The following is a 117,533-nucleotide window of genomic DNA, read 5'->3' on the forward strand; positions in this document are numbered from 1 at the left end:
TTTTAATGCTCTCCTCCTCGAAAGGAGAGGATCCCCTCTTCTTGCACTAATGCATAACCTCCATGTCTCCACAGCAGCCCTGGGGCTGAGGGAAGGGAAGGCAAGCCCTGACACATGCCAAGCATGTGGAGGAACCATCCCCTTGTGCCTCTTCACTCCTGAACCGATGCCAGAGCGGAGAGCTGGGGGCACATGAGAGGCTTTGTGGACCCAGTGCAAGGAGCAGGTGGGGAGGCTGGTAAAGCAAGGGGCTAAGTGGGCCCTTCCTCCAGCGGGTGAAAATGTGCTCTCACCTCCTTCATCTCTCAGAAATGGTCTGTAGCAAAGTGCTGGTATTATAAGAGGCCCTGTGATACTGAGAGTGCAGTTTAAACCAGTTCATCCATTTCCAAGACTAAGGCTGAAATAAAATACACACTGCTCAGCACACTGTAAACATTACCTGCCTCCTTTGTAGTCTCTCTGATGAGCCTCCTTCAGCTACCCCTGTGCTGCAGCAGCAATCTGGCATTGCCATTGCAGATACACACCCTTCCAAGAACATTCCCCGAGTTAAGGGTCACTTTTGCCTCACAGAACTTGCGCTTCTCACATGCTTTATAGAGACAGAAGCTGCCCAGCTCTTGAGGTGCCCCAGCAGTGAGCTTGCCCCACTGCCCTTTGCTGCTGCGTGGCACTGGCTCAGACATGTGCCACCAGAAGCTGTGTTCCTGCTACTGCAGGCACTCAGCAGCTGTGGGCTGCCCTGTGGTCCCTCTGTGCTAGGCACAGGCTCCCTCACAGGCTCCCAAATGTCCCTTTGCCAACAGAGTGGCAAGGGACAGGATTCAACATCCTGCCTTTAGCTGGAAGTAAAGGACAGAGAAATCAATGGAGTCTTCCCACAGGAAGAAGGGAAGGATGACACAGAGCAAGGAGCCATGTGTGTTGGGCTGGGTGGGATATGTGGAGGTGGAAGACAGCCACATCCTCACCAGCTCTACTGGGTGCTGACAACTGGCTGCTGAGCTCCAGCTGTGGGGTCTGAGGTCTGACCCTGCCCTAGGCTACAGGACCTGAGGTCCTGGATTACCCTGTGAGGAACAGGAGGAAACCCACCTCTTGATTAGCTATTGGTTAATTAGGCTGCTGTTCCCTGGGTGAGACAGAGGTCCTATAGGAGACGGAGCATCTGGCTGTGTGGGACGTGACACAAGGCAGCATAGGTGGGTTGCATAGGGGTGGGCACTGGCCTCTCCTAGCCCAGGGGCTTCATTTGGTAGCTTCAATATTTAGTTGATGTGTTTTTGTGTTATTTTAAAACACACCCTGAAGTTCAACACAAACCACTGTCACAGGCCTGAAACTGAAAGGCAAGACAGAGCTTATGGTGTATCCTGTGTGCATGTGGATCTAATTATCAGGGAGGCATTAACAAAATAATCTCTGCTGAGGCTTATAGCACTCCCAAGACATCGTCTGAGAGATCTGACATTTTTAGAGTGTTAAGGCTGTAGATTTTTCATATTTTTTTTAGAGCTAAACATGTGGAATGCATACAATATATTTTTTCACCCTAATTAGCATTTTCATTGGCTAAACTGTGCCTGGCCCTAATAGTTCTGAGACCCACTGATTCCACACGCCAGGAGGGCCCCAAGGAAAACAGATACACAGGGACAATGCAATTATGCAGGATTTTAAGCAGCTCCCACTTAACCAGTGAGTGGTATAATACTAGTCTAAAAGCTTCAACCAGTCTCTGAAGTAAAATTTGACTGCTGAAAGAGAGAGACAGAGAGAGGAAGAAGAAAAAGTCCAGAACAGTCTGTGCAGACTGGAGCTGCATGAAAACTGCTGATCAAACACTTTGATTAGTTGAGAGCCATGATTTGAACTTAAGGAGAGCTGAACCTCAGTTTGAAAGTTGTTTCCTTTCCAGGTGCAAGCTCAAAAGATCACCTATCTTCATGGTATATAATTTGCAATATTGATGTGCCAAGCTGCTCCTACGCACAGTAAATCAACGAGCAAGGAGCCGAAGATAACTGCCAGCCCATATGGATAGTGACCCGCTTCATTTATTACCCAAGGAAGTGTGTCCCTTTTGCAAATAGAAATGGCATTTTCCTTGCTTGGTGGCACTAAGTATCTTATTACAGCAGGACTGTCTGGGTCAGAGACCTACTGACAGCTTGGGATGAAAGTGCCCAGTGTCCCATGGCTCTACCTCAGTGAAAGCCAGACTGATGCAGACATGAACACTCATATCTCTTTAAAAATCAGAATATACTGCAGTGATGCCAGAAATTCTTAGGCGCTATTTTTCTGGGAAACGATGTCTCTACAAGGAAAAATAAAAGAATTTTGACATGCTGCCCATGCCAAATGTGAAATGCTTTGCTGCCTTCTAGAAGCAAGCAGGGTATCCTGAGGAGGTGCATCTTCCCAGGCCTACTGGGATGCACCTGGATTGTCAAACCCAGCCTTTGCCTCTGTTAAGACCAGCCAGAAGCTCAGGAGATAAAAAGCCAGAGATACCTGTTCCATCACCAACATCAGCACTTCTCCACTACCAGCTTTCAAACAGCTAATCAAAAAAAGCACAGACTGGTCTAACACTTGAAACATGCTGTTGCCTTCGTGTGTCACTGTCATCCATCCTCATGCTCCAATGCTTGCAACCTTATTTTCATGTGAGGCACTGGAAAACTATTGCCTGTGAAGCTGAGCAGGACATCATGTGATGAGGTAGCCCTGTAGTGCAGCACTGCCTTTCTCAGGCCAGAAGCTTTGCACTGGATTTCAAAATACTCAGGACTGAGATTTTTGGGCTCTGCTCTATCTGAACTCCTCTTGACTTGCTTGCAGTTTTGTTTTACTTTGTTTCCCTTCATTTAGATGTGGCAGTAAGTTCTCTAAGTGACCGTGTGTGCAAAGTTAATTTGTTTTACTTTTGTACATCTTTGCATGCTATGGCCCCATTTTTACAGAGACTGTAGTTATTCTATGCAGAATAAGCTGGTTTTGATTGATACAATAATGCAGTGTAGGGCTGGACAGGTCAGCCACAACATCCATGGAGAAGCGGACAGACAGGATGCAGCACAGAGGAGCACAGGCATGGGATGGCAAGAGCTTTGGCACAGGCTGGCACTGGTGCTTTATAGCATCCCACAGCTATAAATATCTCTCCCTTCAATAAAATTCAAGTAGAGTTAGTTCAATAAAGTTAAATGAAAGTGGAGCTGGACAAACCTGGTTTTAGGGCAAAATAAGAAAAAACCCAGTACCAAACATATGTAAAATGCACTACATACAGTAAATTCCAGAGGAACATGGAGCTGCAGGCCAGTGCAAAAGGAGAAAGGTGTAAAAAAAACCATGTTAGAAAACTTACGAAAACTACTTCAAGTGGATCCTAGATCAAGAAAGGAAACACCATCAACCTGAACATCACAATCCTCCTTGCAAAACACTCTGTATGTCCCTGACTCACTGCACTGCCCCAGTCCCACTAGACTGAGACCACCTCCCTCAGGACATGGAGGAGCAGCCTGACACCAGGAAAAGGGCTAGAAAACAGGTGTGTGTGAAAGAATTTTAACTTCACTGTTATTCTTTCTTTCTCTGTAACAATTAATCTAGACTAGAATCTAGACTAGCAGTGATTCTTAAATTACTGTTCAGGTTTCCAATAGTATGTGGTGAGCTTCTCCTTCACATGCAAACAAAACTTTTAACATAAGAATTTCTGGAATTAATTAAATGTGGTAACATTAAAATGATAGAGAGACCATGGATAGAGAAGAGTCTACTGATCTCTGATCTTCTGTGGGTTTGCTCTGGCTGTCACAATTCCCATGACTGAGATGTGGTATGGGGTGACTTCTGGAGGTCAGACAAGGCATGGCTGGGAGCTGCACAGCACAGCATGTTCCTGGGCGAGGGACAGCTATTTCAGCAGAGAGTGGCAAGCTTTCATCTGCCATTAGGAAATCACTGCCTTTCCCAGGAAAGGGAACATGAATTTCCTCAGATCCCACTCAGGAAATAAAAATCCTGGGATAGATGAACTGCAACACACATTATTAGTGTTAAAATACTAAAGATCAGGCCAGAAAATGCTATAGCCAAATTGATTTGGAAGGGCTAAGCTGGATTCATGAGAGGGAGGCTAGCAGAGGACGGTATGTGTATAATTTGTAACTTAACCCAGGCTGCAGTGATACGGAGACACCAGCTGTCATACCCTTCATGGATGCATAGAAAACATTTAACATGATTTAACAGGACTTTCTGAATCAAGTGATCTTGAAATTTGTTGTTCACAAGACCTTTGCTGATAGTGTTTTCTTTATGGACCCTCCCCTGCCAAATTGTTGCCAAAACTCAGCAGGATGCATTTTCTTCTTAATTTTTCTTGGGAAATGAAAACCACTGCAGTTCTGTGGGGCTGATCATACTAGCAGGCATCAAGTCTTTAATCAAGTCCTTTTGTTTCCCCCTATAAATGAGGAAAGAGGTTTTTGCAGTTTCTGAATTAAGGCACATGGGAAACAGCAAGTGTAAAAATCCAGAGGCTTGGGAGATCTGGGGACCAGTGTTTGATGCATTATCATGCAAACTGCATTGCACAGAGCACTGACTACAAGTTCTGTAATCACAGCTTTTATGAACTCCAGGAGCTGCAATGTGCTTTGAAAACCCAGTTTTTGGGTGGACATGCCTGGATGCCAGATGCAAGTTAGCCTAACCAGCTCAGTGGAATTAAACTTCTGGATATCATCCAGCTTCAATAGAAGCACAAAACTGTGGCAACTCTTCAAATGGGCAAACACTTTCAAAGGCCATTGCCAATTTTTTCAATATCACAGTTTTTAGTCTAATGCTCAGACCTATTCCACCTGCTTTACAGACACACAGAAACTCTGGTCTTTGCTCCAAAGACCTTATTTTCTGTACATATGGATCTCATGCAGGCAAGGCTGATGCTAGAATTAATAGTCTAATAATCATGTTAGCTTTTACTTTTCAGCATATGCTGATGCCATATTTCTGCAGCCAAGTTATCTATAACATGATGGATAATTTTGTCTGCTTCTAGTTTTCAAGTAATACTGGGAACATTTTAGGTTTAATCAAAAGAACCTGACATTATTCTATGGTTTTGTTCTTGGCGTCGCTTTCATGGTTCAAAAACATTCCCAATGCCCAGCTTTCAAACTCTTTAATAGAGATTGGTTTGGGAATACCCAAAATTTCCAGTCTCCGTCATTATATGTCAGCCTCACTCAAGGGATAGGCTGGTTTCCCATTACTTGCTGCAGAGCCTAGACCTTCTGTGCTGCCAGCCCAGCACGAGGGCTGCTCTCACAGTGTCCAAGCTGGTGCCTTGGACAGGGGCTACTGGGGAGGAGAGAGGAAGAGGGAATATCCCTCCTGGAGTCTTTCTGGAAAGCAGTCTAACTGTAGGACCCACTGCACTGCTGAATTGCCCTCCCAAAGCAGCTGTGTCAAGGAGGGCAGGCACGATGGCTCTCCTGTACTGGCAGACAGAGGAGCAGGGAGAGTGCAGCATCTTGTGGCACTGTCATGGTCCTTGCACAAGCTGGACTGTGTGTTGTCAAAGGAAGGCCCTGGGGAATGTTTTGTGGTGGTACGTTCCCTCTCCCAGCCTGGCAAGATAAGTGACAGAGCAGGGGGAGTTCATTATGTTCCATGTTTGTTGATCCAAGCAAGACAGAATGAACTAAGACTGATTTTATTTGGCTGGAAACGGCTGAACAGCAGCTAATATTAAACACCACTCATGTGAAGCAGGGACATTGGTACTGAAAGAATTATAATGATTTAATGTGAACAGTAAAAAAGTGTTCATGAATAATACATTTTAAATTAATACCTAGATATTGGCTGGCTGGAGCTCCAACCTCAGCCCGTATTTCTCTGGCAATATTTAACCTCGTCACTAATTTAGGGAATTAGAGGCACTCAAAGTCCTAGCTGGAGGATAAATATGGGTAGACTTCAAATACAATCCTTGTACCATTCATTCACTATTTCCTTTTTGCTCATATAAAGGAGAGTAACAGATATAAGGAAGTCTGTGAATGAAGTCTGTAAAATAAAGTCTACACTGAGTCTACGGCCTTTCCAGACTTTGAGAAGGGCCTTCCACCAGCCCAGGCCATGCTGTGCCCATAGGAGCTCGTCAGAAGGGCAGAAGCTGTTTTCCTGTGATGCTGCAAGTACCTACAGCAGGTCCCCACTCTTTCCACATGCTGTTGACATGACCAATAACCACACTGTGTCCAATGCAGCAGCCAGCAAATTCAGCCCATCTTCTTTTAATTGTGGAAGTTTAGACTGGGATTCATATAGAAAACATCCCACTAGCCAGAATTTTCCAGGCAATGGATGGAGGAGGCAAATAACACTGTAACACATTGGTGTATAAAGGAACACACTTCTCTTTTCCCACTGACTGCACAAGTGGTCATCCATCTCCAACACCCCATGCACTTTGCAGGTAGCTCCTGTACAGTTGCTTCTTGCAGCACTGCACCTCTAACAGGTGCTTTAGTAACACAGGGTACAGACACTTCTGAATGAAGTGGAGGTCTGGATTTACAGTGTCAGTGTAGCTGCTAGCGGCAACTTCTTCCTCTTGCCTTGGAGCAAATTTCTCTTTATGGTTAGGGACTGTTTCACTTACCACAAGCTGTGAATGGGATCTTGCTGTGGAAAACATGATGTGATGTACATGCATGTCCCCACAGTCACTTGTTTGTATAGCTGTGCCTTTAGAAACGAGCTGCAACCAGAGTAGGGTTTGAAAAGAGTCCTGCTGCTGCCCAAACAATGCTTTCAAAGGACTTTCAAACAGTGTGTCATAAAGGATTTGTAATTTGTTTTGCCATACAAACCACTGCGGCACCCGTTTCAGCCTGGGTCTGAAACGGAGTTTGTAGTTAAAAACACCGTGCAGCTGTAATACAATAACAAAGCAGTTCCTCTGACTAAAACTGGCTGCAGTCCTAGGGTCTTTTCACTTTCTTTCTCAGCCACACCCTTCCCTGAAATCTCCTTCTGGGTTATACAGCTGACCCCAAGTCCATGGGATTAGTCTATACCAGCAAAATGATTTTCCAGACTAGAACATTTACAGTTTGATATCTAGATAAAGAGTCACTCTTTTTTGACTCACGAGCAATGCCTGACCTTATTGATGTGCTCCCAGCTGGTTTTCAGAAACTGAGCTATCAGGGGAAATACTCATCTTCAAATTCCCAAGCGCCACAGATGTCACGTGGCTGTCACTCACCAGAAGGCCAAATGCGCACCCACACATCTCTCCTCTGCCATGCCCCAGACTGCTGTGGCCCTTCAGCAGCTGAAACATCTGCAGCCTTTTTCCAGTGCTTGGGTAGTGTTGGGGTTTTAGGAGCTCTCCTGTTTTGGTTTTTTTTTCCTGTTAAAGGAATTTCCCCCATACATGTTGCTAGGGGGACAAATTGCTGGGTACTTCAGAAAAACAAAGGGGGTGGCTACAGAAGTGGGGTGCATCTGGCTACTCTTTCGTTTCATCTGGGTGTGCGGACAGTTGGTCCCTGGCATTTGGACAGAGAGAGGCTGCTTTCTTCGGCTGCTTTTCCTTCTGCCAGAGAAACCCCGGGATGCCAAGCCTGCCTTCCCTGCCCTGCTGGGAGCTGGGCTGTGGCCACCCTGCCCCTGCTGTTGCTTCAAGCCTTCGCTGCGTTGTAGTCCTGCTCGCCCTGCCTGCCCAGACCTCCGGGGGGTTCCCCGTTTGGATACATCTCGTCTGCCACCCGGGATTTGTGCTCGTCCCTGCCATTCCAGCCTGCCGTTCCAGCCTGCTGTTCCCGAGGGTCCGGCCGGACACCGGGATCGGCTGCCCAGGGGTTTGTGAAGCTCCTTTGTCCCATCCCTTCCCGGGATCCCAGGGCACCGGTGCCGCGTGCTCCCCGAGCTCGCTCCGGAGCGCCCCCTGCAGCCGCGGGGGAACCATCGCACCTGCCCTGCTCACCGGGAGCCGCCAGCGCCCCTGCCGGCTGCGAGCGGAACTGCACCCGAGGGGAAAGGGCCCGACAGCCGAGAAGGCTGGCGCTGGGTTTGTGATTGTTTGCTGGTACTGCCATGGTTATTGTTGTTTGTTCGACTGGTTATACACATATAGATATATAATAGTAGAGAACTGTCATTCCTATTTCCCACATCTTTGCCTAAAAGCCCCTTGATTTCAAAATTATAATAGTTCGGAGGGAAGGGGGGTTGCATCTGCCATTCCAAGGGGGGCTCCTGCCTTCCTTAGCAGACACCTGTCTTTCAAACCAAGACAGGTACACACACAGGTGACAACTGTTCCCTTTCTTCCAGCAGCTGTACACATAGTTCCTGCATGGCCACCCCTCCCCTGCCCAGCAGTGCTGTGCAGGACTGTGCATTAATTCAGGATTGGGGTAGGGCTAAGTAGAACAGGCATTTTGTGCAGAATGCATTCTGTTTTCATCAGAATATTTTGAAAGTAAGGGAATGCATGAGAATACATATTCCAAATGTACAATGTAAGGGAATGCATGAGAATACATATTCCAAATGTACAAATTCCATTTTTATTTTTGTTTTAATAAGGAAACCACAACGTCTGCAGCTAAATATTCCCCAAATTTTTTTTAAATTTCCCCCAAACTGAAACTCCTGTACAAGCCAGGCACTTTCACAGAAACAAAAGCAATAACAAAATTGGATCATTAACATTGTGCAGAAGCCCAGTTTCACATGAAAGTGTTGGAAATATTCATACTTGCAGTATCTTTTTCTTCCTTACTAGTAGGAATAAACCATGTAACTTAAGGAAAGAAATTAGTACAACATGGAAAACTTTTAGTAGTTCTCTTCGGTGCTCAGAGACCTCCCTTTAGCAAACTTGCAGTCCATCTTGCAGTCCACAAGAGTGCCTATGCACTGCAGTAGCCCTACTAGACCAGCATCCACTTCAAGTGATGAAAGTCCACAGGAACAGGTGTCTCTAGGCCAAGCATTCCAGTAAGTGAAATTTATCATTTCAATATTCCCTTCTCCCATTTCTCAACCAAAGGATCTTCCATCACTAAACATCATGACCCAGATTGCTGCAGGAAGACAGAAAACAGGACAAGTGCAGACTTTCAAAAATTAAAATGGAGTCAAAGAGGTCCTCTGAAATATTGAGTTTTACTACAGCACCAAGATGACTTGAGAACTATTGTGTGAGGCCAACAGAAGAAGCAGGTAGCAAGAAAAGCTCGTTACTGGTGTCAATATAGCAAGAATGGGTGAAAATCATCCTGATCTCTAAATTAAAGATGGAAATCTGAGGTCCTGCACAGAGCAAGACCTGAAGCAATCTGATCCCTCCACCCCCGGTGCCTTTATCATCATACCGATCACAGATGAGAGCAGGAGGGTTTGAGGGTGAATATTTCCTTTGTGCTTTGCCTCTTTCTCTCTTCCCAAGGCCAGAAGGATAAGACCATCACCTATCACATGCCAGTCCATTGGCAATTTCTCACAGCTAAAGAGAAAACTGGGCTCGGCAGCACCCTGTCTTATGGATGGCCCAAATGTACTTCCCAAGGGAAAGGATAGAAATAGCGCCTTCATCCTTCCCACATCACCTGGCCATGTGGGAGCCACTAGATCTGTCCCTCCCTGTAACTGGCCCATCCAACTCCTGCAGGATACCTGAAAGTGCTTCATTCCTAGTAATGCTGAAGGAGAGTAGTGTCTTATGGCATGTAGTGCACAGAAAGAGGGTAAAAATATGGTCCAGAGGGTTCCCAATGTAATTAAAGGGTTTAATTCTTTACATACACTGTAAAACTGAAAATCCAGGCTAGGTGCATTTGAAAACAAAGCAAACCACATAAATGTGAGCTGTTTCACACTAGACTATGGGTATATTTATGTGAAAGACTGAACAAATAAATTAGTGGGTTTTTTTCTTATAATGTAAATACTCCCAAGAACACTGGAGATCCCAGCGAAGTCATCTGGATGGGGATATAATACAGTGCAGATGTGAAAGTGCTTGAAGGGAAAGAGGGAGCATCCAAGCCTTTCCCGAGACTCTCCTAACACCCTTATGACAGTGATCTGCCTCAGTGTTGTTGTTGGCATGGCTCACTCAGCAGCCCTCACATCCCAGCTTCATAATTGAAGCTACAGGCCCAATTCATTAAAAGAAGATTTACTGGTGTTAGGAGGGTTTTGTCACAGATCTTGTTTTCATAAATGGGGCTCTATAGTGCATGTGATTTACAGAGGAAAGAAAAAACTGAATTATGGGGAGGAGTGCATGTGAGCAAGGTTCTTGGAGTGAGAATAGTTTAGTATGGAAATGTGACACATCTGGAAGAGAAGGAATTCAATCTCCTTCTTACCTGCTGACATCCCAGGAGATGTCTCAGTAAGAGGAAACCAACACTGGGGTTGTTGTGGTGCTCCGTAGACCACTCTGCTCCTTCTACTGTCCTGTGTGCTCCAGCAGCTCTAGGGGAGCTGGCAAGGAACAGGGCAGTCCCAGCTCCCACGGCTCACTGCCTCCTCAGTGTAGCTCTTGTGTCTTGGAGAACGACTCAGTTAAATGCTGAGGCCCTGTAGAGGTCTTCTACACTTGGAGTGACTTTCCAGCCAGACTTGCAAGTACAGCCCAGCAAGATTAGCAAGGGGAGCTGCAGCTCTAGTGCAAGTGGCTGTGGGAGCTACAGTGCAAGAGATGTGCAAGACGTCTGGGTATGGCATAATAAATGAATGCTTAGCAAGCAGAGACCTGGTCAGTGCGAGAAGTGGAGTCTTGAGCATGTCTCATCCTAAATGGGTGTCTAAAAAACCAGGCTCTCCAATAACCCCCTTTCTTTTTGTTGCCTACAAAGGGAGCCAGGGTGCTGATTGGACCCAACTGAGGCAAAGCCCCTCCATGGGCCCTGATTTTAGCCTGGTTGCAACCTTCAAGTTGCAGTTGCCCATGAGGCAGAATACAAACAGCACAGCTATGTACAGTGCTGTCTGTATTGGCAGAAACAACACAACGACTGGATCCAGATGGGGAAATCCTGAGGACAGACCAACACTCCTCTAGTCCCCTTTCCTTCTCCCTCTTCCCTAAAAACAGTTTATGCCTATTAGCCTTTATGTCTCTACTCAAAAGAATTGAGTAAAACTTCCTGTCCTTTCACTGAACTCTTTATATTTGTTATTAAAAGACAATTATTTTATCAAAAAAATTATTTTATCATTTTTTATGAGATTTGTCTCTCAAAATTCGTAGAAGGCTATAATGTGATTAACAAAGCCAGTGAGCAATGTACAGCTTAGTATCAGACATGTCGGAGTGGGTCAAAATCTACGACAGCCAGGAGTTAACAGACCTATAGCAGCAAACAAGGGAAACTGTTACTTGTTTTGGTTATGATGTTATGTTATTAGTATTTTGCTCTTGCAGATCTGATATGCTGCAGTGACTTAGAAGTGACACACAGCTCTTCCAGAGGGTGTTCTGTTTACAACAAAGCAATTTCCCTGGCCAGATCTTGTATGTACAGATGATCTTCTGGAAACATTCTTTCACATTTTTACAAGTGATTCACTTAGGGATATCATATAGGCCAAAAAGATTTGTTGGCTTTTTAATAAAAAGGAAGTGTGACATGAAGCATTTACTGCCTTTAAGTTGTTCATACTTGTCCAGCAATCAGGACCTGTTTTCCAGAGGCCCTGCAGGTGTCCAAGTGCACATTGAATTTGACAGCATCTATTGCTTATGCCAAGCAGTAGATTTTTAAGGAACATTTGGAAACATTCACAGAAAAGGGAAATATTGAACTTTTGCAATGGGCGTGATCTTGCACAAAACCTGAAGCTGAATGTTACTTGCCCAGTGGGAGAGCAAGGTGCAAAACCACCCTTATGAGTCATGAATTCTTTCAACTCATTCAGTGTCTAAATAGTGCCTATTAGATATAGGTTGCTCTTATATTGCTTTAGACCAGGGAGTTATCCACTGAGTAATTTTGATTAAGCAAATATGTTGTAAATAGTCATAACTTGCTTGTGGTCAATTCAAGAAAAAAAAAAAGATAAACCATCCAAATATGATCTTTATTCCAAAGAATTTATTCTGTTCTAATCACATGGCAACATTCATGTATATCTAGTTAAACCCCACTGGCAAGCCATCAGCAATAGAACATCAGGAAAATCAGCCTTGATGCTTCAAATCCATGTTTTTCATTTGCAAACCAAGAACTGTGTAGCAGAGGGGAAGAACTTGAATTTCAAATGCAAGCTGACTGACAACAAGCAGTCACCTTGGACAAACTCCACAGCAGTCATTCCAGGGATCTGCAGATGATGATTGAAAAGTGTAGTTTTAGATCAATCATATTTCATAACCCAGTTTCAGGGCTATGTTTTTTCCATGTTGGAACAGTAAAACTAGAAAGAGATTAAGAAGCCTGCCTAATAATTAGCATTTCAGCCTGTCAGAGTCTTATTATGGCACATAAAACTTCGATTAGATGAACAATCCAAAGGTTGCCGAGATAAGGATTCAAAAGCTAGGCAATACCAGAAATAAGGTCATTATGCTCAGTTTCAGAATTTTGAACGACACAGCCATGTTATCCTTCTGTGGGAGTCATCACTGTCCTCCACAGAAAACACGTGGTCTGTGTAATTAGCATTTCCATGAGTGAAGATCCCATCTGGACTCACCAATATAAATCATGACAGCCAGAACTTGCCAGAAAATTGATTTTTCTGTTTGATGTGCGTCTTTCCTGATTTTTCAGGATTTTTGAGCCTGGCACCTCATCTGCCCAAAGTACAGCTACCACTGGCTTTCAGTGGTACCACCCACCTCTTCGAAGACTGCTTGATGAAGTGCCCTGCATCATGTAGGACAGAGGGACAAGAACAGTCCGTGGTTTTGGGGCAGTACTGTCCTTTCTATCCCTGTCCGTCCTGGCTGCAGTATGTGCTTCCCTTCCATTTGTGCTCAGAGAGGATGAACTCTGTGAGGTTTATAAAATCATAGTCTAAATGCACCTTGAAGACTGCTCTGGTCTTTCAAAGGCTGTTCTTTTTCTCCATGCTCGGCACTATAGTCAGTTCTTTTGCCACACTGCGAGCCCTTTCCGAAGTATGGAAGAACTGTCACTCATCCCACCCCCCATACAAGAAAGAGCACTCAAGAATTTCAGGCCATGAAAAAAAAAAGCATTTTTCATCCTTAACTTGGATCTTGAAAGTAGCTTAATCTAGATGTCATGGAAAATCTCCTGCTGAAACATTTTTAAAAGTTTGTCAAAATCACGAACAGGAAGACTGGGGATTTATAAAAGAGAAAACTGTTCAACCCAAGTAATGAGTCGACTTGCTAGATCTCTCCAAAACAGCATTTTATGAAAAATCTAAAAGCGTTTCTCCACATAGGGTTCAAAGCTAACAAGCTAAGGACTGGTGTATTTTAAAGCCCTAGAAGAACCACAGAGAATCCTCTACATCTTCCTCTAGAAATTACTGATATTAGACTGACACCAAGAGTTGTAGTGAACTAAATCCACAGCCAAAAAGTGATAGTGTCTCTTGCTTAATGTGAGTACCAAGTCTTTTCAGACTGAACTGCTAGATTTCTGTTCTACACTAACAATCTGTAAGACTAATCCACAGACCATAACTGATCACTTATTAAATCAAGATGACAACAAATACTCATATAAATCACCTTCTTTCTTCCTACAGATGTCTTCTTCAAAAGTGTGTTACTGTTCATTGGTAGAAAGCCCTTTTTGGAAGAGAAAGGAAAAGCATTACTTTGACACTGTCTGTATGAGCATTGCCTCTCTTTATGTATTTTTCTGAGGGCTAAAATGTGGGAACCAAAACAGGAACGCCAAAAGGTTCTGATTTAGATACCTAGTGTAAGATATACTTGAATATTTATCATCCCAAATAGTGTTTCAGGTTTTCTAATTTATGCTCATGTCTATTCTTTTGAATTTAGTTTTCACTGATACATGTTTTCCCTAAAGCCTCTTGCACTGCAGGAAAGAAGAGCCCCCTAAAGCTGGTTTGTGTAGATTTTTAGAACTGGCTTACATGTCAAAAAATAGACACAGCTGCAGTAAAGGGCGCTAGGCTTTTGATCTTGAAAAAAAGAACCTGAGTTTAAAGAACACTCATTTTATGCAAATAAATCTGTGCAGAAAAACATTGTAAGAAAAATCTGTGCCCTTTAGAGACCCTGGAAAGCAGCTGGCCTGGCTCTGCAGGAAGCAGCCTGCAGGTGCTGAGAACTGGCCAGAGGGTGAGATTCACAGCTGCTGGACTCAGACCTGGCCTTTACCACAGTGGGAGCAGGAGGATGTGCCTGAGGAAGTGGTAGCTATCCCTGGAGAGGTTTCACCCTTTCCTGGCTCCAAGCAGAAGGGGGCTGCTTGGCTTTTTCCATCACATGCAGATTTCTATCAGGCTGGATTTTGTGTTTTTCTTGTAAAAAAAAGACTTGAGAAATATTTATTTGGAGGTTGTGGCTGGCAGGCATTTCCCTCTAGGGCAGCTTGTGCTCTGATTTTGGTCAGTTCAGTAAAAAAAGTCAGATAAATGCTTCTAGAGAACTGCAGAGGAGAGACTGATTTTTACTCATTTGAAACAAGAGTAGCTTCTTCTTGCTTTGTACTTTTTCTGTTTCTTTTTCTTCCTGCTATCATGACTGTGGATTTTCTCCGTCTTCAATATCTTTCATATGAATATCCTACCTTATCAAAGGCAGTATTAGAAGCTGAGGCGAGAGGGGGAGACAAAAGGGGTGCAATTGTCATGTGTTTCTTCCCACACAGATAGATCTGGATTGCTTGGCCTTCATCTCCTTAGTCTGTAACTCCAAAGGGATCAGCATAGGTAAAAAATGTTACGCTGTGCTGTGTGACTTGCTGTGTGAATTCCAAGGACTGTGTAACAAGCCAGGGCTGACACAGTGCAGACAATGTGATAGCACTGCCTGCCTTTTGTGTCGCTACAGAGAAGGAGGTGGAGCAAGGCGTTTACACATCTCCCAGGAAAGAAAAGGTGGGTAGACAGCTGTAAAAACAAACATTTTAAGAAAAACAGATGAGAAACAACAGAGAACACAGTCCTAAATATGTAGTGTCAGTACAACATCTTCCTACCTTCAGACCTGAAAATGCTTCACTCTATAAGACGGGAAGCACACAAAACCCATTGTCATGTTCACCAAATGTGTCTACATCAGAATCAAGGGTGAAAAATTACCTTCATGCTATTGGACTCTTGAAACATTCCTTTTTCTTTCTCCCAGCTCATCTTGTGACATATTTCAATATTAATGTCCCTGTCCCCATAACCGAGGTTCACTAAATTCAAAGGTTGGAGAAAATCTAAGGTAGACTTGGAATTGAGATGGATTTCAGGAAAAAATGGCCTTGATTTGACAACAGCTCTTTCAAACTTTGAGAAAAAATGTGTAAGTGATGGGTGAGGCTAATGAGCAGCTGAACAATTAATTGTTCCATTCAGTGGGTGTTCCCAGTCACCCTGGAACCCAGCTCCCCATGAAAGAAATGCCAAGACACAGCTTTCCTTGTCCAGCATGAAGCTAACATGCCTAATCCTTTCCCAGCTATTCTTTAGCCATCTCCACCCAATCAACAATGAAGAAAAAAGCCAACCTCCACAAACTTTTTCACCCTCAAGCTATTTTCCATACAAGTGTGAAATGTCAAATTTGCCTATGGTGGGTCTGAAACCACAGGACTGGGATGGAACAATTCAGTTGTGGTATCAAAGTTTAATGGGACTGGGATATAGGATGGTTGGCATGGAAAGAGCTATGGAGCTCTGGCTGCTAGGGTTTGGCAAGTGGGAAGAAACTGTGCTTACTGCAGTTTTGAAAACAGTATCTTATTGCTGTGCTTCCATGAGAACCATCACTGGAATAAACCCCATGTGTTTTGAAATATTCATTCAAAATAAAAGATTCTCCCTTGCCAGAAGAGTCCAGTAGCCTGGAGTATCTAAGTCCAACCTCATAATTTGGGTTTGTACCAGGCAGAGAAGGGTGTGGCTGCCATGCATTTACTTTTATTCCTTTTTATTAAAATTTCAGGGAATGGCTCTCTCTTTCCTTCTAAAAGAATCCTATTTGGTATTTAAAAAGTTGATATTCAGTACGACTAGGAGAAAGTGTGTCTGTATAGGCTATTAGTTGGTGTAAACTGATGACTGATTACTGGCATTCCAGTTTAAAAAGAGGAAAGAATTAAAACCACAGGGTTTTGGCCAGAGTGCAAGGTGTAAATGAGATCAAGCCAGGCATGACACCAAGGGCAGGGAGGGACAGCTATGGGTGGGATGGCAAGTAGGATGCTCTGAAAGGGTTTGCTGAAGAATCAAATGTTGATGATGCTGTTTTGGCCAAAGTGAGAGTAGAGGTGCTGGGTTCAGAACCAAGAGCGCATGTCAGTGAAGTAGACACAGAAGTTTTCAAAGGTCAGTGGTAGCTGGTGAATGTGGTGACACTGCTGAGTAATTCTGTGCATGTTGTGATCACTTCCTAATCCTGGTGAATCCTCTTACAGTGTAGTTGCAGGTCCCCCTGCCTTTGGGGAATCTGCTGAAGCAGAACCCACGTGTCTTAGGGATGCTGAAGGATAAACTGGTTGATGGCAGTAGATAGATTGGCCACCTAGAAGCACAACACCAGGTGCTGTAGTGGGTGCCTCTGCAGACCTGACAGGAGCTGCTGAAGTCAGGTACATCGTCCCAGGTAGGCCTATCCTAAGGAGAGTTAAAATGAAAGTGGTTCAGGACAGACGTAATTGGCACATGGTGTGATTCTTGGGGTGGTCTTGTGCAAGGCCAGGAGACAGACTTCAGTGATCCTTGTGGGTCTTACAACTCAGGATATTCTATGATTCTATGACACACGCCTTACAGCTAAATCCAAGGAAGTGTGAGCTCTATTGAAAGGTTTTCTGAATTCTTTATCCCTATCCAGGTCTGCCAAATGATTCTTCTATCAGTATGTCACAACTAGACCAACAAGCCAACACACCTTATATACCTGGCCTCCCTACCCTCACCTCCCACCAGCTTTTTCTGCTCTTGCCCAGGCTCCAGTTCAATAGGACTTGGACCCAACAACTCCTATCTATCCCACCTGCCTGCCACCCTTCCTACCCTATGCTCCGGCTAAATTGTCCTGCCACAGCCTGTTTCCACCTCAGGGGCCGCCAGCAGCCCTCGTGTCCGCCAGCGGTCAGGGGTGTCCGGCCGGGCACGGCCGCTCCCCGCCGCTCTCTGAGGGCCGCGGGCAGCGCCCCCGGCGCCATTTCCCGGCCCGCAGGTGGCGCTGCTGCGCCGGGCCCGCGGCAGGACTGAGGCGGGCGCGCGCCGGTCGCCTTTTCTCTCACAGGAGGAGCACCAGTATAAAACAAAAACAAAACAGAACACCACTGAAATGACGAACCATCTTCTGTGGAAAAGAAACAAACAGGCAGCCAGATGCGGTGGCAGCCTTCCCTCAGAGGAGCGGCGTGTGGCCGCCCGGACGGCACCGCCGGGTGTGGGAAACACGGGCTTTTCCCCGCGGGTTGTGAGGAGCGGTCGGCGCAGCGGCGCAGCCCCATGACAAAGATGACACGAAGTTAAGACGGACACACATCATGGCCGTGACTTTTGTCTCTGCTAACGTGAGGAGAATGAATGAGGAGGACGTGGGGAAGGAGATCTGCCGCTCCCATCCCAGCAGTTTCTGCTGCCGAGCACCGTCACACGCGGCTGTCAGAGGGACAGTGCTCAGGAAGGGCCTGTGAAGGGGACACACAAGCCAACAGCCACACTCGGGTGGGTTTGTGGCTGATGGGAGACCAGAGATCAGCTGCAGCCATTCCAAGCAAGCCGCTCTCCTGAAAGCAGCCTGGTTTTTTACTGCCCTGCCTGCACATAGTTGAGGTATTTTTTCCCCCATCTCCGCTCAATCTCTTTGCTTCACCACCCCACAGCTATTATGAACTTCTTCAGTTATTTATATGGTTCAAATATACCGACACTGCCTAAAAAAATCCTCAGGGCAGAGTTTTAGGAAATTGGCCAGAAATCTTTGAAACTGAGTCATTTGGGATGGGTTGAACTTTTGTTTTTTTTTCTCCAGCTGCCTGCTGTGTGTTTGTCAGATAGGGATTGAACTGAGAAAGGGTCTTGGAGTTCAAACGCCTTCCCTGCTGCAGCGAGGTGGAGCATGGCACAGGATGCAGCTTATCACAGATAACAGCTGTGTGTATCAGGGGTCTCCGCTTCCCTCTCCCATGCTGTTTTCTCGGCTCCCTGCCTCTCCTGTGCATGCTGTGTGAGAGAGGCTGGGGTAGGGGATGGATTTCAGACCCATTAACAGCTCTTCAGCCAGCTAAAGTCAGTGTCACGGGGCACATCCTGCTGATTCAGCAGCAGAGGGCAGTTTCTATCTCAGGGGGAAGGAGAATAAAAAAGAAATAAATCTGCTTTGCCTCAGGAGCCATGAGTTTTACCTTTCAACCCTGTCTGGGTGAAATGTGGACTTACATTACAAAACTGTACTGCTTCACTTGCATAGCTAGAACAGTGTCATTTCTAAGCCATTAACAAAGCTGCACAGATATAAATGCAGTCTCCAGCATTTACCAACCATTGAATTCAGCCAAAATAGACACTCCATAGAGCTGTGTCCACACCAGGATTTGGTGGTTTGAAAGGTTGAGGCTGAGGGGAATACTCAGGTACTCAGATCAAAACCATGAATAACTTTTGGGGTGGGGGGGAAAAGAGGGTTTGCAAAGACCATTTCTGAAGGTTTGAAATCAATCCACAATTGTTTCATTATTCCCAGTCCGCCCAAATACTCTTTCTAAATCTTATCAAAAACTTTATCCCAGGATTCTTAAAACACCAACGACATAGCAAATAATATTTTTGATAATAAAACTGCAATAAAAGGCACAGTGTTCTCAACAAACATCCTCTTATTGCAAGAGTTGACAAAATTCCTGAATTTTGTTTTTAACTTCTCCAGGACAGTAAGGGATGATTTTTACATACGGAATGTTTCTGTTTAAAATCCGTCCCAGGAACCTGGTGGCCTCTGTTTGACTGTCCTATCCCACCTCCCTGCTGTCAGTGCCTGTGTCTCTTGGGGGCAGGGAAAAGGGCTCTGTATTTTTGGCATGGTGCTGATATCCTCCAGGGGACTGTTGGCTGAAGTGTTGGAATTGTATGAGAGCTGCATTTGGTAAGGAGGATGTTGCAGGAACACGGAGGTGTGTCTGCACTGAGAGGGAAAAGGAGCTGAAAATTAATGCAGAAGGCAAAAAATGATTTGTGGATACTTTTCAACCTCAGGCACTCAGGAGGAGGCTGAGAAGGGAAGGAAATAAGAAAAGCAGCGTATCATGAACTGAAGAGAGCAGTGACATTTTACAGCAGCCGAAGATCTCCACAGTGTTTGTATTCCTTTCATGTGGTGTTATCAGAGCTCTTTGCAGGAGTTTATTATCGTGTTCTCCCAGACAGCAAGCAGACAGCCATCCTGTGACCCACATCCTGAGTTTTACAGCCCTCCTTGTCCTGTGCCATCTGGGGTATTTATAGTGTGACCCACCACTGGGAGAGCAGAGGACTTCCTTTATACTCTAAACATTACACTAAAATAATAATGAGAAAATGGGACAAATGACAAGCTTTCCTGCCCACAAAATGTCATAACCCTGCCTCTTCAAATGACGTGAGCTGGCCAGGTCACCATGCTCATGGCTCAGTGGGTTTCAGGGTACTGGCTGTTGTTGCTACTATGCTGAAACCAAGGCTAACAGCTGTACCTGGGGCAGTACATGGAAAGGAAGTCTAAATATGTTGCAATATAAATATAAATCAAGCAGGAAAGGGGTAAGAGGAGAAGCTGAAGCTCCCTGGTTAGGGCAACATCTGCCCAGCCTTTCCCAAGGACTAGCTGTTGATGGCAAAGTGAGCTACAGCTAGCCTGTAAATACACTGCTACAGAGCATAGTATAGCACCTCAAAGAGATTTTAGGGGTTTTTTTCCTTTATTTTTTTCCCAAGCATTTGCCTTGATTTCAATTATTATTACAATAAGTGAACTTCTTTTAGGGGATAAAAGGAAGGAGTTGGCTTCCTTCCTTTCTGCATCATCTCCTGAGGTATCACACTTCTGCAGGCTGGCACCTCACTGCATAAATGGTGCAAAGTGATTCCAGAGGGCTGTTTTTCTTTCCCCAAGAAAGGGAAGATTTGGAGAGATAAAGTAGCTTTAATTGAACCTGGTAACATAGCATTGTTACCCAGAAAGGTCAAACAAAGGGGCTGTGAGAGGTCAGTGGGAGAGATAAGGAAGATGAGGTGTGCGTAGAGTAAGATAAGAGCTGAGGGTCTTATTCGATTATCAAGGTTCAGGCATGTGTGGGCTGAAGTGGCAAAGGGTGAGTGAGCTGGTGGCTCTCCCAGCTAGTGCTGGAGAGGGGGTGAAGGGAAGTCCTGCAGCTGGGAGGGTTTTTGATTGACTTAACAAGGAAACTTCTGAGTGAGAGCTGAGCAACCTCTGCTCACCCTTAGCCACCACTATGCTTTCCCACTGATGTGCTCTGCAAGCCAGGGTGGGCCTGAGCACCGACAGATTTGCCTGGTGGGAGCACAGACTATGTTGGCCAGTCCCAGTCCCTGTCTGGTGGCAGCAAGCAGAACATGTGCCCCCTGAAGCATGCCATGTGAGTGCTGGCCAGGTGACATCTAACAGCAAAAGTGAGAGACAGCTCAGTGGAGCAAAAGTGGAGGGGCTGGCATCAGCTTTGATACAGCAGAGAGGGTGGGTGTGAGTGGGTGGGAGCAAGTGCAGAAAGGTCTCTGCTCTTATGCTTTCACTTTTCCTATGGGGCTGTGTGTGGATTCCCCAACATACGGTCAGCCCCTTGCTTTGAATGTCAGGTCTCAATGTAACAGGACAGTTTGGACCCTGGGGACTTCTGCCATTTGTAGCTGATAGCAAATGGGCCCATTCTGTTATGTACATCTGCAAAAAGTAATGAACAACATGTTGGAATTGATTCAGGGATCAAAACTAAGGTAAAGAGTAGAAACAAAAAAACCCCATATATCAGCAATTGAAAAGAACTGAACACCTGCATTCTCCTACCAGCAGAAAATATGTAGGAAAAATGGTTGCTAGACTCAAATTGGGTGGAAGATGGGATTATGCTAGGCTAGAGGTTTTTATACTTCAAGCAGGTGGGGAAAGAGAGGGTATAGTGAGATCAGGTTGGCTGGATGATGAAGAGGAGAGCAAAACTGCCACAATGATTTCTACCTTCAGCCTCCCCAGATCTGTTGGGTCTTTTGTTCCACAGGTTTGTTGGTGACAGGTGAGAAGTACTGGGATGAATCCACTGCTTCGACACAGCAGCCAATACATGTGAGTGTGACAGTAAGGTCTAACCTGCTTGTGAGCCAGTGACAAGAGACAGAGCTGCACATTCTAGCCATGAGCAACCTACACTTTTGCCTGGGGAAAAAAATTGTATTAACTTGATAACTTAGCTCTCGTGAAGCCCTATCAGCACAGATACAGAACATGCCATTCTTTACTGCAACACAGCCAAAGTAAACTATCCCAGTGCCATATCAACTTTTGCAAAGGGAGGGGAAAACACTGACATGGAGTGGAAAATGCTCTGGCAGTGTAGGTTTGGCCGCTGTACATGGCTGGTTGCCAGGCAGTAAAGGAGGAATCCACTCTCACAGAGAGGCAGAACACACACTACAGGTAGCAGACAAACAGAACACAACCTGGAAATGAGTGAACTAGAGTCTGTGCTGATCTGAGACAATGTGGATATGGAAAGAAATTCTTTAAAGCAAACAAAAAATTCTGTACCTGATGCTGTAACAGACCAGTCATGACCAGTTTTGGAGGTAGCAGACCCCTGGAGAATACTGCAGCCTTTTAACACTTCACCAATACATTTATCTTTCTTGAAGGCAGTGCAAACAACAGAGCACATGCTCCATTTTACTTCATGATAACAACATCAACAACATCACAGAGGAGTGTACTCATGCAAAATCTTTATTCAGAAAATGTCTTGTCTTGAATAACAGCACCCCTCTGGTTTACATGTAAGCCCAGAAACAGTATTGGCATTATGCAGGAAAAGAGTACAAAGAAAATTCTTAAAACACATTCATCTTCTGATATCATATAAATAATATTAAAATTGCTTACCCCTATTTCCTCTATTTTTATCCCACTAAATTTGCCTGTGGACTAGTTAGAGAAGAAAACCAAGGCAATGACATAGTATTAGCTTTGGAGAAAGGCCACAGTATCTTAAAAGTCAGTGTGGAGAATTATCTGTATTGTATAAGGACAAAGACACATGGATATTGATACTCTGTCTAGCACATATATCTTCTTGTTTTCCTTCCAGGTCAGGAATGGCTTTCAGAATGGTTCTGATTATTTTCTCTGCTGGTCTGATTGTGGCTGTTAAGGGTAGAAAGTTCCTCCTTCATTTTATAATATGTATGTTATTGTGGTTTCTATTTCTAATCTCAGCCATGTGTCGGTCAATTCTGATTTATGTTCCCTTCACCCTGTCCCTGCTGTGCAGCTCTGCATGCCATATTGCAAACATATTTTTCAGCATGGGTGGGAGGTAGCACTGTGGTTTTGGGCTTTGCTATTGATATCAGGAATTCCCTTTTTCTTTGTTTGAAATACTATTTTTTTTCTTTAAAAATAGAATTGATGGTAAACAGGTTTCATTTAGTCCACATGGGAGGTACAGTGAACATTTTCATGCAAATTTGAATAAGAAATCATAATTTCCCAACTTTTCTAATGAATTCAGTCATATAGTCATCATCTCATGAAATCTTCAGCTTGAACCTTTATTTGGATTATGTAGAAGAATAGAAGTTAAATTTTGTAATTAAAACTCACTCCAGTAAATTAGGGCTGCGGCACTGTGGCTTATTGCCAGTGGAGGGAAATTAGGGGTTTGTTTGATCCTCAACCAAGAAAATACCAATGTCTTCCAAAAGGACAGCTTTATGTAAAACATTCAACAGTCTGACAAACTGTCAGTTCTCTCCATTCCTTTTAGCACTGTTTTGTCTATCTTCTTTGAGCTGAAGGTTCCTGCCAAGTAAAGATTAATTTCTCACATATACTTGCCTCTATCAGATATTGAATCTGGACAAAAGGACCCACTTAGCAATTGCAAGAACTTTTGTCATTTAAAATGCAAGAACATTTCATTTCTACTCCTCTCCCAATCACTTCCCTGGTTTTTTTTCCTTTGAAAGGGGGCAGTGAAGAAGATATCAACATTTTAACCCAAAGAGAAGGTCGAGCACTGTAAAATTAACATTCAGCTGGCTGTTCATGTGGCAAAGGCAATAGAATGTTAACTCTAGATATTTATATTGATTTGTGATATTAAACAGAAGTATTTTACAAAATTCCAATATTTATCCTTAAATAAGCTTGATGGAACTAGTTATTTTCTAAGGGTGAGAGGTTAATTCTGTGACTTTACCAATTTAAGCATATGCTGTCCTTCCTGTTTTCCTGGAGTCATGGGATGTTTCAGTACAAAGACTTGCTCCCCACATCAGGAGCTGAGTCAAGAAAACTTGATGGTTTTGATACACGATGCTGGTGTTTGCAATAAAGACAAACCTGTGGTATGAAATACAACAGCCCTTCTTATCCCTGGGGAAGGCTTCTTGAGTTAAAATCTGAAGAATGATGCTTGGTCAGATGTATTGTATCACCGGGCATTTCTGTCAGCGGAGGTCTCAGGTCATTAGAGGCATTTCCCTCCTTTGCCTTCCCATCCCCTCCTTTAGCTGTGGTGGCGGTGGGATTTCAAACACTGAGGAGCGCTGCTCAGACCTCACTTTGTCTAGCTCCGGACGACTCTAGCAAGGAGGATGGTGTGGGGCCCGCAAACAGCGGTTCTTCGGGGAAACCAACTTCCCGCTGGCGCTCGGGAACCGCAGGAGGGAGCGCGCTGCCCTCCCCAGATGCGACGCCCCAGGGCAGAGCCTGCCCGCCTCCCGATCCCGATCCCACTCCCGCTCCCCCTGCCTCTGCCGCACCGAGAGAGGCCGTCCTGCCCTGTCCGCGAGGCTCGGGCTATTCAGCAGCCCCGGAGTTCGCGGGTGGCTTCTCTCCCTCAGACAGGAGATAGGAGCCTGGAACGTCGTGTTCGTTTTTATCTCCCTGCCACCAGCCGCTGTTACTGGCACCAACCCCTCAGGCTGTGACTGTCCCTTCTGGATTTCAACAGGGTAAAGGGAAGGAGATGGCAGGTCCTCTTTAGCCATCCAGGTTCTGAGGAGTGCTCCCATTAAACATTTTTTAAAATGTATAAATCAGTCAGGTTTGGGAGTTTTATTTCATGAGTTTCTGAGAATGCTCATGAAACCAGTCTCTTCCCCCGACCCCAGCTTCCCCAGCTACAACAGCACAGCAGCAGCACAAGCTGGATACACAGCAGCTTGTAAAAACAATTTCTGAGGTTCTAGCTCTGCTCTTCCTCCTAGAATAAAGGCAGAGTTCCTCACTTCTCACTGTGCTTGCATTGCAGGAAGCACTGGAAGCAGCCTGCCACATCCTCCACCTTTGCACCCGCTCAGTCCTGAGCTCCTGCTGTTGCCATTACCAGTGACAGCTGTTGCCAAGACAGTTTTATGTCCCCATTGAGACAGGCACTGGCAATCACCATTTACTGTTTTTTAACCATGTCTGGTGTAAAGGGGGCTCTCTGTTGACTGTTTGCAAACTGGTGAAAGGTTTCTGGAAAGGTGGTTCAGCTACAGTACCATCCAGTCCATTCCAACAGCTGACCCATGGTATAAACACTGTAGAAACACTGAGGCACAACTGTTCAGAAAACTGTACCCCATGGATTTCTCAGTTGTCTGTATCAAATGAAACTATCAGTGTTGTTAGAAGAATACACCATTTCCAAAGGAGGAGTAACTCTGCTCCTTCATCCACTGGTCAGTCACATACTACTGCAAAACAAAGCTTACCCACTTTCTAGGTTTTAATTTCTTATTCTTGGCCAATAAAACTTTCCCTGCAATACTGTTGCCTCTTTTTTTTTTTTTTTTTTAGATCTTGGATGTTTGTGTGCTTTGGAAAAGTAATTACTTGACATGACTGATGAAACAGACACTGTGGAATCAATTAACCTATTCCTAGCAGAAGAAAATAAAGTGCAAAGAAAAATTCTGTTCCATGGAGACATAAACAGAAAGTAATAGGAATGCTTATATGGGACTATTTACAGTTCTTCAGCAACCAAGGATAAATTAAAACTTTCAATTAATTGCTACACATCTCAGCTTTACTGGGAAGTGGGAAGACGAGAGTTGATGCAGTTCTTTCTGAATTGTTTTTTTATGGGCAGGATTCAGAAGGGGAGACACCGGGGGGAAAACATGTTTTGTAGCTATTTACAAGTCCCCAGATGTCCTAGATGGTGAAGAAGAGAGGTGAATACAGTATGAGTGGTAGGAACAGTTTGTCAACAAGTATTGCTACACAGCATGCACAAGAGTTAATAAAATAAATTATACACCACATTTTCTTTTCAAGCAAGCTTTAAATAGTCCATATGTAACGGAATCATGTGTTACAGACAAGAAATTCTTGCTGCCAAAACACAGGATGAGTGTTTTTCCCGATCGTTCTTTCCAAATTTCAGATTTAGGAAAAATATTTCAAGAAATTACAAGATTTTAAAAAATAAAATTATGCTAAAACCCAGAAAAGGCCAATAGAATAGACTGGTGAAGTACATGAACACGTAATCAGAAGAATGTTAGTACATGGGTACTTACAAAAACCTACAGGAATGGACATAAAGGCTTTAAAGACACAGAAACTAAGCAGGCTAATTCAGGATCAACAGGCAGAATGCATAGGCTTTATTATAAATTCTGTAATTCATGCATTTGTGTGTGCAGATAAAATATATTTAAAGCCATGTATTTAAATGCCATCAAAAAGACACCTGAACTTCTCCCCAGCAACACCTGGTGACTTCAGGGAAGAACCCAGTTTTGCTTATTTTTGTGCACTGGCCTAATCCAAACTCATAATCTGCAAAAGGGAACAAAGGATAAGAAAGCAAGCAAGTATTTTATCTGAGCCACTTGGCAACACTGGGACAAAGATCCAAACCCGCTTTTTGGTAATCAGCATCCTAGGAATGGAATGGCAGCAACACCAGCCTGGAGAGTTCTCAGTGTGTTTCAGAAAGTGGCTCCAAGAAGAACGATCCAAGGGTTGAGTGGGGAAAAAATAGAAATTAACCTTTTAGTACATACATACATAGATAGATAGATGGCTTTTTTTTTCAGAACAAAATAAGGTAGCATTACTGAGTAAGTGGCAATATGGTGTGTGCATTAAGATATATGAGTGAAATCTGCTTAGGGCACCTTCCACTCAGAGGAATAAGTCTTCTTAAAATATAATAATAATAATAATAATAATAATAATAATAATACTTCTTTATACTTGCCACTTGTTAGCAATTGTTTACATCGTAGAAAAATAGATAGTATTCTGTAACAAGAAATATAGTTACTTTGTTAAAATGGGCTATTTTAAACCAGCTACTATACTTTCATATAAAGAATTTCTAAACAGCAAAACAAAAATAGGTAATACTGAGTGCAAAACAGCCAGTGGTATACTTTGCATTGGTTTGAAACATAGTTGCCAGCTTCTATAATTACATGTTCTGTACACTGTACTACAAAAGTCTTCCATCTTTTGGGTTTTGTTTTTTCTTCTTTCTAGGTGGGAAGTATTTAATCCAAGTAAAATCAAACTCTGGAAGTCAGAGATAATTTTACAATCAGTCTTTGCTACCATTCTTTCACATTCCTTCCCCCACACAGTGCAGCAGCACTTTCTACTTATGGCCAAAAATCCCTTAAGTTAAACAAAGTTTAGAATGTAGATACTTAGAAGTTTAGCTTATAGATTCACATTCTTTTAAAAATAATTTCACTAATCTCTCACGTTTAAATTTACACCAATGTAACACCTCACTTGATGCATTTCATCATCCCCACTGAAGACTGAAATAAGAGTTCAGATGAAAACTCTTTGCCAATGGCAGGTATTGTCTTAAACACTACCAAGCCAGATGGTTCCAATGTAGAAGTCAGATTTTTCTGTGGTCTCTGCAACAGTTTCAGACATGAATAGCTAATTCCTAGTGGCAGTGGTAAAGGCAGTATCAGTACACCATGAACATCACAAATGGAGACAATTTCCAAACATTAAAGAACAAAAACCAAACAAAAAGCACCCAGAAAAAAAAAAATCAGTGAAACATTCTTAGTAGAGCTGAAATTTCTCTATACTCCTCTTCATTATTCTCACACCTTTTCAACTTTGGTGGGGTCATATGTATCTGGAAAAAACAAGAAAACACTCTTAATAATGCATTGTGAAATCTATTCAATATTGCTAGCTGTGAAAATGACACATCTTTTCCCTAGTTTTTATTAAAAAAAGAGAAGCTGATAATGGACTTTCTGCGTTAAAGATACATATCGCATTCCTGAGCCAAATTCTGTATTTTTACCAGTATAATTTGGGAACAATTCTGGAAAATGCATGGAGACAGAATTTGGGAAGGCCTTGGGTAGGTAGGAACAAGCACACTGAATGCTAAGTGATTACTTCCAGTTTTCAGGTGCTTTGACAAGAAGGAAAAAGACACAAGATTTGCTCCCCCTTGTACTGAACACTAAGGACCAGTAAATGCTTCAAGCATCCTTGCAGGGTGTGTAAGGCTGGCTGAAGAAGTGATTATGCCATGTAGCCATCAGGGTCTTTTCATTTGATTGCAAATCCTTCATTTCAGATTAATTCAACAGAAAACAGGAAAGCACAGCTGCATTGCATCCCTATGTTAGTCTGTCTCACTTTGGTCTGCAAAATTGCAGTTCATGTTTCAGCCTTACTCACTAAAGCACTGGACTGGCTTACTAACGCTTTTCTTCATTTCCAACTTCCCTCCTGCCAGTTCACAGGACATACCACAGGTTGGTTTTCCTTTTCCCAAACCCCTGAGGACACTCTTCTATCAGATTTTTTAATTGGATTTATCCCAATGCTGGCCATGAAGTGAGCAGACATGAGCCTTTCCCTTCACCCTCGTCACCCTGGAATAGGATTACAATGAAAAGGCTTTGCCTTGTGAGGTGTGCCTGCGCAGCGCTATCATGCAGACACCGGACTTGCCCTTGGGGTGCACGGTCATGGCGTGTAGGAGCCAGGGCTGCTTAGGGAGGAGTCTGCAGGCACAGAGGGGCCCGGACAAACAGGCGCTTGCAGCCGCGCTGCCGCGTGCTGCTTCTGCTCTTACGCAACCGGAGTATCTGTGCTAACCTTAAACGTCCCTCCCGTAGGCTGTACTCCCACAGCACTCGCATTTAAACAGCTGAGCATGAAAACAGTTCCACACATAAATATCTCACTTTGGAGTAAAACGTTCTTCCTCAGGACTTTCATGTTGATGTGAATGAATGTCTTCATTCAAACATAAAGAGCATAAAAATCCTCCAGGGAAATCTTTGCTCCTATGTGCAAGTGTCCATCTGCAGCATCCAGACTCATGTCAAGGGGGAACTGGCTAAGAAAGGACTTCTGGATTTGGCCCCAGTGGGTGGATTCGTGGTGCAGAATCTTTTATCACTTCTCTTGCCCACCATCCTCAAGCTGCTAGGCCAGCCAAGAAAGGAGTTTGTGCCAGCAACACCTATGATTTCTGCTAAGCCTTTTCTGGTATTTCCAGACACCATGTGAATGCAAAAAAATCATCAGGAAAAATTTTTTTGAGGGCTAGCGTGCTCTAGGATAATGCTGCATCTTTCTAAGTGTAATGCACTGATGGTGTGTAATGCCTCTAAAGCAGAAACGATTTTTTGATTGTAAACACTTTGCCATCTAAACTGTTAGAACATAAAATTCTGAACTGTTCTGTGACAGGTTGGCCTAAGAATAAAAATGGATTTGCATTTCAGAAATCTGATTTTCCTAAGGCCAGACACATTCACATTAACAGAATTCCCCACAAAATTTCAGGTGCTCACTGTTTAAGGGAGTGGCAGGACAGGGGCGGGGAGGGAGAAAATTGGGCCACAAGACATGGAGTCTCTGCATGGCTCAGTATGTTCCCTGAAAGCTTACCCATGCCCTCAGCACTTAAACCAAGGGCACAAAAGTGCCAGACTGACAGGCCAGGTCACCCTTTTGAGGGGGACAGAGGTTGGAGTTCTAGCACAGACACAGAAATGTTTATTCAACATTTGGTTAAGCTCATTCAAAATGCTCTCTCCAGAAACAAAGCCAGATTAGCAGCCTCATGTCTTCAAACAGCAAAGGAGAAAAGACATCCAATGCATTTGGGAACACTTGGAGATGTTCTCCTAATGACAGTATTTGCATAGTAAGATGAGCTTCTTGCACTCAGTTTTGGCAGGGCTCTTATTCAGAGATGACTGTTCGTCTGCCAAGCTACATTATACATGTGAAAGCCTGTTTCTGGTAAGGGCTGCAGCCTCTGTGACAGGCCCAGTCTGCAATTATAAGACTAACATCGCCCTGCCTCGCTCCAAATAGAATGGCCTTTTAGAATGGAATATTTGCTCTTTGAAAGCAACTCATTTGGGTTTTCAATGGTACCAATGAGCTAGTCTGGAAATTGGAGTGAGACTTAACAGAGGAAGACACAACTTCAGGCCTTTCTACAAACATGAATCTTCAGCCCTGCCCTGTTAAGGTAAGGTGGAGCTTTTGGGGCCATCAACAAATCAGGGTCTCTTTGGATGGGAAGAGGCCAGTGGAGGAGCCACATGCCCACCCCATGTGTGTCACCCTGCAGTACTGGACATGCGCAGCAGGAAGGGACATTCATGCCATCCAAACATGGGGAGGGCTGTTATGGCTGTGAGGGAACTGCTGCAATGGGAACACACTGCAGAATACAAGCTTAGCATTGTCAGCAAGAGGGATAAATTTAGACCTAATTTACTGCAGAATAACTCTCCAATAAAATGCACACAATCTGTTTTGATACATCCCTGAAGTCATGTCACCACAACAATTATTTTCTTCACTCCAGCAGAAACCTCAAGGGAGGAAAGCATATGAAATGCATGTGGGGCATACTAGACCTGATGGGTACAAGAAAGCTGAATTAGTCTGTTTGAAAAATCTGGTCTGGGGAAAAACAGTTCAGAGCAGAAAGAGACAAAGATGTGGGATACAGAAAAAGACATGGAGAAAAAGGCTGCAAGACTGCAAGAGTCAATGCTTAGAGCTCATATAAGCATTTCTTTTCAGATGGAAATGCATAAATCCAGTTTAAAGTATACTCCATTTAATTTCAGTCCATTTGTACCGGAAAACTGTGAACAGATTTATAACAATGAGGTTAAATGAATAACCTGTGCAGATTTCAAGGTGAAGTGTCAACTGTAACAGAGAAGATGGAAAAAGGAAGGAGGAGATTAATACTAATTTAACAACTTTCACGCTCTATGTTTTCTCACTCCAATTTATTGAAGGGACTAGGCAGGTGGCCTGGGAGATTTATCCCTTTACACAGGTCTATGGCAACAACTGATTTTCAGTTGTTCAACAAAATGCTATTTGAAAACTGTTTTAGAGAGGGAACAGCTCATGCTACTTTGGGAATGCATATGGACTACACAAGTTTATATCTTGTGTAGATATATCTGTAGATATATATAGACATATCTGTAGAGATCAGAAACACCAAAAAATAGGGGGGAAAAAAGTGTTCACTGAAAAAGTCAACTTTCCATTTGTCCTGGGGTTAACAGTTATTCTCACCATCTGATCTGGAAAACATTCATGAGAGAGAGAGAATTTTCCAGTCTCCTATATGCAGCCATTTCCCAGAGGCTTCATAGAAGATCATCAGATTTTTATTTTTAGTTTCTTCTGAACTGTGATATAGTATGTGTCTACTTAAGTATTAGAGGGAGGAAAAAAATTGGCATTCAAGGAACAGCTATGATAAAATCACCACATGTTCCCAAACACTGGCATTAGAGTGACTGTCTTTGAACTCCACTGTTTTAGCCGGGCCATTCCCTGAAACAATGAGACAGAGATAAGACCTTAGGGAGCACTCCAATCTCTGTGAATGAGTTTCCATATCACAAGTAAGTTTTACAGTAACTATTCCTAAAATGGGATCAGAGAACATTCATCTTCTCCACAAGGAGAGCAAAGTGGGTGGCTCCCAGATGAGGATAGTACCACCTACAGCCTGTTACTATTTGAGCAGCATTACGTGGGCATAAGCAAACCGATCATGCCATTACATAAGGAACAAGTACCCATCTGGATCTCCCATAACAGGGTCTTACCTAAAGAAAAATCTCTGTCGATCTTCTTCTTGTCCATTCCACCTAAATATCCATTTTCACTGAGAGAGATAACACGCTTGGAAACAGCCCCTGAGCTTGCCAGTTTGCTTCCTCTCTCCTCTGGGACCTTCAACAGCTTCTCCTCATCCACCTCCTCTCCTGAGTCTGCGCTCTTAATGCTTAGACGTCTCATCCGCGACACAGAGTCAACTTCTTTCATTCGCACCAAGCGATCCATGGCAGTCCGGCTGGGTGGAGACGTAAGCTTGCCTTGGAGTGTCTCTATCACTTTCGAGGTGCTCCTCACTCTCTTTTCTGAATGCTGATATGCAGCTGACTTACAAACCAAGTTTTGGTCCTCACCTTGCTTGGGACCCACAGGTTGTTCAACAACTTGCTCAGTTACCAGTGGTTTAGTGCTGGCTTCCTGGTGAGTGGCCTGGCATTCATCAGGGTGTAAAGATCGTCCTCCAGCTCTGACAAAGAGAGCACTCTCTGTCCAGCCACACTTTCGTCTGCCTTCATAAGAATCCTCTTTTTTTCCTTCTTCTTTACTTACTGTGCTCCCCACTGATGATGACTCAAAGTCCTGAGCACCATTTGAAGGGCTAGTGCCTGGGTGGGGCCCAGCGTGGTCATCTGGAAGGAGAGACTCCACTGCAATATCTATACCTAAAATTCTTGCAGCTCTTGCCTGCAATGACTCATTCACAGGGATTTCCACTGCATTTGCATCTGAAGAGTGATCAGAGTTGTTAGCACCAGGTTCTGGGGCCACATCAAGTCCCACTGACCTCAAATCTGGCTCAGAGCACCTTTGGTTCCTCTTTGTTAGTGACAAGCTTACTACTGACCCTCTCTCTAATACCCTGTCATTTGTGGGAGTTGCCCCTTTGCTCAGTTTAACAAAGTCTAGGTAATTTTGGTCTTCACTCATCTCCTGCAAAACAGGGTTATTGAAAGGATTACTGTGACATGAACTACTTGGGCTACTGGACAAAATTCTTTTGACAGGGCCAACATGAACTGGCTGTTTGCTCGTTCTGCTGTTGGCTTCCCCCATCCCCATTTTTGTTATCAGACTTCCATCTGCTGGCCTGACTCCTTCACTGCTCCCGCCTGGCTTTGAGGAGCCTTGAGAGCCAACACCTCTTGGCTCGGCACCACCACACTCTGTCCCCATGCTCCAACTTTCAGACTTACTTTTAACCCTTCCTGACCTAAATACAGGCACCTCTGGCACAACCACTTCTGATTTCCCACCATGTTTTGGCTCCTGGCTTGACTTCTGATTTCTGGACTCCCTCCTCTGCATAAAGGCACCTGTCTGCAGAGGAGCTGCAGCACTTGCCAAATCTTCTTCACTGCTTGTGCTCTCCTCCTGCCCTTGCAGCTCCTTGTTAAAACTTTCTAGCTCACTTATTGCATCCCAGGGACGGCGACTTACAGGTTTCAACAGGAACTGCCCAAACAGCTCTTTACTGTTGCAGGGAGCACCTGTTTCTCCCTTAACTACATCTCCCTTGAAAAGAAGGCCATTTTCCCTCTCTTGGACAGGCACAGGCTGGCTCTGGTGGGCTTTTGGGGAGGGAGCCTGAAGGACTGAGGTGGCAGTCCTGGAAAATGCACTGTTGCTAGACTGGCTGAGGTGTGTCTGGCCCTTCATACCGTAACCGCTCTGCCTGCAGCCTCTTTCATCAGAAGGTGATCCTGTCTGTTTTGCCCCCATCGTGGATGCTGTACATCCCAGGAGTTTTGGAGACAGCAGTTTGCTACTATCAGGCTGCCCAGGCTTTGTACCATGGAAAAATTGTGGGCTCTCAGGTTCTTCAGAGAAACTGGTCTGTGTCTGCTGGTCTTTGTACTGATCACCTGGCCAGGAGCCAGAATATTTGAGCTCTCTGTGTTTTGTGGGCTGAATAAATCTGAGGTCATTCATTTGTTTGAACTCTTCTGGTCTCCACAGCTCTTGTTTTTGTAACTCATTTTTATTGGTCATGCTTCCTGTAAGTGCTTGTAACTCCAAGTCTGTTGAAGACATACTTAAGAGACTTTGTTCTTGCAAAGCCCCATTGTGATCAAACCCGTTCTTATCAGGGCTCTGAGTTATGTTGTTGTTCCTATCTGTATCTGGCTGATTGGATTCTGATTTAACTGGGATGGAGACCAAACAAAATATAGTTTCATTCATTTTTTTCTTTGAACTCTTTTTGCTCTGCATCCCAGTTCCAGGTTCAAACTTTTTCACTTTTGTAACAGTCTCACAGGTGTTGTCCATATGTGAATTTCTTACAGAAAGTTTGCCTTTTGTGTACTCTGTGCTGGCTTCGTTACGGGGGCTGTGATTAGTTGCACTACAATTGTCTCTTTGGTCCGGCAAGGCACAATTTTCCTGATCTCGAACGGATGGTGCCAACCATCTGTTGCTATGGGTGGAGCTGTCAGAAGTTCTTTCTCCCTTTGCAGAACTGGACAAGTTTGATGCATCCACAAAGGCACTGTTGTACTGTACTTCAAGATTTCTCTCTTGCAAAGCACCAGAACTGGGACTACATGCATTTTCAGTGTGTTTAGAGTTGCCCTGCAGACCTTCCAGTGGTGCAATTTTAATATGTCGTATCCGAGGATCATCAAAGGGAATATACTGAACGGAACGCAGGTGGTCAGCAGGGCGCCTTGCATGGCTTTGCTTCCCATGAGGAAAATGGTTGTCTTTGCAAGGGTCACCCCCCACTTCAAAAGTATTCATGGCTGGTCGTTGGCAGGGGACAACCCTCTCTGCAGGACCCTGTGGATCACTGCTGACGCACAGGTCAGTGTTAGGCACTTCACTGGGGGAACGTGGGGTCACGTGTTGGTGAGGTGGGGATTTGTAAGAAGGAGGAGGTACGTACACTGGGGGCTCCAAACCAGAGTCTGCATCTTGCCTTGGCTCATTGACTTTGGCTAAGTAGGAGATAGGTTCCTCTTTCTGGTAGTGGTCCTGGAAACCCATGGTTTCTGCAGGTGCCCTAGTCTGCTGCTGCAGTTCGTAGGATGGAGGCTTAAGAGGCCTCCCATACTTGGGCTTCACCAGGGGAAGGAAATGGCCTCCCGTTCCATGGTGCTTGGCTGGTTCCACACTCAGTCTGTTTGGGGGATACAAGGGGGTTTTAGTTACGCTGAGCGAGTTGTTACTGTTGGTCAGGGAGGCCATTTCCACGCACCTCATGCTCTCAGGCGAAAGGACCCTTGGCAACGACTGTGATTTCCCCCTGCTGTGGGAGCTGAGTACATTGTCTCCCAATGTCAGCGAATACAGCTCTTGAAGCAGCTTCTCCCTGTCACCCTCGGACATTTGCCTCCCTACCTTTTTTGGCTGGTTCCAGCTTTCCACTTCCAGACTTTGCCATTTGCAGGTGCTGGGCACTTCACAGCTTTCCTGCAAGCCGCTTCTTCTGACATGCCGCGCACCTGTCCCCGCCTTCATCTGATTCTCCTTGGGGTGCCGGGGTGCTCCTGGGGCTGCAGCCAGGCCTTTCATCTCCCCACTGGCTTTCTGGGAATAGCTCAGTAGTACACTGAAGTCCTGTCCTCGTCTTCTCCAGTAGGCGAGATCTTTATCAGTCTTGGGCTGGGGAGACCATGCTAAATGAGGCCTGTCATAAACCCTGAAAAAAAATGCAGTATCAGAGGCAGTGTGCACAGGTTCCTTCTCGCTTGAGTAAGGCCATTAGGAGGTCAAATGATGAGTTATGCCAATGGGGTTTGTGTAATCTATTTGCAACCAGATGACAATTTTAATGAGAGAATTTAAAAGTCAGTCATTAACATGGGTAAAGGAAGGGACAGAAGCTCTTTGGACATGTTGTTAGGTATGCAAAGATGTTAGAAAGAGACAAAAGCACACAGTTACTGCTGTGCAAACATGCACAGCCCTCCTTGATGGACATTAGAAAATTCCCTGCCCCCAGCATGGGGCTTGGAACTAGGTGATCTTGAAGGTTTCTTCCAACCCAGGCCAGTCCCTGATTCCAAGATACCATTCGAAAACCATTCCTTCTGCACCCTGCTAAATCAAAATCTATAGATATCAAGGAGACTACTCTGGTATTCAAGTTTAATAGGATTCCAAGAAGCAGAGGTAGGAAGAACAGATAGATGGCTATCTTGTAAGATTTCGTAAGATATATTCTGTAAGAAACATGATTCGCATCCTGGTATAAGTGCTGAAATTAAACATGTCAGTTCCAGAACTGATTCTTGTTCATCTTTCTGAGGGAACAAATTTCTTCAGGGTGCTTTGGATTAAATGACACATGTCACAACAATGGTGATGTATCAACACAGTTCTGAATAAGATGGAACCAATATTTAAAATGTAAAATATTTCAAAAGAAGTATAAAATTCTTAAATAAAGGAATCTATTAGTGAAATATGAAAGACATTAGACATTTTATTGAAGATTAGAAATTCAGAATACAGATTTACGTGAACAGAATAGATCCTATGTTCTGAACAGAGTGTAAACTGTTTTATACATTCCTGCAGAACAAAATTGGTACCCTTCTATATAAATAATTAATTTTCTACTTGAATTGCATTCTGCTATTCTTGTACCTAAGGTATCCCACAATATAACTGCCTTTACACTATGTGGCTGCCACCAGCATAAGACTGGAAAGAAAAATCAAAATTGACAGAAATAGGACAAGTATGTAGATAGAACCCAAGAATTTCGTTCTCTTCCCTCCACCCCAAGGTATATAAACAGTGTCATCTGGCTCTTTTTTACTGAAAACAATGATCTATTTAAATAGGAGTTTGTGAAGACATAATACAACTCAAAATTCAGAATGAAAATTAAGCCGTCCAGATCCACAGCAATTTTCTTTTATGTATATTAACTTCATCCTATGAGTCTAAAAGTTTAAAACCAAACTGGGATAAGAAGCATCTTGTTCATATTAGTTCAATTGGATTAAGATTGAACTTTTGAACAGAATGTTCTGCCTCCGAAGCACGAAATACAGTTCGACTGCTGAACCCCAAGAAGGAACAGACGTCTCCATTAATCAGTGAGCTATAACAGGACATCTCCTATATCAGAATGTGATCGTAGTAACAACCAACATTTCCATGTGGAAACATACAGCTGAACAAATGCTGTCTTTTACCTTTTCATCTCATCCCCCTACTGCTGCGGCACCATTTGTATCTGTGTTTACTAAATGAGGTGAGAAACAGGGTCCAGCAAGAGTGAGGAGGGAATGGACAGGCTGCTCTTTCTGATTGATGTTATCCATCATTGTAAAAGGGTCTACAGAAATTGCAGGAAGTACAGTCGTAGATTCCAAGATCAGAAGAGACCATTACAATTATTTAGTTTGACATCTTGCTCAGCACAGGCCATCAGACTTCTTTGAAATTATTCCTGCTTAAGTGGTAGCATCTCTTAGAAAAGTACCTAAAAATCCTGATTTTTAAATTTCCAGTGATGTTGCAAAGCTTAATTCACCATTAAAAAAAACCCCACAAAGTAAACCCAAATTCTTATCAACAGAAAGGTTGCTTTTCCACTTATTAAAAGCTGTTTAAAATACTAAATTTATTTTTAAAGATTAATAACTAGGGTCCAGTAATGAATTTCAGAACATGATACAATCCACCATGTAAGCTGTACTATGTCATCATTGCAACATGAGTGTAAAAAAGACATTTAAAAGCAGGCATTTAGAGCATTTTAAACCTGGTCCTTCCTAAGATCTACTCATAGGACAGACAGTATCAGTCTCTCTAGGTCCTGGCTAAGCCACTAGAAGTGGTTACACAGCCAGCCTCTATCAGGGACCCTGTAAACCTCTGAAGAAGATGACAGTGCACTGTGCAGTGGCAAGAGGATGCTCCAAGGACCCTCCAGTACAGCTCCATCCTGAAGTCTCCTCTGCTCTCAGTGATGGAGAGCAGCTCTGGCACACCTGCATGCAGGCATGGCAGGCAGGCAGCAGTGGGGCAGCACAGCACAACCACACTGCTTGTGGCCACAGCTACAGCAGAGTGCCTCCTTCCAGGACATGTGGCACTTCTGGGTCTTGCAGTCAATGAAGTGGTGGAAGGCGAAGCTTCCAAGAGCCATTCCAAGTCTAAAATGCTTCACTACCGCCTCAGCAATGCTAGATCTCCGAATGTTGAGTACCAGTCATGGTGCAGTCTTTGTGTCCATGACACATCACCAAAGAGAAGACTTCACAGCCCTCTGTGCAACAGCTCATCTCTGACTGTGCCACTACACAATTCCGTACCTCTCCATGATGTGCTGGTACTGACGCACAAAGAAATGCACACACAGACACAGCAGCTTGCAAGTGCCTGACAGCTGGGAGAGGTGCCATGGATGGAGCAGTCCCATGGGACCAACTGTGGAGATTTAAATTCCAGGGGCAGAGTGGTCCCAAGGGACAAAGGAGGTGGATTTTAACATTATGAACTCTTTTCTAACAGGCCTGCTTCTAAGGAGTATCACATTTGCTCTCATAAAGTGCTTTGAATTGATTCTATATAGTTAATTTAATTAAAACTGTTCAACCCCCCCAAAACCATTTCTAGCTTTCTGTGAATTTTAGGCCTTTACAAGAAATGAGGCCATCAGTCCACCCTGCACTGGCTGCATGACCGCATTTCACTGAGCTGTCTTGCTCAGAGCAGTGGGTTGAAGCTGCCCATTTCCCCTAGGGTGATGCTGGACCAGCAGGACCTCACAATGCAGATAATGGGGCCAAAAGTGAAGAAGTGTGGCACAAGCATCGAAGTCCAAACCCTGCAGAATGAGGCCACTGCAGGGCTATGTAGGGAGTGTCTGTCCCTGTTGCTGGCTGCCAGCATGCAAGCGGAAGGTGTTGGGCACTCACTAGCTCATCCTGCATGAGCTGCAGGCACTGGTGTAGACTTTGTGCCCCACAAAGAACACTGCTAAGAAAGTCAGCACGGTGGAAAAATTTTCAGAGGGCTGTTCTAGACACTGGCAGCTTCTGTTCTATTTTGAGATCCTATCCTCACATACACTCTTCTGAGACCCAGCATTGGAAAACACCAGTATACTTTCCTAATTGTTCCAGCAGGTGATCTCATTAATGATGGTATCTATTTATCGCTAAATTTGCTAGCTACTAACATAGTTCCTCCCACACAAACAACTAAGCAAAGTGCCTCTTCTCTCTGCTTAGAACAGAATCAGGACAAAGTGCTCCTGTGAAGAGAGAAGTCTCATCTATACCCATAGGATCAGCTTTCCTATTTTCTTTGACTTGTCTCCTCTTCCAGACCTTTACTGTGTGGTCTCCAAACGCTCAGTTAAGCAAGGACAGCCAGGACAGCCCTCCTTCACACTTTGCCTGAAGAACAACAAGATAGAGCCAAACACCATTTCCCCATTCCACTGGGGCATCACTCTCCCCTCACAAGCAGCAGAAGCAGTGGCTATGAAGCCTCCACTCTCCTCAGCAAGGTTCGATTAGCAGAACAACCTTAATAAGCGGAGACAACAGCATCATCCCCTGCCATCACAAAACACACTAAGCCCTGCAAAGGCAGCCATGAGGCTGGCAACATCACTCACTTCCATGATGTATGGGAGGTTATTAGCTCTTCTACATCAGTGGTATAAACAACAGTATGGTGTAGATAATTCCCTGGACAAGGAGCCTGAGCCATGCTCTGAGTTGTTGTGGAGGTGTCACCATCTGTGAAGGACATACACGGCGTGCTTGGGCCCTCTCCTGCTCTGTGCTGACTGGGAAAGCAGCACCAGGGAATGGTGGCAGGAAGCCTGCAATGCCCAGAGAGAATCTTGCTGGTGGTTGTCTCTTCTTTGAGCCCAAATTGTCCCCAGGTCTCTGCAGTGTGCAGTACTTTCCCAGCCTGGGAGCCAGAAGCTGATTTCCCACAGCAGTCCAGAAACCAGGCAGCGATATCAAAATGCCTGGTGGAGTTCACCATGGCCCCCACCTGTCACAGGCCCGGGCACTCCAAACCGGGCCATCACAGGTATCTTGCCTTCAGTTTTAGAGCTGCTCACATGCACACAGCAGCCTTGGATCTGGAGGGGGACTGTCACCTGGGGCTCAGGAGCCGACATGCAGGTGCTGCAGTGCTGCTGCTGCCGCTTCCCCAGATCCAGCTCAGAGAGCTCCCTCCTCCCTTCCTAGACCAGCTGGGCCACGGCTGTGTCACGCTCCACACCGGAGGCACTCCACACTGCCAGGCATGGCAAGGAAGGGATAATACAAAGGTTTTCCCAGCTGCTAGTGCCTTGTGAGGGCTCCCAGTAAGCTCACTGGGAATCAGAGTTTGTTGTAACAATAATAGCAAGAAAATATTTCTATTTTTATGAAAGTGTGACAAAGCCATTTCCAGGGTTGTGTTCCCTATTTTGTGTGGAAAAGCCACTTTTCAAAACCAGGATATAATATTTAACTATGCTGTAGACTGGCAGGTCCCACCCCTTGCATTTAGAAAGAGATGTTTAAACTGTTAATGTAGCCAAGGCCAGCAATTACAGATATCTCTGCCATATCCAAGACGTGGGGCAGATGTGTGAGCCCCTGCAGATGCACCCAGAGGAGTGGGAAGCAGGGAGGCAGCAGCCCTCCCAAACCCCTGTGCATCCACACAGGCTCTGACTAACAGGGTGCAGGAGCAGCACGGCTGTGGTAGCTTCCAGCCTTGCATAGCCAGATCTTCTTCACACCAGTATTTCTCCACATTGCAAACTCAGCACCAGCTTCCTCAGCACCACTGCACGCTCTCTTCCTCTGCTTCAAAACCTTTTTCCCTTTCATTCTTTTTCAGTATCTTTCCTTACTTTTTTTGCTGTCCAGTTTACTTCATCCAAAACACACTAGGAAGCATCCTCCCAATTACCTTTACATCAGTGTTCTGTCCTTCCTTCTCTAGAATAGATGGTTCCACCTGGAGACCTTCACCAGGACTTGCTGCCCTATGACTGCTTTAGAGGGTTCACATCTCTTCCTGCCCATTATCCTAGCTGGCAAGCAGCAGCCATTCCTGCTCCAGGCAAACAGACTTGCAAGGGGAAGAGATGTGAAGGGAAAGAGCAGACAAGCCCAGCTGTAAGAGGACACATGGCTTTGCCACATGTTACTGAAGGTCTTTGTAAGAGGACAAGCTCCCAAGGCAATGGTGTTTTGCCCTGCTTTCAGTTTCAAGCCCACTCGGCAGGAGGAAGGGGCTTTTCCTTGTAAACCATCGTCATACTTGGGCTGGCTTCCAGTCCTGCTCAAGCCCCTTTCCTTTGTTCATCTGCAGCACTCAAATAGCTGCAGAACAATGGCCGAGCGTCGGTGTGTACACACAGCTCTTCCTGCCCAGCTGGCCCCAGCCCTGGTGTGCACGTACTCGGAGTTGAGCAAGCCATGGTTGTACAAGCACGTTCTATGGAGTGACAACAAGAGCTTCCACTGGCTTGGAGCCGTTTTAAAATAGAAGTGCACAGGCACCTTCTCATGCTTACTCCACAAGCGCAGCCTTAGGAGAACAAGCAAGTCCTCAGTGCATGTAGGAATACCCACCAAGAGCTGCATGTGGCTGAATCCACTGCAAAATCTGGGATGTGCATGTGGCAGAAGAAGCTGGGTGCAGTTTTTTAAAAGCGAAGAAAAGTAAGACCTTTTCCCCCCCTTTTTTTCCCCCGTGCTAGGATTAAGCTTTCCTAAGTCCATCAGAAAGGCCTTTCTGATACAGACCACATTAGTAAAACATATTTTCCCACACTCAGCCACTTCCCATTATCCCACTGTTCTCAAAGGCCTTTCTCTAGCAGAAGGTGAATGGATGTGTCACTGGATGTGGACATCCAGTGAATGGAAATGGTTACTAGGATGGGAGCAGGAAAGGATCACAGAAGATGGTGTAAAGGGTTAGAGTCGTGATTAGTTTTTCCGTCAAGAACAAAAGAAAGAGAAAGCAAAGCCATGGCATGATGCTGAAACTTACCCCCCTTCTGAAGTATGAAAAGTGGACAAACCCTGAAGGTCATGGTGGTAACCAGGACCTGCTTGCCTCCCTTGGCTCCCATGGCTGCTTTCAGTGCTGCTCGAGCTGGTTTTCACCAGAGGTTTTTTGCTGTACGCCCCAGCTCTGGATTCTGCTTCAGTCCCGTTCAGTGTTGTTTTCTGAGCAGATCTGTTCCCTGTGATTTCATGCCGATATCCATCATACCTGTTCTCATATGAAACAGGGGGATTTTTGGACAATTTGTATCCATGAGAAATCAGGAGGTCTTCGACACTGAACATGTTGTGCTGGTTTCCCTCACAGCTGTGCCATCAGAAAGCTCTTTCCAGCTGGACCCATCACTACAAAACAAAACCAAAAACAAGCAGAAGACCACTTTAGACAAAGAAAGATATCTTTGATCAGCCAGTAGGCTACTGAAGCTAAGAGTCTCATCCCCTGGACTCAGTTTTTCCTCCCTTTTAATAAAATAGATGAAGCAAAGTGCATACAGATGCTGATGATTCATGTGCTGTCCTTCCCCAGACAATACACCTCCCTGCACTCAGCCAAGCAGCAGATGTTGTGCTGCTGCTGTTGACTCAGTCCCTTTCACTCAAGAATTCACTGGTGATTGCAGCTTTCAGATTTCACTAATGCGATCTCAAAATAAAAACTTTGCACTGGAGGTAAGCCCACAACTTGGGCAGGCATTTCCTTAGAAAACTGTTTTTCTCCATGGAGAGGTGTGCTCTGTATTATGTTTTAAGTTGCTGCGGAATGAGGGGGTGGATTACAGAGCAATAAGCCTCTCCCTACAGCTCTGCAAATTCCAATGAATAAAAATGTTCACATGAACAAGGACAAAATATGCATAAGAACAAAAATTATGCAACCACATGAGAAACCCAGGTAACATCATGCAATACCCCACTTTAACAGTCCTTTTTACAGATTACTTTTCTTTTCTCCCTGCATTGGCCTTCTGCAATCCTCAGCTAGAATAACACAAAACCTAAGATTTCAAGTATGCTGTTTTTACAGCACACTTCCACTGTGTAACACGGCTGGAAACAACACGTGATGCCCATGTGTACTCTGTCTCAAGGATTTCCAAGACACAGGACAGTCAAGATTTTTCTTCCCCAGTAACAGCCCTCAGTTCTGCACTGACTAGAGCGAAGATCCAGCAAACTGAATTAGTTGGCTGAAAACAGCCTCTATTGTCTATACCACTCTCACAGCTTATTACGGCAATTATAGAATACCCGTCCTTCCAGAGCTTTAAAATGTGTGGAAGGTAATGTTCTGTTCTGAAGGTTGTACAGAACAATGGACCTATCCTGATACATTCCTCCCCGTTTGAACAGTGTTACCAAAAGAAAGAAATTTTAAAAGGGTGGATTAAAAAGGTAAAATACACAGAAATAGATTTATGTAAAATATAAAACACAAGATGATTTTCCCTGCATGAAGAGTTCATTTAACATGTCTAGTGAGTACTGCGTGTCCTTAGTAGTAGCAGGTCCATCAGAGGACCACGAGCCCTGCAGCGGCAGCTGCTTAAAAGGAGACTGTCTCTGCAAAGATCATGACAAGCAAGTGCATTTTATACACTGGTCTCTAATGCTCTTCTTGGCCATGAAGAAAGGGAGAAGTCTGTTCACTACCGTTCACAAGGATTTACTTGAAACAGAGCAACTACTGAGATGGCTGCTGCACGTTTATTAGTACTAAACCTCAGCCTACATACACACAGAAGTGGATTGGCTTACTATATAAACCAGTTTCTGTGCTGCAGCACTCTGTGTGTTATGGCCACTTTTTGCCTATCCAGCACCCCATCTGTTTTCTGTCCCACCTTGTCTCCTGGATGCTGTGCCAGCTGTGGAGCTGGTCTGGCCAGCTGCTCTAGGCCAGCCTGGTTTGCAGCTCCTGGGCATGCAGGGACCCTCCAGCCGCCTCTGTGCTGTGCTGCCCACAGCAGCCACAGCACTTGCCTGAGGAGAGATCACAGTGTAGAAAAACAGGCACAATTTTTATGCAGAGCCACAATTTAACCTGGAACACTGCAGAAGTGGCTTTCCAGCCTGAGAGCCTCCTGAACACCTAAACCGGTTTGTCCCTAGAGCTTAATGAATCTCCTCTCTTTTCACATATGTAACACTACATACTCTTTAAAAACAGAGAAATAAAGCTCTGTGCTGCAGATATTAGCCCTTGCTAGAGCAGAACTCCAAATTCCCAGTAAGAGCTCTGAGTAGGTGAGCCAGCAGTTAAGTACAAGCAGGCAGAAAGCAGGGAGGAGTGGGACCAAAGGGAAGGCTTTGTGGGTTATTTTGAATGCTGACCTAAAAAGCTGATTCTCCATCCACCCCCTGCCTGGACTGTGCAAGGAGCCAGGTATGAGCAGAGCAAAGGGAACAGCTGGCTGCTAGAGCTGTTCAGCTTCTAACAAGAGAAAGATCCAATGTGACTGCCATACACAGCAGAAAGCCCATCGAAGCGCTCACAGGTGCAAGGAAGAAATGTGCTTTTCCTGCTATTATCGGGCTGGCTTGGAGCAGAGCTGAACCCCCTCTCTGCTGCCCACTGCAGCCATCAGAGAGGCAAAGGTGAGTGGGTGAGAAACCTCCAGCCCATGGGGTTTACTCTGATCCTTCTTTGGGCACCAGTGGTGAGGAGCAACAAGTGGAAGTGTGCCATGAGAAACTGGTATGACCGTCTCCTCCTGCTCTGCAAACTCAGCATGTGTAGAAGAGGAAACCCCATGGTGTTCTGTGTGGTGAGGAGGCCCATCTGGGAGAAGGATGCTATTACTATGCCCATCACAACACTGCAGTGGGAACAACCAAGGGAGCTCCATGCTCATGGCACAAGCTCCAAGGAGCCAGTAGCAGTGGTGGCACGTGGCCACTAGCTGGGACATTGTCAAGATACAGCCTTGAAAGGCTGTGCAGAAGTCATGAGGAAGTAGCATCTCCTGCCTCAGACCTGATCAGGGACAGGGAAGCCAGAGGTCCTGCCTGATCAAAGCCTGCAGGATATCAACCATGTCAGCACCCATCATCTGCAAGGATGCTGGCCAGCTTTCTGAATCTGGCTAGAGTTCTAGGACACTCACCCCGCCTTCCCTTAGATAAATAAACCTAAAAAATAAAATCAAAGGAATTGGATTGGCAGGACCAACAAAACCATTGCTGCAGCATTGTCATGTAAATAATCTGTCAGACTGGACTTCAGAGTAAAGGCTGTGCAGAGCTTCTAATTCGAGGGAGTATCAACAACGCTGCAAAACAGTTTGTTTTTCCAGCCCTCATTTGTTTTGTTTGCCAATGACATCAGTGCTTTCTGATAGGCTTTGCTTCCTGAGGATGCCTGCTATCTTGCCAGCGTTTCCGACTTGTCCCCAGCGCCAGTACAACTCCGCATTACATTGGAAACGGTGGCCAAGCTTTTCTCTGGAAACTTCTCAACAGCACTCTCAGATGCAAAGAAACAAGCGTGAACAGCGGAAATCAGCATCAGCCCCCATGTAGACACACACAATGGAGACCCACAGGCTGAGCAGGTGGGACACAATGGGATCACCAGATGGAAACGTCGTCAGAGCACCTCACCTTGGGGTGCTCCGTCCATACGCAAAGATCTCACCTCTGGCCTGAGAAAAGCCCGAAGCACTCCTGATAAACACCATGAAGAAATTTGGTGCTAGTTTCCTCTGAGCTGCTTCTGGAACTCATTCTCAGTGGGGGAAACACAGTTTTCTATTTATGACCTGCTTTTGTCTGTAGTTCCCTAGCAGGAGTTCCCAAGCCTTGTTATTTTGGGGGGGGATACACCACCATCTGTATGATGACCAGTACCAGTCATGACGAATGCCAACACTTGCAGCAGTGGCAGAAGCAAGTCTTACCTCTATGCTCTGAAATGACTTGCATGGCATTGAATCCTCCCTTCATGGTGCTCTCAGGAGCCCCTTGGCAGGCTCCTTCCTTTAGCCCAAGTTCCAGAGAGTGTCCCAGCACAGCAGGCACATATTGGGTGGGAGACCAGAAGTGATAGAGGATTTGGCCCTGGCTGCCCTCTGTAATAGCTCTCCTGCCCTCTGCTACTTGAAATAAAGGGGAAGGTGTCAACTCTTTAACTGGCTGAATACAACTCCTGAAGCCCTTCTTGGGTGTGATTTGCCCTGCCCACCTCTATTTATACCTGATTTATTTAGAACTATTTATAATAATAATGTAAAAGATTTTGTAACAACTTTCAAGAAAAGAAAACATCAAAGGAAAATGATTCATACTGCAAAATGAAGCACACAACATCAAGAATTGCCAAAATCAAGGCACCCTGCATGGACACACAATTTGCTGCAGTCTCTAATTACGTGACTTGAGGCTACTGAATTCTGCAGGACTTCTGCCTCGATTGGTGTGCAGGCTAGGTGATGCTAGTTCTTCCTGGGTTGTCTCTGCAGCAGCGATTCAAACACTGTTCTGAAGACACAGTTACTAACAGGCATCTGAATTACAAAGCGTATTATCTAGATGGGTCACACATTAAACTAGCTTATCTTCACTCATGTCTGGGTGACATTATTCCCATTTCATATCAGACATGTGCCAGACAGAAGTATTTATGCAGACAGACTAAAGTGAAAACAACCCTCTCCACTCTAGGCATCCATTCTGAAGTGCTTACAACCTGATTTTCTGAAGGACTTAGCTTTAAAATGAACTAGGTACATTCAGAGCAACTGCTGCAAGAACCTGGTGCCTCTGTACATCAACCTAAGCGTGGCAAATAGCTGTCCACACAATGAAGACATGGGATGAGCCAAAAAAACTAGTTGCAGTAATTTGTGTACTATGCTTTCCTCCATTCCTCTGCCCATCTAATCCAACACCAACATTTTTGTCCAGGAAGCCCCATATGCCCCTGCCCCTGTTAACTCCTCACCACCATGTACCCCAGTGCCTTCATTTCCCCCGTCCCGCACTCACCAATCCTTCTTGCCGTCCTCCCCTTCTCCTCCAGCATCCCTTCCCTGCCCTCCTGTCTCCTGGTCCCACCAGTTCAGCCACTCTTCCCACACAGCCCACCACTGTGGCAGTCAGCCCGTCCTTCCTGCTGCACCCCTCACAGCTTCTGCTGGCCAGTTCTCAGTTTGCATCTGTCACTCCAATTTCTTCCTTCCCCTCCTGATGAACACCTACTGTCCTGTCTACACTTCCAGCAGAAGCACCTCCATGCCTGCTCTCTGCTCCCAGATTTGAGACCCCATCTCACCTATACCTGGAAGAAGCAGGAGCTGTCATTACAGGGATGATCCCACTGAGCAGCACAGCCCTGGGCCGGTGCTACACAGGCATGCTCTGCTGGCACATCCCTTGGAGCAGTTAGGGCATGAGCACAGGGCTGGGTCACAGGTGGGCTGCTCAGCACCAGAGGCTGGGGCATGCTGATGGATGGGGCAGAAAAGTCTTGAGGAAATGGAATAGCTCGAAACAGAAACGAGTCTGCCAAGAACACGCACAGATGTCTCCAAGCCTTGTCACCATAGATCCTGTTCCTGAACATGATGGCACCGCAGTTCTCAATCAAAAAGCTGGAGGATTTATTTTCTTTCCCCTTTCTAATGTGGGCAAAACAACATTCCTTCTCTCCTTCCCCCTAGTTTTTCTTGGAAATGGTTGAATTGGTTTAGCTGACAATATTAAAATAAACTTAGCCTGAGAGAGAGACACAACCTGAAAGTCTCAGATCAAGTGATAAAAGCCTGACAGACTACAGCAATGGAAAACAGGTTCTTATGATTGTTTTAATACTAGATGGTGCTACTTGCTCTGTCTAAATATAACCCTAAGCTACATCCCAGGAGAACATCTAAGTCTTTGGACATTTTAATTGCTCCTGTTTTCTCACTCTGGCTTTGCATGTGTCCATATAAAACAGCCTATCAAACGCACATTAAACAAGGCTTTTACCTTGCTAATTTCATTTTTGGGGGGACAGTAAAGTCAGATGGGAGTGTAACCAGCAGACTGCAGTGCTGATGTGCATGCAGCCACTGCAGAGTGCCATGCCCCTGCCCTCTGCTACGGAAACAACCAGCACCACATCCACTGACTTCCAGACACACGCCCCATTGGGAAAGATAAAATTCATGTGCTTGAAGAGCCTTCAACAATAATGTTCACTGTGATCAAATGTTAGATATGTAATGCAAAGATACTCTAGAACACAGGAGAAAGAGATTGGAGAATATTAACGCAAGCTGGATGTATTCAACTTGGCGGGACTTAATTAAGCATAGGCTAGGAGTAAGGAAAGAGTAGGAAACTAGTCAGGGCTGCCTCCAAGCAGTGAGTAAATACCTCCTAGAAATTCTCAAAGGATGAGTGAAGGGTAAACATATTATCTAACTTCAAACAAAAGGGGGAAGGAGACAGATCTGGGGTATCATAGACCAAACAGCCATGCTTTGATATCAAATAAGAAAAATTAGTATTCAATCCACTTGTAAATACTTATAACAAGTGTTGATTTATTGTGGAGCAGGAGGGAGCAAGTGTGTGATCCAAGAAGAGTTTCCATCTCCCCGCTTGCTGCCTTGCACTGCAGCTGCATCCACTCCCACAAGATAAAGTCATGAGAAACAGAAAATACAGACTTGTCAAGAACAAATTAAGCCTAATCTATTTAATTTTCTTCTTTGATGGAGCTGGGAGCATAGTGACTAGAGAGGAAAAAACAGTAGAAGTCACACGTTGGAATGAGGAAAGCTTTGATGAATGCATGTGATAGCATTATATGCAAACCAGGTGAATACAATTGAGGTATAATTTACTGTGGGCAGGCATACAAATGCATCAAATCTGTACTCAAGGAACAGTTGTAAGTCCAATGTCAACCTGAAAAGACACATAAGGGCTGTGCCTGGGGTCTTGCTCTATTCGGTATTTCCATTAATGACTTGTAAATTAGGAGGAAGATTACAATTACAAATCTCTAGGGAATGCTGTGAACATTTTCAGGGATTAAAATTAGAATAAAATCTTAATAAATCAGAGACTTAGTCTGAAACGAATGACTGAGATTCAATACAGGCAGGAGTAAAAATATATGTGGAAGAAGGAGGATGAAATGCAAAAGTACAAAACAGAGTGGTACAGCAAAAGAATCTCTGGGGCTAGGAGGAAAGACATCATTTGACTCAATGATCTTAGAGATCTTTTCCAACCTTAACAGTTCTATGGTTTCATGATAAGAGCAGTGCAGGGCTCGGTACACACAGGTGAATAATCTTGGAATATATCTAGAGGAGCATCACACATCATCCTCTTTTCTCCTCTCAGCCCTATATCCAGTTTGGGCCTTACCTCAATCAAGATGTTCACAGGAATGAAAAAAAATTTAACCAAGTGTGACCCCTAGAGAAGAGGGTACAAGAAGTGGGCTTGTTTCGTTGGAAGAAAAGTGTGGGGGAATGAGGGTGAGAGAATGAGAGACGATAACAAGTTTAAAATATGTCAGGCTGCTAAAAGGCAGCAATAATCTCATCTACTCGCTGCAGATGTGGAAAACCAAAGGGACTGACTTAGGAGGCAGCAAGGGTGATTTAGATGATTAGGAGGAATTGTCTAACCATAATGATAGTTATCCACTGTTTATGCTGGCAGGTTGTGAACCAATACAGGTTTTCAAGAACAGATTAAATGAAAATCTATCAGAAATGGTGCAGATTAAGCAATCCTGCCTCAGAAACAAGAGATTTGGGATGGAAACTGAACTTTTTGATGTTCTTCCTCTACCTTCCTCCCACAAAAGTTACTGTTTTGTTGGCATGCCCCACACATTTCCAAGAAAATCAAAACTCTTACATACAAGTCTCTCAGTGTTACTAATAGTCACCTCACCTCAAGGTGGCTTTTCCCTCTATCCCCAGCCCCTCCTGCTACAACTCTCCATGCACTCTCCTTTCCTGACATCTCTGCATTGCAGGGAAGAGTAAGGAGAATGCTAAGGGGGAGCAGGTCTGGCACAGGGGTAGAAAAAGAAACTTTGCCTCTTCTCCAGGGATGGGAAGGATAGGGAGGCTGAGACACCAAACACACACTGTGGTTTGAAGGCTCCTGAGCAGAGAAGAGGCAGCTGATGAGCTGAGCAGAGGCACCGGAATGGGGTCCTGACCAAAGGACTCTTATCAGATCACAGATACGCAGCAGGCAAAGCTTCAACAAAGCTCCCGTTACAGCCAGTGCTGTACTGAAGGCTTCAAAGCCGCTAGTGCTACATGCATAATCATCTCTGCAGACTACATGGCAGGAAGACATGCCAAAGTCATTGCTGGAAGATAAGCCAACTTTATGTTGGCTCCGCATGTCTTCCCAGGTCAGTCCCTCCCATTCACCTCAAAGAAATTAAAAAGAAAGATGTGAATTTTTGTGTTTAACTCACATTACCTGTGGGCAGGAGAGTTCACATTTTTTTCTCTAACACAGAGATTCACAGACAGTGAAAATTACAGCTCACATCCTCTTTGCATTCTTTGAGCAAAAAGACCTCACTGAAATCCTGGAGGAACTGTGCCAGAGAAGAAATTAATGATACAATGTGTCTCAAATAAAATTAGGAAGCGGGGAGGATGAGAGGAGCAAGTCTTAAAGAGTTCATTTAACTCTCAGAAGGTAGTTATTCCTGTCTTGTATCTCATCATTGCAGATGCATCTGCAAACCCACCATGGCATGAGAGAGAGAGAGTGCAGAGCATCTCCTGGGGCAGATCTGAATGAGATCATTATTTGCTCTCCAGGTGCTGCTGTTTGTTAGGAGGTTTCAGACTCTGCTTTCTTACATTCATCAAGAAAAAATGGTAGAGAGAGAGAGATTTTTTTTTTAAAGTAATGTGGGTGTTTGAGTATTGGGTTCACTCTGCTGAAAAACATGTCTGACTCTGCATGGATGGGAGTTGGTATCTGAAATAAGCTTGATTTTTTAATTTGCCATGGACCAATCCAGCCCTGATACGCTGAGGCTCATAAGCATCCAAACAGAAGTAAATGCGTAACAAGGAGAGAGGATAGGTCCAAGCATGCACAGATACCACTGTTTGTATTAGCTGGTTTTCAAAATGTCAACAGCTTGCTTTCACTGATGATATACCAGCACATTAGTCCAATGAAACTGGTCCAGATTTTTTTCAGAGAAGGAGCAATTGTTAAAGAGCACTCACTGATACTCTGTGCTCCAGATATAACCAGTCCTTACACCAATTGGCAGCATATGGTGTATTTCCTCAAATGACAGCTTTTGTCTGTCACAACAGGAGAACAAAATAGTACATTTATTACACAAAGCATAATTAGTCAACTTCAACTCTTTCCCTCCCAAAGAGGAACTGCAGAAGAGGATATTTTTCAGGACCAGATGAATGTTTCCACGCTGTTTATAGTTTTGCATGGAGCAGTCCACTCTGGTGGAACAAAGCACAGGGAATCACATTTGTTGGTCACATCTTAAAATGAAGACATTATGGGCTAATCATCCCACCTAAAGTACCTATGGGCAAAGTACTAATAAGCTACTCCCACATTAGGACTTCATGAATAAGTACTATTGTTTGTATTTTTTTTTAATAGAAAAGCTCCCCATCTGTACAAGACAAAAGAAAAAAAATGGAATAAAGGATCCCAATAATAACTGTATTAAATCTTCCAAAGCAAAAATTTTTAATAAGGGATCCATCACATGGCTGAACTTCTTTGAGGTGACAGTGACATGACTTATAGAGCCTGGGCTCTGTGATCAAAAGGATTACACACATTAGCATCCTACTAATCACAGCAGGATGGGCTGGCCCATCAGGCCAGGACTCAAGGAGGAGTGATCTGTAAACAAACACTTTTTCCTGCTCACAAATGTAGCTGGGAGCAGAAGCATTCCAAGGTTGGTGTGGTCTTCTCTTCTTTCAAAGAGATAAGGATTGTGTCTTCTGGAGTAAATAAATTCTCAGCATAGTCTTACACATCTGTTTGTTTACTCATTTTCGGACACCACCGTCCTCTCCTGTGTGTTATCCCTTTTCTATTACCCTTGCGCATATAATCAAATGCCCTCTCTTCCAGATTGACCCTCTGCTTCTTCCTGTATTACAGATGCCTTTGATCTTTCTTTCTTGGATCTGTGTGCCCTGACTCGTAGTCTCAGCAGGATTTCCCCCCCAACCCCTCGCTCCACCAGAAAATAAATGCCAAAGTAGCATTTTTATGCATTAGCATAGAAAAAACTAGACAGATGCTTGAGAAGGCTACACACAAGCAATGCTGTGTTGCTGAGGCACTGTGTGTGCTGGGCAGGGGTGCCCACCAGTAAGGTAAGCCCAGGCTGGTGAAGGGTGACCCAGTTCCTGAGCACAGATAAGTCCCTGGAGCAACAAGGTGATCAGTCATCATCACAAGGAGGAAGATGAACCATCCTGAAATTTCAGAAACAGATGTTCATTTTTCCCCCTTCATCACGCTCTTAGTGACTTGCACGGTGCCATCAGTGTTTTCAAAAAGCAGAACCCAGCCTTTAACTTTTTTTCCTTTTTTCGACTATCTCAGATTTTTTCCCTTGCCTCACCATTTGAGACAGTCCAAGTTATGGCTGACAAATTCCATTAACATCCTAACTCTAATACACTTGGGCAAAGAGGCTCCTGCGGCGTTTTGTTCCCTGCAGGCACTGCCAATACCAGAAGAACCGAGGGTTATTTCTAGGTAGATGTGAAAAGATGTCATCAGTTCACATAGAGACCTTAACAATCACATCAGGACTGCTGAAAGGCTGACCAACCCCTTCCTTCACAGATGGAACTGGTGAGTAAGTTTCCCCAGCAAGCCCAAGTCCACTGGCCCTTGCAACAAAGCACAATAACAATGTTGCAGAAAGTAAGGTAACCCTTTCCACTCGAGGATTAGGAAAAAACCTCTGTTTAAAAACAAACTGCTGTAATGGCTTCAGCAAGAGACCCAGAGGATTTTAGAGATGCAGCTCATGGCTTGGTCAACACATTATGAACAGCAAATTACAAGAGAACAATTGTTTCATACCAAGCTCTCCCACCCCTGAACTCCCTAAAGGTTAATTAGGATGGCCTCTGGCCAAATTAATTAGAAGATTTGGGCAGGACTTTGCTATGCATTTGTAACGAGTTCCAAGGTGATCAAGAAGTTCAGAAATGCCTCACCTTCCAAACAGAGCATGCTTGGCAAAAAACAAGCTCACATGTGCCATGTCACTCCTCCGACAATCAGGAGAAACACTTAAAAGTAATGTTTCCCTAACTAACAGCTAATACAGAAGAACTTTCTGCATCCTTCCCACTGAACAATATGCCCTTGTTTATTTTCTGTGTGCTTTTCAGGTCATAAGAGGCCAGTGAAGTTATGCACCTAAAGAACGATATAGTACCGTAAAATGCCAGTTGATACACACGGCCTGGCAGACCCTGAAAGATCCGTCTTTTCCAAAAGCTGGCAAATACATGTTGCAGCATGGAGAAATACTGAACACCAGCATAGGAAGGGAGGATGCAGAAGGGCCCAGCCTTTGAAATGACAGACTAAATTGGTCTTTTAGTTGGTATTTAACGTGCCCTGGTGGCACAGCTTAGAGACGACCCTGCCTTGAGGGACACAGCCATGCCCAGCTTCTCTACCTCAAGGCAGCAGTCTGCCTCAACTTCCTCCTGCTGCCCTAAGCATCCTTGGAAAAGGGAATAGCTGGCAGGACCACACTTTTTCCTCCAAGTGGTACCATGGTGAGTGGTAGAACTGCACAGCATAGTAGGGTAGGGCAGGTCTAGCCTCTGTGATTACAAACCAAGTGCTGGCACAAATTAAGGCTCTGCAAGTGGCTGCATCTCTGATCTGTAGAGCCCTTCTCTGTCATTAATCTGATATTGTTTAGTTTGAAGCCGGAAGGTTGCTATTTTCCATGTGTCTGTTACCCACAAAAAGGAACAGCCATTCTGGGCAGAATCGGAACTTCTGAAGTAACAGTGAGAAACTGCTTCAGCTCACGCAAAGAAGTGTAGTTGAATACTTTTCAGCAGGACACAATTCTCATTGTCACTAGCCAAGATTTAATGTCTTGACTCTGTGAATCAGACTGACTACTTAGAACAGTTAGATAGTTAGATCTAACTTAAAGACATGGGCTGGAGAAACTTAACATGTAGAGTCCATGCCAATAAAAAGCCATTATTCTCAACTCTTAACAACAACAAAAAAACAAAAAAACAAAAAAACAAAACAAAACAAAAAACCAAACAACCACCCATCCTTAATAGATGCAAGCGCCATTTGGCACAGATCCAGTGGCAGACTAAGGCCATGATTTGCAATTCTGAGGCAATTATGAAATGACATAACAGCACAGATCTCCTTCTGACAGAACAGCTGGGTTTTTGTCTCCTTTGCAACAGGACATGGTTTAAAACAACCACCAGAGAGTAAAAAAAAACCCAAAGAGCCATTTGACTACCGTGTTAACTATGGGAGTACAGATAAATACCAAGAGGGGCGGCACTTGGCGTTTCAGACCCTGGTGCCACATCCTCTCGGGTCGGTAGGAGCCGGTACCGAGTCGCAGCCGGAGCCCCGGTCCCGGGCGCAGAGGACCACAGCGACCGGTGGTGAATGAAGGGGAGCGGCTCCAGCGAGTGGCACCGACCAACTTCCCCGGGACCTCGGCTCGGGGCGAGCTCCGGGGGAATGCCGGCAGAACGCTCCGCCAGAGACGGCGCTCAGGGTGGGGAGAGAAGAACGAGCAGGTGCAAAGAATGGGAAACCCGAGGGATGCGCCCCCCGCTGCCGCGAACCGCCGCCCGCTCCGGGACACCTCCGAGCGCCGCCGTCCTTCCCCTCCCCGCCTCCTCCAGCCGCCCACCGCGCCCTCCCCGAGCCGCCGGCACTCACCGCTCCGGGCGGCCGCGCAGGTCCCGCGGGTGGCGCTGGGGCCGCCGCGCTCAGCGGCCGCGGCTGCGGGAGGCGCCGAGCCCGCGACGGGCGGGGCGGGGCGGGGCGGGGATGGGATGGGCGGGGAGGGAGGGACGGGGAGGTTCGGTGCCGGCGCCCCGCCCGTCCCCGGCCCGCCCCACCCCGGCCCGCCCGCGGTGGCTCCGCGGGGCAGCGGCGCTGCGGGCGCTGCGGGAGGCAGCGGCTTTGCTCCGAAAAAGTTGGACGGGCAGCTCCTGCCCTCTCTCTCGTCACAGCTGAGCACAGCCCATGGCTCAGCTGAGGTGAACGACATCAGCTTTCTCAGCATAAGGAAAATCTGCAGAAGGGAAGACGGGTCTATCAAGAATGGAGAGGGACAAGAGCAGACCTTTCCAAAGCTTGCTGTTCTTCCTGGCACCCGGCCATGCACCCAAATGGTTTGTTTTCAACATGGTCTTCAAGCGTTCTTGAAGCATTGTTAGTTGCCTGCTTCCCCACCCTTCCCCTCCCCATGGTTTATTCAGCTTCTAGAAACAGGTGAATAATTTGCAAATCTGTTTTTGTTTAATGACACTCTCCAAAAAAAGTATGTTTGTGAATCATTTACTTTAATAATTGGTTGGGCCCATCAACTGCTTGCCCTGTCTTAATTGAGTTTTATTCCAGGCTATCCAAGCGCTTTTACACATGTTCATAAATTGAGTCCTATTCAATATTTGCTCTAGTTAATAGTGAGAAAACAAGGGCAGTAAAGTTACATGATGAGTCCAAGGTCACGGCAGAAGTCTGCAGGAGAGCCCAAAACTGCATACAGGTTTTCTGGTGCCCCGGTTTCACAGGGCTCTGGGAGTAATTGTCATTGACCTGCTTTTCTACGGACATCTCCTTTTGTCTTCCAGCAGTGACGGTCTGAGCCTGCAGCTGCTGACACATGATGCAGCTACCAAGGACAATGCCACCGGCAACAGGGGGACCTTGAGCAAAACCCCTTGCACCCTGCCCCTGCAGATTGCATGCGAAGTTCTTTGTGGCTTTGCTGGCTGGGAAACACCTGTATTTTCCCATGGTAAAGCCTTGTAGCTGACACAGTAGTCAATCAGTAGCAGGTTTAGGTTTTGTCACAGAGTAGTTTCATGTGGGTGTGACAATAGCAAGGGTTTCCATCAAGGAAGCTGTGCTGCCACAACTTACCGTTTATTATTTAAATATCTTGATTATGACAGGCAAAATGGGAGTTCTGGGGGTTTAAAATACTTGTCTCCTCTGTGTTGTAAGACAAAATTTCCAGAACGATTTTCTCATCTGCATGGCTGCAGCTCTGAGCTGTTTGTTCTCCCTGGTTGTAGGAGACAGTCCTGTTTATATCCCTTCTTCCCAAGACAAAAGCTTTTGCTCTGGTTAGGTAGTCATGGTGCGCCACACAGAGCAGGTCCTTGTTCCTGGAGCTCATGGCTCTCTGTTGGGAAAGCTGCTTTGGACCTGGATTTAGGGGATGGGAGGAGGTGTGCAGGGGGAACAGGTTGGACCACTTGAAACTGGACCATTTACTGAACAATGTCAAAGGGAAGGGACATCTTTTTGTCTTCGTGATGTCACAGCCTGTAGACAGCATGATAAAAGCACAGAGGACAGCACATCTCAGTTGCCTCTCTGCACCTGGGGCTAATTTTTGCTACATCTCTTCTGAGAACACTTTGTGGGCTGCAAAGGGAGGTGCAGTCCTTGGAAGGAGGCACTCCTGCAGATTTGTCTGGAGTCACTGAAGATTTCCCCCGAGTGAAGTCAAAGGACCTTAAAGTTAAAGAAAACAGAGGAAAAGCTCCTAAAAAAAATAAGACTGTGCCCATGCTCCTAGGTCTCCTGTTACAGAAAAAAGCCTGAAAACGTGAGCTGAACATAGCTCCACAGTCAGAAACCAGAAAGCAGACATCATTTTTGAGACAATATGAGGGATGCCTTGGGCTGTGTTCACAATTAACAGCAAATGATGGCTGGCAGCCCCAATTCATGTCTAAGAGGGTTGCCCAGAGGGTTGGTGTAACACATGAAGCCATTAGTCTGTGAGTTGGGAAGTCTGAGGGCTGAGCTTCTCATCCTTAGTGCAGCTTTCAGGGACTCCCTTTGCTCCTGCAGCATCTTGCCCTCTGCCTGTTAGAGAGCAAGTTCTTTGGGCAGATGTTGCTTCTTGTTTTGTCTTTGCCCAGATCAGCGGGGTTGTGTCCTCAGGTTGCTACTGTGAGACTGTGACTGCCAGGAGTAGGGCAAAGATGAAAGAAAGCAGAGGAGGAAGGAAAGCAGTTCTGCCTTTTGATGGTCAATGTGCACAACTGATGAAGCCTTGCTCCCCTGCAAAGCCCACAGTCCTGCAGCTGCCTGAGGAGATCTCCCTCTCCTGGCTCTTTCCAGAGAAGGGGACCATTGTCAGACATTCTTGAATTTAGAGCTTCATCCTTGAAATGGCTGAAAGAACTAAATATGGCTGAGAGAGAAGCATACAAACGAAGTTTGCAAAAGAGAAAAGAGCACTAAAGCCACTGTCCTGCCATGTAGGACTCCTGAGATGGGTGAAAACCAGTGTCATGGGGCAGGGTGGCTCAATGGGGTAACAGAGGAGAGAACCATTATTGTCCCCTGTAAGGAGAAGGGCAAAGAAACCATGGATCAAAAGCTGATGGTGGTTGTGTGCACAAAGCTGGGTATCTGGACAGGAGCATGGTGGGGCTGCATGAACCCAGCAAGCAGTAGAGCATCCCATGTGTCACAGCAGGCAGGTTCAGATCCTGTGGGACACGGTAGAGCAGGTCTGCATGCCTGGGCAAGCAGGGAACACCAGGACTCAGCTCCTCGGGAGATGAAGAGCAGCGCCTACAAGTCTGGCCTGCAAGTGGCCATTATGGACAGAAATTGTGGAGAACAGAAACACACAAACATGAGCAAGACAGGCCAGATGGGGGAAATACAGAGGAGTTAATTTACAGGGAAGAAGAAAGGAAAAACACAGAGACATGCTGCACACCAGCCAACTCCTCAGCAGCAGCACTGCAGCGTGTCATCACTATGACAAGTGAATGGGAAGTTGTGCTCTGCTTGATGCAAGTTATGGCTGCTTTATGCCTTTATAATTCTCTCTGGCCTCAGAACCTCCCTGATTGGGAGTCCTGTGTTTATGTTCTATGTCCCATCAGCAGTGTCGCTGCTCGGGGCCAGAACTTTCCTGCCACTCCTACAGAACTTGTTGCAGGCTTGGAGCCTCATTTCTGGAGATGATCATTCATCAGTGCTTTTTACAGTGAAATCAAGCAGATTTTTTTCATAATTTGGTGAAGTTTGAAGTAACTAGGTGCATTAATTACTCCCCAAAAGACTGTAACAGGTTTTGTCTTAGATCCAGTTGCCAGGAAAATGTTTAGGAACATATGCTGAAATCACCACATACCTGAAGTTTACCATAACTAACTAGCCACAGATGTGCTATTAAACCCCTGCTTATTTTTTCCTCTTGTCCATCCTATATGGCATGTTACAGCCATGATATATTAAACTTACTTAGAACAGCTGCTAGTCATAAAGAAAATAGCTATTACCTTTTTGCAAGAAAAAATTCACATTGCCCATCCTGACAGTAATCACCTGTTTATGCAGTTGGCATCTCTTTTTAGCTTGGAACAGAGAAACTTCAGATATTTTATTGCTACATCAAGGGAAACACTAAGCATTGCTATGGAGAAGGGAGGTTTTCATTTGCCAGTTCTCTGGTGCTTCTTTAGCTGTATTTTGACTCAGTATTCAGGGATTCTTTTCTCAAACTGCTTTATTGCTTCCTAGTCATCCCAAAAAAGCAGATGGGGTGGATGTGTAATGAATAGAGGGAAATAGTTCACGATGTCAGGTGGTGACCATTCTGCAAAGACGATTTAATTCACAGCAGTTGGTGTCTGTGCAAGGTGTTGGGCCAGCGGCTGCTGGGGAGCAGAAATACTGCACTGATGGAGAGTATTTTCCTTTAAGTGTAAGGACTCAGCTATCATTTCTGTCAGATATACCTTAAAGTCCCAAAGTTTGACACATGAAAGTGTGCTGGAGGGAGGAAAAAATGGGGGGGAAAGCTAAAAAGAAAAGACTAGTGAACACAGAGAAAGTGTACACCCATATTATGTGAGTTCTTGAATGCTGTGAAGATTGATGAAAAGGCTGAGGGGTGTGGCACACAAATTACCCTGCAGAATTTAGCTGGTTTACATTTGGGAAAATTAGGTAGTGCTTCCAAAACTTTTGAAGTGCTAAATATTGTTAAAACAATCCTTACAGCTCTTTTATTCAAGGACTTGGCTCAGGGTACTCAGAAAATAACTAATGAGTTTCTCATCATAACACCCAAGAGAGATGGGAAGTTATCACAGTAATTACCCCTGTCACCCAGCTGAGGAACAGAACAGTTAAGCCTTGTTTTTCAGGGGTGTTTCTTGACCAAAATATTTGTACAGTCATTCAGCTGAAAAGCTCTTGAGAAGGATTAGAAGCTCTAGCTGGCCTCTCAGCAAGGTGTCGAGGGGAGGAAGAATCATCCCCCAAAGGTAGGGCAAGATGAAAGAAGACAAGTTACGCAGTAGCAAAGCATGTTGGTGTTGGATCTATCCTACTTTTCTTAGTTTATTTGAATGGTTACTACTCCAGAGAAGACTAATTCCTGCATTTGCTTAGTAAAGTACTACAGATTTGATGCATTATGTATTGGGGTACAAAGTGGTATAATACAGATGTTATGGCAGCTCCATCCATCTCCATGAGGGTACACATGGAGGCTCAGCTGTGACTGCCACATTGGCATTCCTGCAAGAGATGTGAGCTCCACTTGATAAGGAGGGGGGTCTCACAGACACTGGGAAGTGAGAGGTGTGCAGCTTAGAAAAGGTCTTTTTCCAAGCACTGGTTTTAGCTTGATTTCTGTAATAAGAAGAAATTAGTAGGAGCTGTGGATCCCACTAACATCATTGTGTGGACTATTGCATGAGGAAAACAGACTTCAAATAAGCTGAAAGATGAGCAGCTTCAGTCAGATCTCATGAGTTAGCACAATGTGTTGATGATGTCTGTGGAAATGCCCACTTCACCTTTACTTGTGAGTGCTCAGCAGCCCCTGGGCCATGTTTGATGTCCAGTGTAGGTGTAGTCAAGCAGTGGGTTCCACCCTGTACTCCCATCAAATGTCTGGCTACAGCTCAGCACCACCCCGCTGTGACTCCAGATTTACTTTGTCAAAGTCAGATACTGATCTGTTGGAGTCACAGTGAAGACTGAAAACAAACTGGGGTTACCCACAGGTATTAGCTAAAAATTCTTTGCCCTTTTCATTAAATGAATTTCAAATTTACTTGGGGGGAAAAAAAGAGAATCAGCTTCATCTTCAAAACAGCTGCAGTCATATTCTTACAGATATACTTACAGATAATTTAACTTGCAAATGCCTAATGGGTGCTGAGCAGGTCTTTATTTGGGAGAATAGACTGAAATAGTGGAGAATCTGGGGGAGGAGAAACGCAAAGGCCAGAGTGATAAAGGTATGTGAAGTAATGTAGAAACCAGAGACATCTTTTGGGAATGTCTCCTCCCTTTACTGAGCATATATGTATAAACAATAGCCTGGAAGATGGAAAATACAGTACAGATAAAAGGATTCTTACTTATTTACACTGACATGTCTAGGCTGTGAAATCACTGCTACTAAGAGACAACTGAAGCCCTGGGAAAAAAAAGGAAATATATGCTGATGGCAGAAGAACCTATAGCTACAGCAGTAAATATCAAGAAATAGAGTCTGGAAAGGTTATACTCTTCAAAACTTTGGTCAGACTGTAGTTATTGGGAAGATAAAGGAAAGCTGCCCTGGAGCAGGTTACCCCCTTTTCCTATGGTCACAGCCATATAGAGAGGCTCAAAGGTGCTGGGCACCTGTGTGCAGCTGGCAAGGGCACACAGCAGGAGGGGCAGCCAGATCAGTGGCCATGGGCTGTGGGCCTGCCATTGCCATGATAGTCCTGGAGATAAACGCCTTTGAGTGACTGTCCTTCCCCCAGCACTTGCCATACTTTGGTATCACTCACGCTAGAGCCTCTGCAGCCAGCCCTTCCCTGAGGAGTGCAGGTTCCCCTGGGGAGAGGAGAGCATCCTTGAAATTGTGTGTTTCAATACACAATAAAAAGGCTCTTTTTAATAAATGCTTTGTGTTGTAGTTTCTATTACGTCCATAAGGACTGAATTAATAGTTATTTAACTCATCAATTTAAGCTTTTAGCTGTGGTAACATAAGTTTTCAAATCTTAAGTTTCAAAAGACAGGGCTGCCCTTTCTGAAATGGTGTCTCCCTCCAGTGGATCTACATGAGCTAGTTTTATGAGATCAAGGGGAGAAAGCTATCTACAGTAGATTGTTTGGGTTTTTTTAATAAGAGAATTTGAGCGCAGTAGCAAGGGCAAAGAGTGAAGAAAGGCTTATTTGTAATGGGAGCACTCAAAAAGTTCAACAAGAGTTTGCAAGACCCCTTCATGTCAGTGCATTCCCACAGAGAGCCTCACCCAAAAAGCTGAAATTACAGACCTTCTCAGTTAAAGAAAAAAAATAGGAGAATGACTTGTAATTTTTGAACCAGAGAAGCTATGTTTATCTTCCAAAAAACAGCCCCTTGAAGATGTGACTGTCATGCAGGTTTAGAGAGCAGGCAGAAAGCCCACAGACGGACAGGCCTTGGCCGCTCAACACCCAGCACCAGGCATCTATCTCCTCAGGCGAGGGGATGCTCCTGTTATCTATCTGATGTATAACAGAGTGTAGCAGCTTTCCCTATCCAAACACATCTTGACACTGGAGATTGCACAGATCCCAGGGCTCGGGAGGGAGGCCAGGGCCGTGCACCCGCCCCGGAGCAGCTCACCGCCGTGGGAGTGGCAGAGACGGCGTGGGGAATCGTTATCAGGGAGCAGTGACCTGTCACGGCCGTCTCGGATGGGCCGCAGGGTCAAAGGCTTATGACTCAAATCCATTCTTCATAGAAAAATCCTTTCCAAATGCCTGACTACACTACGAAATCACACAGGGAGTGTGCTGTTATCTGTGGGGGTGGTACAGACCCACCTCTGCTTCATGCAGAAAACCAAAAAAAGAAAAATACAGCTGTGCAGAGCATCCCTATGCACAGAGTCAGCTTTCCGAGCTGCTTTCCTTCCTTTCTACCTGCTTGTAGACAGGTTTAGTGGAGTGAGTGGGGATATGTTTCAGCCCCACAGTAATAAACTTGGCTTGTGCATGTATATTTTAGTCTTGAATTTAACTCTTATTTGCTCTCTTACTCTTTTACAGGCACTTCTGCAGATATTGATGTCATCCCCACTTCTTATTTACTCTCCACTGGAATTGCTTTTTGAAGAGATAGGAGAGGAGATATTTTTTGGAAAAGTACTGATACCAAGAAGTTATCTGAGCAGCATTACGGAAACAGTTTTGCTTGACAACTTTTAAGTTACAGCAACTGTGCAAAGGATTGCAGCACCGACACCAGAATGTCAGCCTGCACCATGAAGGTTTACAGGTCTGTAGGGACTGCATTAGGATCTGAAAGTCATTGAAATCCATTAGTTATATTGTAGATGTTTATACTGATATTACAAAGAAATCTTGCTTGGAAGGCAGAGAAATTCAAGCTCTCCTACCAGAAGACTTACCTTATCAAGCTGAATTTTTCTACTTCCTTCCTTCCTTCCTTCCTTCCAGGACCAGAGAGAAAATGGAACCAAGCACCAAAATAATAGAAGATTTTTTTAGGCAGAGCCTCATTCAGATTAATCGAAAGGCATCCATGTGCATTTTACTAGGTGGGTTTGTTCTGAGGTCACCTGCACAATTTATGCAGCCCCCAATTCACTAAAGGACTTCCAGACTCATCAGTGGAAATTACACCTCTACCTCACCATATTTTCTCTGCTTCAGATGAGAAACAGACACCACTGAAGCCTTATTTATCACATCCTTTCCTTCCCTGGATCAAGCTTCACCCCTGACATTTGGGCATATTGCAGCACTGTGATACAGAAGCATCATGCAGGCATCCCTTAGAGGAGACAGGCTGTTTAAAGACCAGGATGCTGTGGGACATTTACACCACACACACTCTTTAATTGCATCACCACTGTGCCCAAACCCAGTCACCCCCTCAGGCAAGTCCCTCTTCTGGGGGTCCCACATTCCCCTGTCTAGATGTGAGACCTCATAAGATCTGCCTTCACCTGACAAAGACCTGAACCTAGAAGGAGATCCTTTGTTCAAGGTGTTTTAGAGTGCTCTGGGAGAAAAGCAGCCAGCCAGCCTCCGAATGAATGGCTGTTTGAAGGGAGATTAAACCCTCCCTCTATGTGCAACTTGCAGCCAGGCAGCCTACATCAGAGAAGTCAAGCTACATCCACTCCAAGGGGAAAGTTAAAATAGAACTGAATCTTCTTACTTCATCTCTGTCTTTTGTTGTGCCCTGCAGGCAGCATTCACCTGAATGTGTATCCTCCAAAGTTAGAGTATGCTTGCCTAAAGTGAAAAAGGGCACACACAGCCCTATCCTTTTATTCCCATCATTTCTAGGAGAGCATCTGTTGTCCTTCTATTTAACATGAACTTATGGGTCATGGGCAGCACCACTAACCATGTAGGTACTTGACATATTTCAGAAGGGAACATGAAGAGCAAGTTGCAAAAGTTGTCAGATCCTTACAAGTGGCTGCTCCATATTTGAAAATAGAGGCAAACAATCCCTACAGAAATAACAATACTGCTTTAAGATGCTGTCCTCCTCTACCCACCAGGATCCACCTTCCCCTCTAACAGAGTCAGATGTATGGACAGTGGGACCTGCATGCCCATTTCAACACCAAGTCAGTGGTTCTAGCCCAGATACATTTCCGGCCTGCAGTGGGCTGGTGGATTTGCTGGAAGTTTTGCAAGGAAGATCTGCTGAGGGATGTTTCGTTGTACAAGTGAAGGAAACAGCTTGGGGCAATGGCACCATAACCCAGTACAGCTGTTTCTGCAGTGATCATTTGTTCACATTCTAGGATGCATTAAAATAGCGGCTTGGAGCATTTCTGTTGCTGCTTATCCTCTGACTGGGCTGTTGTTAATGCAACACTCACTCAGTGAAGTGTTTTGGATGAAATCCAAAAAAGCACTTAGGTGCCTAAATCCAAGACAGTGATCCACAGCTGCCTAAGGACTTAGGTTCACCTTTTTGTACGCCCCTTCCCTGAACCTCTTTAAAAACCTGGACTTCTGCAGTAGGTTGACTCTAGGTTCTGTTGTCTTGACTGGGCTTGGCCACCAGAGCCTGCCTGATGTGCCTGTGCTGTCCAGCCCTGCAGATGAGGTGGCTGTGTTTGGGATACTCAGATGCTCTCTGGATGTGCCTGAACTCTGAATTCAGCAACCACAGCTGCTCTTGGTCAAACTGTGGCCAGTGCTGGTCTTTTCACCTGATATAGCCACCGTGGGGTTCTTTGCAGCCAGAGGGTCATGAAGAGAACAGCACAAATGTGATTTTACGCTGATGAGGGAGGAGGCAGCCACTAGCCTGGTTTGAGAACGTTTCTCCCATGTGACACTCTCCTCTCCCACTCTCTAACAGGGTTCCACAGTAGAGGTGATGAAGATACCCTTCACAGAAAACAGATGATCTCTCCTCCACCGCTCTTGCTACTGGTGGCCTGATAGGCAATAGTGGAGTCAGGCCTGGCATCTGCTGCTTGTGTGGAAACTGGATGGGTCATGGGATGCTAGGCTCAAATCCACTCATACTGCCACCCATCAATATAAATCTACACAAAAATAACTTAAAGACATTCCTAACAAGCTATAAAATTCCTCCAATAACCAACTCCTCAATTACATTGCAGAGTATATCTGTCCATGTGCCTCTTTTCTCCAGATGGAGCTCAAAATAGTTACAGAAAAATCAAATGGCAGGGAGTGAGGAAGACCATAGTTGCTCTTCTACTACAGCTTATTCACCTTGCTTCTGAAAAAGCCACTTACTTCCAAGAAAGCTCTGAGTAGATGACAAACTGAGGTACACAGTTCCCAGTGCTGGGAACTGGTTATTTTGGATGTCAGCATCCCTTGACAACTGACAGACATCTCTGACGGACATTTCTCGACCACATTCACATGTCTTGCCATGAGACCATTAAGCTTTGCCAGGTTTCTCCTCTTGTGTGATAAAGCAGTTAGGGCTCTGTGTGACCGACACTTGCACTTTTCAAATACATATCTCAGGTAGGGCTCTACATGCACAAGCTGTTTTCCTCATTAAGCCCTTCAGTTACTGCTCTTTACTTAAATCCAAGCGGGGCTGTAAAAGGCTTAATCGATGTAACACATTCACTCCTGATGATGTCAGGGAGCTGCTATACCTATCTAACAGACGAGCTGATCTGCTAGCCGGTAAATTTGGGACGACAAGCAAGGTTTATCATGTTAAACCAGATGCCATCAGCACCCTTCAGTTCTGCAAAAATGCGCTAGTTCTTCAAAAAGATATTACTGAGATGTGTAAGGAAAACATGAGATCTGAGCCACTTCCTGCTCTGGCCTTCTGAAGTTGGCACCTCTTCCCACAATCAGGAGAAGAGCCCGATGTGGAAGCGTGTTTCTGAAATTATTTCAGGATGAGATTTGGTGTCTTCTCTGCCTACATATGTCCTCAGCAGGAAAACTGCAGAGCAGCAGAAGAGGGAAGATGAGAGCTACTGTGGGACAGAGAACAAATCTCCTGTAGATCTGTCCATGCATGTGTGTCTGGCTGGGCCCCATCCTTCAGCCATGCTGTGATCCATGTTTCAAAGGGACCATGATTACTTCTCAAATTACTGCTTCTGGCAGAACAGCAGAGCTGGCAAGTGAGCTTTCAGGAATGTCTTTATCCTTCATGATCCATATGAAATAGGTCCAAGTAGTAATATTTTTGGAGAGCCAGATAAACAGATTTTGCAAAGGTTGGGAGCAGTAAAACACACTATTAATAAAACAGTCACAGTGCTCTTGGTTTTGGTCTTGTTGTGATAATTATAAGCAGAAGTTTTCTTTTGTCTGGTCAAAGTTTCTGCTGCTTCCAATTTAGAGCTGTCAGAGACAGCTGAGCAAGAGGGCTTCATTCAACAGACAGCAGTATTTGATTCAGCGAGTGCCATCATTCTGCTTTGGTAAGGTCAGTGGAAGAATAAAGAGAAGCTTGTCTGAGGACCCATTCTCCTATCCACTGTTAACACTACTGTAGCTCAGAGTAGCCTACCAATGGTGTCTTGGCTTAGAAAAAAAAAGGACTTTTTTTTAATATATATAAGCATATCCATCACTGTATACAATAGTAAAACTAGAACTACTTTAATTGTCATGTTTATTTTATTACTGCTGACTTATTTTAACATGGTACCTTCAATAGGGAGAAAAAAAGGACATACTCTCTAAATACTGGGCATTAGATACAAAGAAGAAGCTACTCATAATTGTGTTTTTTTATGCTCAGCCAAACATGAAAAAAAAGTGCCTTCTGGTGGCATGAACCTGCCTAGGAGCAGGGATTTTGTTTTGATAGTCAATAATTTTCTCTTCACATTTTCAACTGGTAAGTCTCAACAGCTACCATTAAGAATCAAAGTCTTGGTGCTCCAGAGGCCAAAGCACCCACCATTTCGCCTAATTTGTAATTTAACAGGTTTATCATTTACACTGTGATGTCTCTTTTAAAGGAAATCGCAGTGGAATTAACCAATACTAAATTTCAGGTGCAGGATGAAAATGTGCAGTGGAGCATACTTATGCTACAGACAGACTTGTGTGCCTGGATACACTGCAGTGGATATTGCTGAAAAGGACAGCTTTTCTGCAAAGTTCTGTTATATCCCCTCAGCAGGAAACAATTATCTGTAATACCAATTTCCCGCAGAATTTTGCAAATCCTTCCCTACAGGGATTTCACCTTTCTTTGTTTTCCCTGCACAGCACAGAAAGTCTGACTGCAGTGATACAAAATCAGATCTGACTCATTTTTATTTTCAGCCTCTGGCAGCTGAAGGGAATAATCTCATTTTTGACTAGAAGGAGATGAGCAAACAGGGTAAGGGCTGGTGATCTGAATCCCGAGAGGACCTCCAGCAGTGCCTTCCCACTGCGTCCATTTTGTGATGAGGTGCCCAAAAGGAGGGGTGGAGGATGCAGTAGGGTGGTTCCTGCTCTGGGGACACTCATGCCTTGGAAGAAGGGGTCCGAATTCAGGCATGCCAGGGCCCCAAAACATCTGTGGGAAGGGGCACTGTCATAACCAGTGCCTACCTGGAGACACCCCTTGCAACACCTGCTGTCACCCCATATGTCCTCTGAAGACGATGAAATCCCCATGGCAGAGCCCCTGGCTGCCTTGAGCCACCTCTCTTTCTCTTTCAGCTGCAGCGTTGTGAGGAGGATTACAGCCATGGTAACCAGGAGTCACATTTTCAGCAGTTTTCTGCATTTTTTGTCTCTGTCCCTGTCCCCTCTTCTAAAGCAAGATATCTCCCTGCAGAGCTTCCTGACGGTGTGGGCACAGCCCTGCCTGTGCAAGCAGTGCTACAACCAACCCATGGCACATGGCAGGGGGTCTGCCTTTTTATCCCACCCTGGAAAGAAACTCTGAGCTCAGCATGGGGGTGCTTAGACTCCATACTGGGCAGGACATGCCCAGGAAAAGAGGATGTGTGGGGTTCACTGGTGGACATACAGAGCAGGGATGCCCTCCTCAAGCTGTTCAGCATATTCAGAGCTACTGTATAAGAAGGGTTCCTTGCATAATCCACTTTGTTCCAACTCTACAGACATTTTTAAAGGGCCTTGGCTATGTAGTTAGGGATGCAGGTATGCTAAGCCTGGGATGGCCCATTTTCCTGTCCCCAGAGTTGGAAGCCCAGCAGCATTGGGGCCTGGCCCACTGACTGACAGGGACAAGCAAGAAGTTGGATTATTTAGCTGCATTTCCCACCAAGAAGAGGCTTGTGAGGTTGTGCTGTCAGTCCATCTGCACAAGGCAGTGTGTGGCTCTGCTATAGCTGGAGGTGTTCCCAGGCCATAAAGTCCCTGTGGGTTTGGGACACGCGATGAGCTGGCTCTGTCCCAGCACCAGCTGCCCTTTGCCCAGGCAAGCGCTGGCTCCTGGCAGGGCAGGGGGTGCCCAAGGCAGTGGCTGAGGCAGCACCAAGGGCCAGACCCTGCAAGAAGCCAATCTGACAGGCTCCCACGCACCACTCCATCACTGTTTGTCCCTCTTCATCCCCAGCTGTTTATTAACTCCACCTCAGCTGACCTGACATTCAGGTAAGCCAAATCTGATTTTCCAGCTGAGGGAGCCCTCAGATCTTTACCGTTTCCAAACAGATTTCATCAAGGAAAGCAGTGTGCCCAGCTGCCAGCTAGAGGAAACTCAGACCTTTGCAAAGCTCTGGCTGAGAAACAAGGAGGAGAAAGAGCACAGGAGCAGCACTGGACACAGCACATGGCTGAGGGTCTGACCTGGGATGTCCCATCAGGGCCTGTGGGTGGCCCAGGGTGCAGCTCCTCCTCTCCATGGCAGGCACTGGGGGCTGTTCACCCCTCTCCAAAATGCAGAGTGCATCAGAGTGGTGTTGGTGTTGAGGTCCTGGGGCCACTCTGGTGAACTGGTTCAGTAAGGCAGGAAGGGCAGGAGTGGCCCAGTCTTTGGAGGTACAAGAGAGATGGACAAACAAGGTGAAGAAACTCCTAAAATATAAAGAACACCCTCTGATATTTTTTTAATTTTTATGTACCTGGTACTAAAGATGGACAAATGAAATTCAAGTTTCTTAAGGTACTTTTTTTAAAAAAACTGTAGACCTAATTTACAGCTGTCTTTTTAAAATACACTGCAAAACACTTGTTCAAAAGCAACATTTGTGTGCAAGAGGTGACTTTAAAAACAACAGTGACAAAATTCTAGTTCTGGGAAGAACATTTTTAATCACAAAATCTGAGTAGCTCTGCTCTCCATTGTAGATGCTTTCAGACCTGCCCAAAGCATGTGCATGTGCATGTGGAGCTGTGATTTGCCATTCTTTAGGATGTCTTTGTTGTTGGCCTTGAAGCTGCAGGAGATTTGCCTTGTTTCCACAGCAAAAGTGAGTACAGAGTGGGCTGCCATTGTCCAAGAAGTGTGAGTCCTACTGTGGAGACACACAAACCCACAGCACAGAAATTTAAAGCTAAATGAAATGGAGCAAATTCTGCAGGGCTGTTAATGTAATCTGATATTCAGCCCTGATCGTCCGTTTGTATTCATGGTCTTTTTACTTGCTAGACCTCTCTAGCAATCTTTAATTTAAAAAAATTCCTTTCCCTCTTGAGATCTCAGATGAACGGGGTAAAAATGTCATTTGTGTGATAAACAAGGTTCTCCTTCAAGCAAAGGGTAGGATCTGGATAAATTAGCTACAACTTGGCAAGAGTGGAAATATCCATCAAAAGTTTGTCCTCTTAATTCCAGAGTCCAGGTGACCACAGTGTTAATTTTGTAGAAGCCGGGAGAGCAATGGCCAAGTGAAGATGCCCCACCTTGCTCTTCTTGTCCTCACTCTGCTGAAGTCTGTAAAAGGGGTTGGTGGCACCAGATCTCAGCATCTTTGTAATGGATTTCTATTTTTCAGTCTCAGGGCTTAGTTGTTTTTGGAATTTGAACATTTTTCATTCAGTTGTAGCATAGTTGTGATGTCCCATGGCGTGCTGCAACATTTACAAAAATCAACAACAGTCCAAGTCCTTTGCTGGTTCAGAGCACTCTTGGTTATTTCCGAGTGCCATGGCAGAAGCAGGGGCCACAGCCTTCCCCTGCAACACATCCTTGAGGAGGATGTAATTACTGAATTGGGTTTTCTGCTGGGCGTGCTCTGACTGACAGCCAGAGCCAACCCAACCTATGACAACTTCATAATAGTGGAAGCTTATCTGCCAGCAGTGCCAATAAAAATAAATCACCTACTTGCCTTATGCTCTGTGTAGATGAAAACAGAATCATCAATGGTCTTGTGTACTTCTACACTAACTCAACGCCCACAGCATTCCTTTTTTAAAATCAAATTGCAGGGTTTTGAGAAAGTTACTATGTATTGGAGTACGGAGAGCCGAGGTTCAGTGTGTATGAATTATGAGGTTACAATACATTCATTGTTTGTTTAAATACTGTTTTTTTCAAATTAGGTTTGCATGTATGAGTGTAATGTTCTCATTGACTACAGCAATGCACAATAGACCACCCACAGTTTGGGAGGGTGCCACGAGTTTGTCCCTCTGTGGGCAGACACCGCTTAGATTTCATCCCCATTCTGTCAAAGTATCTTCAGCCTGGCCTTACTTGTTCCTTCTAGATGAGCTGGAAACATATGTGGATCACATAATTTTCTGTAGTGACCTCATATACAGTTAAAAGATGATTTTAAATTGAAAGCCTGTAGAGTTGAGACCTGTACCACTGATCCAAAATCCAGCATTTCCTACTCATTCAGTGTGGGAGTAAATCAAAATTTATTCCTCTGAAGTCAGAGATTTACATAACTTTAAAGCAGGGATGAGTGTACATACCTCATCTGTGAAGGGGGAGCCACATAGCAGGTTAATTTTTTTATGATATACTGGGGTTTCAGCTGCTTTGGTACAATTTTGTCATCATCCCTATAACCAGTCCTCCTACATTCATAAAGAAGTATGTGAGCAGGCAGCCAAATACAATGCAGTGTATGGAGGAATAGCTTCCTCTCATGTTGCATTGAGATAAAATTACATAACTCAAAGCCACCAAGGGCACAACCCCTGGCTGTATTTCCATCTGGAACATATGTCCTTGCCCCTTCCCCCAGCACTTGTAGGGGAGATGCTTGGATAGGTTGTTATTTATGTCAGCACAAACTGGTGGTACCAGGCACATCTCTGTGGTGGTGGAGGAAAGTATTAGCTCCAGCATCATTGTGGAGAATATGTATGTGATGAGATAATAGACATCTGGCAGTGAGTGGCTACTGGAGCTCTGTAAATCCCTTGGCTTGTAGTTTTGTGCAGAAAAGCTGCCTCCAGCACAGTATATGGCTGTATAGGCCTATTATAAAGATTTAATTAAATCTTAAATTAAATTAAAATCTTAAATTAAATATCGTGTTGGTCCTTACAAAGCACTGAGCTGTGTAATACTGCTTTTGGATCCCCAGCTTAGCTCTTGTGCCCAGATGCCCCCAAGGACAATGTTGACTGAAGAGGGAGACAGGGAACCCCCAGGTGTCTCAGGACTTGCTTGTAAATCACTAGGGTTTGCTTTGCTGCTTCACATCCCAGGATTTTAGCTGGGCCAAGCAGCTCAGCATCTGCCCTTGGGCTGTGTGTATCCCACCTGAGACCCTGCACGTGATGTGTGCTGCCTGCACGAGTCTTCCCCCAGGAGAGGCCACAGCCACAGCCCAGACACCCCCACCATAGCCCCGTCGCTGCCAGCACCTCTCTGTCCAGGACGTGCACCACGTTTTGGGCCTGTACAGATGTGAATGCCACATTTCTCACTTCTGGTACAGGAGAGATGAGTGTTCAGGTCCCTGCTCCAGGTGCAGGCTGTGCACTGTGTCCAACTGCTGTTTAGGATAAGCACCCTAAACCCCTGTGTTATTAACTCAAGGTTAACACATAGTTATTCTTACTCCAAAACATGAGATTACAAACACCATTAATATTCACCACCATTGAGAACCCTGAGAGAGGCAAACCCGCTGTGGAACATACAGCACATTCAATTCTGCGATGGGTCATTGCCAGCACAAAATCCCTTGGGATGGGTGCCGGACAAAATTCAACTCTGTCTTGCACTGCCCTACAGCTAAATTGACTTCAGTTTGCATCCCCATGGCTTTATGTAGTAAATTGGTTGGATATTTGACCTCCAAAAGAATTTGAATGAAGTGTCTGATTCCAGTGCATGATATTCTGCAAATATCTATTTGAGTAGCCAGGTCTGAGTAAAAGAAAAGAAATCAAACAGAGGGATATGGAAAAAATCTTTTTATGCCTATAAAAGGATCACTTCAAAACCACAGGATTTTGTATAGGAACCTTTTTCCTTAAATAGTAGAAACAGTCACTGGGTGCATTCCATCAGTGTAAAAAATGGGGGTTAGATGAGAGCTGCTGTGTGCAGCAGCAGTTTCCTCTCCTTCCATCTCTTCCTTTCCTCCCCCCACCACACATGTACCTTGTCTTAGCCCCTGAAACTGTGTTTGTAAAAATCATGAGGACAGTATAATTAATATATATATATATTTATACACATAGATATAATCAAACCCATACACATATATAAATATGTACATGCTGTGTAGTTAAAGAGGAACTGCATGGTGGGATTTTTCTGCATTCTTCAGGAAACACCTCTCCCACAAAGATGAACAAAACTTGGCTATGAATTTTGCTGGGTATCTAAAACACCAGGTCAGGCTCCTCCTGCAGGCTCACACCTGCAGCCTTCTCCTGCCACCACCAGCCAGAGCAAGGACAATAAAACCCAGAGCTCTTTGGCAATGGGCCAAATCCAGCCCAGCAAAACCCCGCTGACATCACGGGGATTAGAAGGGTGGCTAATCAGGACAGCAGGATTTGTGTCATTTTTTCACTTAGGATGCAATGCTGAGTCCCCCAGTGGTCAGTGGGGGTGGTCTGGGGCTGTGAAGGCACCTGGTCTCCCCGGGGGTGACAGCTGTGGGGGTGGCACTGGGTTTTGGGGTATCCTGTGTGTGACGCTGTGGGAAGGAGCAGGAATGTGGGAATGGCTCTTGGAACCACTTGCCACTCGGAACAAGGGTCCTTTCCCCACCCTTTCCAGCTTGGGAGTCCCAGGCCAGCAGACGACAGTAGGGGAGAGAAGATTTCTGTGACTCTGGGGTTCATTGGCCCCTTTGAGCAGGTTTGTCTCAGGGTGGGTTGGGGAAAGGAGTCAAAATATTTCCATCTCCAAACTGGAGACAGACTCAGTCAAGACTGAAACCTTTTTGGAGGGATTTTTGAAAAACCAGGGTGGTGTCTTCAGTACTTTATAAGAAGAGTCTTGTGTTCAAATTAATGTGATGAAAATTTCATGCAAAGCGTCCCCAGGGGCTCAGGTTGGCTCCAGTCCATCCTTCCATCCCATGCCTAGGTGAATCCTTACAGATGTCTGGATAATCTGTTCTGAAAAACCTTTAATAACAGAACCTCCACAGTCTCCTGAGACAAAGTATTTCAGTATTTTACTACACTCACTATTAGGAACATTCCTTAAATCTGTATTAAATCTCTCTTAACTCTGTCCCAGCCAGAGCCAGTACACACCCTCACTGAAATTTTAGCATGTGGCTGATGTCTACAGCAGGGACAGAGAGAAGTTTATTCATTTTCTTTTTGCTCAACCCCTTATGTGCTTGAAAGCAATTTTTTTTGTCTCTTTAGATTTCTATTCTTCAATCAAACCCAGTTTCTTTAGCCTACCTTCCTGCACATACCTGTATACACCTTTCTTGAGGAATACCACCTCCTTCCATAAGAGAAATATTTAGGTGAAATCTCACACTATCAAGGGGAGCTGAACTGAGGGAAGGGGGGTGTCTTACACGCTGTATTTCTGTCTGTGTAGTTTACGGTGATGTTTGGGGTTTTGTTTGCTACAGTATGACATTATAGGTCATTATAGGCAGCCCATGACCCATCACAACCTGCAGGTCCTTGGGGCTGACCAGCAGCCCACATAGTCAGTGCCAGCCTGGCTCAGGGACACTGGGGAAAGCTGTGCAGTCATCCCTCCCAAACTGCATCTTTGGGGCTTTTAATCCCTATTTCCAATTTGTCATTCCTGCAACCTACAGTCAGCACAACACCTGCCATAGCTGGAACGAGCACATTGCTAATTTTCACATTGCCTAAGCTGTCACTGAAAATGTTGGTTAGTTCTGTTGTTCGTTCTGGGATGAAGGGAGCCCCCCACAGTCCCATTCTAGGCACTCCCTTTGTCAGCAGGGAAGTACTGACACCTTTCACACACAACTTTTTTGTAGCTTCACCCTTCCCACAACAGTTTCACTCAAAATTCTCATTTCTGCTCATTTCTGCTGCTTGCCTGTGAAAGGGCTGCCACTGTTGTGGTTGCTAGAAACCAGGAGGGAAGTGTGCTGTGGTGAGAGTGCACACACTTACTCCTGCTCCGTGTACTGATCTAGAAAACACCTCCTGAACATTTTTTAATGTGACCTGGCAGCAGACCAGGGTAAATGGCATGTTCTTTTTCCAGTGCTTTGGCCCAAAGTGTGTTTCAGAGGCTTAAAAGAATAGTCAGTCAATTAAATGTGATAAACGAGGCTATTTGTCACCAGCATTTTCACTTTTCTTTAAAGTATAAAACGAGATAATGAGCAGGGCTTGAAGAAATCCTTTGTGGTGTTGGAAGCCAAGGTCACATGATATACAGAACGGATTTTCTGCCTCTCCCATCATGAGAATGTGATCTGACAATACTCCTTCTCATGACACAGAAATCACAGACAACGTTAAGAGAGAGGGGGAAAAATCACTAATGGTTGAAAAAACAGTGACATGTTGCAATGAAGATAGGGAAAGAAATGCACTTAGTTAAGGGCAAATCCACCCCCACTGCAAACTTCCTGTTGTAGGTGCTGGTCAATAGGAACACTCGCACAGAGACAGCTGCATAGCACCTTCATCTTACAACAAAGTTTGAGCAGCAGGGTATGTCCCAACACATCACCTGCTCAGAAGCAGCAGAGCACCTATCCAGGGCTGGCAGAGTTTGGTGGAAAAGATGGATCACCCATTGCCGCAGTACAGAGGAAGGGACACAGCTGTGATGGGCTATGGGAGCTGTGGGGTCCTGCACAGTGGGAGTCTCAGGGCTTTGGGGCTCCAGGTGGCGGGAGAATATTCCTCCTGTAATGTCCACAGATTCATCCAGCACACTGGGACACCCCATTCAGTGACAACCACGTAAGCAATGTCACACAGGTATGTATGGCATACAGCCCACAAGAGTGGTGGCTCTTAGGCGCAGGTTAGTATTCACGGCTGGAGGCTAGAGCTGGATATGGATCCAGAGCTGGAGTGTCTCCAGCTCTCTTTTGAAAAATAACACCTTTCTTTCTGGCAGGTTACCAGAATGTGTTTCCTTCTGCATGCTGCTCTTTTCTATCATGTGTGTCTAGGAATTAGGAAACATTTACTTCATCGTGTGAAACCTCTCTGCACCTGTGGGACATGAACATATTGACTGTATTGACAGCATTTCACACTACCCTGTTTGCCACCAGGTCAGTGTTATCTCTCTACGCTTTTCTCATCTCCTCTGCACATGCACCCACTTGTGTAAGAAATTACTCTTCTTTTTTTTTTTAACTTGTTTTCTCCATCAATCATCAGTTTACACTGAGTATATTGAGGCAGAAGGGCCAGTAAGTATGGTTGTGCACAAACAGGAATGGATATTTAGGAGCTGAGAGCCACTGACAGTTGGTCTCTACAACCAACGTTTTATTTATGTCTGCACTGTGCTGTCTTGGCAGCATTTGATTTTGTCCTGGGATGAAACCCCTGCCTTTTTGCAAACATGGACAGCCTCACACATGCCTCTGACATTAAATGATACACACAGTGCAAGGAAACATATATTTTAAGAAAACTGCCCAGATGCACCAGCAATGAGAGGTGTTGAAGTACCTCAAAAGACTGAGAATTAAAATCTTATGAAAGAAAACGCAGGTCAGGAGGGGCCAGTCAGGTACCAAACAAGTAAATGCTAAACATGCAGTTGAGCCACTGATTCAGCACGAGGTTACCCTCAAGTCCATGTGTTTTCATCTGACAATGGACTTTGTGCCTGGCCTTTGGCAGGGGGTTGTGTGGAGGAGTGCCCTCCTCAGCACCCCAGTGACCCAACAGCAGCAGCCTACAGCCACCTTCAGCCAGGTGAAGGTTTCCAGCATCGCAGTGGCTGCCACAGTTGGGTTCAATGATCTTTGAGGGTCCCTTCCAACTCAGGATATTCTATGAGTCTATGATTCACATTAGCGAGGTCTGTGCCTGAGGGGATTTTTCAGATGAGGTTTCAAGCACCATGACAATATCCTATGCTGTATTAAACTGCTGGTAAGAGCAGTTTGTCTGTCCCTACCCCCACTGGAAGCAGGCTCAGGCCCAGCTCATGAGTTGCCCTGGCTGTAGCTTGCTGAAAGGGTGGGATAATCCTGCCGAAGCCCTTGGTGAGCTGCCCATTTCCTCTCCTTCTGACTCGCTTGCTTCCAAAACAAATTCCTGTTGCAAAAACTCAGGTCCTTTCAACTCCACATTCCTGCATGCTACATAGCCCCTTTGAAAAGGAGGTGAACTGGTACAACTCAGTGAACTTGAAAGGAAAAAGATCCCAAATAATTGTTGGAAATGATTGGAAACAAATATCTCATAAAACAACATGTTTCTGATTGTTTCTGAAACAGATAGCCAGGGTCTGTTTTCATAAGCATGGAGACTTACCACAGGCAGGCAATGGAAGTGTGGGAGTCAATGCCAACACCATTCCCCTTCTCATGGCCAAAGCTCCAGGGATGGCTGCCTGCAAGAAGAGGTGGTTGTGTGAAGGTGCTGCCACCATCCCTTCCACCAACAGTGAGAGAAACCCACCCCTGCAGTCTCTAGCCCAAGGAATGAACCCTCAACCCCTTCTGCAGCAGAGACTTTCTGGCATCCACTTCATTTGTTTGGGTTTAAAGAGGAGGACATGGAGAAGGAGGGGGAGGGTCTGACTCCCACAAGTTCAAATTTACAGCTTCAGAAAGATAGTTTCTTTGCAAACCCTTTCCACAGTTTACTTCTTCCTGTTATCTCTACAGAAGGTTGAGCATCTTTAAAACTGCATAAGCTTCCCTTAGGGAGGCTTGTTTTCAGATCTCTTCTCAGCCCCATTTCAAGCAGGGACATCAAAGGCAAGGCAAATATGGTCCCCTGTTAACTTGGATCCACTTGGAGCTGGTCTAGGCAGTTCCAGCTTGCCATGATGTTCACAATCTTTCGAAATATTTACTTGTCTGACCAACAAGAGAGTTATTAAATAAGTTATGATGTCTGCAGTTTTGTGTAAACAATTTATAGTGCTGTGATTGATGCTGGATGCTGTTTGGAGAGAGGCAAGACGGATTGTATATACTGGGATTCAGTTTGGAGAGTTCAGGCTCAGGACTGGGCAGTATTCTACCTAATAAATAACAATAGTTAAACATTGGACTCACACTGCTTCAGTGCTCACAAAGCCACACAAACAGGGTTTGAATTAAACCAATGCCGCTTTGAGCAGACCTTGGCCATGCAAACATCTGAGACCTTTGCAGGAGTGCCTAGTACAGTGGTCACAGTGCCTAGTTCTACTTTTGCCCCATGCCTAGGTTGTCCACAACCCTCCAGCACTCTCTGGGCAGAAGGAAACAGCTGGTTTTGTACGTAGGACAGCCAGAACAGATGCAGAGCATCACACTTCAAGCTGCTTCTCCAAATCTAGGAGGGTGAAAGTTGGGAAGTGAGTATCACCGTGTTCAGGAGGCAGATCCAGTCCTTGCAAGAGTACAGTGAAATAATTGGGCTTGCTTCTTTTGGCACAGCTTCAGGTCATGCTACACGGCTGGCTTCCTCTGTCTTGCATTTTTCAGGGCATTACATCAGGTTCCCAGGGGCTTCCAGCTTCCTGCTGCAGTGCTTTGGGTCACATTGCAAAGTCCCTTTTCTGGGTGAATACCTTTCATTACAGGTGTGTATGACCATGAGAAAACTGGTGAAAGTGGAGCAATGCAGGAGTGTGATTGCTGTGAGTTAGGGGTGTGTGCAGCCCAGCTGGTGAGACGTGGCTACAGACAAGCACAAGCCCTCATGAGACACCAAAGCAGAAAAGAGAGGGCATAGGCTAATGTCAAACTGAGAGGAAGTCAGAGGCTTTCATTCAGTTCAAACTGGAAACAAGTTGTTTCAGTTCTGAACCATCAAAATGTTTCTTTTCTGGAATTAAGCATCTGGGACATGTCTGAAACAACAGTTTCAGGACCATGCAGTTCCCTAAAATTTTCTGTAATTTGACTTTCTGGCCCGATTGTGGATAAAGTTATGACTCTCAGAAGATCCCCTGAAGTGGAACTGCCAGGCCCAGTGGCTATGCAAGAGCTACCACTGAAAGGCAAAAGTTTGGAAGGAGAAGAAGAAAAACCCCTTTCTAGCTACCAAGCAGATGTTCAGATTGATTGGTACAGGCAAAAAATTTTAAAAACCCCTTTATTCTGGAAATCCTATTTCAGACACATTCACTGTCAAAGGTTGACTCCAGGTGCTCTGAGTAAATAATAGCAGGAAATTAAAAGGAGGTAATTAACCCTAACACTGACACAAGATGTCTGGGTGGATGAGAGCTGGATAAAGGCTCTATGTACCCATGCAGAGAAAAATGTGCTTCCTCTGAACAGAGAAAAGTAATGAAGTATTGATTTGAAATTATTGAACTGATACTTCATCCATGTTGCTGACCATGGCCTTGGCTAATGGAGAGAAAAGTACAAGGAGGTCTTTCCCATTCAGCCTGGAAAAAGGAAAAGGATGTCTGAGGCACATGTTCCACATACTGCATTCACCGTGGGAGGAAAGTAATGCTCAGTGCCCTCCTGGTGTTCAAAACTCTTTCTGCAATCATCTTTAGCTGAGAAAAGGCTGATTGATCTCCCAGCTTCACCACTAGTGTTCACTCTAAAAAGACTGTACCTTTTCATTTGCTCTGTTGAAATCTGCACTCAGAACAAAAAGGATCTCAAGCAAAATGCAGCCTGCCTCTTCCTCCCAAGGGACCATCCAAAGACACACCGCACTTAGCAAAACAAGTGAAGGTTTCGGGGGGACCTAAGGGACAGCAGGCTGATGGCACCACTCTTGGTCTCCTTGGAGATATGTCTTGATGTAATTAACGACAAAGAACTGGGGCAGGAATAAAAATGATTCAGAGAAGCTTTGGTATTTCTCCCCAGTTCAGCTCTATGATTAAACCCACACAGAGCCTTGAATTAAGACATGAGCCTCAATTATAGCTAAGGAGCAGCATAATGAATTATCTTCTTCGCACTTACTTTAGATGGTGAGTAATTCAATTTCCACCCAAATCCATGTTGGCTATGAAGATTTAGCCAATAACTGATTCATCAGGATGCTGGAAGAATGTGGAATTAGAAATGCAGAAGAAGGGCTGTAGCTCTCTCCACCAATATACTGCTGATCTAGTGTAAACTTTTTAACAGATAACATTAATACTACCAACATTTCTGTGTAAGTCCACCTTTAACTAAAATTAAATACAAAAAAATGGCCTGCTAAATGAAGAGTTTAAATCCTCTCTTTTATATACAATATAAAAATATTTTTATTTGGGGTGGGGAATCCTTCTTAGATTTGCAGACTCCAGCCAAATAGTACAGATTATGTTGTGTGTTTTATGTATTTTTAGGATCTTTTGCTCAGAAAATTCCCAGAACGCCAGGTTATGAAGTCATGGTTTAAATACTATTTAAAAATATCAGCAGCCTTAGCTTCCTCCTGCTCCCCAGCAGTTGTGAGGTGCAGAGGATTGGCATTACTGTATTTCCAGCCTCAGCTGTGGTGTGTGGGTACCAGTAGGAAGAGACAGCTCTCAGAGCAGTTTTCCTGCATCCGGGGAAGGAGCCTATGTCTGGAAGTTACAGGATTTTTGAGTTATTGGGGCAAGACCAATATGTCTTCTGAAACTCTGCCCTGCGACTCTGGAACAATTTGAGGGCTGGGTCCATAAGTCCTGTGGAGCAGGGGCTGGCTTTCAGAGCTACAGGATCTTCAGCCCTGGCAGAAGGAGGTGCTGGCCCACAGCACTGTGCTCAGGCAGAAAACCAGTTTAATTAAATTTTTAAAATAGTGTTTGGAGTCAATTTTGTACAGCAATTTATAAAGAGCTCAAGGGATGTTATGGTTTAAATAAATATTTAAGGGAGATCCCTCTCAATTTAAACACAGTGAAGTGTAGCATGTGAAAAGCAGCAGTATTTGATTACACATATGCAGGAGGCCAAAACAATCCATTATGAGCAAAGGCGTCAGAGGTGGATAACATAATTTTATTTGATTGTGTTTTCCCAAGGTAAGTTATTGACAAGGCAATTCCTGCCTCGTGCCAATGTGCAGCAGGGGTGCAAACCCTGGCAGTCCTAGCCAGTGGATGCACAGTGCAAGAAAGCCACTCTGCAAGTGCCATTGACAGTTTGCCTGATGGCAGTGTAGGGTTTAAGTCCACAGGTGGCTGCTACCCAACATGCAGCAGCAGGACCCTGTGCCGGAGGAGAAGGGGAAAAGGTGGGCATGGCTGGTTGTGCACAACCCATCCCATGTGCTGGCCAGTCTCTGATGGACACACAATTGATGGCAGAAGGCTGCACATGGCAACGTGGGTTTGCTTTACAACCCTTCTTGATTTGTTGAGGGTCAGGGATGGTGACTTGGGTGAGAGTTTATCGTGCACAGTGGCAACAGAGCTGGAGCCACCTTCTGCAGTGGGATACAAGGAGCTGCTGTTCTGCCCTCCAGGAAGACAGTGCCAAGGGCATGAACATCCATCTGGTAGTAGCAGAAAAGAAGAGAAAACAAGAAAAGTTCACTGCTGAGGGGCAGGACATCGAAATAAAATTGAAAACGTACTAAAAGGCCGTAAGCAGTTAAAAGTGCTCAGTGAGTTTGAGGTTGGTAGGAACCTTTGTGTGTTGTAAGTCTCATACATAGACTTGGAATATGGGATTCACAAGGGTGCTATAAATGAATTGATACAAAAAGGACTTGGGTAATACAACACTTGTCTCACTGTCAGAAACCTGAGCTTATGTCTGGGTAGGGGTTTCCCAAATTCACCAGTGCAAAAGGCTGAAATGCTCATCTTCCTCACCCTGTGCTGGCCTCCTTCTTTTGAAAAAGGTAAGGCCATTTTGCCTTATCAGAAATGAGTATTTCTTTCCTGATATGACCGTGTATTCACTCCCCTTCTGCATCTGAGTTGCAACACAATAGAGCACAAAATAAGTCACTTTTCCAAAGTGTCCCTGGAATTGGAGGATTCTGTAAAGGTCACGCAGCCCAAGTGACACGTGTTTCATGGATGCATCTGAAGATGTGGCAGATCCCCTGTATTAAGCAGGACCTGATTTATGTAGGAGAACACTGGTGGTCACTACAAGAGTACTTAGGCCTATGCCTTGAGAGGAGACAAAATCTGTACACCCATTCATAAGCAAAATTTTTTGATGTTTCACCCTAATCCACATCACTGGACAGCAGAATAACATGAAGACATATTCCTGTTTGAAGTGCAGTTGTAGGAAAGTAGCAACCTTCTCTCAGGTCTGGGATCAATTTGATTCTCTCAATCCATGGGATCTGGAGACCTCAATCTTACTGTACAATTACATTCAGAAACCCAAGATTCCAGCATGGATCAGGACAGAAGACCTGGCCCACACAAGCCATGGAAACATGGGGGTCTGCAAAGTAGGTAAAAACTGATAATTTGGAAAAAAAGAGCATTAATTTCTGAGACAAAACAATTCATGATTCATGACTAATTGGAAACAAATGAGTAATAGTATTACACAAAAGCCCCATTTTGTTCATTGAGGAACCACAGAATTAATTGCATGTACTTTAGTTTCCAGCAGAGGCAAAGTCCCAAGGCACAGTGTGGTGATTGTTGAACTAGTCATGTTGTACATACTGGTTTAATTCAGACCAACACTGTAGGAAGAGCATGGAATTCTCTGAGTGAAGTCTGAGCCTCAAGTAGGTCAAACAATTCATCAAGCAGTGAAGGTTTTGGGTTAGCACTCATGAGGCGACCTGACTCTTTCCCTGGGCTGTGTGCAGTGCAAGGAGCTGGCTGGACCAGCTGGGGTGGCAGATGAGAAGGCAGCAGCTCTTTTAGATCTGTGCAAGAAACCTTATGCACAGACCTGACTGCTTCATTCATGATGCTGCTCCCTACGTGTAATCATCTCATCAAAGTTGTAACAGCAACATCCTCCTGGCTTTATTTATTTTGTGACAGCTTCCACAAGGACATCCCCATTAAGCATCTCTGGTCCTTGAACTGACAGTCTCTACTCCACTCATCCGTACTCACTCAGCATCAGACTTTAGTGATGTCCATAGGAGCAGAAGCCCATAAGTATCCACCACTCCTTTTCCTTTTCTGTTTCAGTTCTCCTGCAAATCCCTGCTTAAAGCTCCTCATTGTGACATCCTTGACTAAGGTGAGGCTGTTAGTGCTCATCAAGCACTGCCTGCAGCACTGGCCAACACTGTCTCACAGCTCCTTAGCACTCCTTCCTCTCTCAGTAGCTGTCTGTAGGCAGCTCTGATCTTCTCACACTCTTCTCACACTCTTCTCACAGCTCCTGTCCTTCTGGTCTTTGTTTCTCCAGCCTCACTGCAGAAACTGGGAGCTGAGTCCTGGTGTGCGCATGGGGCTCCCAGGAGCTGGTGAAGATGATGAAGCTTCACTGCCTGTCTCTGTGGAAGGAGGGGCTGTCCAGGTTGCTCCATAGTCTATAGTCATAAAAGAAGCGAAGTAAGCCACCTTTCCCTGACACTCCAGTGGGAGTGGGAACAAGCAGACTGCAGCTCCCTACCTTTCAATGTGGAAATCACGTCAAGTGGCACAATGAACACTGAGATTTCACCATCTGTCTCCAATGCTGCACGTGCATTGAGTACAAAAATAGGCTATAAGAATACTGTTACAACTGAAAAATCCATGAGGCAAGAGATGCCAGAATTAGGCCTCCTTTGTGCTATGTGTTATGGTACAATTGTTAATTAGATGAACACACACAGTATTTTGCCAGAGGTCTCAGCTTTATCCCACGGTACTGGATGGACTTTTTTCACTGGAGATGTTACAGAGAATTTTGGGTTTTTCCCTTAGAGTTCAGCATAGTCCTAGGCTTTATTTTCTTCCCGAGTTCTCCTCAAGAAAAATTATTGACTTTCCCAAAACTTGGAATTACAATGACACGCCTCCCTAGTGCACCTGGGTTCTTCACAAGTGTCCCTGAGCTCTAGTACCTCTGTCAAGGGTGGTGGTTCTTTAGCCACTTGAATAAAATGGAAACAGAGACAGGCATGTAAGCAAGAGCTTGACTGCACCAGGCACTGGTTTATCAGGGCCTTGGTCACTCATCCCAGCTGTCCCCAGGAGGTGACCAACAGACATGAGGCTGTGCCGGAGTGCTCAGCATCAGGCACACTGGACATGCTCGAGGCAGAGCTCCCACCAACTCCCATCCCAGCAGCAGACATCAGGAGCAGGGTCTTATTGCACATGCAGACAGTGGGGCACCCCACAGTCTGGCTGCAGACTAGGGAGAGCCTCAGCAAGACCTGGCACAGATGACCCTGCAGAGAGAGTGGGACTCAAGCCAATTCTGAGGGGTAGCCCTCACTTTCCCAAAAAGGGACCAAGAGTGGGGCAGCTGAGGTTTCATGTCAGGCTCCAGCATGCCCAGCCTCTCCCCATGGCTCACACCTTCACCCACACCTTCCTGACCTGCTCCCAAGCCCCCTGGCTCCTCACTTGTACCATGTACTCCCCATCTCAATCCCATGCAACCCCCAGGCTTTAGCATCCGAGTACCAGACCGTTGCTTAGCCCAGCATCCCCTGGGTCCCTGTCTGCCGCCAGGTATCAAAGTGTTGCTCCCTGCCTGCCTTTCCATCGGCCATCAACTCTGCCCTGAGCAGCATTACGTGAAGAGCCCATCTTCATCCTGCTCCTCGAGCTGGGATGACTCTTGGACTGCAGAGAGAGGACGGGGTTCCTGCTGTGCTGTGGGGAAGAACAAGGATCTGCAGGAACTTGGTAGCACTGGATGTTTGCACAGGAGCATTGGGGTCAACACTGGGAGCTGCTGGGATTCTGGGCTGAGCTCACTCATGTGGGAAGGAGTCTCAGGAGATTTTGACTGCTCAGCCTTAGCATGTCCCTAAGAAGTTGCTATTTTCTCCCTTCAAAGGCTATCACTAAGCCAAATTGGAGGAGATTTACAAAGTTAAAAAAAAAAAAAAAATCACATTCCCAACAGAAAGCTGCCAAATTTCAGATCTCAACTCCAAAGCACAGAGGGATAAGAACAATCCAAAGAAAGGATCACCAGGTTCCCCCCTCCTGTTTCTTCCTTTCTTTTTTTTCCAGTTGGACAACAATTCCTTTTTCCCTATGCTCATTCTTGGAATGAACAAAACTGGCTGGACAGTTTTGGCTGAAATTTTCCAGGAAAGAACTTAGCCCAAGGCAGACAATCAAGTTGGAAGAACTCAGTCTAAACTATTCAAGTCTGACAAAGTTATAAGCAACACCGAAGGCGGTCCTATAGCAGGACAGAGATGAGTAACCTTTATCACAGGAGCTGCACGCGATCCCACCTCTGACGCACTCTGTGTTATAATAGCTGATGATGCTGCTCCATTCAGGTGCATCTGATCACGATTCAGATATGTCACCAGGAAAAAAGCTTTAACTCAGTCATCCCACTGAGCCTTCCCACACCCCTTCCTACTTGAACAGCTCTTTCCATCCAACAACTGATCACACAGAAAAACACAGCTCCCTCGCCTCCAATATTTGCGAACTGTGTGTGTGAGCCTCGGCTTCTTGGATAGAGGCAGCTGATGCTAAAATGGGGTTGCTCTCTGAACTAATGTATTTGAAATTAATAAAAGAAATAAAGCAACACACTCCTCTGGCATGTTCCCATGCATATTTTCCATAAAAGTTAATTTTTCCACAAGAACAAGTTGTGAGTTTGTGGGGGTTTTGCACTGAATCTTGATACGGAGCTTAGAATTCTTGGCACTGCTTAGGATGTTAAAATGACATCAGCTCCACTTTCTATATTGGAATTTTATAGTTCCTGCCTGACCGCATTTCTTTGTTTTGCACATATTCTCTCTCCGAGCTGCCTCTCTGCCGCGGTGTGCTCGGAGAATCGGGAAGAGCCGTGTGTTTGTATTCCTTACAGCCCTGCTTGTCCCTCCCTGTGCCGGGCACCCAAGTGATAAAGCTGCATTTCTCTCCCAGGACAAAGCAGCACTGTTGGCTCAAAGGACGAGAGCACCTTTTCCAGTCGAAAGAGGACCTGGTGTGCTAAGCAGGGTCCTCCTCTTTCCTCTGGCCGAGCAGGAGTGTAGTGCATGCTGCCATGGGAGTGACACGGCTGTGGGACAGCAGGGACCAGGGCAGGACAGTGACTGCACACAGGACAATGTGAAACCATCCTGTCTCGCTCAGGGAAGGGAAAAAGAAGTGGAAAGCAGAGAAAGGGGAAAGTGAGCATCTCTGTGCGGGAAACAAGGCTTTCTCCAGCACTGGAAAGGTAGCACCTGGAGCAGCATTTGTTCGTGTTACCCCGATGGACGGGGGTGTAAGTGCCCCCACAACGCAACCACACTGCCCCATGCCTTAGGGCAGGGAGGGGCAGCATTTTTAAAATTAAGCAAAAATGTGAGTAACGGTGTTTCCATACTCCCCAGCAGTGCCACCCTCTGTGTTTGAACACCGTGGTGCAGGAGGACTGATGTGGTACTCGGGATCCCCTGTGAAAAACAGCACGGGGCTGGGAGAGTTAACAGACTGGCACTGGGAGTACAGTTCCATGGGCATTAGCACAGACATCACGCTTGTTTCCTGGATTTCAAATAAAATAAGGATTCAAGGAAAGATGATGCTTTTCTACATGCCCTGTGACTTGGAAAGCAGTAAGAGCAAATAAAGGCAGTTAATTATCTGGCACGACGCATCCAAACATTCCTGAAAGCACGGTTCCGCCGTTACTGTGAGAGTCACGCTGGAGCAGCATTAGCATATACTCTGTAAACAGAGTCAGTGCCATCCTCCAACACAGCCTCAGCCTCCCAAATGGGGTTAGAGCAGCTGGACAAACCCAGGAGGGACTATACCTGACAGCAAAATGCCAGTTTTGCTTTAGTCTGGCTAGATCACAGTAGTACCTGGGTTTGCTATTTCCTACATGCTCAGCTTCTCTCATGTGTGATGGAGAATCACTGCTCCTTTCTTCACTGTGCAAGATTTATCATTTCATCATTTTACTGTCGTGTGGAAATAGCCAGAAGACCAGACTAACATTTAAAGATTGTGAAGCCATTTGCCAAACACTTCTTGCTCTATAACAGCAACATTTTTACAATTGCATTTGCAACAGCCGTTTTGCAATCATGTTTATAAGCTCCTTTACAAGCACATGCAACCGTATACAGAATGCAGAAAATCTTTACCTTGCTTGCCCAGAGGAGAGAGCCTGGCTTCCTCTCATGGATCAAAAGTAGGATGAAAAACAAACCCGAGAAAAACCCTGGAACAGACTCATCTGCTGAGAGTTGCTTAAATCCCAAGCCTGCTCCTGCTCGCAGCTCTAAGTTTGTGCTCTGAATAGAGGCTGTGTTATTTTAACCACAGGATTTCTAGTCATGGGGGAGGAGAGATGGATTAGGTACGTTTGCAATCTAATGCTTCACATTTACCTCAACTGAAATGAACTACTTTTAGCCTGATGTAAATAAATACAGCTACGATATAGATTTCAAGAGCCCACTAACCAATTATGCTTAAACTAACATGCTAAATAACTGTGGAAAATTCCAGAGGAATAAGATAACATACTTTTGTGTTCTTTCCTAAATAAAAGGCATGTGTGGAATTTCATGCTAGATACTATGACAAGTGAGGGGCAGCAGATGAACTCTACAAGCTAACCTATGCAAGGTGCTGTACCTCATAAAACAGTATTCCTAACACCTGTTAGCATGGATTTCAGCAGGCAGCCCAGAAATTTGCATTTTTGTGGCTTGTAAAAGGTACAGATATGAGGGATTTAAATCTAATATTTCAAAAGAGCAAGTAAAGCTCTCTAAGTTAATAATGCATGATTTTAAAAGGTCACAGGGTCTGTAGTTCTGTGAGAGCACAGACATTAACCCACTGAACTAGTGCCACCTCCAACAGGGATGTAAGCTGGATATCCCCCTGCAGCTCATGGATTATTACAGAGAGTCTTAAATGCAGGCAAAGTATTGTGCCTAGGACAATTGTTTGTGATTTTGTTGTTTAACCCAACTCAAACTCTGCCTTCCCTTCCTGGTTTATGGTACTTTGATGTCACATCTGATGCAGTTGCAAAGAACAGCTATGGTCCAGGCTTCTATGGCCACTGCCCAGGCTTCCATGGTCACCTCACAGCTGATGGAAAAGAGATTTCCTCACTTTCTAAGATGTATGATTTGTAAATAAAACACATTCTTAAACTTTGGGATGAACTGAGAAAAAGAATTTGAATGCAGAGCACTAGAGGCTACTGGACAAATTGCGATTTGTCTTTGACAGCAGAGGCTTCAGGAACACAAGTTTAATTCCATTTTGGATAAAACCTGGCTCTATAAATAACATTATCTTACAGTTACATAACTCTCTTCATCCCAAAGCAGTGCCGGGTGCTTTGCAGATGTAATCATCCTTTCTGAAAAATGCGGACAGCCCTCCCGGCCTGGCCTGGAGGATGGGGGCCCGTGCTGTGCAGGAGGAAGGCAGCAGAGCATCCAGCAGCAGCATGGCTGGCTCCTGTCCCTTAGCAGGAGCAGGGGCATCACAGCCAGCGCCCGGCTCGTGGGGGGCTGGCCGGGAGCGTGGGGACTCAGCTTGGTGGGTCACCCAGGCACGGCTGAGAGAGCTCGCTCTGATGTACGGGTCTGGTGTCTTTAACAACCTGCAGCGGTTCAGAGCCTGTCACCCACTTCAGCCTGCAGCTTCCCCAGGTGGACTGGAGCATCTCCAGAGATGCCAGCCTGCTTCCCAGAGCTTAGACTGAGCTCTCTGAGCTTCCCCTGATGCATGGCTCACCCTGGCTCCCCTGACCTTGGGGTTTCGTGGGGAAAATTGGTAACCTGTTGCGGTTTAGCCCCAACCAACAATTAAATACTAAGCAGCTACTCACTCCCTCGCCCCAGCCTCCCCAGTGGGATGGGGAGAAGAATCAGTAAAGGGCAAAATCTGTTGTTGGGGTAAGGCCAGTCTAATAATTGAAATAAATTTTTCTTTCAAAAACTTGTAATAATAGGAAAAATGCACAATACAATTGCTTACCACCTGCTGGGGATTGACCCCTGCCAGCCAACTCTGTGCAGTTTATATACTGAGCATGACATCCTATGATAGGAAACATCCCTTTGGTTAGTTTGGGTCAGCTGTCCCAGCTATGGTTCCTCCCAGCTTCTCGTGCAGGAGAAACTGAAAAGCCCTTGACTTAATGCAAGCACTGCTCAGCAACTACTCTAACATCAGTGTGATATCAACATTATTCTCATACTAAATCCAAAAGACCACACTGTACCCTCAATTAGGAAGAGAATTAACTCTATCCCAGCTGAAATCAGGACGGATCCCAAGCATCTGTGCCACAGGCAGAGATGTGTACCTGAGCTAGACACAAAATGTCCCCAAACCTCCCATCAGCTAACTTCTGGATCATGAACCAACTTCTCCATCCACCACTCGAGCAGCTCACTCCACCCAAGCTGGCTTTCCAGCTAGCTGTAATTGTCATAACATCAACTCCACTGATATTTTCCAGCTACAGGCTCTACCTCACCCTTGCATGGGACCCCACAAGGAAAGCAGGCATGAGAAATGCTCACAGGGCAGAGACAGGAAGCTCCAGCTGGAAGAGCCCAGGTCTCTGTTTGCAGATACTGGTATGCCAGGGACCAGACCGCTGCACCAACACAGCAATCTGCCAGCAAGGACTTCTCTTGTGGTCCCTGTTGCACCTGGATGGGGGATTTTGTGTGTACAAAGGAAGTTTCTGTGCTGCAGATGGGTATATTTTTCATTTTTACTTAGCTGGTTCGATAGGAAACAGCAGGAGGAAGAGACGCCAGCAGACTTTGCTCTGCAGGTTGACCTGAAAAGAGTCCATTTTTCCAGAGAAACTAAAACCAAAAAAGTAGGATGAGGGAAAGCAAAAATAATTTTGAATTAAGTGAAAGCTTTTGATCCTACTGCAGGGTTTGGTTTTTCTAGCTTATCTCTTAGGTCAGCCTGTGCTCAATTTACGAAGAAACAGCACTTCAAAAACAAACATAGAGGAAATGTAAAGTTTTATTTCTGAAATGTCAAGGCAAAACATTTCAGCATTCCACATAACTCCTGTTTCTTTGGGATGCGGACGAAAGTACTAACAGAGGGCTGGGGTTAGTGTTCGTTTCCTTTGTTGTCCTAGACAAGCCAACAAGTTAAACACAAATTCACCACCAGTTCCTTCAAGTTCATATTATTTTGCAAAAAAAAGAAATTAATTCTGAAACCTTTGCCAGAGTTAGGCTCTGACACAGCATCCAGCATTTGGAAGGCAAACACCTGCCTGTTGGTGAAGTTTTTTATTTTTCTCCTGTGCCTTGAGGCGGCTCAGACCTGCTCCCTGCCTGATGTATCCTGCTGCAGTACAAACCATGAACAGGCTGCCTCTAAAACAAAGGCATTCCGCAGTTCCCTTTCTCTCTTCATTATGGCTCTGAGCTGGAATGGCTGTTTCCGAAGTGCAAACAGCAACAAATCATTCCTGGCCTGTGAGAGGAGTATTCCCTTTCAGCAGCCTCGTGCAGTGCTGGATATTTCTGCACTATAATCACACTGGCTGAGGTCTGGAAGCTGTGGTGCTCACCTGCCTCCCATTAAAGCCTGCAGAATAAAACACAGACCGTGCTAGAACTATTTAGGGATTCAATTTTGCATTTCAGTCAGCATTTCTATGAATTGAGCAACAAACGAAAGGAAATGCAAAGCACAATGAACTGCAAAATGAAATAAAATTTTGCAGCATCAAGAACTCCTACAATGGCCACTCCTGAGATAATGGGATGAAGAAGTCATAATAGACATTGTCTATGGAAATTACATGTTAAAGGAACTTGAATAGCTGCTCATCTATTTTGCATGTTTTCAAGAAGTTTCCATTTCTTTTGAATTGAGGAACTGCTTCTAGAAGTGATACTGCCAATCCACACTGTTAAAAGATCTTCCATTAGGATTCACACAAAACTTCATGTTTGATCTAGAAAACATAAGCTTTTGGGAAAAGGAGTCCATTAGGAATGGTAACAGACCACATTTTCACTCTTCTGCTCTACAGTTTTGACATCTCTACTTACTTCTGTTGTAAAAGAAAACAAATGTTTTCTTTAGTCAAAGTACTCCATGAAATGATGCCCTGAACCAGTCCCTCACAATATCAAGCACAATAAGACACACAACTTTGATAGTTGTCAAAACTAAAAAAAAAAAAAAAAAAAAAAAAAAAAAAAAAAAAAAACAGGGGGAAAAAGTGAATTTAAGTTCATGGATCTGAATTATTTTCTTTCTAGATTGCAATGCTTGCTTCTGTTCTGTTTATTTCTAAAATTACACCAGTCATTACCATCAGTGAACATAAAACACCAAATGACGTGACAAGCTAAAATTGAACAAATTTACAGCTAATTGCAGATTAATCTAGCAATTCCACCAAAGAGCTTCCTCTTAAATGAAGTGTGTGCACCTCTGCTACAAACCCAAGGGAAAAAAGGTGGGTGCTCTGTTTGGGGGTTCCAGGCCCTGTTGGCTGGCACTGGAGGGGCTCTGGCAGCCATTTACCCTAAGTAGGTATTACTCCCCCTTTCCAAACCCAGCAGGTCTTACCCCTAGCATGAGGAAGTTGCACCCAACCCATCAAGAAGAATCTCCCAGTGTTAGTATGTGAGTATTGGAGAAACCCTGAAGTATATCATAAACTACCTGTAATGGTGCAGGCTTTGCTCACCCTGTGGTGCTGGGTCACAGGGAACTGCAGGACACTGCAGAGAAGAAAAGGATTAAATGACTCCCAGACTGACCTGCCACTGACCATGGGCAAACCCATCAGGGACAAGGGGTAACATTATTTAAGAAGGGGAAAAACTGCCTGGAATAACAGCAGAGGAGGGAGGAGTGAGAGAGTATATGAGAAGAACAACTCTGCAGACACCAAGGGCAGTGAAGAAGGAGGGGGAGAAGGTGCTGCAGGTACTGGAGCAGATTCTCCTGCAGCCTGTGGTGCAGACCATGGTGAAGCAGCTGTGCCCCTAAAGCCCATGGAGAACCCCACACTGGAGTCCAGCTGCAAAATGTCAGGATGAAGTCCCTGGTTTAACTGGTGCATTCAATGAGGTGGAAGAAAATAACAGAGGTCCTTGTTCAGATGGAGGTGTCAGGGCACATTGTGGAGAAAATGGAGAAAACATAGGCTGAGAGGAAAGGAACACAGGGTTTTGTATCAGAGGTCCAGAAAACAGAGGCTAATGAGGAAAACAGCAGAGCTCTTTCCTAAACTTAAGAAAATATTGGTATTCAGACAAAGGCGTGACAGTTCTTGTTAGGTAATAACAGTGGTTTTCTTGTTTCTCTCACACCCCTGATTGCAGGAGCCCAGGGACCTCTGTACCACTGACTGCAAAATGAGACATGTTAGCGGAAGGTGCCATCACACAACCAATGTCTGGTGGTCATCTTGGTTTTTCACTCTATGCCATGAAAGCAAATTGCAAAACTCCCACCTGGAAGGCAGCGGGTCTGGCCTGATGGCTGCTGCTCTGGGAAACGGAGTAATTGCTGCTAACGAAAGCAAGGGCAGATCTGGCAGGAATTGGAGTCCTGTCCTATGGCCTCAGTGGCTCCTTGGCTATTTTCATGTGACAGCTCTTGACGATTTCAGCAAGGCAGGATGTGGTCATGTGGCAGGGAGGGGAAAAAGTCTCTTTTTAGTGTACCCAGAACTGCAGCCTGCATCCCTAAGAAATCCTCTGTTTGTGTGCCTTGCCTTCAGCTACTTACCAGCAATTACTTCTGTCACAACTAGCCAAGTGGCTGTCCAGGATGCAGTGTGAAAGCCTGTCTGAAGGAAATGCTGAGCCAGAGATACATCTGAATAAAAAGGCAGAAAGTGTGGCACCACCCCAATGCTTACCCTTTGCACTGTTTGCAGAGCAGTGCTCAAGCTTTGCCTTTGATTTCCACAAGAAAAGTTGCATGATATTACAAGATTTGAGGTAAGATGCTTCTCTGACCTGCTCACAGGCATTCTCCAAGCCTTCATCTCACCTAGCAGCCCCAAGGAATTTGCTCAAAAATTATGAAATGTGCATAGAAGGTCTGAAACTGTACCAAGCCCAGAAGCCCTTTGCACTGTCCAGGGTGGGTGGGGTGATGTGGGGCTGTCTCTACCTCATTACAGTCATATCAGCCCTGACAACATCTCCTCTTAGAGAGAATCATAGAACCATGGATTGGTTTGGGTTGGAAGGGGCCTTAAAAATCATCTAGTCCCAACCCCCTTGCTGTGGGCAGTGACACCTATCACTAGACCAGGTTGCTCAGAGCCCCATCCAACCTGGTCCCAGAGCTCTCCCCAGGAAACATCAAAAGGCCACAAAGGATCTGCAAGATCTGCTTTGAGCTCCTTCTTTTTCTTGTTCTAAAGCAAGACAGCTAAGCCAAAGCTAAATCTTGCTTTTTCCAAACAAGTAAGAGGCCTGAATAATGTACTTTGTTTCAGACATGAGAATTTGATCCCCAGATGTATTGCAGACTCCCTGCACCACTTTTGGCATATCACCTTTGATGGATTTTCATACACTCAGCACTAAGGCCAAGTCGTTATAGTAACTATATGAGGCAAGATCCCCAGAAGATCTCATTTCCCCTTGTCCAGAGTTCTTTGGATAAATTAGCCCATTATTTTACTCACTAATGGAAGCTCAGCTCTCCTGAAAACCTGCCTGCACTTGGCAGCCCCAAGTTTGTAGGAAATTTTATCCCCACACCTCTCTGTCTCCATTCCCATCTGCATACTGAAATAAACCATCTTTCCTTGGAGCCCTTTGTCTGGCTTTTCTGTTCCGACCATGAAGGCAGGTGGCGAGATCTCCCTCGTGTAAGGTTGTCCCAACCTGCCTTTCATGGCAGAGCACAAACTTCTGGCGCACATCTGCCTGCCCCATTACACAAATACACACTGTTGGCAACAGGAATTGATCTTAAAAAAGTAAACTGCACAGAGGAAGGACACTGGAAAGGGAAATAAAACATCATGTTAGATTCCCCTTTGATGCAGTTTAATGTGTTTTCTCTTTTAAGATCCTGAGTGTTTGGGACCTATTTCTGCTGTGTACCCTTGGAGGATTAGAAGGCACTTTTTTTTGCAAAAGGCAGTGTAAATCCTCTTTGGGTTTTTAATAATGAAGATGAGTAAGGAGGGGCATGATTTCTCTTGGGTAAGCGTCAGAAGGAGCAAAACACCAGGAGCTCCCAGGAAGTAGAGAGAAATTGCACTTAAGGTCAGAGCAAATGGAACTTTCCTCAGTTTTACTGCCACAGCAATTCTTGATTTTTTTTCCTAAAACTCATGTTTAGCATAGGATTTCTCAGGTGCTGGAATTATTCCTTTGAGCTGTGGAAACTTACAGCCTAAGGTGTAAAGGTCATTGTACTCAAATTATGCACTGCCCCTAGGAGACCAAAAGTCATTCCTTCCTGTTTGCAGTCTAGAAAGTCAAGCCTCACACTGTGGATGTGCATTGATTGGCAGTGCACAAGTGTTTAGAGGTGATGGAGAAAAATTTTGGCAAGGTTCTGACAATCAGATTCAGATTTGCACTAACACCAAAAGCTCATAGTAACCATTCCCAACAAAAATTACAAGACAGCAAGGTAAAATTAAGGAGAATAATGCAGAGGCTGGCCAGCTCCATCCTTCAAAGACAAAACTTGCAGGCCTGGAAGGGCAGTATTTTTGAAATCTTGAGTGCATTGTAGAAAGTTGTAGGTGCCAGTAGGTTCTTCTATAGTCAGGCCATTTGGCACTTGTTGGGCCAAACCCTGCTCTGAGGCTGTGCTGGGGAAGTACTGGCACTATCTGCCAGGGAGTTCATCACGAAGAGCTGCTGATGGAATCAGGGTCAGCCCTGTGTCATGGTCTGCTCTGTTTTCACCTGCCTGCAGCAAGTCAGAAAACTCACAGAAGGCCACAAGTCTTAATCTGAGCGCTCATAATTCATACTGGTCAGTTCAGTATAAATAAAGCATCCCAAAAAGATTAACAACTGCATCCATGTTCCATGACACCCCACTGCATGGAGCCACACTCCTGTGCTTGCCCCCTCGCTGCCACTGCAATCCCAGCTTTCGATACCAAATCACTATTCCAGACACAGTCAGGAAGGACCCCTGGGCAGGGACAGTGATGCAGGGAAATTTCCCATCACACAGAAGTGTTTATGAAGACAGAAGTGGGAACATTTACCTGAGCAAAACCAAGGTGTAAATTTCTTAGTTTCGTGTGTTATCCCTTTTTACGGATGCTCCTGAGTTTGAAGCTGGGTTTATTAAACTGTAAGTAACAATCTGTGTGGGTTTCATTCCTTATCACCCTTCACAGTGCATTTCAGTACTCCACAAAAGAGCCTTGTCGGGCTGCTCTGAGCTGTATACAGGGAGTAGCCTGGATACAAAATCTTTTGCTTTTAGCAAATCTCTTCAAATCAATTTAAGACAGGAGCAGTTTGAAGCTCTTACCCTCTGAGACCTACTTGGCAGCTCAAATGAGATGAATTAGGCCAGGCTCCAGAAGATGTGACGTTTTCACAGCAGGGTCAGCAGCAGCCCTAGCCAGCATCCTGATCCCTGTTTGCAGATGGGGTGAAAAAAACTGCTATGCCCTCTCCTTAGCCACAAGAAGAGATGAGCGAGATATCGCAGTGGTGCTTCTTCTCAGAGCACCACTGGCTCTCTGGGCACAAAGCCAGGCTGCTGTTCCCCACTGCTGCTTGGTGTCTCCCCTGCCCAGATGTGAGTGAGCCCTAGCCCAAGGATGTCCCAGGAGAGGAAGGCAAAGTAGTGTGCTGCTAAAATTCAGGCCCACACAACATTTTTCATTATTGTTCAGATGTCTCCTTGGTTTCATTATAATTTTTCTTATCCATTTTGTTTGTCTTCCTTTGAAGAAGATATGGTTGCATTTGTTATGACCTCTCAGAAGCAAAGCAGTTAACCATTGATTATTCCAATGCATCTGTGTGTGCTGGTATTCCAGAATGACCGATAAACAGGGTTTTTTAAAATATTTGTATTTGAGGCAGAGCAGAAAGACAAACTTCCACTATGGGAAAACTCATAAGATTTGAAAAAGCTTAGGAAAAGTCTGTTGTGAGGAAGCAGAGACGCCTGCCTGGTTTGCCTGCAGAAGTCCAGCTTTCCTAGGCAGGCTACTTGGAGGAAAAGGGGGAAGGGACCCTTAGGCAAAACCAGTTCCTGTTTTCAGCCCTGCAGGTCTGTGAGCTGCTGTGGAGTTCTAGGGCCCTTTGGCATGGAAGGGCTTTGCAGCAAGAACCCCCATGACAGGGTTTCAACTCCCCTGGCTGCTGCAATCCGTCAAAATTGACACATTCCTGAAGAACATTCCCATTTTGGCCAAGGAAGAAAACATTCAGCTGGAAAACATCCAACCGGATCTAGCTCCCATCATGTGCTGCACTGACACACTGTTTACGCACTGCAGGCCAGCAGAGCTTTCACAAGTGATTTAATCCAAGAGGACCCTCCACCATGAACCAGAGCCAGCTTTGGAATATTAAGGCAGCAAAACTGTGTGGTTTTTAGCCAACCCAGGCAGTGCCATGAATGTGACCATAGCCAATCCACATCAGCTCTTGTGGTGATGATGTGAACTCATCGGTAACTCCAAGTCCCATGGAAGCTGCCTGAAATCAGACCTGCTCCTTCTCCTCCCATTTAGACTCAACTGATGAGCAAAATGGCAGAGAAAGAATTTGCATGAATTAGACACTCACAGTTCCTTACATTTTACTGTCCCTTCATGCCTCTTAAAGAAAAGAAACATAGTGTTGCCTGCATCAATCTGAAGATAAAATCATTTCTGAACTTAGGAAAATGAAGATCAGAGCTCATTTTTTGTTTCATTTCCTAAGCATCCACAGAAAAGAGATTAATCATAACATTGCTTTACAATATGTCACCCAAACTTGAGTTTCAGGCTTTTTGACTGAAATGCTTTGTTTGCTCCATTTTACAGTTAAAGGAACAGAAACCTGGGATGTTTTAAATTGCTGGCTTTAAGGCACACTGTGGGTCAATGTCAGATTGATGACTCAAAGATCAACTCTTGACCTGTGCCTGATTCATCTGACTCTGCTACCTCAGGAGTTCACAGCAGAATAATGGAGGTGATATGGCTGGTGCTGGTGGTCTTACCAATACCTGCTCAAAACCACTGGCAAATCCAAGTTCACAGAATTTAGCATCAAACTAGAGAGAATCCCTGCCACAGCCAGGGTCCAAGAACTGTCCTTTCAGTGACCCTGCTCTTTTCACAGCTTCTTTTCCCCGTCTGCTGCAGTCTTGTGCTGTCATGGTGTGTTGTCCTCCTCCTGCACTGCTCTCCCACTTCTGGTCCCTTGAGGCTGTGATAAAATTTGGGAGGGGCTGCTAAATGTTCAGGAGGCTAACTGGATCAAAATGTGAATCTTAAAAATGAAGGATAACCCTCTCTCTGCAAAAATGTGCCTCCCATCTATCCAACTGACAGCACCCCAATGCTCGGGGGATTCTGTGTTCGCACCTCGTGTAACAGGCTCTGGCTTTTCTCTAATACTCCAGCTCCTGGAATAATTTGATTATGTGAAAATGCCTTATGTGAAAGTTTATTTAAGGAAAATATTAGTACCTCTCTTGTTTGAGGAGAAAAGCTCAAACATATGAAACTAAAGGGATCAAAATCCAGGAGGCAAATTAAAGAGCTGTTGGATGATTTCTCTCAGCTCCCCCCTCCGCTTGTCCTTCCTTGTGAGCTGCTCTCTCACTTGAGAGACCTGTGCTTGCCGGTTAGGAAGCTCTCTAAACCACAGGCCATGTGCACTTCTTCTGTGAGCTACAATCAACACCATATATCAATCACAAGTCAGCATCAGGCCAGACTGGCACCCCACTGCAGGACCAGCTGTGCTGGGAGGGGCATGCACAGGCTGAGCCAAGGGGAGAGGCTCAGGAGGGATGCTGTGCAGTGAGAGCACTGCTGTGGACTCGGCAGGAGCCCACTTGGTGAAGGCAGCGGACATGGCACGGGAGTGTGAGGAAGTACAAGTTACCCAGGAGGGGCAGCGAGGTTACACTCACCCAAGTACCCTGTGGAGGTGTCCCCTGAAGGTCAGTCCTGCCTTAGACAAAGCCAAAGTCCCATCCTCTCACCAGAAGCATGTATGCTGGATTCTCTTTTATCCCATTTCAGCCAGACAAAACCAAATTGCTTGTTAATTTTTCCCGAGCATTTGCTTCTGCATGCTCAGCTGATGGTCACTGTAGAGAAGAGCTGGCAGTAGATGCAGTGTAGGCAGGCGCTGCCATTAATGTGCTGTTCATCTCTGGAGCAGCATGGTGCTCATGCTGCACTGGTGGCATGGGGTGCTTCTCACCAGGCTCACTGCTGGGTATCTGTGTTGAGCAGTGCCTGCTGGGCTCCCAGCCTCATGGTGTGAAGGCAAGGCCGCCCTGTGAGCTGCTGGCCATGCTGGGGACTCTGTGCTGCAGGCAGGGAGGGGCTCAGGACGGTGCATGAAGGGTTCACACCATCAGCTCCCACTCAGGCTGCACTGGAGAGGGGACTTCACTGCATCACTTGCAGCTTCTACAGCTTCACCATCCCCAGCAAGACTGGTCTCATCAGACAGCAAGAAGTATCTCACTGCAGAGAAGATGAAAACCCTTAATAATTTCCTTGAACAGATGATTTTTTGCATGAGGTTTCCTTGTCTGAAGCTCAGCCATCAGGTCTGGCCCTGCAGGGGCAGGATTAGCTGACCCTCAGGGCACGCTGCAAGGCAATTTGCTTCCAGGGCTTTTCCTGGGGTGGTAGGGAGGGCCACAGCAGCTGCAATCTGCAGCGTGCTCAGCTAGGGGAATGCAGCACTAATAAACAACACTAATTAGTTGCTGTGGTAGTGCTTGAAGCTGTGGATGGAGACAGCTGCTCTCACGCACTGGGATGCAGCACTTTCACAGTGCCTCTTCCTGGAGAAGCAGCTTAAATCCAGCCACGGCATGGCCCCAAGCACCTCCCACTGCTCACAGAGCTGCCTGGAGGGACGAAAGGCTGGGGAAATGCCCTGAGAGCCAGAACTGGGAAGTGAGATGTCCTTTTTCACCCTGCATTAGTGGTGTTCGTTAACCCAACTTTCGAGCACTTTCCAGACACGTCCTCAACATTCAGCAGGTGAGGAGCTGATGAGAGCAGAGCAAATGCCTGGTTCAAGGTCATGGTGAGAGCTGTGCCTGTACCCCTGGTTCCGCTGAACTCCCCAGCATGAGCAGTAAAGCTGTTGTTACTCTCTTCTGTCTACTTGGAACATTATCCATGTAAATTCTTCCACTGTCCTATCTCCTAGAGAAGTCAATTAGCAGTGATATTTTAAAAAAAGGCCCAGAAATTGTACCCAAGAAGTTTAGCCAGTTTAGAAGCAGATGTGGCCAGGCTGATCAGCCAGAGGAAGAGGGCCAAAAAAACAAGTGGTCCCACTGGTCACATCTGTAGTTGATGAACAAAAATGTGTTGGGCTCTGCTGGGACATCCCCTCCTGTGGGTCCCCGGCCCCTTGGGGAGTGTGCCTTGGCTGGTGTCTGCTGCTGCAGCTGTGCTGCAGGGTGGCTGTTGGTTTTGATGGTTATTGTCCTACGTTGATAAAGAAAAGTGTTTTCTTCAATATTTTATTTATTGATCTTTCAGAATAACATTAATAGTTTGGAAAAATATAATTCCTCTTATCAAGGTCAGCTTTTTTAACTACCCACATATTTCAACATAGTATTGGAATATATCAACATAATGAAAATACTGTGTTTGAAAGCTTATAACCACCATCACAACTTTGGTGAAAGAACAGCAGCTAGATATTTTTGGCCTGGCAGTTACATCCATGTGAGTGCCTTACAATTCTGTATCTTAGATTTGCAGTGGGACAGTACCTTTATAGGCAAGGTGCTCCTGCCAGAATGGTGCAGGTACTTATCTCCAACAAACATAGTTTCTACTTGTTCATATTGGAGGACTGGCAGCAAAGCAAGAAAGATTTTCTTTCCCCTTTCTTTCTCCTTCTAATTTAAACAGGAGGAAGCTGTCTTAAAATGACTTCACTTCAATGTGAGATGAGAAATTGTTTAAATTACTACTGTGAGGGGAAAGAACAAAATAACAAAGAAAGGACACCAGGGAAAAATGGTGCGGAAAGCAAGCAACATTTTCTTTTTGCTGTTTGTGTAATGGGCAAATTACACACATGCATGCTGTATGTAGGGCTTTTGGAGATAGAACAGCTCCATCCAGCCAGGAGGGTAATCTCACCCCCTGGAAAGGTGGTTTTGGAAGGAGGTCTGGTGCCACAGAGGCAGGGTCACCTGCTCCTCCATGACGCCTGGAAGGGGCTGCAGCAACCCCAGAAATGCAGAACATACTGAAAGGATCTTTCTAGTGTGCTTTACAGGACTCCTTCCCACTCTGACGAGACTATGTCTGCGAGATGACAGACACTCCCCTAAAAATAATGTGGGCTTTTGCATTGTTACTCAATAGCTGAAGGGTAGCAGTGGACTGCAGCTGCCCTTAGTGCTCCTCTCTCCAGAGGTGACACAGCTCTGCTGGCATCTAAGTCCTTCTTAGTAGCAACAAGAGAGAGCAGCAGTAGCAGCCGATGGTGGTGCCCTGGTTGCTCATTTGTGCCCCTTGCCTGGGTGTGAGGAGGTCGCTTCAGCTGTCACCATGGTTAACCTGTGCCAGTGAGAGGTGGAAGGCACCTGATCTCAATATCAGAAAGCCAATCCCGTGGGACCAAGAACCATCTCCCCCTCGTGCATGTCCTCGTTTGGGGGGACACCAGATGGTGCCAAAGGCTGGAGTGGTCAAAGGTGGGTCAGATGCTCAGTCATGCAAAATGTGCTGCCAACCCCACACCTTCCCCCGCTTTCCTCACACATGTGTCATCCTGCAGAGGCTTCTCTGCCTGCCCATACGCAGGAACTGCAGAGAGCCGTGCAATGGCTCCCCTGCAGCATGGGATTCATGATTCAGCTGGGATCTGGGAGTTTTACCGGTATAAGGACTGAGGTGACAAGGGCCTGTTTTGGCAAGAGCAGTATTTAACAGCTGTCAGGTGTACTGACTTGGAGTAGGAAAAGCTATTTATGTTAAGCCATTACAAAAATTGAAAACGATTTAGCACTAATGCCTACATTTCACTCTCAGAGGAAGATGTAGGAAAAAACTCTGTGTGCTCTCAGCTTTCTGTTTAAATGGGCAAGTTTCCTTAGGAAAAATCTCTGGCCTGCTAATGGCTAATACAGAAATTACTCCACTTTCTCCCAGCTGTTCTTCAGCTCTCCTTTCTAGTTAGATGTACAAGGGGAATCAAGGAATATCCAGCTACAAAATGATTGCTTAAACTTGTTGTATTTCAGGATTACAGCCTTGTCTGAAAGAGATTTTGTAAAAATTTTGGTTCTGGCAAACAGGTAAGTGGGAGCTCACTCCTTGATAAAAAGGATGGAAATATTATTTCACTGAAGTGTAAAGTTGGGGGTTTTTTTTACTCTATAAAACAATTCAGCTAATCAAATTGCGAAATACAGGAAATCTCAGTTTGAAAAAATACACAAATATACCTTTACAGTTAATTATCTTTTATTGCCTCCAGGATAACGGGCTTCCCAGTGGTCTTGCCATTGTTACACAAACTCAACAAAGCCTGTAATGCCCATGGCCAGGGACAGTGATGTTGAGTGCTACAGAGATGGTGCACAAGGTGTCAGACAACCTTTGACAAGAGTCTCGGGTTGTACAAGTGGACAGAGAAGAGCAGTTCCATAAAGGCCCCCTCTGCTCATGGCCTCGGGATGAACATAAACGCTAACTGGAGAGGTGTTGCAGAACATGCACCTGAGGCTACACAGCAAATTCAAACAAAAGAGCCAGGGAAAGAGTGAAGAGGCTGCAAAAACAAAGTGGATCTTGAAATAAAGTGTATAGCTGGAGTGGGGGGTATCAAGGCTACCAAAGCAGAAGGGATCATGAAAGAAAAAAACTTATGTTTTGGTTTGTCTTTGGGTAGTGGCATAGGGCATACATGGACAGAGGAGAGGATGTGAATTTCATCTCAGAATAGGAAACATGTCCTTGGAGGGCCTGCAAATCATCAAGAGAACAGCATTTGCTCTGTTCATTGCCATGCGACAGTCCACCAGCTCACCTGGAAAAAATCCTTATCAAGTAGCTGATTTTTACTGTGACCTTCAACTGAGGTGTGTTAACCCTGGCCCAGAAGTGGTTTCCTTCAGTTTCTGAAAGTGCTGCAATGGGAAAGTCATTGAAGCAGTCATAAGCACCCAGAAAACCCCATCAAAGGACCTGGCAGCTCCAGGTTGGTCCAATACTTGGAAAACAGATTTTGTTTCCAGATCTGAGAGTAAACTGAAGTGTGACATTGAAGAAGGCATTCCACCCATCTCAGCTTCACTTTTATCATATGTAAAATGAACATAATTAACATTTATGTATTGTGCTTTCTGTTCTACTAATAAAAATAATAAATGAGTCCAGTATTAATTATTGTTATTAATAGACAACTAATTAGAGAGCAGCCCAGATCATTAAGTGCTTTATACCAAAGGTACTGACTGTCTTTGCCATGTGCTGCATGCATGTGATGCTGCAGAAATCCTGCTCTCCCTGTGGCCACAGGGCTCATGGACCCGCTGCCTGTGAGCTGGGAGCCACCACCTCAAGCTGGTCACATCAGGCAGGGGATCTCCAAGGAATGTGCCACTGTTGGTCACTTTGGACAGAGGAAGATAAAAACTGATGTGTAGGGAACAGCCTCTAAAGAAGGGCCTATATTAAATGAGCTCTACCCAACCCACTGACTGTAGGGACAGAGTAATGATGTGCTCTTGCACTCTCCCTGCTGATAGAATTTCTATACCATCCATTTAGCATGAAAATCCTTCCTCACAAATCAGCATGCATTGTCACCTACAAGCTACCTTAGATAAGCTTATGAAGGACTTATGGGGACAATGACAAACTGAAGTAACATAACTGACCTGACTCTGCTCTCAGCTGGGATTCAGCCTGAGGCTGCTGCATTGTATTAGCTTGGGTTATCTGAAAAGAAAATGCCTTTGACAACTGGGATGGATTTGAAAGGCCCCTCAATATATGCAGCTCAATGGAAATGTCAAAGAGCGTCCTTCACCTCTGTGGACTCTGCCTTAGGGACAGGCAGCCACACTTCTCACAAAGGAACACTGCACATACCAGTACTCGAGGTTTGCTCTTACTTCACCCACCCTTTTCTATCTGTGTCGCTCTTTACAGCTCTCACCCAAACCACTTGCCCTGTCTCCATGTCTTGGTGCCTGCAATGAACATGTTCACGCTCTGCACCAAGCATTGGAGCAAAGGTGGACCTTTTAAAATGGCATCTCTTGTAGTAACAGCTTCACTCTCAATATTCTCCCTAGTTATTCAAGGAGGTGTGATGTCTTTATACAAACATACATTAAGCCTTAAGGTTTGTCTTTGAGAGAGACACACATAACAGACTCATGAATAACAACGTAATTTACTTAGCAGGTATTATCCTTCTTAAGGACTGCTGTATATGTGTTGGGGTCCCTCCCCTGCCGTGTAGCCCTGGGAGAGGGGCCCTGAGGGCACAGACACGGGGTTTCCCTGCCCCTGCTCAGCCTCGTTCCCATGGGTTGGTTTGTGTTCCCTGCGCGGGCAGAAGGACCCTTGGTCCCGTGATTGAACAGTTCCTCGGCAGAGCTCCAGCCATGCGGCTGGAGAAATAAACATCTCTGAAACAGCTATCAAGAATCTGTCTGTCCATATATATTTCCTTTCCACGGGACTCCTGGTTTGATATATGCGTGTTGCAGTATCCCCACTGCAACAAATGGTGGAGAATTGAGAGCAGAACGATCCCCGATCCCTAAGCAACTGATTTGTGTGAGTAAACCCTGGAAACTTTGGATTCCTCTTCTTGGTTTTGCTTTGCTATTCCATATCTAAACTATGGAGGAACGGTGGGAAGACTCTTGGCTCTCAGAGCCGCATATGGACATTTATCTTAAACTTAAAATGATTCTTGAACAACGATTTGTGAATTTTAGCTTGATTCAAGCTCAAAAAGAACTGAAACACTTCCTGGCATGGTTGTTTAAGAACTTTTTCTATGTTTCTTGGGATTTAATTCTTACCAAGGGCTTTTGGAAAACCGTTTGGACACAGTTAATACTAGAGTCAAAATATATGCCGATGGAAGAATATTTTCGTGAATATTATTTAGTTACCGAGACTGTTGAGCAATGTCAGCTGTGTCCTGGCGAAGGGAAGCCTGGCGCAGGGACCGTGCGGCCCAGGCCACGTGCACCGAGCGCTCTGCGAGCAGCAGCGAGGCAGTTCCTGCGTGCGGGCGGAGCCACGCGAGCCGCAGTGTCGGTGGCGGAGCGAGGAGCGGCGGGAGCGGCGGGACCCGGCAGTGCCCGCCCGGCCCCGCGCAGCGCGTGGTGGAGCGAGCCCCGGGAACGCCCGACCGAGAGGGGCGGCGTGTGGGCGGCGGCGGGTGGCGGTGGAGCAGAGCTGTGCCCAGCCGAGACGCGCGCTGGAGCAGGGCGCGGGGGGGGGTCGTCGCTCGGGGGCCTGGCCGAGACGTGGGTACAGCGCCAGGCAGCGGCAGCGAAGCTGCGACCAGAGGAGGCGACGCGCGGAGAACTGAGCGGCGCGGCCCGGCCCGGCCTGCGCAGCCCCGAACGCGACCCCGGGAAGAGCGCGCAGGCACGAGCAGCCCCGACAATTCCAACACGGGAGCGACCGAAGGAGAGAGCAAAGACGCAGCGAGACAGAAAACAGCAGCCACTCGAAAAAAGGAAAAGATCATAGTAACTAAGACCTTAGGGATAGTAAAATGGTATAATGTTAAGCAAAATTATGGTTTTATAACAAGGTGTGACAATCAGCAAGACATATTCGTGCATAGAACTGCTATTAAAAAGAATAACCCTGAAAAATGCATCCCAAGCTTGGGAGACGGAGAAGTCGTGGAATTCAAAATTATACGAGGTAGAAAAGGGTTACAAGCATCGCAGGTCACTGGGCCTGATGGTGTTCCTGTAAAAGGCAGTATATATGCAAAAAATCGTAGTCATGTTAGACAATATCTCTATTGTAAGTTCCCCCTACAGTCTCCTCCTAATCCCACCTTTCCCTTTTACCCTATGTCCTATTACCCCCAGTGTATTCCCAATCTGTTTTTTCATCCATGGTTTCCCTCACAAAACCATGCTTTTGCCAACTGTTTCCCCAGAAATCCCTTTCCAATGCCGAATGGGGGATGAAAAGGGGGAGGGAAGAAGTTAAACCCTCTCCTGCCTCAGTTTCCCCACAAAGCATGCTCAGAGAGTCCTGTCTCCCTTCTGTCAGCCCTAAGATGTTCCAGAGAATCTGTTTGGACATTTAAAGACTCAGGAGGGTGGCTTGTTTTGTTTTGAAATGGTTCTTGTTATGTTTATCCAGTTGTTTTCACTCTCCTTTTATTAAAATAAAATGGGTGAGGTGTTGGGGTCCCTCCCCTGCCGTGTAGCCCTGGGAGAGGGGCCCTGAGGGCACAGACACGGGGTTTCCCTGCCCCTGCTCAGCCTCGTTCCCATGGGTTGGTTTGTGTTCCCTGCGCGGGCAGAAGGACCCTTGGTCCCGTGACTGGAACAGTTCCTCGGCAGAGCTCCGGCCATGCGGCTGGAGAAATAAACATCTCTGAAACATCTAGCAAGAATCTGTCTGTCCATATATATTTCCTTTCCACGGGCCTCCTGGTTTGATATATGCGTGTTGCAGTATCCCCACTGCAACATATATGTCAGGATCAATGTTATTTACACACACAAGGAAATAACTGGAAGACCAAAGACTCAGACCTATCAGATCCATATTGAGGTGACTGGGGGAATGCCTTTCCCCAGACTTGTGCTCAACAACTGCTTCATCGGTGGAGATTTTCTTAGCAAGGAGAGAAGCATCACTGGTTGGGAACCTTCATTGCTTTCAAGACTTTTCTCCAGTAGGTTGTTTGATTTCCTTTTAACTTTACCTCAACAGACATGTTTTTAAAACAAAACAATCCACTTTCCCATGGATCAGTGATGAAAAACATATGGAAAAAAATAGCAACAAATAATTGCAGACTATGATTGTTTTGTTTACCTCTTGAAGAAATTATCTGATATTGAAGAACTGTGTAAAAGCAAAAGCTAAGACACAGGTGATGGAAAGTCAGTATGGGACGAATTGGTAATAAAACTAATGGGGAAAAAGTTCAATGGAACTTTTCCTGTCAATAGACAGGAATCTCTGTCAAAGCCAGGTCAGGAAGAAAAAAACCAGCAGTTCTGTGCCAGTGATGTTGTCTTAGATTAATATACATAAAATCCACTACTACTTTTACAAACAGGTAGAAGTTTCTCCTTGCCCACATGAACACAAGTGGCAGGAGACAAGAAAGTAGGGTTGTGTATGCTGTGTGCCATGGGAGTGCTGCGGCCTGGAGCTGGGTGCGCCAGCCCTCACGAGGTCCCTGGTACTGCAGGGGCTCTCAGCTCTGCCTTCTGCTGCTGGCTGTGGGTCAGGCTCAGCCAAGCCCCTTTCCCCCAGAGGTGGATGTTAAACCCTAGTAGTCAATAGAACAGAAGCTGGTGATGCCAACTCATCGTCCCCCTCCCCCGATGCACATGAAAGGAGCACTTTGGTTCCCAGCTGTTCATCCTCCATCTCTCACCAGGCCTCCCTTCACCTCCAGCCCAGGTAGCCAAAATGAGCCCAGCTGACAAGGTGTGTCTTTACACCACATTTTATGCATTTAAATGGGAAAACCCAGCAGACATCAGAGATGGGTTTTCAAGGGTGAGGTTAAGGACTGAGGGACAGGTCTAGAACGGACAGGGCTGGAGGAGGCAGGATGTAGGGAAATAAGGGCAGAGGAGACAGGACTGGCAGGGATAGGGCTAGCTTTCCAGGCTGGGAAGGCAGATATCTCTCAGCTGGATCTGTGCTGTTTGCTCTGAAGTGCCTGAAGGTGCCTGGATAGATGGGGTGTCAGCAATCTCTCCAGCTGCTCATTCCAAGTATGTGAACCATCCACTTACAGAGAATTCATGGTCTTTTTTTTGTTCTCCCTTCTGCTCTGCACATTTCTCTGCTGATTTGCAGAGGTGGCAATTCCAATCCTTCATGTAGGCATGGATGTTTGCCTAGAGGCTGGACTAAGGTCTAGGAAGGCACTCCTGGTTGGGAACGAAGATAACTTCTCTTCCTTCCCTTACCTGCCATGGGAATGTGAAGCAGTCTGGGGACCCAGCAGAGAACTAGACAGAGCTCCACAGCAATCAAGGATTTCTCTGAATTTTCAGAAGTAGTAAATAGTCCCAAGAGCTGATGGTGGGGAAGGAAAATGAGACCCTCTTGCTTTGGTCTCAGTCAGTGTGTTTGCTTGCTTCTTCTTCACAGTGTCCTGGAGAAGGGCCTAGGAGAGAACAGGAATTTTTGGATGAGGTGGAAGTCCACATAAATGGTGCAAAACGTGTCCAGGAAGAAGGCTCTCCAGAAAGAGCACCTGGAACAGAGTGATGAGGGGAACTAACAGTCCAGGGAAAGCAGGGAGGGATGGATACACCACTACTGCCCAGCAGCTCCAGCACCTGTCCCCAGGGGCAGGAGCAGTGGTCAGAGCCATCACTGGTGTCACTGCAGCTGCAGAGCCACCTCTGCCTCTGCCATGGGACACGAAGGAGGTCAGATGTGGACCTGCTGTGCCAGCAGGAAGATGGTGTTTCCCTGCAGAAACCATCCTTCCCAGATACTAATCTCTGCTCAGGTCTCACCCAGCCAAACTAAGAAGCTGTCCCTTTAGTGAGACCATTCTCTCTGAGAGATGAGGAAACTCCATTCTGGCCTTGACTCAATAATACCTCCCTTTTTATTTCCTGCCTTCAGTGTATCCCAGTGTTTTGGGTGAGGAGGTGGGGGTAGCATAGCAGAGCTGTCTTGCAGGGGATGAGCATTTAGATGCCATCCCCAGAAGAGGTCATGTTTATTGAGGTGTCAGCAAACGTGGAGCTGCTAAACAGACCCTGGAGCTCTCCACAGACACAGTAAAAACAAACCCTGAAAAGACAACAATGCCACACCCTTGTCATGAGTAGGGAGCTCACTCCCCAGCTCGGGCTGCTGGGATAGTGGGTTGTGTGGGATCTTGTGAATCATAGTAGCAGCCACTGCAGGAAGGGTTTAGGAAGCTGTGAAGCATTGAGGAAGTATGATGGGCATAACTGCAAGGAGTGATAACTGTGCTTTGTAAAACAGCATTTGAGGCTCTCAGAGTGGTTTTGGAATTTGTCAGAGATGAATTCAGAAGGCTGCGATCACTGCCTGCTCGGGTGGTTCTCATCTGACTAAGCACAGATATTATTTAAACTTATCCTTCCAGCTCCCTTTGAAGCCAATGAAGAGAAAATAAGCACTTTAGGAGTGCAATTCTCCTTCTAAAGGAGAGGTCTAAAACAGGTGACAAAAACGTATCCTCAAAGTACCTGTTTCCCTCAACTGAGTATAAAGAGCCTTGCCCTTTATACAGGGTGACTTGCTCTGCTGGAGACATTCTCACTGCAGCTACCCAAAGGAAGGCAAGGCAAACCCCACTGTAAGTGAAGCTAAGGAGAATAAAAATATGATGAAGAGAGCTCATCAATCTGGAAAACAAAGTGCAGCAAAATCTAGAGCTGGATGTCAGAGGATGGGGGTTGTAGATCAAAGGGAAGGTGTTTTAGGAATGATATTAACCAAACATGGGAGAGGTTTAGCATAGACTGGGATGGATTTTCAAACCCCAGAAATTTTCCTACAATGCATTTTTAAAGAGAAATATTCCAGTTCAAAGGCAAATTAATTCAGGGAACCTCTGGCCTGAGCTGCCTGGGAATTCAGAGCAAATGTGTATAAGAGTGTCTTCTGGTTCTGTATTTGGCAAATCTAAATGGTAAACTGAAGACAGGTTTCACCAGCTTTAGTGCATTTTAAAATTTGCAAGTTACTGCAATACAGTGATGAGAACTGGATCTGATGGGCGTTAGTAATGCTGAGCTCACCAGGACTCCATTTGCAGTATCTGCCACTCCTTCACTGGGGCTGCTGGAAAGAAAAACACTTCTTTGCTTTGACTGTCCAGAGCTGCATCAGGAAAGCAATTATTTTGAAAGGGAAATGACTGAAATCATTCAGGGTTTTGCTCCACAGAACAAAAAAAGGGACACAATTGAAACTAAAATGTTGTGGAAAGACTGGGGAAGGCTTATTTTCTTGACTAAGCCACCCCCACCTTTTTCCCATGTAGGTACTTATTGCTCATTCAGACACAAAAGTGGCACAGAGCTGTACTTGAAAAAAAGGGCTGAAATCAACTTCACAGAAGGTCAGACAAGCCTGTTTTCCCAGGTCAAAAACTATAAATGCATTGTTTAGGAAAGACTGAAGTGAAAAAGAGGCTTGGGCCAGGGCAGCAGAGAAGTGTGGCATCCCCACAGCTCTGGCCATGTTTGACTGGTCTCTACCACGGCAGGGCTCTATGCTGTGCCTCATGCTGCTGCCACATCACATTAGTTAAGCTCTCCTAGAGGCGTGTAGAGAAACAAAGTGCTGGCTCTGACATGACCTGTCTTCATCTCACGGTTTTCTTGCTTAAAAGCAGAAAAAGAGAAGGGTTTGTGGCAGCAGGGACATCTCTCTCTTTTAACCCTTCATTTTAACAAACTGTGGATGTTGTGATTTCCTTTTCTTCTTACATAGGGATGGAACTTCTCTTCCACGTGCAAAGACCTTGAGAAGTGGGGTTGCTCAGCTGGAAAAGGCTCCAAGAAGGTCTTATTGTGGCTTTTCAGTACTTGAAGGGGGTCTGTCATCTAAGAAAGATGGGTACACATATTTAAGCAGGGCCTGTTGTGATAGGACAAGGACAATGTTTTTAAACATTGGAAGGAAGGAATTTTATATTAGGAGGTTGGTGAAACACTGTAACAAGTTGCCCAGAGGGGTGGAAGATGCCCCAACCCTGGAAACATTCAAGACCAGACTGGACAGGGTTCTGAGCAACATGATAAAGTTGAAGATGTCCCTGCTCACTGCAGGGGGCTTGGACTAGATGACCTTTGAAGGTCCCTTCCTACCCAAACCATTCTATGATTCCATCTTTTGAAGTATTTTTTTTTCTGCCTGAGAAACGCATTTCACAAATTCTCTCTTCTAATATGCATGTATTGGTGTATATAAATATACATACCTATGGCATGGTATCTCCTGCCTAAATACACTGTCTGGGCCAGGAGGGACTCCGCAGAGTCCTTTGGGAAGACCCCTGAGCTTCCCTGTATACAGAGAGGTACCACAGCAGTGTAGTAGGATGTGTTCTTCTCTTGGTGGCCAACTGGGAAACTATGAGGCCACCACACCTGAATATTACCCAACCCTTCTTCATGCATATGGTCATTTTTTCCTGCCCCACCTCTTTTGGCTGACAGTGTTTCTCCTCCCAGGTCTCTCTGTGTCTCCCTCAGTGACACCCGCAATACGACACAGCTTCCCCAGACCTGCACTCTGTCCCTAATGTTTAATCACTCTGCCTAATCCTCCACATGCAAATTCTTCAGTCACTGCAGATTGCATTGTTATTTTGAGTAACTGAAGCTGGATATTAAAAAGATCTGTTTAATCTTTAAGTCTCATCCCTTTTTCATATGTAAAGATCAAATCCCTTTTGAGAGGACATACTAAATATTTAATATTATATTGTACTTGATCTTCACCAGAAGCCTCTGCGAAGGTATTTGTGAAATCCTAGACTTAATTAATAGTTGCTCTTTTTTTTCTTTTTTTCTTTTTCTTTTTCATTTTCTTTTTCTTTTTCTTTTTTTCTTTTTCTTTCTCTTTTTCTTTTTCTTTCTTTCTTTTGTCCTTCCTCTCTTCCTCTCTTTCTCTCTTTCTCTCATTCTCTTTTTCTTTCTTCCTTTCCTTCTTTCTTTCATCACCATATTTCTTGATGGAAACAGGCACAATTCTCTCCTTCCCCTTTACATCCCCCTTAAGAAACAGCAAGACACTGTTTAAAAGTAAACAGATAAGGGGAAGCATCCTGGTGTATGAAGGATGGAAATGCCCCCTGGGGCATCTTGGCCATAGCAGAGGTGCTGCTGCTCATCACCCTCTTGTGGGCTCTGTGATGTGGTGCCCAGAGCACCACACACCACTGGTGGATGAGAGTCCCCAGCAGAGCCCCTGCCTGTGGGTGGCCATGGGACACCAAAAAGGTCAGCAAGGAGACTGAAAAATGGACTAATAAGACGCAACAGGGTTGAGCCCCAGGCTAGAAAGCAGAGCGCACATGAGGACGTGCTGGGAATAGCGCTGTCCCAGAGATGGGACACGACCTCCACTGCCTGCTGGCTGCTGGGAGAGGGAGGTTTGTGGTAACCTCAGCCTCATTCCTCATCTTGCTGCCACTTGGGTGTTCAATCCCTTGGAGAGATAGAGCAGGATCACTGTGCTGCTCCTCCTTGTCCTCCCAGTGTAAGCCTGGAAAGAGGGTGATGGCTTGGCTGGAGTACTGGGGAGAAGGGTTTGGGATGTGACTTCTTGGATATTTTTATAGTTTTATATTTATTTTTATATTTAGTATATATTAATATACAATATTTAATTCATAGTAACAGTTGGTTGAACCAAAGAAACTCATCTTTGGGGAAAAAAATTCTTCCAGGGATCCTGTTCTCCATGGCCATGGAGAAAAAGACAAGGGTTTGAGGTTGTGGGCATAAAGAACAAAAAGGGAAAGAATCCTTCACTGTTTCTGCTGTTTTAAGTGTCGCAGGAAGCAGGACTGGGAGTAAACCAAACATTTTACAGCTTGCCAACCTCTTCACCTCAAACTCCAGGGTTTCGCAGTTTCAAGCCTATTAAATTCAGAAGGAAGTAGATTCCTTAATGCTCTTGCTACTGCGACAGCTCAGTAGCCCTACTGAAAGAGTGCAGAGAGAAGTTCAGCAGGTATCTGCTGGACCCATGTGGCACCAAATTCAGTAGAGTGTTTCTGGGGCCCCACAGCAGCCTGCCTACAATGACTGTCCCAACAGGCTTTAGAGGAGCAAATTCAGAAAGCAGGATAGCTCACAGCTGTAGAACAACTCAAAACAGGTGTGAGGGGGCACATTCAGCCCTCCCAATCTCCTGATTTTGATGAATTTTAGGTAGTTTTGAGATTTTGGTTCTTTTTTTAGGAAATAAGATCCCAGATGCTCTGAGAAATGACAAAGAAAGGAAAGGTCTGGGTGTATTACCCCTGTGCTGCTGCACTGTTGCACCAGGCTCGGAGCCAACAGCTTCCTTGCAACTGTGTGGTAGAGAGAGAATTGATGCCTCCAGAGATTAATAGAGTAATTTGGATGTGCTCTCTGCCTTTTGATATGTACAAGGTATCTCTCTGTTCCTTGTGGGGCAAGGACACAGCATTTAGGAGATATTTCTCCTTGCACTTGCACTGAAAAGAACCCATGCACCATCCCTGAGGCATAAACCAGTCATCCTTCACAGCCCTGTGCTGTGAGATGCTGAAGGATAGGCCAAGCCCAACCCGCGGCTCATAAATTCCCTCCCGACCTTCCTCCTGCATCACTACCTGATCACTGTATTTGAGTGAAGCCATGAAGAGAAGTAATGGGATTTTGTTCACAGGACACTTTTTAAAAGCTTTCCTTCTACGGTCCTTTCCTTTCCTTTCCTTTCCTTTCCTTTCCTTTCCTTTCCTTTCCTTTCCTTTCCTTTCCTTTCCTTTCCTTTCCTTTCCTTTCCTTTCCTTTCCTTTCCTTTCCTTTCCTTTCCTTTCCTTTCCTTTCCTTCCACCTTCTGGACATGTCTCCACGTGTTAGAAAAGCCTCAGACTGTCCCAGGACAATGCTACCCATGCACAGAACCAGCAGATGCTTCTGGTGGTGGCAGTTCAGCCTTCCTCCTCTCCCAGTGCTCTTGAGGGATATGTTTGCTCTCTGCTCCCTCCAAACCGCAGGTTTCCACACATAGCACTGGCGCTAATGAGAAACATCAGGATTGCTCCTGCAGAAATGATAATTATCCCCTGCAACTGGGTGGTGATTTTAGTACCTTCCCAGTGGGAAATGTGTCACTGAAGAGCAGACCTAACAAGCAGCTCAAAAAAACATCAGCTGAGCCAATATCCTCAGGTACTAATGGGGGAGAAATGCCAGATTTCCTCTTGTATAAATGAGGAGCTGTGTAAAGCCCATGTATATGGTCCCTGGTCTTTCAGGGACGGCTTCAGAAAAGCATTCTGGAGAGCTGTCTGTGCCTTCTCCTGCCTGGCTGTTGTGGGGCTCGGCACCCACCCATGGCTCGGCACATATGGGCTTACTCCAAAGGGTTCCCTTTGCTGCACCTCACCCACACGCAGTGCAAGGCAGGACAGAGAAGTGAGTGTGCCCTGGGGCACTTCCAGGGAGGACCTGTGGCCAAAGGTGATGTTCCCACAAACATAGCGCTAGACTTCTTTGAATGGAGGCAAGGCAGGTCTGCAAGGGGCATCACTGAGGATTAGTCTGTCCAGCACAGCACAAGCGGGAAAACCATTAGATCTTCATCAAATAAACAGAAGGAGTTGTTAGGCTCAAACTTGCCAATAATTGCTGCTCTTACAGGGACAGAAATGTTAATGCCATACCAGCCTGGTACTCAGGGGTGAAAAAATGCAGTTTTATTTCATATGAAAACATACAAAAAGCCTAAAACAAAACAAACAAGCAAAAAGAAACATGATGGAATGTAAAAAAACCTTGCTGGGCTGTTTCCTTCAGATTTTAAACACACACCCATCACGTGTATTTAGATACCTGCCCTGCATATATTTTAGATTCTTCCAGTGCTCACATGCTAGCATCTCATTGGTTGGGAAGTCAGGCCAACATGTGGCCAGGTGTGAGCTGTGATTTCCCAGGGCCATGTGGTGCCCAGACGCACAGGGCAGCCTCCCAGCGCCCTGCACACACAGCATGCTGGGATGGCTCCTGCCAGCCCTGCCCTCCATCACGGAGCGGTGATAGTCAGCCCCAGCATTCCTGTCACCAAAAGGGCTCTGCTTACACAGACTTGTGGCTTTGAGCAGCAGAGATTTTGTGCCTCTTGTCTACTAAAGTGGACAGTCTGGTCCAGGGTTTTTGCTGGTGCTAGGGCAAACGGATGCTGGGGGCAATGTGCAAGTGTCCTCCGGGCAGGAAAGGCCATGAGGAAGGTCATTTTGCAGCTGCAAAGCCCAGGTCTGGGTCTCTCTCTGGTTGAAATCTGGCTTCACTCCCAGTCAAAGCCCCAGGGACAGAGTGACCACATGGACCTGCAGGAAGAAAAGGAAGGGGCAGATCAGCCCAGCTGGTTTCCCCTGCTTGCACCACTTGCCAGGCAGCTCAGTGGTGTCCTCTGCTCCGATGGTGTCTCTGCTCTGGTCCTGCAAAGCACCTGGCTGCTGCAGTCAAGCATGGCCTTTGTGCTCTTAAAGGTGGAATTGCTTCAGGATGCCTTGGTTAACAAAGGAAAACTAGCAGGAGGAGGCTTTTCCCATCTGAGAGGGAGCGTGGGAGGAAGTGTGGTGGGTGACTCACACAATGCCAACCCAACAATTGCAGGAACTTGCTGCAGGAAATGACTAAAATAGCCACGTGGGGCAGCCCTGGAGAGCAGGCTTCAGATAAATAACCAGAACATGAAAGACAACTGCACCAGGTGAGGGAAAGCAAGCAGGGAGGGAGAGAGAGGAGGTCTCAGAAGAGGATGGTGGAGGAAATGGCTGCCAAACTCAGTGGCAAAGGACCCTCCACGGTGATGGGCTGGGAGGTCAGCATCAGTGCCAAGGGTTGCAGAAGGACCCTGGACTTTCACAGATTCTCTAGGACAGGCATTGCAGTTCATCCTTCATTCCTCTTGATCTGGACTAGGCAGCAATTAGATGTGCCCAAAAAAAGCCAAGCAAAGGTTTTTTTCTCCCTCTTTCCCTTTTGGAAAAACATGGCCAGAGGCAGTTATATCAGCCTGACTGCACCAGGAGGAAAGTATTTCCCATGTAACTGAGAAGAAAGGTGCAGCCCCCATCCCTCCAGTGGCAGAGCTGCTGCCCTGGCGCCGTGAGCCCAGAGAGCCCAGCTCCATCACTGCGCGTGCCTTGGCCTCAGCCTCAGGAGAACGAGTGGCTTCATGCAAAGTACACAAGCCTTTGCAGAGTTTATGTTAAAGTGAGGGCTCTAATAATCAATCTCCCTGCAAAACAAGTAAACAGAGGGACGTCACTGCACCAGCCTTTGTTTTCAGAGAGTTCTCCCTGTTGGCTATTACTGAGACGAATTTATTTCTTCATCATAGATATTTCTTATACAAAATATATAGTTCAATAGCTTTGATCTCTCCATATGCAGTACTTGAAGCTGATTCCAAGTTTTATACAGTTAAACACTACCACATGCTTCAAGAACTCAGTTCAGCCTTCTCTATAAACTAGTGTAAATCAGAGTAAGAATGTGAACTGCTTCTTGCCAAAATAGAGGGTGTGCCTCTTGCCCACGCTAAATTCCTTTCTTCGTCTCTGCTCTGCTCACAGTTAACCTGCAGTGTAGCAGCCTGGGTTTATGTGACACCCTTTACATCCCACACAGGAACACAGCAGCTTTCCAGTGACTCATGCAGACCAAAGATTAACAGTCCAAATCACCAAATCAAGAAAGTCTTTTCAATCCTAGTTAATCCCTTCAGCATCCTGGTTACATTTGTTTGTCAAAAAACATGAAATCTTGGGAAAAAAATAGGAAAAGGGGGGAAATCATCTGCACAACATAGAGGACAGCAAGCTTCTGGAAACTTATCCAGTCCTTCTCCATCTCAATATCCACAAGGCCATTTTAAACACAGGGGTATCATTCATTAACATGACAGCCCAGTTCAGTCCCAGGGCATCAAACATCCCTGTCTTTGTGGGAAACTACACCCTTCAGCATCTTCATGAGGGGATGAAGCCAAGGGCTGGCAGGGGTAGCAGGGTCTCATTGCTGGTGAAGGCAGCCAGTCTGTTAAAAATCAGATTGAAGCAGAGCCCAGTCTGGCCTTTGGGTGCTTGAAGATTTGTTTCCGAAGGATGCGTGCTAGGGCTAAAATAAATAGCACACTTCCGGGAGGGCAAGGAGGGAGAGTTAAAAATTCCAGTGAAGGGGAAACTCCTGCATAGCCTAGGGGTGACACAAAGACATGCAAACATGTGGGCAGCCAGGGGCTTCGACTGTGGCTTTATTTGGGATGAGAACTTGATCCAAAATGGTTGATGCTTTCCGTGGTACTCAGCTGCTGCAGACAGTGAGAGTACCATGCTCTGATGTGTAGTGCAAAGCTGTGTGATTTGCCTCCATCCAAACATCCTCACAGAGCCTGGTTATCATCAGGACCAGGGCATAGGGAGCATGGCTGGTGCTGAAAATCAAGTGAGTTTTTGGAAATCCCTCTTTTTCTTTGCTTCGGGTGAAGCCCCACTGTTCTGGATTTCATAGCATAGGAGACCACACTTTCCTAGGGCAAACATGAAACACAAACCCATTGGAAACAAGGTATCAGGAGCTCATGTGTTCACCAAAGGGCTGGTTTTCACATGAGCATATTTTCCTCCTGCAGTGTCCAAGGGCTGTCAGGGGTCAGAGCCCTGTGCTGTGGTCCCTTGATGGTGGTGGCAGCTGTGAAGGCAGGACTCGGCTTTCAAGGCTGATCATTGCCCTGCTGCACTCAGAAGGTGACCCAGTAAGATTTCCAGACATTTCTCTAGATCTGTCCCAGTTTGGGTCTGGATACCACCATTTTGATCCACTGAGAAGTGGGCTTTTTGCTGTTCTGTCCTCTGCAGAGGCCTGGAGCACTGGGGGAGCTTGTCCTTGCCCTGGACCAATAAGAAGAAAAGCAAGCACCTCAAGGGGGGAGGAGGGTGTGGATTGATTGATTGATTTTATTTCAGAGTGTGCTGCTTGCACACACCAAGGGTTCTTTGCAGTGGTCTGAAAAATCCACTTGATTAGAAAATACAGAAACAGTGAAGCAATTACTGCTGTTTACTTTTGCAATAGGAACAATTGATCTTTCTTCCTTCTGACTTCCATCTCTAACCCTAATTCCTTGCTCAGCCAAGCACAGTTCAAACTGGGGAAACAGTAAGAGAGATTAAGATTCTGGACTTCAGTTAGAAAGATAAATCAGCTTTGAAATAGTCACGTTTTTTGGCCTAACTAAAGGAAGTCATCTGTACAAAACAGGCTATGGCCACTTTCTTTGTTATAGCTAGAAATATGCCAACTTCCTGGCTGCTGGAAAATACTTCTTTTTGTTGCTTTTTTCATGAAAGTGGGATCATGTAGCTGGCAATGCTTAAAGAGAATCTTAGATCGGGGGAAGAAAGAGGCAATATAAAGGCACTGCTGTGGCAGTGGCTGACGGCATGGCCAGGCAAGAACCCCTTGGTGATACACAAAAAAGGAGCTGAATGGAGGATATAGCACAGGGTCCTGGTCTGTAAATGGAGCACATTGGAAGGAGCAAAAATGCCTCCTAATGCGCCTGTTCCTTTGGGCCATTTATTTTCATGGCTTTATTCTGTATTTGCCACACTGGGGATGGTGTTTCCCAATGCTGTGTTACTGGTGGATTTTCTGGAGTTGGTGACTTCCAACTCATCCCTTGTTAGCTGGCAGGTAGGTCCTGGCATGTCCTGGGACACGATCATAAGCTCATTACCACACCAGCAGAACCAGACCCTGTTCCAAGACCTGCCTGGGGGTCCCAGTGGCGTCCAGCATGGAACCTTTGTGCCCTGTGGCTGCACAGCTGCGGGCACAGCTAGCCCAGCATCTCACCTCACATGCCAGCAGACAGTTACACTTCTGAAAGTGGGTAATAAAAGCAAACTATTTGATCTGCTTGAACATATATTAAACAGATGCAGCTTTCCCCCTTTTGATTGTTGCGTCTTAACCCAAAACACGTCGCTGATTTAGTTTATGCTACAGCCCTTGAAAAGAGTTGCATTGACTCAGCTGAAGAGGACAGTGGGAATGACCATGATCTCTGCTGGAACAAAAAATTCAGCATCAAGCTTCCGCCTCATGCATGACGAAGACCGAGAGAGACCCCAGAACAGCCTTTGGGATAATTACTTTGTGTGTGAGAGGCAGTAATATATTTTCTTTTTCCAGTGAAGTGAAGTTACAAAGATATGATCTAAATACCTCAGGAGTATAGCAATGGGAGGGGAAGTGCATTGGGGTATAAAACATATGAAATGTCTCATGGCAGAGAATAGCTGAGAAATGCACAGGAATTACAGGTAACTTCAGCTTCACTTCCGTTCTTAAATATGTAAAACAGGTAAAACTCCACTAGACACTTTCTACTGACAAATCTGAACAGGCTGGAATTTATATTAAAACTATTTTCTCTCTGTAACCAGCTACTGAAACTTCAAAGCAAAACGTACTGTCCTTCACTTTGGTGTCCCACTGTCCTTTTGGTGCTTAGTGTCCCATGTGACACTGATGCTAG

At 45.4% G+C, this 117,533-nt stretch overlaps 1 protein-coding gene across 5 annotated transcripts; it reads right to left on the reverse strand.

The window, feature by feature from the left end:
- Positions 1–22,150: 22,150 nt before the first annotated feature.
- JCAD (junctional cadherin 5 associated) lies at positions 22,151–86,133 on the reverse strand. 5 transcript variants are annotated; one of them, XM_010394948.3, is made up of 5 exons: positions 85,975–86,133; positions 76,129–76,207; positions 41,534–41,895; positions 31,543–35,192; positions 22,151–27,548 (listed from the first exon to the last, which is right to left on the reverse strand). In XM_010394948.3, the coding sequence occupies exons 3-5, from the start codon at positions 41,833–41,835 to the stop codon at positions 27,514–27,516; spliced, it is 3,987 nt and encodes a 1,328-aa protein (XP_010393250.1). In that variant the 5' UTR covers positions 41,836–41,895; positions 76,129–76,207; positions 85,975–86,133; the 3' UTR covers positions 22,151–27,513. The 5 variants fall into 5 exon arrangements, with proteins under 5 accessions (XP_010393250.1, XP_039404346.1, XP_039404343.1 ...); XM_039548412.1 differs by lacking the exons at positions 76,129–76,207; positions 85,975–86,133 and adding an exon at positions 54,499–54,532 and having other exon boundaries at positions 41,565–41,895; XM_039548409.1 differs by lacking the exon at positions 22,151–27,548 and having other exon boundaries at positions 27,555–35,192.
- Between the last annotated feature and the right edge of the window lie 31,400 nt (positions 86,134–117,533).

This window comes from Corvus cornix, chromosome 2, assembly GCF_000738735.6.
Source record: "Corvus cornix cornix isolate S_Up_H32 chromosome 2, ASM73873v5, whole genome shotgun sequence".
Lineage (NCBI taxonomy): Eukaryota > Metazoa > Chordata > Aves > Passeriformes > Corvidae > Corvus > Corvus cornix.

Bases quoted from the DNA above. Each gene is read 5' to 3' on its own strand.
- JCAD (XM_039548411.1), bottom strand. From the start codon at position 41,835: ATGTTCAGTGTCGAAGACCTCCTGATTTCTCATGGATACAAATTGTCC. The intron at 35,193-41,533 runs GTAAGTTTCAGC...ATTTTTTTTCAG, and splicing joins TTTCATACTTCAGAAGGGGG to GGTTTATGACAGGCCTCATT.